Here is a 123,394-nt window from a genome sequence, read left to right on the forward strand (position 1 = left end):
GTCATGTTGTATCCTCATCACCTCCCACTCCCGAGGCCCCCACAGGAAACCTGCAAGTCTCAGCTCCAGGCAAACCTATCTTCACTCATGCCTGCTTCTGATCTCACCGCCCTGTCCCCTGCCTCTCACTTAGCAAGGCTGAGAGGAGACAGGGCCAGTTTGAGATGCAGCATCCTCTCAGTGGGAGGCGGCTGGGGACTATTTGTATTGAGTGAATTATTCACTCTGGAAGCCAAGTACTCCCACCCGGGACCTCATACTGCAATTTATTATCCCTGGAGTGCTCTCCTAGGTGGGGTCACAGCAGGGAGATGCCATCCGGGCTTTGCCCTCAGAGCTGCCTGGGAACTTAGACACTGAGAGAGGCAGCTTTTGTAAGGTGCCAGCTGCCATGGTGCAGCCCTGGCTGTGCCAGGAAACCTGAGGTTGCCCTGGTGATCGGCATGCAGCTTTCCCATGTGGCAGATGACACTCACCACAGGCATGGCAGAAGCATTGGTTCTACATGTCAAATCCTGCCAAATGGGGCAATGATTTAAAAAGTGATTTCTGGGTAGCCAGCGGTGGGGAGCTGGCAGTTTTCAGCACTCAGTGACAGTGTCTGAGATATGTTGTGAAACAGCCTCTCTTCTCAACCCCAGTGAATTCGGCGGGCTTGCACTATAGAAATATCAGGCAGGGATGTGGGCTGGCCACAGCTTCCCGGACAGAAAGGGAGGTGGAAGCCAGGGCTGCCGCCTGAGTACTTGCTTTATGCCAGACATTGGGCCAAGTGGTTTACATAAATCACCTTAATTCACCCACTAACTCAGAAAGGTGGTCTCCTTATCCCCATTTTGCAGATAAGAATAGTAAAACTCAGGGAGTCAAGTCCACATCGTTGTTACGTGGACAACCAGGGTTGAAATCCAGACTTAGAAAGCAAATTTGCATTCTTGCTGTAACACACTATAGGGGCTTGTTCATTTTATTAATTGTCACTTTATTATTAACTTCCAGAGAATAAAGACTAGGTCTGTTCTCTCCCTGGGCTAAGTTTACTCACATTGCATCATCTGGTCTTCTCAGTGCTAACGTTATCCTGATTTTACAGATGTAAAAGTAAAGCTCAGAGGAGTTAAGGAACTTGCCTAAGATCACACAGCTAATAAGTGGTAAAGCCAGGACTTGAACAGAAGCCTGATTCCAGAGTCTAAATCTCTGATCAGGTGCCCATTCTTTAGGTAGTGGATGTGTATGCATGATGGCCCAATCACACCAGCTGAGAAGTTGTCACCAAGCAGAAAAAGAGCTCTCTAAAGAAACTAGATTTCTCAGAGTACATCCTTTTTGAGACATATGCCCTTGCTTACATCTGTATTCATGGCAAGCTTGAAACTTCAAAAATACTTTGGTAATGAACTCTACCCCCTCATACAACTGCCCTGACCCCGCCTTTGGAGCTCACCTTTGGAAACACCAGGAATGAAAACAATGATCTGAATGAGTGTCTATAAAAGTAAGTTACTTCTTGGATGAGAAACAATATTAAAAATGTATTCCAAAGGGTCAAAATTCCCCAGCCTGAAAACATCCAAAAATGGAGATAAGAGAGATAAACGAGAAGAAACAGAAAGAACCATGTCTATGATAGTTTTCCCCTCATTAATCCTAATTCTTCATGAGTTTGGAGAGACACAGGAGGAGTTTCCATGTGGACACATCAGGGGCTCCCTACCTGAGCTCATATCCTAATAAACCATTTTTTATTTCAAAATACCTACTTTTTCTGTTTGGTTTTGCCTGCTTAGCACCCATTCTTTCTTCTGGGAGCAGCATCCTCATGTTCCTGGAGGGGAACTACCATCTCCCACTTGTGTTCTGGGGTTTGGGAGGGGACTCTACTCCCCAGCCTCAAAGACACCTGAATGTACATAACTCTGGTCTCACCAGTGGGCATGCTCTGTTGCCTTGGCCACAGGGATTGGTTCAGGACCTGCTCACAGCTCAGCCTGGGCCACTCAAGAGGAATCTGAAGCTTCTGGGGGAGTTACCGGGAAGGTCAGCCCTCTGCTCCTGCATGTGTCTGCAGCTGCAGGAGGGGATGGTGGCAGTGGAGACTGCGATGGACACCCTGCCTCACAGAAAAGTTGTGAGATGGGCGGGGACACTGACTCCTGACTATTTGACCTTCTTTTGCCAAAGGAACAGATGTAACCTCAGCTTTCCCTGTGTGGCCAGATTGGTGCATTAAGAAACCACATTTTGGTTCTTCAAACATGGCTACCAAGACAACCTAACTGATATAATATTAATGAGTAGAATCCAGGAAAGAAGCACAAATGGCCACTCCCTATATCCTAGGGCACTGGACAGGAAATCTAATATTAGCCATGTACCTCCTAAGTCCCGTACACTGGGCGAACATTTTTCTTATTTTGAGGGGAACCATACCTGCTTCTACCCAAGTGGTCCTTCTTCCTGGAATAATCTCTCTCCTCATTTCCTCCAAGCACACTCCTACCCATCCTGCAAAACTCTCCATCACCCCCTCCTCTAGAGTTAACAGTCACCTCCTCTGGGTTCCCACGATGCCAGCCCACATCTCTGCAGTCACTTCTACCAAATCCTTGTTTTGTATCTGCCTGTATGGTGATTTTTTTATTACCAAATTAGGGGATGTTCAATGTCAAAAAGAAAAAAATTCTAACAATAGGAAATGAGATACAAAGGGAGATAAATTCTCCCTCAATCCAGTGTCTCTCCCTGGAAGTAAACATCATGAACACTCATGAATCCATTCAGATACTGTTGATTGCATTGAGATAAAATGTCTGTCACAAAACACGTGAACTCTCCAAAAACAGGGATTCGGCTTCATTCATTCTGCAGTGGTACTGTGGGTCCACTCTACCTGGATTCCAAGCCTGGCTCAAATATTTACTAGTCTGCGACTTGGGACAAGTTAATTAAACTCTTTGCACCTCCCTGTCCTCATCTATAAAATGGGACTCACACTGGTTACCTATCTTACCAGGTTCTTGTGAACATTAAATGACTTAATATAAAGTGCTCAGAACAGGGGCTAGCACATGGTATGTGCGGTGTAAATGTGTATCATGACTATGTTAGTCTCCATCTCCAGTGTCTGGCCCTAAACAAAAAGTTCTGAGTAAAGAGTCATTTCTCCGCAGTCTGCACACAGTTAAATGGACTCCACTAATTCTGCTGTCTCTCAGGCAGACTTCTGGCACTTTCTCACTGGCATTTCTTCCCCTTAACAGGATCCACTTTCATCACCACAACTATTTATTGAGTCTTTACCATGGGCCAGGCCATATTTTACCCTTTCAATATTCCTGTTAGAAGTAAGTATTCATGGGGCGTCTGGGTGGCTCAGTGGGTTAAGCGTCTGACTTCGGCTCAGGTCATGGTCTCACAGTTTGTGAGTTCGAACACCGCATCGGGCTCTGTGCTGACAGCTCGGAGCCTGGAGCCTGCTTCAGATTCTGTGTCTCCCTCTCTCTCTGCCCCTCCCCCGCTTGTGCTCTGACTCTCTGTCTCTCAAAAATGAACAAATGTAAAAAAAAAAAAAATTAAAAGAAAAAAGTACTCACTAGTGTTCATAACAGCATTATTCACTATGGCCAAAATATGGAAACAAAAAACATGGAAAAACTTGGTCAAAGTTCCCACAACTAGTAAAAGACATTAAACTCGGGGCGCCTGGGTGGCGCAGTCGGTTGAGCGTCCGACTTCAGCCAGGTCACGATCTCGCGGTCCGTGAGTTCGAGCCCCGCGTCAGGCTCTGGGCTGATGGCTCGGAGCCTGGAGCCTGTTTCCGATTCTGTGTCTCCCTCTCTCTCTGCCCCTCCCCCGTTCATGCTCTGTCTCTCTCTGTCCCAAAAATAAATAAAAAACGTGGGAAAAAAAATTAAAAAAAAAAAAGACACTAAACTCAAGCCTGTCTGACACCTAAGTACACTATCTGCCCAGTATGCCCAGTGTGTTGTAGGTGTTTAATAAATATTTGTTGGATGGACCAGATAATAGAAAGCTCTCATGACACTTTTCCCTTTTGCTATGTTTAATCAATGGCTTCCTGGAAACAGAGATGGCAAATGATAATCAAGTAAAAGTAAAAAATATGTCAGTACTAACCTTGTTCACTCCAGGGCTCCCAATCCCCAAAGGAAGCAAAATCCTTGGAGCTGCCAGTGAGACACAGTTCTCCAAGAGCAAGCATACAACAACTGCACAGGGTGGTAAGAGCTGGTGGGGGGACATTCCCTTTTCCAGTACATCAGCCACACTGGTTCTTAAAGTCAGTGAGAATCAAAAAATATGGAGATAGGTCCACAGAGCTTTGCTCAAAGAAAAGCTGTCACTTTACAGATGAAGAAAGTGAAGCCCAGAGACAGAGAGATTAATTCAATGCCCTCCATCCTACTGGTGGTATAGCAGGGGCTAGAACCAGACCTCACATTCCACTGGTCCACAAACTTGGCAGTAAGAAGACTGTGTAGCCCTGGTACCTTCAATATACACCAGGTCAAACTGGTCCTCCGTGAATAGCTGTGTGATCTTGAGCAAGTCACTGACTCTCTAGGACACTCAGTTTCTCCACTGATAAAATAAGATGTTAATTCTTCTATTTGGATTAGTAACAAGAACATAAGAAAAAAACAGAAATTATTAAGTAAAATACAGCCAATGCAATAGAAAAGTAGGCCTAGAAACAAACAATTCACAAAAGAGGGAACATAGTGCCAAAGAAAGATATGTGAACTGATGTTCAATATAATTAGTGATCAAGGAAATGCAAATCAAAGCCACAATGGGAGACAAAGTTTTTTTTAAATGTATTAGCTTGGAAAAAAATTTTAAATCTGACAATTCCAAACATTGGATTGGATATAATACAAAGGCTTTCTTATACATTGCCATTTAGAGCAAAAATTGGTGCAACCATTTGGAAGAAGTGAGACACATAAGAAAGTTCAAAGGCCACACTGTTAACAAGAGCAAAAGTCTGGCAACCACCCAAAACCTCATGAGTAGAAGAGTGAATGAATAAACTGGGATATTCCCACAGTGTAATCTTCTAGAACCATCACCATGGATGAGGTACACAGAAGTGCACAATATGGATGGATCTCAGCAAGATATTTATTACACTGAAATTGTGTCAAGTATGGCAGCCTTTTGTATAAAGTTAAAAACAACTAAAATGAAATATACACATACATCTTTATGGATGCATATAGATGCAATACAATTATAAAGAGGAAAGCCAGAGTGTAGTGGAAATGGGGTTCAGGACAAAGATTGCCTCTGTTGGGGTGATAGGGACGAGATGGGAGAGGGAGCCCTATGGGTAGATAAGAGTCCATGTCAATGCCTGAGCTTTAGTTCTAAGTCCAGGGTCGTGAGTTTTCATGGCATTATTAAAACATGGGATTCTGAGCATGTGTCATGAACCCAGAGTCACTATCCATTTAGTTCTTTGAAGCTGAGGACCAAGGGTGACAACAGGGATTCCTTCTTGGCAGGGTTGCTGGGAGGATTTAGAACGTATGGCCCAGCGCCTGGGTACCTGCACCAGAACATCCAGATCCTGGCTGGTGGTAATGGTTGAGTGTACAAGTGGCTTGAGAACAGCTTGAAGTGAGCTAAAGAAAACCAAATTTCACTCCAGCTCCCTCTGCCTCATGGCTCCACTGATTTTGTGAATCAATGCAATCTCTCCATCCTCTTGGGCATCTTGCTTTTAAAGATCACATAGCTCTGGGTCATAACAAGGCCCAGTTACTTTCAAAAGCTTCAGCCAATGTTCTCTGGAGAGTAACCTCTTCAGAGTGGTGTGACAGGCTTGTATTACCTTCCCTTCAGAAGGACCTCTCATAGTTCGGTCCCTGGCCCTGTCTTCTTGAAGGATTTCACATGGCCAGGACTTTGCTTTAAAAGAAAAACTGGCTTTCAACAGAGGTGGGGGTGGGGGTATGTTGTTGACATTGCTCTCTCACCCCACTGAAGGTAAGAGTTTTCTTTTTCCTCCCACACAACACAAGGAACAGAGAAGTCATTTAAGCCTTATAAATACTGGCAGGCTCAAAAAGCAAGTCGCCAGTCTTAAAAACATGTCTCTGTTTCCTTTGGCTATTCTGCAAATCCAGTCATATTTTCAGATAAGAAGGTAAACAGAGGGTGGAGGAGATTAAGAAGGCCTGTCTTAGGCCAGTATCTTTATAGAGAGACTTCGAGAAGAAATGTTACTGGAGTCTTTCCCTTTCAGGGAATAGGATAGTAGCTAAACCCATAATAGCCCCCAAACCTAGGAGGGTGGTAGAAGTAGGCACTTCTCTCTGCACCTCCAAGAAAAAACCAGAACACCAGTGAATAGGGTGCCAGACATATTTGTGCCAGATCCCAGTCTCGGGACTTAGAGGCAGGGAACAGGGTGGAAAAGGAAATTGGTAGAGTCTGTAGGGCTGCCTCTATCCACTACTTGGATGGAATTGGCTGCCTGGAGAGGTAATAAGTCCATCATCTCTTTGAAAAAGAAACAAACCCACACCTTGTGGTAAGCTTCTCTTAGCAAGGATGCTGAGGAATGTTCTGAAGGTGGTAGAACCAGATCGGAAGGTTGAGGCTGGGGAGATAGGAAGGATACAACAGAAACCCTCTGAAACTAAAGGCAGAAGTTGGCCTAACTCAAGGGTGGGTTCACGGCTTCTACAGTATTCTCAAAGAAACATGTCACCCTAAGAAAGATAATGAACCAACAGACTAGGTGATCTTCAAGGTTTCTGACTCTGTCAAATCCCAGGATCTGTGATCCTTTAGGTCTCTGAATTCAGGGTAAGGCATGTAGATATTTCATGAGACTTAAAGATGTACCCTAAGTGGCATGGGAGCTCCATAAAGGCAAGGATTTCTGTGTGCTTCCTTTACTGTGCTGCACCACTCGCATTGACAACGGTGGTTGGCACATACTTGGGAAATATCTGTTGATTTATGTGCATGAATGAACCCTAGTCAAAGCCTCTACTTCTTTTCCTTTGTGACCCCTGGACAAATGCAGTCTCTCATCTGGCTGGCAGTGGTGATGGCTGGGCCTTGGCAAATGCTCATCTTTGGACCTTATCTGCACAGATTCAAAGAGTCTCCCCCATGATTCTAGTGATAATCTCATCTGGAATCTAATGTCAGCTCCTGATTACTCAGTCTGATGGAGAAACCCTGAAATGTCCCCCTACTTCTAGCCTGGAAAGAAAGGTGTTAACTGTGGCCCTGGACACCAGCTTTATAAAAGGCTTCTGATGCCCCTGACTTCAATCCTTCCCATGTCGCTGATATTGAAACCTAACTGTGTTGATATTGGTCTCTAAGGTAAACAAAGCTTTACAGAGGAAATGTTTGGAACTAGAGATTCCTGTTTGCTCCAAGTTTGGACTAATGGCTGGAATAATGAACATTTCCATTCATTTCCTTTTAAAGTACCACTGATAATGTAGCTAAGTGGAGAGTCCTAAACCATTCCTATTGGTCACTTACCAAAAACAGTTTCTGAAATACAATCGATACTTCCCACCCCTGTGGAATTTCATAGAGAGAAGGCCAAGAACTATTCCTGTGTGAAGGCCTCAAGACCCTGAGAGGAAGAGCAAGGAGAGAAGGGGGAAAGAAGAGAAGGTTAAAAAACGAGAGAGTGACAAATAGCAGTGGCTAATCTGAATTGCTAATCTCCACTCTGATTATGGGCCTGTCACAAAATTAAGCCTTTTAAATATATTAACTCATTAAGCCCTTTCAACAGTCCTGTGGGAAAGGTTCTATTTATCCCATTATAGATGGGAAAACTGAGGCCCAGAGACTTGCTCAAGGTCACACAGCAGAGGTGTGACCAAACTGGGATTTGTACGAAAGCCTGTGCTCTTAACCACCGGCTTGCACTGTCTCTCTTCATGCCCTAATTCTGCTCCTCTTTCTCTTTACCGTGTGTTTCCTTCGCCACCTATGAGGATGGTTTGACTTAAACAGTGACTCAGAGCCTGGAGAGAAGAGAAAGCAAGCCTATGAAACAGGGCACTCAGGGTGGTTCTATATGGGTGGGTTGTAGATTGCAAAAGCTAGAGATAGAAGTGGAGCTTTGTGGGTAGGCCAGGGAGCTTGACCAGGGCCAGGGCAGGATTTGATGTGGAGGAAAAGCATGGCCAGGACTGTGTGTTGGAAACACACGCTGATTGTGGCGTGCCAACCCTCAATGGGCCCGAGCAAGACAGACACCGCTGCATTGAGGAAGCCGTCTGGCCCACGGCATTCCCGGAAGGGGCGAGCCTGGCAAACCTCAGCCTCGTAACCCAGTCTGGGAAGCCGGCCCCTGTTGGGTTTGGCAAGGAGGCATTTGTGAGCTCAGCAGGAGAGAATGCGGAGTGTCACTGGTTTAGAGAGGAAAAGAATCTGCTGCACCAAGATGACAGCTGGGCCATCACACAGAAAGGCTTGGCAGTGCGTCTGGGCTACCTTTGTTTCTAACACGTGTGGTATCACATCCGAACCAGAGTCAGGCTCCTCCATGGTACATGGGGGCATAAAGCTCTGAAAATGATCTCTGTGAATCTCGTTATCCCGAGTGTGGTCCAGAGACCAGCCGTGTGGGCATACCCGGGAGCTCATCAGGGATGCAGATTCTCAGGCTCCACCCAGGCCTGCTGAATCAGAACCTTTAAAGTCAGAGAGGTGCTGTCCTAGACATGCCCTGACCTAGGATCAGAATCTCTGGAGCTACATTTCTCAAATCTGCCTGACATATAAGCTCCCCAGGTGAATCAGATACAGGCTGAAGTTTGGGAACCAACACAGGAAACCTGTGAAATGTCATAAGGCATTGAAGCCTCATCTCTCAAATGCCTCGCTGACCCAGAAAATTCCCTTTGAGCTAGCATGGAAAATATCATTAGTTGATTTGCAGTCCATCTACTTGTAAAAAAGGATTTATGACAGTTCGTGAACAGAGAAGATGGTTAGTGAAGCAGCATCACAGACTGGATTGCAGGGAAACTCCACCAGCCCACAACCCACTAAACACCTTTCTCCATACGTGCGGCATGACGGAGCCTAAAATCCCGCCGCTGGGTTTATCCCTGTGCTTCTTTTTAAAATTATAAGTTTTCCTTGGAGGAAAAGGCATTTTTACGTTCAGAGTAAATTGCTGTTGACTTTTCAAAGCCTGCTTTCCTGATGGCAATCTGTGAGCAAGTTCTGTCATTCTACCTCCAAAGAAAATCTCTAGGGTTCCACTTCTCTCCACCTCCACAGTGGCACTGGATCTCACCTGCAAAGACCTGACAAGACCTTCCCACATGGTCTATTTCTGCTTCTGTCCCCTCTGATCTCTGTTCCACACAACTCTCAAGGCAGTCACTGAAGGAGGGAAATCACATCATGTCACATCCCAGCCTAAAGCCAAAACCTGCCTGTATCAGTTTCCTTCAGCTTCTGTAACAAATTACCACAAACATGGTGGCTTAAAACAATAAAATTTATTATCTCACAGTTCTGGAGACCAGAAGTCCAAAATCTGTATCACTGGGTTGAAATCAGCATGTTGGCAGGGCCATGCCTGGAGACTCTAGAGGACAATCTGTTCTTTGCCTCTTGCAGCTTGTGGAGGCTGTCTGCCTTCCTTGGCTTGTGGCCACATCACTCCAATCTCTGCCTCCATGGTCAAAATGCATTGTCCTCTTCTGTCTGTCCACTTTCTCACTGCCTCCATCTTTATAGAAATACATGTGATGGGGGCGCCTGGGTGGCTCAGTCAGTTGAGCATCCAATTTCGGCTCAGGTCATGATCTCCCTGTCTGTGAGTTCAAGCCCCGTGTCGGGCTCTGTGCTGACAGCTCAGAGCCTGGAGCCTGCTTCAGATTCTGCGTCTCCCCCTCTCTCTGCCCCTACCCTGCTCATGCTCTGTCTCTCTCTCTCTGTCAAAAATAAATATTAAAAAAAAAAAAAAAAAAGAAAGAAGTACATATGATGGCACCCAGGACCACGTGGATAGTCCAGGATAATCTCCCCATCTCAAGATCCTGAATTTAACCACATCTATAAAGTCTGTTTTTGTCATATCAGATAATGGGGACAGTTCCAGGACTAGGGTGTGCCTATCTCTGGGGATCAATCGGACTACCACACTGTCTTTCCATTGCACTTGATGAAATCCAAAGTCTGTACTGTGGCCCCTAAGGTCTCATGTGACCTGGCCCCAATCCAACTCTGAGACCTTCTCCTGCTCCACTTTCCTCGTTTTCCAGCTGATTCCTCTGGTCTGCTTTTAGATCTTAAAGTAAGTACGTCCCTGCCACAGAGCCTTTGGTCTTGCTGTTTCTTTTGCCTGCAGTGTTACCACTCTGGGCCTCATTTGCTGGATGAATGAATGCATAAATCAATGAGTGAATGTCTTATTCCTAAAAACTCAGGTAACAACATGATGGGGAAAGTAGAAATAGCAGCATGGGCAGAAATGAACTTCATCTACCTCTCAATTTTTCCTAGAAATTATTTGGCTAAAGATGCTTCACCTACTCTTTTTTCAGTTGCCAAACACTTCAAAATACCCACACCTCTTAGGCACCGGAGGCTCCCTAGAAAGGAGGTGCCTTAGATGGTTGTAGCCAAGGTGGAACTGGGCACCAATAGGAATAATATCACACGGAACCATCCCCACTCTCCTCATTCTTGAAGAAATAAGACAGTCCAGGGTACACAAAGCTATTTTGACTTCCAGCAACAATTTCGATGATGTTTCTTCTAGTGGTCAATGAATGTTCACTGTTGATTTTAGTGGCAATTTTACAAAGGCCACTGCTAATGGCTGCATCCTGCCCTGGAGACAGCATGCCTGCCAGTGGTTAAATGACCTTTAATTATCTCCTGATTCTGAGAGAAGGTCTATCATTAAGTGGAATTTCTTGCATGCTATTATGATGAAAATGTAAACAGAAGTTCTTCCTGCCCCAGAAAGAAGTAGTCTGAGTCCCATATAGTTATATAAATTAATAGTGGTCACTACATTATAGGTAGTAGGTAGTCTAGATTGACCAACTCATTTTCTTTTTAAAAAAATTTTTTTAACGTTTATTTATTATTGAGAGACAGAAACAGAGCATGAGCATGGGAGGGGCAGAGAGAGGAGGAGACACAGAATCCAAAGCAGGCTCCAGGCTCTGAGCTGTCAGCACAGAGCCCGATGCAGGGCTTGAACTCACAAACTCCAAGATCATGACCTGAACCGAAGTTGTACGCTCAACCGACTGAGCCACCCAGGTGCCCCTGATCAACTCATTTCCTTCCAGTTTTCCCAGGTCTTTCTCCACTAGCACTTTAAATCCTGAATCCCAGGAAACCCCTTAGTCTCAGATACACTGGGACGACTGATTGCCCTAGTGGTAGCTAACAGGCCTACCTACCCCTAACACTTGTGGGACATAAGGAAAAACGGTATAAGTAGAGGCCCATGGGGTGTATGTCTAAATATACACAAGTTATAAATCAAGCTAACATACTGCTAAATAAAAATATATTCTATCCTCCTACCCGACAATTCTTCAAAACAACCTAGAAGGCTGAGTTTGAGTTCCCAGCTCTTGGACTTCCCTCTGGTTTCTGGACTGTCACCACTTTCTCTTTCTGCTCCTAGCTCTGCCCCACACCCCAAGGGGTCTTGCTTAAATAAGTGAAGATACTCAAACTCCATCCACATCCCATAAGCAACCACCTCTTGGTTTCCTCCTGGGCCTAGGGGTAAAGTGTGACAAGATTCATCCTTGGAGGAGAATGGCCCTAGGGCAGAGGCCCACCCTGTTCTACAAATGAGACTGGGGCCATTTACGAAGATAATTCTGGGGTCCATGGAACCTAAGCCTGGCCTGAAAGGAATGGACCTGAAAGGGAGGACCAGGACCAGACAGGGTTTCAGGATAGGAGCCACTTTTGCCTGCTGGCAGTCATCACTCACTAGAGTCCCCTTGACATTCATTAGAAACGATGGGATAATTTCCAATTTCCATATACACCACCAGGGCCTCCTGGGCACAGGTTAGAGTTGTTCAACCAGGAGAAATAAAGTTTGAGCAAAACGTTACAGATGCCCTGAGACTGTTCCTAGAAAGAACTGAGGCCATCACTAGAGAAAACAAAATTATAGGACAGTAGGGAAAAGAAGTCCTGTATCAAAGAGGAATAACTACTTAAAAAAACGGCTCTCTTGCCTGGAGATTGATAAGTGTCTGCCAGAGAGGGGAGACTGGGAGTTTGAATGTCATCCTTCTGAGTCCATACTAATGCAGGATTTCTGTTTTCCTTCAGGGGATTTACTTTAATAGATGATGCAGACCGATCCAAATATCAGTGCATGCTGAAAATTACCTGTCTGTTCCTACAGTCTTGATCATGTGAGTATAGCAAGTATCAGGCAGCCAGTATTACAAAATTAACCACACAGAAGTGATAGGATATGATATGAGATGGTGGAAAAGATCACCAAGTTAGAAAATACGGAGGTCTTAGTTAAAAGCATAGTGTCAGATAAGTTGGGTTTAGATAATTCCTCTGCCAATTAATAACGGTGAGACTGCAAGTGAGTTACTTTGCATATTTGAACCTTGTTTTTAACTCCTAAGCAAAATCAGGATCTCAATAGCACCTATTACATGCGACTGGTATGAGGATTAATTCAGATAAAGCGTATTAGGAACCCAACCATTGTCTCTAACATTCTAAGTATTCCAAAATATTGCTTACTAGGAGAAATGATGGTAGGGGTGCCACTGATGGTAAAGGCTGGATTGCACTAGTAGAATACTACTAGTTAGTGTCCAGAAGAAGTAATACTACTGTAGTAATACAGAAGAGAGGCAGATTACATGGATTCTGAGGCTCACGGTTCTTGGGTCTAGAAAGGAAATTCTTCAAAGATAATTAAGATACTTAAGAATAAGGGGATGATGTATGGACTACACCTGTGGCAACTGCGGAATACCAAACAGGACTGACAGGGAGACACAAGGAAACATGACTCACGCATACCTTCACTGAGAATACATGGCACAAACTTAGTGTCAATGAGCCCGGAATCATCTCAGACCACGTGGGGGACACCAAGAGAAGTTGCTGAGGGAGCTCGCTGTTGTATTCACAGTTGTACAGACTCAAGCTGAGTCATCACAGCAGTTCAGTAATATCTCAAGTGATAGAAGACAGATCACTCACTGGCAAGCCTGAATCAGCACCAGGGCAAGCAACTATCCCCATCCGTGGCCAAACTTAGGTACCACTCAATGTGCAGATGAATCATTTCTAAATTTAGCACAAAGATTTCCAAATTATCCCAATATGATCTAACATCTGGATGGGAGATATTTATTATTGAGTTCATGTTCGAGGAGGGGACATAAGGAGAGAGAAAAAATAGAGAGAAGGCTATGTTCTCTAAGAAAACTATTTTCTTTTGAAATAGGGGACTATTTTTGCAAAAATGACTGACTCACATTATTTTTTCATCACTGAAAAGGAAAGAGAGCATGTGTAATGGATTGCTTTACACTAAATAAAGACATCCTGTGGACATGAGGCTTTCTAATTCCATTTTATATTATTCTAGCTACATTTAAAATGCACATACGAGCATAAGATTGATTCATTTCTGCGTTGGATTGCCTAAGGTCTTTCTACTGTTACAAATAACTTCCCGCAAAGCTTTCTCATGCCTTCTGGGATGCAGGAACAGAGTTCACCCCAAGATGCTCTCTGACCTGATCACCCCAAGTTCTTGCTCTTTTTCCCATGGGCTGTGAGGCTCAATGCAGAGCTCTTGGTTCTTTGGGAGTAGAGTAGGAAGGTCCAAAGGCTCTCTTTGCCCTGGCTTCTCAACACCTTTTGTTACAGAGTTTCCACTTCCTGGGCACAAAGGGGGAAAACATTCATGGTTATTTCCATGAGCTCTAGAATCAGACAGAACGGTGTTCAAGTCCTGGCTCTGCCAATTCACTCTATGTGACCAACAAACAAGCTGTTTATCCTCTTGTGAGCCTCAACTGCCTCATCTGTGAAGTGGGAATATGTAGAGACACTAACTCAGGAAAGATTAGGTGTTGTCTCAGTGGCTGTCTACATCGCAAGGGCTCCACAAAGCTAGCTCTTATTCTTTCTAATGGAAGAGTGTTTGGAGTTATGTATTTAGACACCCAGGAAGTTAAGCCACCGGGATCTGATGTTTTAGGTAATGGAAAACTGTAATCTCCAGCCAAACTGAACTTCTTTTGCCTCAGGGTTCATGCTTTTCCTATCATAATGCTCCCCGTTCATCACCTTTTGTTGCAATTGCTTGTTTAGCATCTCTTTTTCCCAGGAGACTTGATTCTGTGAATCTGTTTTCACTGTGCATGTCTGATACCCAGGAGAGCTCTTGGTACAGAAAGAGATGTGCAAAAGTCATTCAGTGAATGAAAGACTGAACAACCAATGAACCAATGAAATGACTGAGTAACTGATAGAACCACAGACCAAATGACTGAATGATCAACTGAGTGATCAAATGAACAAATGAATGAACTAATGAATGAATGACTGACATTGGTCATGTAAATTCAACAGGATGTGAAAATACTTTCCTGGGGCACCTGGGTGGCTCAGTCGGTTAAGTGTCTGACTCTTGGTTTGGGCTCAGGTCATGATCTCACAGTTTGTGAGTTCGAGCCCCACATCCGGCTCTGTGCTGACAGCGTGGAGGCTGCCTGGGATTCTTTCTCTCTCTCTCTCTCCCTCTCTCTCTCTCTGCTCCTCCCCTGCTTGCTCACTCTTTCTCTCTCACTCTCAAAATAAATAAATAAATTAAAAAAAAATAAATTTAAGATCTCGTGGTTTCGTGAGTTCAAGCCTCGCATCAGGCTCTGCTCTGGCAGTCTGTAGGGGAGAAGACCTGTGAACATATGACAGACCCTGCTTGGGATTCTGTGTCTTTCTCTCTCTCTGCCCATCCCCCGCTCACACTGTCTCTGTCTCTCTCAAAACAAATAAATAAACTTAAAAAATTAAAAACAAAAAGAAAATACTTTCCTAGTGTGACAAAAGATGAGACTACTAAATAAAGAATTTAAACTTGGAAAAGTAAGGTCTTTAGGGGGATACAGAACACCTGTTTTTTAATATCTCAGAGTTCAATTCACCCACCCCCACCAACGATAGGATGGGTGGTAATACCCTACTGAAAAACATTACTCATTCCACACTCACACAGCCCTTAAATTGTACATCCTTCCCACCCTCCATCATAATCCAGAATCTGTTTGACAGTTTCTGGTCTCAGCGTGTCTATCTGTGTCAGATGACATCATGGCCAAACCATGTGTCTTGGGCTGTGAGAACAACTTGGGAAATCAACAGGAAGCCCCAGATCTTCCAATGCCTAATTTCTGATAACTAAGAATCTTTCCTGAAATCTCCCATCTACCGTTTTCTTCTCAGTGAGCTCATCTAGTCTTTCCAGAAAGGCTGATCAGTGGCAAGGCATTGCTGGACTTCGTCAGGGGGATTTGGTGTCTTCATACCTTGTTCATCAGCCACAGGACACACTCATCTTTCAAGAGTTCTGGAATTCTGCCCATGGATGTCTGAACACTCCACTGCAATCCCAAAGGACCTCTTAGAATGTACATGTTTAGCCACAGAGGATCCAAACTTTTTAAATTAAAACCTGCCTCCCATGAACATACTTAAAATGACCGTTGAACAGTATTTTGACAGTCCTATCATCCTCTAAGAATCTGTGATTGTAACAAAATACATGGAACACTAAGGTGTAAGGGAGTGGGGGGCGGGAAAACTCCCAAATCCAGGCTGATGACAATGTTAAAGGTCACTAGGAATATTTTCTAAGAGAACCAAGCATGGTAACCACTTGCCTAGAAATTAGTTAAAAAGTAATTATACAGTTACCACACCTTTTCCATGCTGGGCAAGAGATTGAATACTTGGTACATACATTAGCACATTTAATCTGCCTAGGAGTCCTAGGATATTGGTATCACTGTTTCCATTTATAGATAGGTAAATTGAGGTTCCCAGTGGGTGTCCATGCAGGGATTTGAACCAAATGCCCCTGACTTCAAAGCTGATGCTCTTACCCCTCCACAGGTTGCAACACAGTTACCAAGATAGGGGAAAGGATGGCTATTGACAAAGTGGAATGGAATGGTGGAATGTAACTGGGGCCAGATAAAATAGTCCCTAAAGTCTGGGGGAGAGAAGACCTATGAACACATGACAACAGTTTTCTAACAGATCAACTGTCACTATTCAAGAAAGAGAGAGCCCTTCAAAGACATTGCAAAGGCTAGAAAAAACACGTAGGTAACAGCTCTAGGAAGGCAGATGTCAGCCAAGGTAACACAGAACCTTCTAACAATGAGAGATGTCCCAAACTGCCAGATTGGCCCAGTAAGAGCCTGTGTTCTCAGACATGGAAAGCATCCAAGCAGAGGGTAGGTGCCGCATGGGTGGGAATGGGAACTTGGAGGTTCTGGCCCTCTTGTTTTTTTGGGGGGTAGATGCCCACTCATCAGCTGACAAGTTTACCCTTGCCTGCACCTGATCACCATGTGCAAGTAAAACAATGCAGAAACAGTCTAATGCAAGTTTCATCTCTGAGGCTAAGGAAAGGAATAGCAGGGAACTGTTACTCTGAATCTATTTGTGGATTTGAAGACATTCCAAGGGACAGAAAACTTGGGAAAGGAAGGAAACCATGGGTATTAATTACTTCATATCAAGCAATGGGTTGGGTGCTTTGCACATGCCCCCTCATAAAGCAGGGTGCTACCCTCTGGAAGTAGGGCTGATCATTTCCGTCTTACAGCTAAAGCAGTCTAAGAGAACAGTTAATTTGCCCACAGCCACATAGCTAGTAAGTAGTATAATCAGGGCTCAAACTCAGGATATTGGTATCACTGTTTCCATTTTACAGATAGGTAAGTTAAGGTTCCAAACCCTCACTCTTTTCTCAACAGTTTTCTGCCAAACCCAGCAGCAAGAGAAGCATTTTGCTGCATCTTGGCTGCAAAGTTGATGCAGGTCAGCAAATTACAGCGATTCAAGAGGGTCTACCTCAGTAAAGGGCTCCAAGTCCCCCAGCGTCTCACATTCAAGCCTTGTCCCCAAAGACACAAGACTGGCTTTATGTCAGCTGGAACCCTGGCATGGGAACAGAACATTTGGAAGGGCCGTCAGGCGTAGACCAAACTTTTGCATATGACCCACATTCATTCCTCACAATGAGCCCCACTGTGACACAGGAGAGTGCCGAGGCACAAGGGAGTTATGCACCTAAAGCCACTGTCAATGGCCATGGGCAGCCTCCTCTTCATGACTCTAGAGCAGCTGTGGCAGTCTTGCCCTGGGGAAGGCCCCCAAATTTGTCTTGTTTCTCCCAACACCTCCAACTGGTCTTCCTATTCTAAGCGTTTGCAAAGCTCCAAATCATTTTAACTAATTCACATGCCAAGAGCAGAAAAGACCACATGAGAAACCCAGAGGGTGTTCTGTATCTCAACAACCCAGCAAAGGCTACAATGAGATCATCTCTAAAATCCACTCTGTTTCAGTACAGGTTAGGGCCCTGGCTAGACACACTTGAAGGGGTGACTGAAGGAAATTTAATAAAGGCACTCTCAGTGAAGGAGAAAACAAAGTTCAAAGGACTCACTTGAGAAGAGGAAGCACCCTGAGGCCAGTGACAGCAGGAAGCAGGGACCACGCCCAGGCCTGAAGCAGCCACGGGAGAGAGCTGTCCCCAGGCTGACAGGAGCTGTGGCTGTAGGTAGAAGAGCAAGACCATCTCTAAAATCCAGGCCAACAAGGCGGAAGAGGGGAGATTAAATACTCACACCCCTGATCTCCTACTAGTCTCCTGCTTCCAGGAAGACAGCAAAGGGGCCCGAGAGTGGAGACCCATATGAGTCTCCAGGTACAGAGCAAAGAGTGGATATGGAAGAAAACACAAAAAATACCCATTACAACCCTGAAAGGTGAGGAGCCCATTCTCCCTGTCTTAGTCCAAGCTAAGCCCTTACTGTAAAGCCAGACATCTTGTGAGTGATCCCAGTCGGGTTTGGATCCTAACTAGCTATGAGGCTTTAAGCAGCTTAAATAACCCAGCGGGGCTCCATTCTCTTACCAGCAAATAGGCAAATACATTGTCCGTATGCCTGCACCCATCCCTGTGACAGAGCTAAAACACATGCAGAGATTTTCTGGGTCTAAATCCTGGCTCTTCACACTCTCTCACTGACCTGGCAAATAAAGGGAAGGGCTCCATTGCACCATCAAGTGGGATATGTATCTGATATTCAGAGCAAATTTATCGCTGCCTCCTAGTAAATAACACATTTGAGTCACAAGTGGCCTTAGCGATGATGGCCAGCCATATCATTTTAGGAGAGCTAGGATCAAAATGTAGGGCTCTGGACTCCTGATCCAGTGCTCCTTCACAATGGATAGATTCTCCTTGGGTCCTTCAGAGTCCCAGTCAAAGTTAGGCTACAAAGCAGGAGAATGCTTGGGTCCAAAAACCATGTTTTGTTTTTATCCAGATGTTTTGACCTTATAGACAAAGCCTTTCCTGATCTAGGAATCCATCCAAAAATCTGGAAAAAATTAGATAGTTATTCTAAAATTAAAGTCACTGTAAGAATGGCAGGAAATAAACCAAAATATTTAAGTTGTGAACAAGTCATATATACTTGGTATAAATGATGGTCCAAGTTGATACAAATTAAGACGTGTAAGTGGTTCATGGTATATTTGTATCAATTAATATTAATATATTAAAATATATCAGATGGTTCAGGGATTATTTGTATCAATCAATTACTGCACATCAAAATATATCAGGTGACTCATGGATTATTTATATATACCTATTCTTGGGTGCTGGGTGTTTTAATGAACACAATAGGTCTAAAAACTCATAACCAAATAGAAGCCATCACTCATGTTTGCATACTAAAACAACTGAGCCACACCTGCTACAATGTAACAATAAAAACATCATCATTGTGAGGCATTAATTATTGGCAAGTTCCTAAAGTGTCTGGCATGAAGCCAAAAGATCTGTATTCAAGGTTTGCTTGGCTTCTTTCTACCTTTGTGACTTTGGCTAAATCACTTGCCCTTCCCAGTGTAAGTAGAGTAGAGTTGAAACAGAGTAGACCAGACATGTAGTTATTGGTTTTCAGACCCTTGGTCTTTCCACCTGATAACAAGCTAGGTCTCTGTTAGTACCTTTTGGGCATCCTTGCTGTAAATTAAATAGTAAATCAGATACTGTCATTCCCTGCCCTTGCTTAAAACTCTGTAACTGCTCTGTTCAATATGGTAGCCACTGCCCACAAGTGACTACTAAGCATTTGTAGTGTGGTTAATCTCAACACAGGTGTACTGCAAGTATAAAACACACACCAGATTTCAAAGACACAGTACCAAAAAAAGAATGTAAAATATCTCAGTAATACCGTATATCAATCACAGGTAGAAATGACAACCTTCTGGATATACTGGGTTAACTAAAACATGTTATAAATAGTTCACCCATTTCCTTTTACCTTTTTTTCATGTGGCTACTAGAAATGTTTAAATGACTTAGTTGACACACATTATGTCTCACATGGAAAGCACTGACCTATAATTTCCCACTCTTCCCAGAAAAGAATTTAGCCTCCGTAGCAAGGTCCAATGTGATCCAGTTACCAAATACCTCTCAGGTCCCCTGATGTATTCTCCCTGTCCCTCACTGCCCTCCAACCACAGCAACCTTATGATCTCTCAGACACAGAAAACCTGTACCCCCCTTAGAGTCTTTTCACTTATGACTCCATCCTTCTGAAATGTTCTTTCCATGGAGACTCTACTCACAGCTGACTCATTCTCCTTCTTCAGGTCTTAGCTCACATGATCCCTTCAGTCAGGCCTTCCTGGACCATCTGACGTGAAAGGACCACATATCCAGTGAATGTCTTTTCCATGTACTTTCTCCAAGGCAATCACTGCCATCCTCAATTACCTTATCTAATTATCTGTTCACCTGATTAATGCCTGTCTCCCTCCACTAGAATAGAAGCTGTGTGAGGGCAGGAACCTTTTCTGTCTTATTCATGGTGTGCCATATCTCAGCTCAGGGCCTCCTAACCCATTGTAGTTCTCAGTTCAATGTTTGTTGAATGAATGAATGAGTGAACAATGAAAAAGGCAGGAGACAGAGTGAAAAATCCCAGTTAGGACAAACCCATTGGTAATGACAATAACAACAACACCATTTTCAAGTGCTTAACTTTTTCCCCATAATCAATCCTTAAGATTCATTTGAGAGGTAGAGCAGTACAGTTGAAAGGACACAGTTTGGAGTTAGAAATCCTGAGTTCAAATTTTAGCTCTGCCACTTACTGGCTATGTGACCCTGGATAGAGCTTGACTGTCCAATATCTCCATTTTTCTCCCAGAAAAATAATTAGAATTATTATGGAATAATTAGAAGTATTCTGTGATTGTCTTGAAGTTCAAGTAAGAGAAGAACTTTGTCAGCTGGAGAGGTCCAATGATGTTTATGACACCAAAACATTCTTGAAAGGGAAGGATTAGGTTATGCACCTGGGGTGTCCCCAGTACCCAGCACAGAGCTTGGCTAAGGCAGGTGCCCCCAAATTGCTTGAAGGATGAATGAAGCTTCTGATAAGCCCTAGCACCACAAAGCAATGAGCATTGGGAAAATCAGATCTCTCACTGTTCCTACCTAGAAATGACAGTCCACTTTCTTCCAAACAGAAGCAAAAGGATCTCAGAGCTAGAGTGAAGCTGAGGTGTAATGGTCACATTTCCTCCTTTTTCCAGAACAGTCCAAAAATATAAGTCTGTCCAGCTATCCAGCCAAGACTCTGAACTATAGGTCCCCTGGAACATTTGGCTCAAGAGAAGGGTTTGAAGAGTCAAAGTCAGCATCTTTAGCTGGGGACAGAATAAGTACTAAGCAGGGACTGGGGGGGGGGTGCCTTTCTGCCCACAACAGGTTATTTTCCAGAAAAAAGAGACTGAGCCACCACAAGCAGTAGCTCCTGATTCTCACAAGAGCCACAATATCTGCCTCCTTAAATGACACTGGGGCCAAGGGTAAAAATATGGAGAGGAAGAGGGTCATGTGTTTGGAGCTATACAGTGTTAAAGTTAATACAATTAGAATTATTCCATGAAACAATAATTTCTCAAGATGGGGCAAAAGGGTGGCTGAGAAAGGAGTGAGAAATGACTTCACTGAGAAGGCTTCTGCCCAGTTTGCGAGGGATAAAGCCTGTCTTTGTTATTCTCCTGGCTTCTGTTCCTGTAACTCTGAAATACAAAGGCTTCTGGCATGACATCCCAGTTCAGCACTTTTGTTCCTAGGATTTGCTACTGAATGGGCTATTCACATGGAAACTCTTTCAGGCCAGTCTTCTGTTGGCCACCGTTTATTTATACACGGGTTTACTGTGCAGCCCACCTTGGAAGTTTGGACAAACTAAACCAGGTGTAGCACTGCACCGTTTCTTCCTAGCCCTGCCTGCCTGCTCAAAGCTGATTAAAAGACAGAACCCAACCTGCATTCATTCAACACATGTGTTCCAAGTGTCTGTCACATGCTAGGTGTTGGGACTACAGCTGGGAGCAAGCAAGACAAACATCAATTCCAGCAGATCCACGAAGGAGGAAAATGGGGAATCACGAACAGAAAGCCAGCCTTTTCCAGGAATGTAAAAAAGGAATCATAATTTGGGATCATTGGTTAAGATTTGGGATTGCTGGGGATGATGATGATATGTTAACAACCAAACTGGAGGAGGTTTTAAGAAGGAAAGTATCTCCAATAAGAGAGGAAGCCCTAGAATGTGACCTGCAGCTCCCCCATCCTCCCAAATAAGTCACATAAAGTACTTTAAGACCACTCCCCCCCACCCTTTCAGTCTCCCTGCAACCTGGTTTATGTTTAGCCCACCTGAGTCCTGGTAGAAGAGGGTACTCATTTCTGGCAGTGAGTTACAGGACCGAAAACCTCACGAAACAGCAGTATTCTCCCCAGGGTAAAAAGGGGTTGGGGTTTAGTCCTCTGTCCGGGCAGGGAAAATGCCCCCAGGACCCCAGGTTTGTAGAACCCGCTTAATAAAGATGTGGAGTTATAGGCACACAGCACGGCACTGCGAGGGAAGACCTGGCTGATAATGTCTTACAGGACCTGTTATGCTAGACATGGCCAGACACTTTGCCCCAGGGATGTGAGAAATCCACAGAGGGAAGCTTGCTGGTCCAGATCTCCATAACCCAATTTTCTGAGTTTAACTAGAATTTCCTGGTTTATGGCTTGCTATAATCCCATGCCCCTTCTTCCCAGGTAAGCGCTCACTCTCACTAACTCAGAGTTTAAAGCCTTGCTGAAGAGTTCAACTTTGGACCAGTTATCCTCTCTGATCCTGTGTCCTCATGTACCAAATGCGAGTGAAAATCACCGTCATTATCATCACGGCAACAAGAACACCTTAAGTACTCACGAAACTAGAAAGAAAATGTGCATCTCAGCGCTTATTTAAAATCAGAATTGTATTCTCCTCGTCGCTGAATTGGGAGGGTGTACTCTAACACAACTTATGGAAGGCAGATTCATATAATTTAGAAACCTCCATTTAAAAACAAAAAAACAACAACAACAACAAAAACTTAACTCCGCTGGACTCTCACCTCTTGTCTGCTCACTGGAGGGAGGACTTGCCCGGGTTTGGGAAAGTTAGCAGGCCCAGTCGGTGAGACTGAATACCACCTGCCTCCCCCGCCTCGCCCCGCAACACCCCCCTCCCGCCCGCCCTCCAGAACAAGGCAGAAAGGGTGGGAAGGGGAACACGCTCAGCATTTATTTTTGGACCCAACTCACTAAAAATACCTCGGCCTACCAGTTTGATCACTCTCCCCTCTGACCTGAATGGATCGCGGGGCCCAGCAGCCCGCCCCACCCTCTGCCCGTTGTCCTTTAAAGGAGAAGGGCGTGGGGACGGATTCCTGCAGCTCACTCGAGGGACTGATGAGAGCCGCCCGGACGGGCAGGGGCCGCGGCCGCACTGACGTCAGGGCAGCGCTCGCGCCGCAGCAGCCGCCCAGCGCGGCCCTGGCCGCCCAGAGGGAGGGGGTTGAGCCGCGCGCTGCGATTGGCTGGCCGAGCGCGAGCGCTGGCGAGGATTGGCTGGCGCGGTTTTAGAGGGAGTCCCGCTCTCCAATTAAAGGACCTCGCGGCGCCGGGCTGAGCGCAGAGCTCCCCCTGGGCCCGCGAACCTGGCCATTCAGCCAGCGCTGCCCCCGCTGCGCGCCCTAGCGCCTCTGCGGAGAAGCCAGGCGCTGTTCCTGCACCACAGAAGATGGCAAAGGTGGCTAAGGACCTCAACCCAGGAGTTCAGAAGGTGAGCTGCTATCTGTCTGTACTTAACCCACATTCTACCTTTTCCTTGTGCCCCTCTCCCAGGTTTCGCGGAGACTTCCCCAGACGTAAGTAGAAGGAAATTCATTAAATTCCAAGACTTCCCAGAAAACAAGTTGGGAATACATATTTGAGCCAATAGGCACACACCCTAAAACTTACTCTTAAAAGCCATTGTGTAAAGTATTTGCAAAGAATCTTAGTTCTTCGGTGATGCTAATTAAAATTTAAATAAAACTTTTTTTTTTCTTTTTAAGAGTAATTCTGTTGTCTGAAACGAGGGGGGGAAAAAAACCCTACCTCCTCCCACCCCATCTTCCACCTCCCGGAATTGAGGTGAAGGCTTGGGGGAGAGTAACATTTACTCACAAGGAATCTCCCTTTTGGCTGTCTGTCCTCCTAGTATTTTGTGTTTTTCGCACACACACAAACACACACACACACACACACACACACACACACACACACAAACACACACACACGTTTCTTTAGTTGGTGATGTTGGCAATGGCAGCAGTGCCAGCACAGGGGAACTAATTTCTGTCCCCAGGGTCTGCACGTTTCCCTTTCAGGAAGGGCTGGCCCAGAGCCCAGAAGGTCACGGGTGAATTACTGCAGGAGAGGCCCTCAGCTGTGCCTGTAGCTCCAACACCCACCAGCTACTTACCTGGATGCAGTTGGGAGAGGGCACAGGTCAGAGACTTAGAGGGCAAGTGAACTGGAAAGGAACAGATCGACAGACAGTCTAAGCCAGTGGAGAAACAGAAGCCCGGGGTTGTAGAGCATTGGTTCCAGCAGGCAACACAGGGTAAGGAAAGCCTTAGGCTCTGAAACCCTGGCCCTGCCCCTTTTTAGCTATACTGTTTTGACCAAGTCACTTTTCTGTGCCTCATTTTCCTTGTCTCCAGTTTGGGGGATAATAGACCTCGCCTCCCTCCCAGCAGTTGTATCAGTAATGATACACTATGGGTTAATCTCACAAAGCGGTCATTTTTAAACTCTTGCGGGCAGAGTCCTCCTTAGACATCTGCCATTACCTGTGGAGTAGAATGAGAGGCAAAAAACCAAAACCAAACAAACAAAAAACCCCAAACCCATGTCCGACTCAAAATAAAAATGCAAGCCAGATACTTAGAGCCACAGAGTTCGTGCATCTGATTTATTGCTGCACCATTACATAGCTGTCCTGCCCCAGACTCCCACACAGAGTCCTGCAAACCTTTCTGAATGTGTTCACCAAGTCAGACTTAATCAGGGCATCTCTGGAACGTACCGTGTCCCATCACATTTGCCAGACTATTTGGAGAATCAGGTCGTCTCTCCTTCTATGGAATTCTCAGAACACTTTAGATCTTGGTAAGGTACCTGCTAATTTCTACCTAGTAGTGAGTCCTGCACAGACTGCTCTTAATTCTTTACACATCTTTCTACACTCCTTGAAGGCAAACCTTTCTGGTTCATCTCTTTTCCAGCACAGCATACCATACACAGCAGGACTCAATAAACTACCGGGGAACCACTGAATATCCGTCCAGCTAAGACCATAGTGTTCACGGACAGTACATTTTGTACATGAATGTTTTTTAACTTGTAGCAGCCGGACATTTGTGTGCCTGAACTGCCTCCCCAAATTCAGCTGAGGTAAAAGAGTTTAGGGCTAAAGGGGCAGAGCTCCCACTGTCCTCTACAAAGTCAGGTGATTTGGGGGTGGTTTTACTACATGTTGACTGAAAGATAATGTCTGAAGTAAGGCAGAGTACATGGAAACCCTCCTCCTTACTGAAAGCCAAAGCCACATCTTGGAGGAAGCCTTGTTTTTATTTTCCTTTGCATAGGAGAGTGTGATTATCCGGATTAGAGGTGGAACATGTTCTCCTTCTTGTCACCTTCTAGTGCCAACTTCCTTGGCCTGCAAAGGGTTTATTTTCCATTTAGATCCAATTACAGGCTTAGAGAAGGAATGTGGTGGGTAGAGATGAAAGAGTGGACTTTTTTTTTTTTAACCTCTTGGGACTGTGGCAATGAGGACGGTCACCACTATGTAGATTAATCAAAGTCTTCAACTCAAAAAGTCAAGGGAAAAGAAGGGAGTGGGAGAGAACTTCTCTTTGCTGAACTTTATAATAGTGATTAAACACTGTCATACCAACAGCATGCTGAAAAGCTTTTATTGCATATTTACTCTTTAAATCTGCAGCAGCGGGGCGGGGGGTATAACATTTGGCTTCAGGATGCCTAATCACACGTAGGCATTTTGAAACCATTTCATTAGACTCTTGGAGCTGCAAGAGACGCATTTACAAAATGAGAAATGGTTTAAAATGGCATACAAACTGTCTGTGCTGCCCTACCCCCAAAGGGAAGAGGGATACGAGGAATCCTTAGCAGCTGGAAAGTCATAAAAAGGTCTTCAGGAGAACATAAAATCCAGAACCCAGAGTAGCCTTAGAGACTGTCTAACCAATCTGACAGAGTGGCTCCTGAGGATCACATACCTAGTTAGTGGCAGACCTTAGAAACAGTTACCTGCCTCCTCTCATCTGTGCCAAGTTAAATGCTCCCAATGGCTACTCTTGAGCCATCATGTGTTTTTTTTTTTTCTACTGGGAAAGAGAAGGTGTCCTAGCACAGAAAGTTCCCTGAGCATAGTCAACATTCCTTGGTAATAAAGGGCCTTGAAGGCCAAATGCCATTTCTTTTAGTGGAATCAACCACTACTGCGGATTTATTCTGTTGTTGATTAAGCAAACTTAAGAATACTGGTACTGCTGTTCTTGTAACCAGATCCAGGTTCCTACCCCAACTCTACCACTTACTAGCTATGTGCTCTTGGGCAAGCGAATTAACTTCTGAGTCTGTGTCCTTATCTGAAAATTGGAGAGACGGTCACAGCACCTACCTCCCAAAGTATCCATGGTCATTAAATGAGATAACGTATATGACAGGCTCAGCATGGCAGCTTTCAGAGTTAGCTAGGAGTAGTAGGCGTAGTGGTAGGAGTAGTATTGGTTGGCAATGGTAGATTTCGATGGGTGTGTGAATGCTGAAAGGAGTCTTTTGGTGGATAAAGGACATGCTTTTCTTTATGACTATCTCATCTCAAGAGCAACTAATTTTTATTCAGCTGAACCAAAGCCAGTTGCTCAGTCTTGATAAGTTGAACATTGATCTTGTCTTCATTCTCCCCCCAGATACAAAATCTGCTTACAGGGAACAGAGATCACCAGTCATCTCACTCTGGAGTCATAGAATTTTAGGCCTGAAAAGGGACATGGAGCTCTTTTCACTTTTTAGACAAGGAAACGTAGCCCCAGAGGGGTCCAGCTCCTTATGTGAGATTGCTGAGAAAATGTGCCGAAACCCATTAGGCTTTGCAAGAATACAGGCCTATTGGCTGCCAAGGAGCCACTTGCAGGAATTTAGAAAGGACTAGAACAAAGAGATCTAAGAGCATGTTCACTGTTGACTGTACATGTTCCAGTGGATTGGCTCCAAAGGGAGCCAGTTTTTTCTGTTTTCACCCCTCAACACAATGTCAGAAGAGGATTACATGATGGTTCTAAGTGCATTGCCAGGTTCAGCTGGGCGTCTCCCCACATCCTCGTCTGCATCCCCTCCCTCCTGGCTTTCCTGTCCCCCAGCTTCATCCTCTCCTCTGCCCTCAGCGCTTCCTGCTTTCACCTCCAGTTCCTGCAGTGTGCAAAACTGCTGGCGTGTTGCCTGAGCGAGCCGATCCAATGTAAACACAGCTCCTCAAGAACTGTCGTTGGCTCCTTCAATCTTAAAAATATACTAGGCTGTCACTTAAAGATCTTTATAGCCAAGGCAGTGGAGACATGCCCATAGGTGTATAAGGAACTTGGCCCCAAAGAGAGCCTTTTTAAAAAAGAAAGACAGAAATTATCCAAGTCCTTCTTAAAGGATCTCTGAAAACAGATGCTGAAGCCATCACTTGGTAAATTGCAGATGCTTGTCATCTTGTGCAGACCTGTGTGAATATGTGGGGTTGGTGGCTGCTGATGGACTTTCACCAGTGCATCCACCACCTGGGGTGGTAGGGGGCAAGGAAAGGCTTAATCACAGACCATCTCCAGGCTTTACACTCAGCCATCTAGGCTCCAAGACCTCCTCTTAGCCAGGGCTTATCCACCATTCTATAAGCAGGACGGGGGGAAAGGACTTCGGTATTTCCCTCTCAAGTTCCTGTGGTTTGATCCTCTCTCCACATTAACTAGCCAAAGGTGACAGGAAGAAAAAGAATAGGCTGAGTCCAGCAAAAGCGGGGGACCAGGAAGGAGGGACAGTGACACAGGCTCACGTGTGCCTCTTTCTTTCCCACCCCCATGCCTGCCACTTCTGGTGAGAATAAGGTAAGGACAGAAAGGTGAGGGAATAATTCCTCCTATAGCCTGCTGGAGTCAGCAGGTCTCCTGAAGAGGTATTCAATTTGATTTTGGAAAGGAGATTCATTTTTGCTTTCCAACTTACACATTCAAAATAGCGTGTGAATAATAAAGTGGAAATCTGTCATGATGAGCATAGACCTTGGGAGTTCTTATCTCCCCAGGGTTCATCCAACACCACTGAAATATTTATTATGAGAAGTTTTCTGGCAGGGGTTGAGTCATGATAATAACTGCAGGCATTTCTTTACCAGGTGACTTTGGACAGGTCACCTTTCCTAGGAAGTAGCGGACCTTGAAGGAGAACCAGTCTTCCTTTTCCCTCCAGTCCACTGACCTTTCCAGTACACCAGACTGTCTCCCAAATAGCAAATGTTTATGGAAAACAGGCCTAAAACCTTGTCCCACTGAAAGTAGAATTGTGGAACAGCTCTTCAGGACCTCCAGAAGGAAGAGACAGCTGTTGTCCTTTAAGTGCCTTCCTTTGGAAGTACCACCCCCCTCCTTTTCATTTGCTGTTGGGAAGAGGATTTGGCTGGCAGCTGCCATGATCTTACCAGGTGCAGGGCCACCAACCACTTCTATAGGAGTCACTCAAGATGACGATATTTCTTTAACTCCACATGGAATGTCTAGGGTGTCCTAAACCTATTCTTGGAGCTTCATACATATCAATGGCATGGATCTGCAGAAGTTCTAGAAATGCTTTCTATAAAGCTTTTATAGAAAGCATTAAACAAGAAGTTGGGTCTCATTATGTGCACTGAGATTCGTTCAGTGGCCAACACTTATACTTGGTATTTAAGCCGAAATATCTGATGTGGAAATTTGATGGTGGTTTCACAAAAACAGAAACGGTAATACAATTACAAGGCTTTGTCAAACTTCCAGATCAACTCTTTGCTCATTGTCTGCTGTTTTATATGAGAAGCAAACCCTTTTACACTTTCTCTCAGAAGGGACATGTTTGATCTTTTATCATTTATTTGGACTCCTGTCCCCTAAGGACTCTCCAGGAAGACTCCTTCATTCTCTGCTAGCATAGGCAAATTCGAGGAAAGACAAAAGAGAGGAGGGAAAGACATCTCTTGAGTACATGTGGGTGCCTGACATTTTCTCACATCCCATTTAGCCTTAAAGACTACCATGCAAAAATTTGAATATCCTTTCTACACATGAGTAAATTAAGATTAAGTGATTATATGGTGGCAGGTTACAAACTCAAACCCAGTCTTCTCTGGTCCCAAACCTTAACCTCTTTCCACTCTAAGAAAAAAATAAGAAGGCTTTCCTCAGAAGTAGCAGTCTGGTGGAGGGGAGCTGTGATTATCAGCGAGAGCTCCACTCAGAGATCAAAGTCCCTCTACACCTTACTAGTCTGATTCAGGAATTACTCAGCATTTACCAAATGTTACCAGGCATTTGTCCCTCTCTGGTATCTCTTGGTCACTATACTGTCACCCACATCAAGTCAAAGCCATTTCCAGATATAGAACAAGGGCTTTCTAGATTTCTCCTGGTTCCTGGTTTTCTAGAAGTCTGGTATAACTCTCAAGGGAGGGGGCTAGTAGGGAGACAATCTAAGGAAGCATACAATAATATCCTGAAATTACTGAAGAAGCAGTGACCCTTGGCCAAAAAAATAAAAATAAAAATAAAAATAAATCCTAGAGATCCCAGTCCCAGAGCTTCCAGGAAATTCTAGCCTGGGGATAAGCTTGACCTCTGGAATGTGTATCTCTACATGCCTGGTCAGCCTGACTCATGGTCTACCCAATAACACGTGAATCAGGACCAAGCAAAACACAGCCAAGCCCCCACCAGGACATGCTTTAAAAGGAAATAAGATTGCTGAGGGGGGCGAAAAGCAAAGGCTCCATTTGGCACGTCACTCTCTGGAAGAACAAAAGAGTACTGGGGTCCAGCCCATGGCGGCTGTTTCAAATCCACATGATATGTTTATGGATTTTTTTTCTCCTTGTGTTTTAAAACATTAGGTTCTTTATCAAATTAATCTTTGGAGAAAAATGCAAACGAATCATTTAAAAGAGCTGAGCAGAATCTAGGGATCCTTTGTGTGGCAGTTGGGACACAGGGGAGAAATAACATGTCCAAGATTTACCTGAGACATAACCAAAAGATGCACTGATTCACAGCATCTTTTATGAATGCAGGAGAAAAGGGGATCTTCTCTATTCTGTCACTTCCATGCCCAGAGGACTCTAATTTCACATCAACTTCATACCCTCAAACTTCAGAAGGTCAAGTGAACGTTTTGGCTATGAATTTAGCTTTAGCCACATGATTTAGAGGCCAACTGAGAAGCGGTTAAACACACAGCCTTTGCAAGTATGGAGATCTAGATGTGACTCATGGTTCTGCCATTTGCTAGGTCTGTAATCTCTGCCAAGTTGCTTTTCCTCTCTGGACCTCTGGTTCCCCATTTGAGAAAGCGAGTTAACAATAGTTCTACATGTAAACAATAGTTAACGAGATAAAGCACGAAAAGTGCCTGGATGCCTAGTAAGTGCTCAAAAAATATTTCCTCTTGCCATTACTGGTATCCCCTCTCATCAGTACAGCACAGAAATCCCATAGGTAGTTAAACCAAGTTCAGCTTACCTACGTCATGTCACATGTGGCTTCCAAGATATCAGATTGCGGGACCTTCTCTTTGTAGCTAAACTTAGACTTAGCCATAAATATACTCAGGCAGCATCATATGCAAAATCGTGACAATGGCAACAATTTGCTTTGGGTATCTGTTGCTCCACTTCTAAAAAGGAGCCCTCCCCTTGCTTGAGACCAGTCATTGACACCAGCCGTGTGATCTTACACAGGGACTTCCTCTCACCAAGCCTCGGATGTCTTGCTTATAAATCAGGGTAATGGTCAGTCATTTCTTCATTTAGCAAATATTTATTTAGCTTCTGTCATGTGCCAAGCACCATGCTGAGCGCTGAATAAAAGACAATGAATAAAACAAGTTTTGGTCCCTGCCACATAAACTTGAGTCTGCTCAAATGCATTTCTCATAAAGGTAGGATAAAGGCCAAATAATGTCAATGTCCTAGGATTCTGTGTGTTCCATGACCATCTGTAGCGCTCAGGTGTATACACACACACCTACCTCTTCTCCTTTGCTACCCACCCTCATATTTCCCAGCACTGCACATTTGAGCCACAACCAACCCCAGTCATGTCTACAGTGCAACAGTACAACGAGTATGATAATTCTCCCAGTTACTGCATTTTAAACAGGCAGTTTAGTGATGAGAAGTCTGAGGCAAGGGGCATACTGGCAGCTCTCAGATGCTACTGGTAACGAGCAGCCCCTTCAGCTGCCTTGCAGACATGGAAGAAGACAGATCGTCGGTGCTCAGCCTATGTCCTCAGATACAGCCCAACACCCCAGGCTCTGTCCTTAGTGGTGTTGATGGCAGGGGCACCAAAGGACAGGAGCACAGAGAAAGGTCTCTTGGCTGACTAACACCCCATAACCTGCCCTTAAGAAGACGGCATCTATTTGGGCTTTATGACTAAGTGACATGTCCAGGTACTGATTCATGCGGCTGACTACCAAGGTGACTGGCCTGGCTAATCCATTGGCTAGAAGAAGTGGAGGGAGAGAGGAGCCCAGCCCTGCCCTCATCCTGGAAGAGAGCCACCCACCTGCTGAGACATTCCTGTGCTTCCTACCCAACCCTGGCACTGATGCCAGCCAGTGTCCTTCTTAAGGGGGATCTGGCCCCAATGTGGGCAGGTGTCAGCATTTGTGGGCTTATTGTAGAGGAAGTCAAGGGAATTTTTTAAATCTTGCTAGCGGATGGAGGAGAGGTTTTTAACCAGGGATCTGTGGATAGAATTGAGGGTATCAAGGAATGTAAATGAGGAAAAATCGCATCCCAATATACCCAGCCTCTATCTGATTCAGCTTTTTCTTCAGTTATGATGGAAGGCAAAAGCCCAGATAGCTTAGCAGCCCCTGACTTGTCTTTTTAACCAAATAAAGCTATTGAACAAGATATTTACATTAGAAAAAGATAGCTGGATGTAGGCCCTATGCCCTTGATACCAGTGGAAATGTGATACTTTCATATCCTATTACAGCTGAGATAGATGTCTAATGTACCACTTACGCTTATCCATGTTCTGGAATAACAATAAATCCACTGCTGAGTCTTGTTAATAACTTAATAAAGGCATGTGTGTTCCTAAATCATAGATCTGTTTTTATCTATTGATACTGTTTCAGTAATAATGGTTTCCTCTGTAATCCTACATATTTTATGCATTTAGAACATTATTCTAAGAGGGAATGCCTTTGTGTCAGACAACCAAAAGAGCCCAAATACATTAAGACCTCTGTCAAAATCAAGCTTTAACAGTATTCTATATACATATACACAAATATGTGCATATATAGGGGCGCCTGGGTGGCTCAGTCAATTAAGCATCTGACCATTGGTTTTGGCTCAGGTCACGGTTTCACAGTTGGTGAATTTGAGCCCCACGTGGGGCTTCGTGTTGACAGCATGGAGTCTGCTTGGGATGCTCTCCCTCCCTCCCTTCTTCCCTCCCTCTCTCTCTCTTTCCCCCATCTGCTCCTGTGTGCTCTCTCTCAAAATAAACTTAAAAAAAAAACGAATTTAGTTTGTGCAAACATATATGCAATTATGATATGCCAGGAACTAAGCTGATAAGTAGAAAAATAGAAGGAAAAGAGTCCCAGAAGCTGATGGTTTCAGAAGAGGAGCAGCCAGTCCGGCCATTAGAGAAGAAACATTCCCTGAAGACCTTGACCAGAGGTAGGAGTATGGAAGTGAGGGGGATCAGAAGAGGCAGTACTTAACCCCACCTGGGAGGTCAGGGAAGGCTTACCCAGGAGGCGACATCTGAGCTGAGTGTTGAGAGACAAGGATAAATGAGCTGTTAGGATCGGGTCATGGTCTAGTTTTATGCTTTCCAAGTACGTCACGTATACTGTCCATCCTACCTGACTTCTAACTCAGGGAATATCATCCATCTTGAATTGCAGAGAAATACATTTCCGTGTATCCATCCATCCCTACATCTGCAGCTTTTGTTTTCTTCTCTAAGAACTTGCTCCTCTTGCCTCTCAACCAAAATATTTCGGGTGATGAGGATAGCAAACCGTGTCAGACGGGCACACAGAAAGCTTTATGGCAGTGGCTTGAGACTCTCAGCAAAGGAGATCCGGCAAACTCACCCCCGTCGAGTTTGAAGTTTTGCAGGAAGATTTAGATTCAGAGACCTGAGATTATGCAATAGAAATGGGAAGAAAGGAACACAAACACACACACACACACACACACACACACACACACACACACTGTGAAATTCAGCACACAGCACATGTGAGCAGAACATGAAAACAATCCAGAGCACCACAGGCAGCAGCTTCGCTCCCCTAGTTTTATTCACCTTTAAACTCTGAAACCATAAATGATACTTAGAGGAAAAGAAATCCCAAGTAGGACACCTTAATGAACTAACAGAAAGAAAATCAGCCTTTTGAAATGCAGGAAGTTGGTTAATAAGATGGAGAATCTGCCATCACAACAATTCCTTTTGTCCATTTCTTCAGATTTCTCACTTGGTCTGACAATGTGGGTTCCTTGTTGCCATGTGGTAGAGCAGATGAGGCATCAAAATGAAAAACACATGGTTTGGATGTCAAAATGCCACTGGGATGATTGTTCTTGATTTTTGTCAGTTGTATATGGTATGTAAAAGAAAAATTCCAGATGATTCCCTGCCAGTTATCTGGCAAATGAAATTATGGAGATCATTGCTATGTGTGGACCTGAGAAGAACCTGAGAAGAGGCAAAGTTTGATGGAAAAGCTGTGTTTCCTCTCGAGTCTGTCCTCCTACACAGCCAAAGGCCTGAACAGCCCATGGGGGGGAGACACCCCATAATTAAGATTCATGCTACCTAGAATGGCTGTTGTCACTCACCTCTATTTTTCCTTGGACCCAGCCCAGGGCTGGGACCATCACAAGGGAAATCATCATACATTTATTTTAATAATGCTTGTAGTGAATACTTCAGCAACTACAATTAATTTTTAAGAGGTCGAAAAGGCTTCAGAGTTTCCCTAGGTCACCTTCCTTATTTAACAGACAAGGAAACAACAGATCTAGCAGGTTAGGTGACTTGTTCCAGGTCACAGAGCTAGTGAGTAGAAGAGGTGGGGTAAGATTTTGAGGTATCATAGCATTTCAGGTTCAGAAAAACTTTTAAAACTTTATTTTGTTCAACTGTCCCATCCTTAAACATCAGATGAACTGGACATGACAGGCAGATGCTCTGAGAATACCACTGACAAGCACTTGCAGCTCCCGAGGAGACCTATTGAACTCCTCTGCTTATGAGACAACTCCTCCTTATTGTGAGCTAAAATCTATCTCGGCAACCTCTTCCCATTGCTTCTGTTTCCCTAGCTCCTCAGTGCAAGGATGTGATGACCACGTTTTCCTAACGTTCCTGTTCTGGTAACTGACCAAGTCCTACATGTTGTTCAGGATTAAGGTCAAAGCATCTGTTTTCCTGGGTTAGTTCCTGGCTTCTGGGGGACCTGGTGTCAGCCTTTAGCCAAGTGAGATGGCCAGCAGACAGCCCCCATGTTTTGTTTTGGCACGAGTTTGGTGACCTCCACTTAAGCAGGTTATTTACCTCTCCTTAAAATCTCACCCAATTGGGAAGGTCACTTCTATGCCACCAAACTATCCTATTTCTTGGAGGATAGCTTTTAAAGTGGAAAAACATGGCAAAAGAGGAGGGGATAGGCAACTCTAAGCACTAAGAACTCCAAACCTGTGTCCTAAATACTCATGAAAAATCAGCACTGGTCTATACACAAAGTACCTGATTTATAAAGGGCGGAGGTGTGGGGATATGATAAGAAATCAGAAAAGGCTAAGGAGGAAAAGAAGAAAACCTTGATAAACAGAGGTAATATCTTTTTTAAAAGCTTTTAAAATTATTTGCAAAGTTGTCATAGCTTACTATATGGAAAGCTAGAACAGTAACAAAGTAGTCTAAATTTTATATCCTGGTGACTTTACCATCTAGAAGGAATGCTCAAAATATAAATATGAAGGGGGCACACGCCTAGGTAGCTCAGTTGGTTAAGTGTCCAACTAATGATCTCAGCCCAGGTCTTGATCTCAGGGTTATGAGTTCAAGTCCCACATCGAGGTCCATGCTGGGCATGAAGCCTCCTTTAAAAAAAAAAAAAATGAAGGCTGGTCACCAATAATAACTTGTTTTCATTAAAAGATGCCACTAAGAAAGTGAAAGACAATCCACAAAGAAAATATTCACAGTGCATATATCTGACAAGAGATTGTATCCAAAATATATAAATAACTGCTTTAAATCAAATTTTTTTACCTTTTTTTAACATTCATTTTTGAGAGAGACAGAGCATGAGTGGGGCAGGGGCAGAGAGAGAGGGAGACACAGAATCAGAAGCAGGCTCCAGGCTCTGAGCTGTCAGCCCAGAGCCTGAGGCAGGGCTCGAACTCACCAACCCTGAGATCATGACCTGAGCTGAAGCTGGGCTTTCAACCAACTAAGCCACCCAGGCACACCCCATTTAAATCAATTTTTTAAAAGCAGTCCAATTTTTAAAAAAAGATAGGTGAAGATTTGAACAAGCATGTCACAGAAAAAAATGTCTAAATGGCTAATAAGTGTAGGGAAAGGTATTCAACCTTATTACTCCTGAGAAAAACACAAAAGCACAATGATATGGCATTACATACCCAGAAGAGTAGTAAAATTAAATATTGACAATAGCAAGTGTTGACGAGGATGTGGAGCAGCTAGAATTCATACATTGCCAGAGACAATATAAAATGATACAACCTTTTTGGGAAACTGGTAGAAGAATCTTGAGGAGATAGAAAGAAGGAAAGAGAGCATGAGGGCAGAGGACACAAGACAGACATGGAAAAGAGTAGGTGAGACCAGCGTCCCTCAGCGGGATCCTCAACCATGGGGCTTATTCTAAAACCTTCTTACTCCTGGGCCAAGATCAGAACTGACAAGGTAGGAGTAGAGCCAGAGACATGGGAGGGAGACTCTGGTAGATTTAGGAAGAATCTGGAGATGAAAAGGAAATGAAAGTGAGAGGGTTGGGGAAGGCACCATTCCAAACCAAACTGAATTTTTAATGTCTGGTCCCAAGTTTTATTATCTTCCTGCAGGCTCGCCTATGAAAGGATTGGTTTTAGGATGGTGGATGAGCCAAGCCTTGATTTGTTTCCCTTCTTCAAACAACTGACTTGAACTTTCATCTGATCCTTGAGGCCCCCTCTTTCTGGCTGGAGGTCTCTTGAGAAAAAACTCCAGTGATTTCCATGGTCTGGGGAGGCAGTTGGCTCAGTGCTCTGGACAACAGCAGCCACATCTCAGCAGAGTTGGCCCTCCTGAGAGACAAGAGCCAGAGGGACAACTGAAAATTGGCTGAAATTTAGTCCAAACCACTCAGAGCTCAGACCAATATCGATGTTAAGTTTCTAGTCCTTGATGAATATTTATACCAAAATAGGGCCAGTGGAAAAGTTCCATCTGTGTGGATTTTAAGAATTTTGCCTTCCCTCAGCCACGTTGACCAAACTCAGGAAAGCAGCAGAATCATTGCCAAGTACGTACTCTTTGAAGTACAAGAAATTCTGAGAAGGCCCTGGACCCATCATATTTCTTCTTATCCCAAAAACTTAGATTTGGCACTCCTTTCTTTAAAAAATTCTTACTATCTCCACCTCTTGGTGCTTTATAATTTTAGCCTAGCCTTTGACACCATGAACACTCTTTTTTTTAATTTTTTTTTAAATTTTTTTTTTGAGAGAGACACACACACACACACACACACACACACACACACACACACACAGAGTGTGAGTGGGGGAGGGGCAGCAAGAGCCGGAGACAGAATCCGAAGCAGGCTCTAGGCTCTGAGCTGTCAGCACAGAGCCCGATTTGGGGTTCAAACTCACAAACCACAAGATCATGACCTGAGCAGAAGTCGGGACACTTAACTGACTGAGCCACCCAGGCACCCCCACTATGAACACTCTTTTGAAAGAGTGGATAAGTCTATTCAAAGTCTTGTTGGGTGAAATTGCTTTCCTGGTTGATATTTTCCCCATCTTTCTAAAATCTGGGTGGTCCAGTTAATCACTTTAACTCACCTCCTTACTTTGCTAGTAGAGAAATGGCCCCAAATTTTCTCCTCAGTTGTATTACTCACTCCATACTCCTCAGAACCAAAAACAAAAGATTTCAGTAAGTTCTGCCCTTGATAGGAGGGATTAAATTAGAAGCTTTGCTCTTGCACCAGGCATATTAACTGCATTTATCAAACATGGGCCATGTGCCAGGCACTGTGCTACATAGTTTTTTCCTAATGTTTATAGAAATCTCATTTTACGGATGAGTAAACTAAGATTCAGAGAGATTAAATAAATTGCATTGGTGACATAGCTAGATGATGAACATGAATTAAATGTAGGAGAGTCAATCCACAGCTCTCCCTCTGCCCTCTATGCCATTTCTTATCTACATGTAACACATTTGCAGGGTTCCAGAAAGATGAGTAATGATAGAGAGTAGTGCTCAGGCTCAGACCTTTTAAAAGTCAATAGCACTAGTTAGAATTTAATAATGTTGTTTTATATTTGTCATATTTTTTACACTTACCTTCTGTTTTTTAAATTCTTTTTAACGTTTGTTTATTTTTGAGAGAGAGAGAGCATGCACACGTGCGTGCAAGTGGGGGAAGGGCAGAGAGAGAGGGAGACATAGAATCTGAAGCAGGCTCCAAGCCCTGAGCTGTCAGCACAGAGCCCAACGTGAGGCTCAAACCCACAAACCGTGAGATCATGACCTGAGCCGAAGTCAGATGCTCAACCGACTGAGCCACCTAGGCGCCCCAGTTTACCTTCTATTTTAATATATTTTAGGGTTAAAATGTTTTTTTTAAGAAATAAGTTTTTTTTAAGTAATTTGTTTAAAGAAAAATTATAATAATCACCCAGGAGGTATACTGAGGACAGAATTCATAAAGGAGGAACATAGGCTTTCATAAACATCTAATATTGGATTACCCTTGATCTCTACAGCACTTTACAAATTTCTCAACATCCTATATGCATGATCATGTTTGATTCTCACAATAGCCCCATGAGGATGGTAGGAATTATGATCCATTTTAAAGGTGAAAAAAATCGAGGTTCAGAGAGCAGAAACTGCTCACCAGGGTTACATGTGTAGTGATAAAGTAGTCAGGGCTTGGGTTCAGCTCCAACACAAATGGTGTCCCCTGCTGCTCCACCAGCAAATTCAAGGGCAGGAATGGAGAAAGCGATGTTCCAAAGCAATAATCCAAGACCAGAAATGCCATTGAAAGTCTGTAGAACTGAATGACTCTCACAGGCTGGCCTGAGTTTTCAGTTTCCCACTGCTTGTGTGTATTCTGTTTCATGGAGAAGCCCGAGATTGCTAAGTCTGAGTTGCTCTAGAGAAGTCGGATTTTCTCTCTCTGGTGAGTCACCTTTCAGAAGGTCAGAAAGTGGCTCTCCCATCATGAGAGCATCTCCTATCTTCTGGGGTACACCATGGAAGCAATGGCACACACTAGAAATGGGCCCCTCAAAGAGGAAAAGCTGGATTCTGCCCAAGAAGAAGAGCATTTCTTTCCATGTCTACTTGCCTTGAACAACTGACTGAGATGCAGACCACAGGTCTGGGTGACTGGATGGGTAGGAATACCATAAAGATAGGAGAACCAGTGGGTTTGGGTAGCAAAGAAGGTGAGGTGGGAGTGCCAACAGCCTATCCAAGAAGAGATTCCAGGAGCTGCACTCATGGAGGGAACACTGAGAGCTGGAGAGAATACTGAAGCCATTTGAATAGACAAATGCATAAGAGAGAAAAGCATGTTGAAAATCAAGAGGCTATAATGGGGCACCTGGGCGGCTCAGTTGGTTAAGCATCCAACTTCAGCTCAGGTCATGATCTCATGGTTTGTGAGTTCCAGCCCTGTGCTGACAGCTCAGAGCCTCGAGCCTGCTTCTGATTGTGTGCCTCCCTCTCTCTCTGACCCCTCCCCAACTCACTCTCTCTCTCCCAAAACTAAGTAAACATTAAGAACAAGTGCTGGAACCTTAGAGTAGAGGGGAGGAGGAAGCAGTTGGGGAGGGCTGTTAAGAAGGGTTGGGCAACCAGGGGAGGCTAGAATCTTGGAAACTACAGGAAATCAGGTTGATTCTTGTTTTCCCAACTCTTCCTACAGGCATCAGCCTCAGAGGAAGGGTATCTATTACGCATTAGCTTTTAACGCAACACTGAAGAAGCATTAATCGAAGGCAAAAATGAAAGTGTTATAAAAGAAGCTAGTCAGACACATGTTTATTAAGGAGCTACTATGTGCAAAGCAGAATTTGAGGCACTGGTGACAGAGCAATAAACTAGACACACAGGGACCCTGCCTCCATATTGCTTTCTGTCTAGCAGGAAAGAATGTCATTGAAGAGTTATATTCAGGATTAAGTAATAATCATGATGAGTGCTACAAAGAAGTATAAGATACAGGGTTTTCTAAGACCCTATGATAGGGGTACCTGAATGACAAATACGAGTTAGGTGAGGGGAGAGAGAAATGTTCCACACAGAAGGAACTGCATATGGGCAGACTCAGAGGTATACAGGAATGTATCATCTTTCCTGGGGCATATGGTTAAATGAATAATCCTAAATTTATTCAAGAGATAACTTTCTGGAAAGTGACCTGGTTTCCATAGTTCTGACTACATTTTGATTGTGTTAAATGAGCTGCAAAGGTGAGACCTTGAAAATGAATTATTTGCAAGATGAGTGACCAAGTGCTGATTTCTGTTTCATAAAACTAGCTTGCAAAAACTTGATCTAAATGCCCTTAAAGTGTTTTTATTTCTAAGACTATGATTTCCTTGTGTCAGATTTTCTTAAACATAGAATTCCACTATATAAAGTATATACAACTGATGCATTATGGAGAGGGAAAGTCAAGGAGAGGATTAAGTATTTGAAGATATATTTAATATTAGTTTGAAAAACATATGCTAGCGAAGAAAAAGAAGAGGGAAGTCATTTATAAGAAAGGGTACTTGTTTTAAACCAAGAAACCTTCTTGGTAAAGGCACTCCAGTAAAATGGAAGTGGTTTCTTAACATCAAGGCACCAATGTTGGCTGAAGGAAATGTGCGTGTCTCCATGCTTCCAATGTCATAAGTTAACCTGAGACTTTATGTGTGTGATTCCCAGCAGGAGTCATTTGCATAAGCAAAGCCTTCAGACTTTTAATAACAGTGCTGTACTTTTACATGGCACACTCCCTATTACAATGTTAAGATTCGGATAAGCAAGGGGCGCCTGGGTGGCGCAGTCGGTTAAGCGTCCGACTTCAGCCAGGTCACGATCTCGCGGTCCGTGAGTTCGAGCCCCGCGTCGGGCTCTGGGCTGATGGCTCAGAGCCTGGAGCCTGTTTCCGATTCTGTGTCTCCCTCTCTCTCTGCCCCTCCCCCGTTCATGCTCTGTCTCTCTCTGTCCCAAAAATAAATAAATGTTGAAAAAAAAAAAATAAAAAAAAAAAAATAAAAAAAAAGATTCGGATAAGCAAGATTAAAAATTCTCCAACTTGGTTTGCTAAGTCTCTCCATTTCCAAAATTAACTCCAATAAAAGTGTGTTATCCTTAGATCAGTAATGCTGCAAGAATTCAGACACATACACACACACACACACACACACACACACACACACATACACCCAATTAACATCCTTTTAGGAAAAAATTCTTAGGACATCAGGCCGCTAAAATCAGGAGTCTTATAAAAACTGGGGAGGTATAATAACTAAGTATTGCTGGCCTCAAGCTTAGAGTTTTATACTTGAAGAGGAGTCTACTAAGGGCTGAAACCTTAGAAGTAGGAAGCCACTTAGATTTTAATTTCCAAGTATGGCCTGAAGGTATTAGGCCTGGGGACACCAACAGCTTGTTCTCATTTAGGAAATGGGGGAGAGGAGAGTAAAGAAACCCTACAAGGACTTTATTTTATCTTAATTTCCCTCAAGCCACTTGGTAAATCTCTGATAAAATTCCCAAGGGGGTTGGAGAGCTTCTGGCTCCTAGCAAAACTAGTGGCATTACTTACATCTTCCCAAGAACTGGCAGGGCCTATCAGTGAAAGGAAAAAAAGACAAGTTTAAAAAAGATATGTTGGAGCCTCTGCAAACAATTTGGCAAGAAATGCCAGGTCAGCTCTTGCCCTGTGGGAATCCCTTTCACAGTCAATGAAAACAACGCCCATACTTTGGGAACCTAGTGGTCTCAAAAGATCCATAAAAAGTCTGGATGTTGGGAGTGGGGGGGGAGGGCAGGAGGACCCTCCCCCCACTGACTATTTTAACTAAGCAGTGTGCCCTCAAATAATGGGCTGACCTGTCTAAAACCAGGCAGTTCTCAAAAACAGGAGAGAGTGGTTTTGGCAGTCTGCGTTTGTGCAATTCACTATTCATGTTAGACTGGGCAGTCCAAAGGAAGCTGGTGTCAAAGGAAAATATTAGTTCAGCCTGAAAATCCTATCACTTCAGTCCAGCAGGGTCCCTTACACGTAAAATTTGTGGACCTGCTTTGGATTCAACCACATGTACCCGTGAGCTGTCAGCAAGAAGCTGGCAGCACACAGGCTGCTTACCTCTCTCCTTCAGTCACCATCATTTCTGCACTACCAAAGGAATGTTCGACAAAGGAGGCAGAGTCCTGAGCAGGGCCTGACAACTTCCAGCGTTTTCCATGCGCTGCCTTCAGATGCAATCATCCAGCCATGGAGCACTCGTTTTAGGATTTGGAGCTTTCTGCCTTGTTCTGTACTCCTCTTTTTCAAAGTGACCCCAGCCCCATCACCTTTGAAAGAAGAGTTATTCTGCAAATATTTCGAGACTGCCCACTTTGAAGGGCTCCGGCCATCGCCAAGTGGGAAAGGAGCCCAGCCATGTGAATCGTCTCATGCAATTGCTACAGCTCCTTTGTCCAAAGGTCCCTCATGTCAGGCCTTTCCAAGAGCCGCAAACCCTTGGAAAATGTACTGATTTGAGTCTTATCGCTTTTTTGCCTATTTTTGATGAAAGTGCTAAAAATACAAAAGAGTAAAATTACCCAAAAGGCAGATGGAAGTAAAAGAAAAAGGGGGTAGATAATCCCCTATCTTGGCTAGCGGAGCACTCACAGTGCCTGCTCCATTATGCCAAGTGATGATGTGGTAAGAGGTAGACATTACTAACAGACGCAGCCAACCAGGCCTGATAACGGGAAAGAATGGTTGCAATAACTTGTTCTAATCAAGAGGAGACATTCAGGATGCAGACAGTTAAGGATGGGGTCAGCTGTTGGATGGGCTGCAGTGTTAGAACCAGCTACCCCAAAGGCAGGCTTCCGTGTGCCCACTCTGTTCATGGCCCTGGGTCTGGGCATTCCTGTTTTTCTGAAACCAGCCTCAAATCAGTGACGGTTGGCTCAAAGAGGAGGTGGGGGGCGGGGGGTGGATAGGAAGGGAGGCAAGAGCAGGGTCTTAAACAGAGAAAGCTTTCATTTCACATTTCCCTTCCCCCATATGGATTTGCTTTTCTATTCAGTTTTCATAGCTAGATTAACCCTTTTTGTTCACACATGTGAATCTTGGGAATCTCCAATAATTTCCTTCCCTGGAGGGGAAGACAGAACCAAACAAGTGATTACAAGTATAGAAAATGTTCCATACAGGGCTGTGTGTGCGTGCGCACTCATGGATATGCATGCCGTGTGTGGATGTGTGGATGTGTGCACGTGTGTGTGCATGCGTGTGGATGGGTGTCTAACAGGTCATACGTGGTGGTTAGGAGCTTAGAAAGGACAGGAGAGGGGAGAGCTTCCTGAAGAGGTAATGGGCGGAACTGGTGGCAGTTTCCAGAACTACTCCAGGGGCATGGTCATCAAGGAGACTCAACAGATGGATTGGGACCCATTTCAGGGGAAGCTGGCAGGGTAGACAGAGGAGCGAAAAGCTTCTTTCACCACCCCAATGGGCTGGGATCGCCGGGCATCCTGATGACTTTTCACACCCTCTAGAGCATGTGCTGGGATTCTGTGAATTTTCTTCTCCTTGCTGGCTGCCCTGCTTTCAACTTAATTTTACCTGTTAAATATCATGTGTTGAGAGAGGAAGAATAGTAAAGAGAACATGATGTATTTTGTCCCAAACACAAATTCTCGTAGAGTCAAGCCTGGACAAACCATCTTGACAAAAACAAAAACAAAAACAAAAAACAAAAACAAAAAAACTTTTCTTATAGAGAGTAAAAAGTGCTCTTTTGTTGGGCATTTGTTCAAAACTTTATTTGGGATACCAGACACTCCTAACATGAGCTAAATTCATCAGACTAACTCTCAACCACAGCTGGTCTGAGGAATCAACTTAATACACACAAACCATTTAACAGGAAAGATAATCAGATCTATACCCCAAAATACTGACAACTCAAGCATTTCTGCCATCAGCTCATCAGCCACTAAATGTTTTCCTTTTCTGCTGCTTTAAATAGGATTGGGCTTTAAAAACAAAAAGGAAAAAGAACAAGTTTTCCATCCATTGAATTCTGAGTACAAGATCAGCTGGGCTAATCTCAATTTGTTTAGTCTATGCATTTTTATCCTTATTACACAATTCAGGAAAAGGGTATCTAAGTTGAAGTGATTTCGTTACATCTGTGCTTGTCCAGACAGAAGACTAGGAACGCCCAAGGAACAACCATGGAGAAGAAACAGTGTATGTGGATACATACCCACACAGATATCCACATACATCTGCACACACACATCCATGTACACATATGCACACACACACAATCCCCTGAGGAATATTTGTGTCCCCAGATATGACCTCTGATGTAGACAAGGTCTTTGTTGCTGCCTTTGTGAGACTTGCTGTGGTTTTAGGAGGCACTTTATCCTAAGTTGTTTCCATGGCTAATTTGCATGGCATTATAGAGAGCATAGGTCAGTCAGTGCAGAATGGAAATTTGAATAAGTAAGTTTCTGCTCACTCCTCTCTACCATATTTGAAGCCAGCCACCTTAAGGCCAGGCTACACACCCCACTTTTTCATCTCCTCTTTGGGGAAACAGGGTTTTCTTGGCCACAAACTGAAGCCCTGGCTTGAGGCTTCTGCAGCCAGAGTACAAGTATCAGTAGGGAGGAGAGAGAGGCAGGAGATCAACACAGGGCAACAGTTGTGCCTAAGATTGGAGGGGACAAGATGGGGAATGCCCATTTTATATATAATATTCCATATATATGTGTGTATATATGTATATACATGTATGTATGTATATACATACATGTATATACATATATATGTATATATATGTATATATATGTATATACATGTATGTATATGTATATGTATACATATGTACATATACATATATATATGTATATGGAATATGGAATAACGCCCAAAGTCACCCTAATGTAAGAGTTTGTGTTGTTCATCCAGCATCCCTGGATTTCTGGGCCCCAGTCTTTACCTCTGGTGGCACACAGGACATGTCACCAGGAGGGTTTATGTTCAGGAAGGGTGACGAATGTAACTCTGACATTAAGAATGGACAGTTATTGTACTAGTAAGTGTATTGATTTCATTACTCTGTTAAGATTTTGTAAGGCTATTTGGCAACTCATTCTTTCAATCACTGGAGAGCTTCAAAAGAAAAAAAGAAAAAACACAGAAGTTCAGACCCTGTCGAGGCCATGGGGTTCTTGAGTGGGACAATGAAATATAAGGCCCCCATTACACTTCCCAGCCAGGTCAGTCTCTGAAAGGATCACACTTCTCAAGTGGGGGGTGGGGAAAACAACTTTCCACGATGCAGCTTGTAACCATCTGGGCCTTGAGTGTCCCAGCTTGGGCCCCTCTGTCTAGCAGGACCTCTCAGTCCCCACTTGGGCCCCAGGTTTAGGGAGGACCACCCTGACCTCAAGCCTGGCAAAGGATCTCAACATCAGTGGGAGTCACCCAATAAGTCATCCAGCCAGGGAAATTTAGAAGCAGAGGAAGGGCTGTGGTCTCCCTTCTGTCTGGCTATTCAGAGAGTTACTGCATTTGGCATGAATGCCTGTGAGGTGGGCTTATGCCAGGGAAGAAGGAACCAAAATGAAATAACAAAAGTCAGACATGCTGTAAATCTCACCTTGTAGGGAATGGTGGTCTGGGAAGAGATGTCTCTCTCCAATGAGCTGAGAGCCACAGAGTCCAAGTTGTAGTGGCTGAGGGTACAATGGGGAAGCCCAGTTGTTCCCAAACTTGTCTGCACATTGGGCTCCTCCAGAGAACTTCCCAATGACTGAGGTCTGTTGCCCGTCCCCAGCAATTATGGCTAAATTTCAGTGGCATGCAGCTGGGATTTTAGAAGTGTTAAAAGATCTCCAGGTGATTCTATTGTGTAGACAAGTTGGGAACCGCTGATGTAGCCCTTTGCTCTTTAAAGCGTGGTCCCCGGACTGGCAGCATCAGCTTTCCCTGGAAGGTCGGTAGAACTACGGAATATAAGGCTCATCCCAGACCTGCTACACCACAGTCTTCTTGTTAGCTAGATCCCAGCTGATGTTCATGCTAATCAGAGTGTCTGATTAATTTCAAACACATGCAGACCAGGCCAAATCCCCATACTAAAGTACAATGTCATGGCACACTCTTTCTAATTCCTGGCACCAAATGCATTTGCAGTTCTACAGTTATATGGGTTCTTTGAGAAGTAAGTGTAAGGGCCCCAAAATACCTGGAAAATTTCATTTCTTGGCATTGCCTGTAGTGCATTGGTTAAATTAAAATGGAGATTGGGGATTCTGAGAGACCTGGGTTTATTTCTAAGCACCAGGACTTTAATTTGACCTTTGTGAATAGTGTTAATTAGGGAGACCAACTCTTTGTGGTTTGTCCAGAGCATTCCTGGGTTCAGCACTAAAAGTCCTGCATTCAAGCCCTGATTCAGTCTGGGGCAAACCAAGACCATCCGTTTCCTTCAGTTCCTTTATGCACAGCCTGATCAGTGGTTGTCAGACTTGAGCTGTGCATGCAGATCCCCTGAGGGGCTTGAACAGCAATGGCTAGGCCCTACACCAAGTAACTGAGTTAGTGGGTCTGGGGTGAGAACTGAGGATTTGCACTGCTACCAAGTTCCAAGGTGTGTGGGGGTCCACACCTCGAGAACCACCACGAGGCGGTGTAAGATTTGCCTGAGCTTGGGCTTAGCACAGTGGTTGGAAGGCTGCAAGGCCTAGTAGTCGTTCCAGCTGCAACTGATTATTTTTTTTATGGAAAAGATGCGACGTGAGCTGGTCTCAAAAGAGTAGGTGGGGCTGAAGCTCCCTGAGGTTTGATAAGCCTGAGCAAAAAAACAAAAAAACAAACCCCAGTGTATATTTCAGAGAACTTCCAGAGGCTCAAGTGATTGGAAAGAGAATCTGGGTAGAAATAGTAGATGATATGGAAGTAAAAATAGATAAATTTGGACTGGTGAAGTGGGCCACATTCTAGGAGAATGGAGACATCTAACACTCAACAACATTTATCCCTCTTAAAGTGGCTTAATTCAACTTCAAAATGAGATGGGTGTGAGTATCCTTGATCTAAACAAATTATTAGGAGTTGGGAATACGTGTGCCTGGGTGGCTTAATTGCTTAAGCATCCAGTTTCGGCTCAGGTCATAATTTCAAGGTTTGTGAGCTCAAGCCCTACATTTGCCTCTGTGCTGTCGGTGCAAAACCCACTCCGGATCCTTTGTCTCCCTGTCTCTCTGCCTTTCTCCCTTTCACACAAGTTCTCTCTCTCTCTCTCTCTCAAAAATAAGTAAACATAAAAAAAATTTTTTTAAAAGGAAATACTTGAGAATAAACCCCAAAATGACTTGCCTCTTGCCTTAGTTATTATGATTTTGTTCTTTTTTTAAAGTGGTAACAGTTTCTAGAAGACAGTTTTCAACATGTTGTCCCCCAAGCCACTGTCTGTCCAGTCATCTCCAGACCTTGGGTTGGAGGGTGAGCCTCAGCTCCCCAGTCTGGTACTAAACATAAGTGACCTCTCGCCCCTCACTTGGGCTTCCAGGGAGGGAGCAGATAAATCAACTGAAGCCAATACCCTGGTGCTTTTCTCCTACAGGCACTGCCTGTGGTTCTGATTCACTTTCTCCTCCAACCACTGCCTCTCTAGCTGCCTTCAAAGCCTGTCCATTGCCTTGAACATGTATACTTTAGTTTATTTAGCAGAACAGAGTTGGATGGTAAAAATACTGAGACCAATGTGATCATGGCCTTGTACTACTGCCCCCAACGCTAACCTGGAACCACCCGCCCAACTCCTACAGACACACTGTCCCGCCTGTTTGGATCCAACTGGCCTAATGCCCAGAGTCAAGGCTAGACCTGTAGGAGGCCGTCTGAGGTCTGGAGACTCCTAGTGTGGTAGGAAATCATAGGGTCTGGATTCCAAAAACATGAGTATGAATTATGTCCTGAGCAGCAAATCCCATTAGATCTATGAGCTCAGTTTTTTTTTTTCATGAGACAAATGCAAAGTGTCCACATCCTAAGGTTGTTGTGAAAACCCAGTGAGATAAGGAATGTAAATATACTTTGTAAACTGTCAAGTGCTATATCCTTGACGGAAAGTACCAGAGCAGATCAGATGAGAGCACAACTCTGAAGTAAGACCCGCCTGGTTTCACTTCTTGGCTTCACCACTTGCTAGCCATTAGATCCTGAAGAAGAGGCTGAACCTCTCTGGGCCGGCTTCCTCATCTGAAAAGGAAGTCACTAACAGTACCTCTCTCACAGGCTTGTCAAGCATAAATATTATGAATATGCCTGGCATATGCCTGGCACATGAGGTCTACTCAATAAATGTTAGCTACAGTCAGAGTCATTAGGAAAACTATAACATTTTGGCTTGAAGTACAGATGAAGGTAGAGTGAGGGGACCCACCCCCTTCCCCATAGGGGCTCCAGCACAGACCATTCTGAATGGACAAGTTGCTTCTCCTTTCTCAGTCTGTCATGCATCCTCCGTTGTTTAGGAATAATGATTATCCTTCATAGTGTCATCATAATTGTTCAGGAAAATGCTTAAGTAAGTAAGATCAATCCATGGATTGTCAAGCTGTTAATAGTTGGGAATTGTTGATAGCAATAGAGTCAATGCTGGAATCATTTTTTCCTGTTGATGGCAGTTCTTTTCTGGGCCTTCTCATAATTTCACCCCACCCCACTCTTCACTACCCTGACTCTACCTTCTCTCCTTGGTGGGGAGGAAAAGGTTTGTTTTTAAGAAACAGCATGTTGGCTAATAATTTTTAATAACACATATGCTTATAGGGGCTCCTGGATGGCTCAGTCGGTTAAGCGTCCAACTCTTGATTTTGGCTCAGGTCGTGATCTGACACTTCATGAGATCAAGCCCCATGTCAGTGCTGACAGCTGACAATGTGGAGCCTGCTTGGGATTCTCTCTCTACCTTTGTCTGCCCCTCACCTGCTCTCTCTCTCTCACTCTCTCTCTCTCAAAATAGAATAAATAAAACTTAAAAAACAAAGAACACATATGCTCAGAGACTTTACCTGTAAAAATAAAGTCAGGGTAATTGACTTGAAACAGAATTTAGTGTCAATATTCAGAACACCCCAAATCAGAAAGCAAACCCATGGAGAGTCAGGAGTGCATGTGATGGTGTTAAGATAAAATTTTCAAAAACATAAAATCACAACTCTTGTGCAAATATACAATAAAACTTAGTAAAGAGTTTACTCAACTCATTAGTTAATAAAGTAATCAGTAAGATATTTAGGCCAGTTCATAAAGCATCTGAAGGGCTGTATATTTCAATGTTAGGACAAGATTGATGGGTTAGGTACATAACTAGCTAATGTCCAGCAGGACAATAAACCATAACCTTTAAGGTTATCTGTTTCAAAAAGACAAAAACTGCTTGTATTTGTATCTTTACTGGACAAAAAATCTGTAAGTTAACACGTGACTGCACCAAGTCTTGGGGTAAAGCAAAGTAAATTTGTCTAGATAATCCTCATGGGGGTGGGGAGTGAGGGCCAAGGTCATTGTCACCATATGATACTGAGAAGATGTGCCACCCACTTTTCTGCCTCATGCTCAACGTTTGGATAATTTGTTTTTAACAATGGTAAATATTTTACTTTGCAAACAACCTTTTAATCTGATTTGTGGCTTACTACAGCCTGGTGGAGGCAGAAAGGGCAGGGAAAACCCATTTCTCAGAGGAGAACACCGAGTTACACAATGGGAGGAGAACTCGCATTTTCTAATCCCAAATCCTCACTCCTACACTTCGTATTGTATGTCCTCTTTTCCCTTCTTCATCCCCGTCCTGCCTTGTTCTTGGCTACATCTCCTCCCTGTAATACTTCCCCTGGCGGTTCACCTGAAGGAAATGCTCAAAGTGAGGAGAAGGCCCTGTGGCCCCCTGCCCTTTGCGCCCCGTGGCCCTTGTGCCCCCATGGCTCCTGGCCTAGCTAAGTCCTTTCAAGTCCCTGACAAGATTCAGTTCCACAACATCCTACTCCTCCAGAGCCAAAGAAAATTGTCAAAACATTTTATCTCCCCTCAAGAAAAGGGTTAGAGTACATGCTACATTCCAGGGACCCATTTTTTAAAGTGATGGCTGCTTTTAAGCTCTTCTGTGTTCAGCTACTGTGAACCACTGTGAGCAGCCACTGGGCCATCTTCCATCTGAGACCGAGTCCACATCGGAGAAACCTACTGTTTATAAACCAGAATGTCTTGTTTGAAACGCTGTTTCTGCTTGGTGTTTTCCTACCCTCAATAAACAGGATCATCATTTTCTGTGTCCCAGATAGTTAGGTCTGTCTGGCTCCTGGATAAATGACACGCAGTGGACAAAATGGCTATTTATTGTGCTAAGCAGTCAGCCAGGAAACTGGCTGCAAGTGTGTCCTGATGGCCCAAATCTGCTGCTTCCTTGCAAGGCCATCTATTTTTCTCTCCCACGGACTTCTGTCACCATGGAAACTGTCCCACTAGCAGGATGAAGGCTAAGGCCAACTGTCTGCCTCCTCCCCTTAGTCAGAGAGACAACATTTGCACGCATGAAGCAAAGTAGACAGTAAGAAAGTCTATGAGGTATGCGCTTAGAAAGTAGTTCCTCTGAAGCTCTCTAGAATTCTGAAGCTGGGAAAAGAATTGTTTTTAGAATGTCTGATTCAGGGTCTCTCAGACGGTTTACACAAGGTACAGTGACAACAAGAACAAACACTCGGTGCATAATATGTGCATGCCAAGCCCTTTCCATGCAGCAACCCACATAACCCTCACAGTAACTCTGCAAGACCAGTTACTTGCCAAGGTCCAGCAGAAGAGCCATCCACCATTTGGAAACACATCATACAAGAGGATTCTGGGTAACAGAATTCCAACAACCTCGATCCAGGCCAGTTTTCTCATTTTACAGGGGAGCAACTTAGATGGGGCGAGGAAATGAGTCGCCTCTAGCCGCACAGCTAATAAATGTCAGAGCTGGCACCATAGAGCCAGCCCCCCGCCGCAGGCCCGTGCTCTTCTGTGCTGCCTTACATCACTAGTTCTAGCCAGACCCTGAGCCAGCAGCTCAGCCCTGCCGGCCAAGCATCAGGTCTAATCCCCTTATAGGATGACTGTTGAATCTGCCGCTCATTAGAAGAATGGCAATGCTCACACGCAGGGTGTTTTGCCACTTATGAAATGCTTCCACCTAGCTCTTCTGTTTCCAGGTTTTGCTGCCTCTGGGTCTAAAACAATCCAACAATGAAGCCTTATTCATACGTTGTATACCTTCCAAAATAACCATTGAATCACTCAAACATTAAGTGCGGAAGGATGGCTGCATTTCAACTAGTAGAATCCAAGGTAACAGGAGGCAGAAAGGAGAGATGAAAGTTTGCAAGGTTTTAGATGCCAGGGTCTTAGAGAGTAAAGTTCCACGTGTGAGTGAAAGCTCTGCAGCTTAGGACGATGACTTGATGGTGAGCATGCTCTTGTTTTCAATTTTCAACACGAATCTAGCACTGAACAGGCACAAGTCGGAACGTGATGCCCTTTAGATATGTGCAGTGTGGCTCTTACTCTCCAAAGTTGTGAATGTGTATAAGAACAGCATAGTATGGGGGCACCTCGGTGACTCAGTCAGTGGAGCGTTCAACTTCAGCTCAGGTCACGATCTCACAGTTTGTGAGTTCGAGTCCCGCCTTGTGCTCACTGCTGTCAGCACAGAGCCTGCTTCAGATCCTCTGTCCATCTCTTTCTCTGCCCCTCCCACACCCCTCCCCTCAAAAATAAACATTAAAAAGAAACTTTACAGAACAGCATAGTATGAGAAGATATGGTGCAAACCGCAGTTGTCAAAGTGGGGGGTGTGAAACCTAGGTGTCATTGTGGGAAGATTTGAGCAACGGAAGAGAAATCTGGTAAAGAATAACTGTGACCTTTCGTGTACTTCTCTGGATTCTAACAGTAGCAGTGAGGGTGGACTCACAAGTTTCACTCCTTTTTTTTCCTGCTTAAAAGCAGGAAGAGGAAACAGGGGTGCTCAGAATACAAGACACCCCCCTACACACCATCATGCCCTTTCATATCTTTTTGCCCTCACACATTTCTCTTCCAAGAATCCCCTTCTCCCTTTCTGCTTGCTCATTTTGCATAGCCCCCATCCAGAGTCACCTCTTCTAAGAAGCCTGACTGGACTTCCCCTACAGGTTTATTGACACCTTCCTCTGGGCACCTAAACTCTGTGTGCAAAACAACAGCAGTTACCATCTTGAGTACCTCATGTGAATGGGCACTTTGCATACATTATCTTTGTACCCATTTGACAAGTAAGGAGACTGAGGCTCAGTTGGTCCAAGGCCAGTATGGCTGGTAAGTCCTGAAGCTGGGTTGGGAATCTTGGTCTCCCAGGCTCCAAAGTCCAGCCTCTGCCACACAACAGGCAGCTTCCTTTGCCTCAAACTTACCCCTTCCAGGAGCAGGTGATAAGTATGTGTTTCTCTCTTCATCCCCCCCTAGTCTGCGAGTACTCCTAGGGCACACCCAAATCTTATGTTGTATCCCTGTGCCTGACATACAGTAGATACTAAATTAGTGGTTAAATGAATCAAATGTCTGTTGAATGAGGAGCTTATCCGTTTATCTTACTAGTTGATGAGGACTTGTTCTTGATAAAATCATAGTACGTGTGCATACCTGCCACCAAGTCTTCCCCACCCCCAGTTGAGAGTTAGGGAAGTTTCTCAGCCAGCAGATCCATACACTAACCCCAGGCTTCTCCCATCTTAATGTCATACAAATCTCCCGGGAAGTTTGTTGGTGTGCAGATTCTGATTCCAAGGGCTGGAGCGGGGCCCGAGGGTCTGTGCTTCTGGCAAGCTTCCCATGATGCTGCTGATTTGAAGACCCCGTTTGAGAGTCATTCAGGTCTCAACACATCGGCAGCGGCTGGTGACAAAGAGTAAAACCTGTGCCGGGTGTTCTCCTTCCAAAGGACAACCAGATTTCAAATGCTCCTGATTTTCCGTGGTTTAGTGAAATATTTAAGTTATGCTTTGAGCGATAGACACGTGGCAGCATGCGCATTTGTTTGTGCCTGTAGCTTTGGTTTAATCACACCCTATCAATAAATCACAAATAAATGAGGGAGAGGAGGCACTCACTGGAAGATTCCATTCCAGTGACAAGTGGACCAGGGGAGCTGATGAATATAAAGGGAGGAGCGGAGGGTTTTCAACACAGCCCTGGTGGCTCGTGACAGCACTGAAAGGCCAGCAATAAGCCCCCGCCTCATTCCATTTTTACTGGCAAGGACCCCACCCTTCCCCACTTGCCTGCCCTATGGCCACTTCCCCGGCTGGTCTTCTCCATTCTTGGTAAACAGTAACTGATGGCTTATTCATCTTGAGCCCTTTGAACCCCACACAATCCCTTTGCTGGCATGCCAAGTCTTTTAGAGGTCAAGCATCCCCGATCCAAGACTTGTGGAAGTGAAACACCCTCTTTTCTGTCTCCTTTTCCAGATGTCCCTGGGCCAGCAGCAGTCAGCAAGAGGTGTGCCTTGTTTGAGATGCAAGGGGACGTGTTCGGGCTTCGAGCCACATCCATGGAGGTAACAGACTTTGTCAGGAGAAGCTCTGCCTGCCTGCACTTCTTGGCTGTCCTTTCTGGGAACCCCAGCCATTCTTCTCTGCTGGGACTGCTTACTTAGGATGCATGCATTTCAGGGAGGACTGGCTCCAGAGTGAACGCACTCCTGCTTGGCCTCATTCAGAAATGACAGAAAAGCCCTTAGGAGCCAAGATGAGGAAGGAGCTTAGTGCTTCATGCACCGTTTTGAGGTGGAGACCACCAAGCTGGCCCCACGAAGGACTGCACTGGGCAGATGTGGGCAGATGTTAGTTGGTGCCTCGTCCTCTCTGGACTGCTCTATCCTTGGGCTTGGTGCATGTGGTGGATCTCCCCATACAGTGCCGTCACCCCATTTGGATCTCAGAGTACCCCTGGGCCAGAAATAAAAGTCACTGTGTCCACAGTATTTAAAAACCAGGCGCTACATTCATATCCGTGAGGGAGGGCCATGAGATCCAGCTGGACTTGGAACTGTAGAGTGTTTCTTTCTCTCTTTTTATTGAGGAATCTGAAAAGCAGAGGTGGAGACCTCACACTGCACAGCCCCCAGGCGCTATTCCCATCAGCATCTGTGTGGAGTTGTGCAGGGCACACAGCCTGTGTGACTGTCCTGGCAGCCCTGGAAGAGAGAGGCTAACCTCTGTAGGGCACGATAGAGAGGTAGAGCTTTTGATCCCCCTGCCAGAGGGGTTCCTGGGGCACTCAGAGCAGGAGTGAAATTTGGGAGGTATTTGTCTCAGAGTTGTTGATTTCCATGGTGGGATGGCAGTTAGAAAAACATTCATTGCTAAATCTTGTACGTTGGAATATTGAAGCAATCCTGAGCAGTTGGTGTTAGTATCTCAGTGTCTCCATTTTTCATATCAGGAAACTGAGGCTGGCTAACAGGGGTGGGGAGGGGATGGCTACTAAATGCCAGGATTCAAAGTTGGGTCTTTTTGAAACCCCACTCCATGCTCTTAGACATTCTACAGTAGTACTGTGGGTCGTGAGATTTTGAAGCATGGGACTGTTCCTTGACTCCATTCCTTGACAGTCCTTGACCTCACAGGAGCTCATGTGGTCTTCTGGATGCAAGCGACTTTCAAAGTCATCCAAACCCCACTGTATCCCCCGCACAGATTCCTCCTACAGCTAGCACACTTCCTGTTGGGGGAATGCCCCACGCATCTAGTTTGGCCACTAGAGCTCTTTCTGGCCTTGAGGAGTCAGCTTCCCTATCATTCCGCCCCCTTGGTGCTGAACCTGCCATCAGGGTGTCACGGAACAATGCTGACTCCTCATCAGCTCTCCAAGGACAGCTGGGATGCCTCCTTTCAGAATCCTTAGGGCAGCGGGGAGGGATAATGTTCCCTGAATGCACCCCCTGACTCAGTCAATAATGTTTCCCCCTCTCAATGTTCAGCCCCTTGCTGCCTCTTGTCTGACATCTGAACAGGGTCATTTAACATATTCTGTCTGGTTTTCTAGCTGTTTATGGCAGGAGGACACTTCTGGGCCCTGTTCTTCAGGACTGTAAGCAAGGAGTCTCAGCATTGTTGTAATCCCTACATTCCCCCACCATTCTACAAAGGACGTGAACATCCAGTGAATTTATCCTTGAGAAATGCAGGCTGCAGCCTCGGATCCCCCATAGCAAGCATTGTATTTGGTTTGAATCACTTTAATGGGGACTTAAATTCAAGCCACACTGGAGCAGTGAGGTCCCAGAACCTTAGCAGGGAAGCTACATAAAGCCATTTTTATGCTCCAATTTTCACACTGTCAGTAGTTAGAAATTTATTTAAATGACCCAAGTGGCAGCCAGCCTGGTTTAGTGAGCAATTCCCTCAAACAATAATTCATGTGCTCACTCACCTTGAACAAACACTTCCCTTCTGTAAGCCTCACCTTTTCCATCTGATAAATAGGAGCATTGGAGTCAGTGTGCTCTTGGTTCCCCTTCTGGCTTTACAATCCATAGTTTCAGGCAAGTTGTCTGTAATCAAACTTGTGATTGACATGGTTAATGGAATTAGAATGGTATTAGACGCACAGATGGTAGAGTTATTTGAAGAGGACAGTATGGAGTGAAGGCAAGAGCAGACTTTCAGAACCAGTATATCATGAAAATGGAAGGGGAGGCTCCCCCAGCAGCCTGCAGCCTCCCACTTCCCAGATGGACATGCTGGGCTTGCTGGCATTCCGAGACAACCTCAGGATGCCGAACTGCCCTTCAGGGCAGTGGGAAACATGCCTCCAGGACTTCAGGCTTTTCAGAGAGAGCCCAACAGAAAGTCTCTTCCTTGCATGCAGAGATATTTTTACATTATCTTTATTGTAATAGCTTTATTTTTTTTAATGTCTACTGACTCCAGTGAGTAGAGAAAACCCGCAATTTGAGGGAAGCAGGGACACAGTATGAAAAATGGGAGACAGACCACACAGGCGCTTCAAATTACAAAGTTGTACATGCTTCAGGGGTCACTCTCCAATGGATTCTCCTGGTCTCCTCATTGTGACGTGCCTTCTGATGAGGTCTTGTCTCCATACCAGCTGCAGGAATTACATTGTTCCCTCTGCCTCTTCTGCCCAGGGCAGTGGATCTTCACAGATAACTGTGCCCTGAGATTTGGGCTTCCTTTGCTTTTTGACAGACAATCTAGAGAAAGTCAACCAGAGCCGCTTAAATTCCCGAAAGGGACCGACTAGTGACTCTGGCACTTTGATGTGCATCCGAATTACCTCTGAACAGGATTACAAGTACCCATGACCAGATCCTGCTCCTGACCAGTGCATCTGACTAGCTGGGGCCAGGGAGGGCATCTCCAAGTTTACCAAGCTGCCCAGGTGATTTGGATGCATAGCAAAGTGTGAAAACTCATCAAATAGACCAGGGGTCAGCTAACTTGCTGTAAATAGCCCATTAGTAAACATTTTAGGTTTGTCAAGCCATAGGGTCTCTGGCATAACCAATCAACTTGGTCCTTGTAGCATGAAAGCATCCATTAAGCGTGTAAATGAATGAATGTGATTATGTTCTGTAGATCTCTATTTCAGGACACTGACATTCAAATTTTCTATCATTTCCTTGTATCACAAGATAGTAATCTTCTTTTGAATTTTTTCAGCCATCTAACGATGTAAAAACCCTTCTTCACAGGCTGTGCAAAAATAGGTGATGGGTCAGATTCGGCCAATGGAATGTAGTTTGCCAACCCCTAATGTAGACCAACTCTCTCATTGTCAGATAGGAAATTTGGTGTTGGAAACAGGCTGGTGTGGGGCTAGTGTTGAGGCTGGCATTACATTCCAAGGCTTTGCCTCTTCCACCATTCCAGGTAGCCCAGGAGAGATTGCAGAAATGGCCATTTTAACACCTTTGGGGATCTTCCTGGGTGTGTCCGTGCCCTCTTCAGTCTGGGTGCCTGGAAAGAGTAGAGTGGGGCCAGAGGGGTGTCTTCTTCATTTACGGTGTCCCAGCAACAATACCTGGCAACATGACAGCATGAATAAAAGGAGAAATAATACTGACATAATGTCAAAGAATATCTCATATCCGTCAACATTTTCCATTTCAAGGTGTTTTGCATTCCACACATCTCTAATAGCATCCTGAGAGTCTACATTAACCAAATAAGCAAATTCAGCCTCCCCACCCAGCTCCACACATGGAAGGCATTGGGGGTCCAAGGGTCCACTTGGACACTAGGCTTTCCCTCACTTCTTTCCACTTCCTCCTTCCATTTCCTCCTCTGCTGCTGTCACTCCCTACGTGTAAACTAGTGGTTTATTCCCTACCTTAGGGAAGCAGTCTCCTCCATGTCTAGCTCATGAAAGGGAGAGGCAAGAGAATATTTATCATGAGTAAGATGCCCCAATTCTGAAAACACGAGCAACAGAGAAAAAAAGAAAAGACTTCTTGGTTTTGCCCCACGTCATCTTTAGGGTCATATTCTCTTTTGTAGTGCTGGAATTATCCTTGAGATCAACAATTTTACCATTTCTCAAATTATAGCCCACGGAACGTGGACTGGGGCTGCAAGCTTCTCCTTGAATAACACTGGAAACGCTGCATTTTCCCTGACTTAAAGTCACGCTGTACATTAGTGCGTTAAAAACAAGAATCAGCCTTGCACTGAAGAAACTCGTTTCACCTTCTGTAACCCACTGTTTCCCCACACTGAGCCTTTTTCCATGTGCCACATACTTACATGCTGGGGGAACTGGTCCAGACCAGCGGAACCACCCCAGAGGATATGTGACTCTCATATGGCCCAACCTTACTCTATGTTACATTTTCCATCTGATTTGCTTTCCCTCTCCCACTCCAACTATAGGCTCCTGGAAGGGTGCGCTGGGTCCTCCTCACTTTATATTAGACAAGGTTTCTCAACCTCAGCACCACTGATGTTTGGGGCAGGATAATTCTTTGCGGTGGAGGGGGCCATCCTATATTTTATGGGATGTTTAGCAGCATCCCTGGCCTCTACCCTCTAGAAGCCAGTAGCACTCCATTGCCATAATCAAAGGTGTCTTCAGACATTGCCAAATGCCTCCTGGGCATCAGAATTGACCTTAGTTTGGAACCACTGAGGTAGACTATCAAGGTGTGCTCCTGCAGGCCTCCCAGGCAATATTTGTGATAGATGGGTGAACATATCAATCTCCTGAGTTTAGAAGAGAAAAAAAGGAGGGTTCCTTCAGGCATGCCTAGCTGTGAGGCGCCCACGCTACTGCAGTGACACCTCTTTTGCTTGGGCCTGCCCCATCCATCCCTGCTGCAGTTTCCGACGTTGCTTGCTTTACTTAACAAGCTCTTAAGTCTCATGCATGGGAGCAAGTGAGATACAGCACGCCTCAGGAGTCACAGCACACCTCAGGTGACAAGCCAGAAAGGGAGGGAAGAGGTTTTCCTCTACACCGCGAACACTCTGGATTTCACAACCTTAACAGCATGGCACAAGGCAGCCAGATGCTTTTGTTTTTCATTGTCAGAGAGAAGTGTCAGGCTTTCAAGTGAATGTGAAGCTTCCCTAGGATGCTTTTCCTTCTCGCAGCCTCACAACATAGCCTTGCCAGTGAATATCAATCTCTCCAGCCCAAGGGGTTTTCTTAGCTCATTCTCTTTCCCCTGGGTCCCAGCCACAAGTTGCTTAAAGAAATTTTCCAGCTGTATTCTAACTTCAGTATGAGTGCTAAAGAGTTCACAGTTGCTGAAGCTCCAACGCTCATGAATCTTGGGAGACAATTTCAATAATTCCTTAGAGCAGGGGTCAGCAAACATTTTTATAAAGGACCAGAGAGTGGATAATTTAGGCTCCGTGGGCCAAATGGTCTCTGCTGCAATTACTCAAGTCTGCCGCTGTAGCCCAAATGCATCCACAGACAATATATAAATGAATGAGCATGGCTGTGTTCCAATAAAACTTTATTTATAAAATCAGGTTGTGGGCCAGGTTCAACCTACAGGTCATAAAGACTGCTTTTGAGCATCTTTAATGAATGAACCAGCCCTTGCTGCCACCATGAGTAAAAATGTGCTGTTCTTCTGACCAGCTGAAGTCATATCCCACATTCCCCACAGACAGACAGACGGATTGATAGGTAGTCTCCCAAAAGCAGTTCCCAATCCCAAAGTCCTTTTGGTCTCACATTACCATTCATCTGCTGCCAGCCGTTCCAAGTTACTAAAGTTGAGCCTTGAACTTGCTTTCAAAAAGGCAGATGCTACCAGCAGGAGACGGCTCCTCTTCTCTGGAGGTTGATCTCACTTTTCCCGATTACCGCCCCCCACCCCAGGAAAATATGCAAGTCATGCAAATGCAGCCATGAGGACCACTGCCTGAGCTCTGAGCTGGAAGACGATCGGAAAATTGGCCGCTTGCTGATGGACTCCAAGTATTCCACCCTCACAGCCCGAGTGAAAGGCGGGGACGGCATCCGGATTTACAAGAGGAATCGGATGATCATGACCAATCCCATTGCCACTGGGAAAGATCCCACCTTTGACACCATCACCTATGAGTGGGCCCCCCCTGGAGTCACCCAGAAACTGGTAAGACAGCTTCCTCCAACCAAATGGTTGTTGTCCTGTCCTTGTAAATGTTAGTCATGCCTGAATTTCAAAGACAGGGTAAGAAGAGGGCAATATTATAGAAATGATAGGAATAACTAAGGTTCCAAACCTGCTCCTGCATCACTTATGTGATCTTGAAGTGAAAACTGTCTGGGCCTCGGTTTTCCTCTTCCATGAAATGGATAGAAGTGTTTCTATGAATTCTGAGGGCCCTTCCAATTCCAGTACAGGGTCGTTCATGATTCCCTTTGGGCTCCCCACTTCTGAACAAAGGCTGACTTATCATTCAGGACTCCCACAGTGCTTGTCTTCATGTGTGAGTTGTTCCTTTTCCCTCAGAGTGGCCTGGGATGTATCCTTTGCAGGCCTGTGGGGGAGCACAAAAACAGTCCTCTCTTCTTGCCAACAGCTGAAGGCTCTTAGCCTTGGAAGGGAGAACCAGACTAGCTTTACACAACCCTGGGGGTGAGGCACCCAGAGAAGGACAACATCCAGAGAGAGCAAGTAACTTGCACAAGGTCACACCCTGGCTGCCCACTACAAAGACCCGTATCAAGTTCCCATGCACAGGCCTCACCCCAGATCAGAAGCTCCAGATTACAGGATCAGAATCACCAGACATGGGCATTTAACTCTTCAGATAATGATACCTGCAGCCATCGTCAAGACCCCACAGACCTGACCAGTGCCCCTCCAATTTCAACAAGCACATACATCATCTAGACAACTTGCAGAAATATATCTAGGAAGCTTGGGGCTGGTCCTGAGACTCTGCACTCCTGACACGCTCCCAGGGGATGCTGGCCCCCAGACCACGCTTGGAATAGTGAGGGCCTAGATGATTTCCACAAGTTCATGAGATTGAAAAAGTTCCTACAATTTTAGATATGGAAGCCTGGCATGTAATTAAATCTCTTCTGGGAGAAAAGGAGAGCCTTCAAAGTCCTGCATGGTCATACCCCCACAGGCTGCACCCGCACTCTGGCTATGACCCCTCACCCATTACTTTGTAGTGCTCTGACCTTCTTCTTTCCTGCTCTGGAACACTCCAGGCTTTTGCCCTCCTCGTGGACTTTACACTTGCTGTTCCCTCCCCTTGAAATGCCTTTCCCTGCTCTTTGCATGGCTGGGTCTTTCTGATAGTCAGGTCTCAGACGGGCCTTCCCTAACTCCCCAGTCCACCTATCCTCCAGCTATATTTTTTTCTCTCTCCCTCAGTTTGCCATTGATTCTTTAGAAGATTTATTGCGAGCTGCAATTGTCTTATGCATGTCTTTGTTTGGTTATCTCTCTCCTTGGAGTGAAGCGAGGTCCACGAGGGCAGACACCACACCTGTCCTGTGCAGCATCCTATCTGGCACATCCTATTTGTACTACATTACCCTCCGGGCCAGTGGCATTCCACACGTGGTCTGTGGACTAACAGTGTACCACAAAATCCTGTGACTGGTCCACAACGAGAAGTACAGAAATTGAAAATAAATGTTGGGGAAATATAGTAGCAATTGACATCCAAGCATGTGATCAGACAACTCCTCTCACTGAACAGAATTCCACGTGGTCAGACTCACGTGGAAATCTCATGTGGCATGAGCTACATTCTCATCGCATGCAGTGAGCCCAAGAATCCTTCTGCAATCGGTGAAAAAAAAAATCAAACAAAAAAACCTGATCCTTCACCATAGAGCACCTGAGCAGCACCCTTCTAAGCTGTAGCTTAAGTGGAGGAAAGGAGGGGGAAATCCCTTTTCAGTCAAGTGGAGAGAGGCAAAGATGCTTTTTTTTAAAAAGCTATAGTTCTTGAAAACATATTTTAAAAGAATACATCAGCATTTGTGAGCTCAGCCACCCTGTGAGGTAGGAATTATTTTACATGTAAGGAAACCTAGAATGGTTAATCGGCCTTGACCAGTTGGAGGGGCTGGGCAGGGGCAGATCCGGGCCACAGAGAGTGGCATCCAACTATAGCAGTGCTGGGTGGCTCCAAATGTGGGTCTGCCTCCAGCACCCAGGTCTGGCTAAGCCATCAAGCAGGTCTCCAAGATGTCAGTGGAAACTAAAGCAAGCAGCTCGTAAAAGAGCTGGCTGTGGGCGTCAGGAACTGGCTGGTGAAAACCCCAAATGCTTCGGCTCCAGACTAATCAGAGGAAGGCATCGTGAGGCTGTGATTAATGCTCGCTCATAAAACCACATAGTATAAAGGCCCCTCTGTCTGCTCTGCATCTGGCCTGCCTGAGCAAGTCGCCTGAGATTGGACAGCTCTCCCTTCCCATTCACCCTCCCCACTTTTTTTTTTTTTTTAATTACCAAGTGATCAGGACTGATTATATTTTGGAAATGGAACTGAATCTCGCTGTCATCCTTCCCAACCAGAATGAAAAATGGAGAAATTCTTAAGCCTTTAAAGATTAGTAACAATAAACCTAATAGCTAATATTTACTGAGTACTTACGTGTGCTAAGCTTAGCATATGCTAAGAGCTATAAATACGTGGTCTCGTCTAATTTTCCAACACTGTTAGGGATATACTGTTACTACCCTTATTCACAGAGGAGGAAACGGAGGCTCAGAGAAGTGACACCACTAGCCTGGTGTCCCATAGCTGGCTTAAATGACAGAGCCAGGTCTTGGATTCAGGCCTCCCTGACTCCAAAGCTTAGGCTCCCACCTATCAAGCCAGGCCAGGAGAACCAGACAGGTAGGAGGAGAGGCAGAAAACAGCATGTATTTTGGGTTAGCACTTTTAAGGGAAGGCTTCTAAGAATAGGGAGGGACTTGGGAAAATCTTTGAAAGCTAGCCAGGATTTGGGAGAGGCAAGGATGAAAAGATGAAGGGAACCAGCATCCACTGAGCATTCTGCATGTGTGTGCGCACGTGTATGTGTGTGTGTGTGTGTGTGTGTGTGTGTGTGTATGTGTTTATTTATGATGATGGGGAGAGAGGGTTGGGTCAGAACTATCTGTTCCACTCAGAGCTTGTTAGAGACTCTCTCAGGAATCCCTGTGATATATTTATGATTATGATAAAAAAATACTATGATATATTTATATATATGATATATGTCATCAACATCTCACCACTCCCTACGTGCTTAATAACCTCATTTTACAGGAGAGCAAACAGAGGCTCTTGAGGAACCCGTGCAGGTGTGGCACTCCTACCTTATCCTCTACTCCCACACCCATGGCAAACATTGCTGGTCAGTTAGAGCACGATCTTCCATTGAGTCTCTTTGGGCCTCAGAATCCTTCTCAACACAGCAGTCAAGTAGCCACTGTTGATGGAGATTAGCATGTAACACAAAGCCCATGTACTGTCCTTGCCTGACCGCCAGAGAGGCCGAAAGAGCAGGCAGGATGGGGACTTCCGATTCCAGAGTCCATGTGTGTTCAACTATGCCCAACTCTGGGAATAAGGCACCTTTCTTTTCCACTTTTCTCTCTGCCTTTTGATTCTTCTCCTGATAAAGCCTGATTCTGGGAACCTCTTCACCCAAGATGTCCCAGCCAGACAGCAATGCACCAAATGACTCAGAAAGGTCCTCGTGAAAAACTTGAAACCTAAACCAACCTTTCCAACTGCTCTGAGAAAAGGCCTCTTGCTAAAGGTTTTGGGAACATGACCTTAATCAGCTTCCTGGAGGGATTTCTGAGAGATTCTCTTACAAGCTCTGAGTGGCACAGGCAGCTGACTCTGAGCCAGCCCTCTCTCTCCATCATCCCCTTCCCAAGCCCATGCCAGTCAACAGCAATTGTCTGAAGGGCTGTGTTGAGATAGACTCTGATGCCCTCACCGGGGTTGATGAGTAATGTCTACCACAGGTGTGTGAATAGGGTTCTCAGGCCAGCCAGGCAAGGCCAGCCATCACAAAACAACAACAACAACAACAACAACAACAAAACATTGGCGGCCACATGGTGTGGCCTTGACCCTGCAAAGGTAGAAAGCAGGTACTCACCTGGGGCTTTGACCTGCAACAGGTTCCTGGGAGGGAACACTCCCTGTCTCCAGAGTTCTGGCCAGGAATCCGTTAGCCCTGCAGGTCACAAACACCTGTAGCCAGGACAGAGCCATGAAAGGACACTGAATACAGGGATCAACAGACAGGTGGCCAGCAAGGCCGCTGCCCCGGGACTCCTACCACAGTGTTTATTTGTAAAGCTATGCAGGGAGGGATGCATGCTCTTGAAGGCCGGAATCAGGGGCATATCCAGGGGCTGGGGGAATCATCTCACTAGGCAGTGCCCACACAGCCTCCTCACCCTGAAATGAAGACAGAAGGAAACTCCCCTAGAGATTGGGGGAATTTGTTTTTTTCCTCTTTGCAAATCATTCGCCTTCTAGAGAGGCAGTGTAGAAGGGGTTGAGACTCAAGCTGCTGAGTACAAAGCTGTGTCCACCACAGACGAGTTGTGTGACCCTCTGGAGGTTATTTCTCTGTGCCTCGGTTTTTCGAGGGGTGATATGAGAAGAAGTTCTGTGAGAAGCAAACGGGCTAACATGGGTCAGGCATTTAGAAGGGTGCTGGAACATAGTAAGTACCATGTAAGTGTGAGCTCTTCCTGCCATTCCTTCAACCACTCAACCTGGGAGGTCAGCAGCCCTCACAGGAGAAGAGGCTGTGCTCCCATGAGCTCGATCAGCCATGCACTTGGAACTGCTTCCACAGTGGGAGCGAATGAGATGCTAGGCAGGTCTGGGTGCCCTTTCTGGCATGGTGAGCCATAGTCTTGTCACCACCTCCCCATCCCTTCCACAGATCCCGAGGACGGGGCAGGCCTCAGACACGAAATAAGAAGGCCTGGGATAGATATTTGCCCCCCCACCCACCTGTCTCTAACCCATCTCCCCAGGGCCCTGTGCCCTGCCCCAGCCTGTGTGCTGCTGGTCTGCTGCTTGCCCTGTCCTCAGATGGTCACACCCTTTCCCCCTACCCACTGTCCCTGAGTCCTCCGATGTCCTGCTTCAGATGACCCAGGAGGACCTGCAAAAGTGCTCACTTCTGGGCTCCTCCAGACTCCCAAATCAAAGTCTAGGGTGATCCCAGGAAGCTTTTTCACAAGGTGGTCAGGCGATTCTCATGCACCCCAAAGTCTGTGACTAGGTTCTTCAGACCTACCTGCCTGGCATTTTTGTGCTGGAAGCCACCTGTGGTTTCATACTGACCCAGGGAAAAACAGCATCACCCCACACCACCCGCAGACAGAGTCAGGACCGAGCCTTTCCCAGACGTGTGGTCAGCCGTGTGGCTCCCTGGCACTTCTTCTTCCGTGTGTTGGGGTTCAGAGTCTTGGCCTCTTTGGCGAACCAGAAACCACGGGTTTCCTTGAGCCGCTTTCCTGCACTGTAGACCCGGGTCAGTGCTACTGCCTCTCTCTCTGCTAATTGTGGTGAGGACCGAGTGAGGTCACCACAGACTTCTCACAGTGCTCAGGACCCTGAAGATCACGCAGTCTACCCCAAACTTTGCAATGATGAAACCGAAGCCTGGGTGGCTGGGTACTTTCTCAGTGTTACACAGAGAACAGCATCAGGGAGGGAGCTAGAAACCAAATTCCCTGACACCCTAAGATTCTATCTACCACCCAGTCCATCTTCTGTGCCTGAAAAAGCACCTGGAAAAGTCCTTAGGGACTGTGCAGGTGAAGGGGGATTCACAGTATTCTGTGAGCCCACAGGTGTTCCAAGCTCTAGGGCAGAGCCACATAGGGCCATCTACAGCCACCTCTCACTTCATGAGTCCCACAGAAACCCGGGTCAACTGCCTCTCCCTTCTCTAAAACTGCTCTGACCCAGAATTCATTTATTATGGAAGTTAGCAAACCAGGCTCTGGACTAGTATGCCCCTCCATCAGGCTCCTTGCCCCTCCTCCCTAACATGAGGCAAAAGCCGGGATTGTTCATTATGAATTACAGTATGACTTTCCATGTTGATTACCACAATCCAGTTCCAACCACGGGATGTGACAGGACACAGGCAGGTTCCAAGAGGGTAAATATGGCAACAGCCACCTGGGCAGTGGGAATCCGGCAAACTGGTGGGGGTGTCAGAGTCACAGTCAGGGTCAGGCACAGAAATGGAGACCAGTTGTAAAGGATAAACAGTTTGCTTTTCACACTTCCTCATGCTGTGTGGCCTTGACCTTTTTCTCCTCTGAATCTCCCCATCCCTGCAACCCACCCAAGTATAAGATTACTGTTCATTACAAAAAAAAAAAAAAAAGCCAAATTGGAAAGTTATCTATGGACATATTAACATTCAGATGGTTTTCAGTCATACTGATGTGGAAATGTTATTACCACGAGACCTTATCAATTTGTTCTATTAGAAGGTGCCTTTGCCTGTTTTTAAATGAACAAACCATGAAATACCTACGCCTATAATGATTTAATTATACTTTTCCAAGCAAAGCAATTTTAAACTAGATTGACTCTTTTTCTTTTTAAGGAGCATTGCCACGAGGTAAAGCGAAGTAAAAATATTTAGTTTTGAAGGAAACCAAATCTGCGTTGCAAAGCCAACGCATCCAGTACAACACTCCCATTCAGAATGTGAATCTGCAACCACTTGGGTGGAGAGTGACAGCTTATTTAGGCCTCTCCGGGTGTCGCCAAATTCACAACATTTCTGCCTTGACAAGCCTCGGGGCTCTGCAAAAACAGATGGAGAAGCTGGAGGCTGCTCACCAATTCCAGATCTGGCTTGGGTGCCTGAGAATCACAGTCGGTTTATCTCTTCCCCACTAGGGCCTACAGTACATGGAGCTCATCCCCAAAGAGAAGCAGCCGGTGACAGGCACCGAGGGCGCTTATTACCGCCGACGCCAGCTCATGCAGCAGCTCCCCATCTACGACCAGGACCCCTCTCGCTGCCGCGGACTTCTGGAGAATGAGTTGAAAGTAATGGAAGAGTTCGTCAAGCAATACAAGAGCGAGGCCCTCGGCGTGGGAGAGGTGGCCCTCCCTGGGCAGGGTGGCTTGCCCAAGGAGGAAGGGAAGCAGCAGGAAAAGCCAGAGGGCACAGAGACCACCGCTCCGACCACCAACGGCAGCATCGGTGACCCGTCCAAAGAATACGTAAGTGTCTGCCGTGCCTCCAGGTCTGGCTGAAAAAACCAGGCCCAGGGCTTGCACAGGCAGGGCCCCAGCTCCAGGCTCTTGCCCCTCATTCCAACATTCATTTCACGCATTCATGTCGCCAGCGGCTGTTTGGTGCTCAGTTACTCTGTGCCAGGCATTATCCTGTGGAAAATAACACAAGGTCACTGTGCTTGAGAGGCTACTCGTCCAGTGGAGGTCATAGGCTACCAAACTGTCACGGCTTAGAGAAAGGGCATCTAACCTTGCTTGAGGTGAGGGTGGGCTTGGAGGAGGAGCTGAGGCCTAGCCTGGCCGGGAGAAATGACTAGGATGAATTCAGGCTTGGCGGGGAAGACCCAGGCCGTCTTAAAGAGGCAAGCTTGGGCAAAACAACCCTAAGTTCCAGAGAGCACGGTGGAGCCAGAGGATTGAACAAAGTCCCATGTGCCTGAGAGCGTGGTGTGCTGGGGGGCGTGGGGACACGACGCTGGCAGGGTCAGCAGGGGCACAGTTCCTGAAGAGGCAAGCCTTCCATCCATTCATCACCCAAGTATCAACCAGCCTGTGCTGTCTGCCAAGCCCCAGGAAATCAAACAAGTGGAGGACACCGTCCCCACACTGGAGAATACCATGGATGTAGGACTTCACTCTGAGGGCCACCGGCAGCTATGGCAGGTTTCAGCGGGAGCTATCACAGGATCTGAGCTGTGCTTGGGAAGGCGCCCTCTAGCAGCATGTGGAAGATGTTCTGTAAGGGAGTGACGGACTGGAGGCTATTTGAGAGAAAATGAAGAAGGTAGAGTGTCCGGGAGGTGAAAACCTCATGGATGGCTTTGTCTTCATCTGCCCCACAGGAGGTATAAAGGACTAGCTGGAGACGGGTACCACAGAGGGCTGATGTTTGCTGTTTCACGGCCTCTGGCTCCCATCTACCTTTTGCCCTCTGCCCTAGTCAGCCAAGTGACTTCAGCTGCCTCTAATTGTTATTTGGAGATAAATGTCCCAATACGTGGAGCCCTCAAGCAAATAACCTGCCTTGCTGGTAACAGGCTGGCAGTCGCCCGTGTGAGCCGGACCGCCCAGGGAAATGCCAGCCCTGGTGATGTTGTCACTACATTCAGAAAGGGCCAGGCTCTTTCCTGCCTGCAGTGACTCAAACTTGCCATCCAAAACCTGTGTCCTGAATGTCCAACCCCCATTTGTTGGCACGTTCATTTGGGATTACCGTCCAGTGAACTATGGCCGCACACAGTCAATCTGAGAACTCTAAGTCAAAAGAACAAAACTTATTTTCCTTACCACAGGTTTGGCGATGGTGTTGAAAAGACCCATTTCCGAGGAAGAATCCATATCCCAGCGACTTAAAAAAAAAAAATTAGATCCAGTTAGTGTTTCATAAACTAGTGTCCTCCCCATCCAGCCCTATATCCAAATAGTTATCTGTCCTTAAAGCATAAATACTGCATAATTCCAAGTTGGAAGGCGATCTCTTTAAGTCCTTGCGACATTTCCCAATTGCCATTCCCAGGAGAGATACGCTATTTTATCCTTGACTCAGCCCCACATATTTGTACAGCATGGAAGTGGGGCAAAGGTGGTCTGAGATCCTGAGCCCCTGCCTATCGTCAACTTTAGGAAGTAGTTCTGACAGTTTGGAAGCATTTAAACAATAAGACCAGACCAAAAACAGAATTTGAAGGAAGCCCGTGGTGGTTGGGCTGGGCTGGCTAGGGAAAACGGCCTTCTCCTTCCTTATCCTACCCCCAATCTTGATTGGATAACTAGTTATGTAACTAGTGGATCCCTGCCTGTACATCATGTGTTCATGTCACCTCTAGGTGCTGCGGGTTTCTTTTTCATCTCTGTATCTTCAGCAGGTGCCATTGATATAGATAGTAGGTGCTCAATAAATATGTGAACCATGAATGAATGAACAAATGGATGAATCAGTGAATATTCAGACTAAATAGAGCCTCTAACGATGGGGACAATTTAGATGACCATTTTGCCCCGGAGGATGATGAGATCCAAGTTCACATTTATTAAGCACCTGCTGTGTGCCAGATGTCATGCCTACTCTTTCAGAGTCTTTGTTTAACTCACCCAGCTGCCTAGTAGGGTGAATTTCACCAACCCCATTTGACAGGTATGGATTCAGAGATTCTAGAGGATAGGTAACTTTTCCAAGGTTCCACAGTTTCTAAGGAGTAGAACCTGGATCCGATACTTTTCCAACTACATGATGCTGAGTTATAAAACCCTGCTTATTACCTGTTCCAGGAAGAAAGAAGGCTGGGTGCTTTTATTGACTCCCTGTTTATCTCCTAGAAGCCAGGGAGCAAATCCTATAAAGGTAGCTAGATAGCCTGCCAGTCCATAGACAGTGTGTCCCCAGCAACCCCAAATTTGTTCTGCCTTACCCTAGTCAGTGGCCAAGTCAAGTGGACGTGGGTGCTGGCCATCCTGTGTGCTGTGTCCCTTCTGTTTCTCATAAAAGGGAAGTGTAGGACAGTTACCAGAGCCAAGCATCAGGCAGGAAGCCTGATTTTTGCTCCCCTGATGAGGACAGTGGACTTTGCCAGAAATGGTCAGGGCATTCAATTTGAGAACCCAGATATGGGGAGGAAATTATAGAACTCAGACTGATGCCCCAAATCCAAGCGGTGATTTATGAGAAAAAAAAATGGGCAAAAGAAAGAACACGTGAAACACATTTTCCTAGAATGATCTTGGTGACATAATATTGTTTGTCATCCTAAGAGTGATCATTATTACTATAGTTAGCAGCTATGATTTGGCTTTCTCTGAACCAAGGGCAGCGCTAAGAACTAGAGGGTCTGATTTAAAGCCCCCAACCACCCAATGACTTGAAGAAAAGCTGTGGGATTTGAACCAACCCCCCATCAGTCCCCAAGTCCATCTTTCCTGTTGCCCAAAGCTTGTTCCTCCGATAGCTAATGGATATTAGATCCTAAAGGGGTTACATGGCCATGTAAGTTTGGGAGACATTAGAGTAACCAAAACTAAGTGGGTTTCTTTGAGGTAGGACTTATGAGAGCCTCCAGCAGGTTGTGGCTGTGGTTCTCAAACTAAAATCACCTGAAAGGCTGGCTAAAATCCAGAGGACTGGGCCCCACCCTAGAGCTCCCTGCTTAGTAGGAACAGGTGGGGCCAGAGAATCAGCTATTCTAATGAACACCCGGGTTGATGCTGACATTGGCCTGGGGACCACACTTTGAGAACCACTGCTAAAAAAAGCATAAAAATAATTTTACATGTAAGCCGAGGAAAAATAATATCATTAAATTGGCATATGGTGAGGATCAGAGAAGACAGCAGGGCATTCTATAGATGTTTTAGGCCTCCTGGCTTAGGGAGTCCAGCTCTGAGGACGCTACATAGGAATCTTCCTTTAAAGACCCACAGGGAGTTTGGGAAACACAGGCAGGGCATCACACACTGCATTACACCACACCCAACCACACTACTCAGCAGCCTGAGGCCACCAGCTCCCTTTTCACGGAGCCACAATCAGCCTATGCTGCAGGGCACTTCTGTGAGCTGGCACGGCTCCGTCTACACTGCAGGGCGTTTCTCCTCGGAGCTGGCACGGCTCCATCAATCTGCTGTCAGCCCGTTACAGTGCTGTCCTTCCTCAGAGACCTTGGGACCCGAGCTACGACAGGATCAGGCTGTTGAGTCTTCACCAAGCCCCTCCACCAAAATGTGCTCAGAGGAAAGGGTTCTCCAGACCAGAGGAGCATTACTGCCAAAAGCCTTTTCCACCTTGTCCATGTGGAAATGGGCCCCTTGAGCTGAGTTAGGGGTGAGGCCACATGTATAACAGAGGTCTAGCCAGAGTGTGGGAACAGCACCCTCTGAGCTCAACTCACCCGTATGGCTGGGGCTGTGCAGTCCTTAGATCCGGGTACAGTTCGCAGATGTGTACCCCAGCTTTCCAACTCCAGGCCTGCACACCCACCCCTTGACAGGATAGGGCAACCTAACATCAGCTGAGGCTCACCTGAGAAGAGAACCCAGGAGCTGTGGCTGCCCTTGCCCACCTCAGAGCAGCCCTAAAGAGTCATTATTACACTGAGCTTAGGAGAGGCAGGACACCATGGGAAATGCCGTCAGAGGCACCTGTCTTTGTGAGGAAACACCGCAGTGAAAAATCCCAGATGCTAACTCAGCCACTGTCACCCCACAAGTGTGCCCTTTAAATCAGTGAGGCCAATTAAAAACCCCAAATATTTAATGTCTCCCCCTCCCTCCTTTACTTGCCCCACTGTGTGTGTGTTGGCAAGGAAGGGGGGCAGGTAGGAAGGGGACTGTTCACAGCAGGCTCACTCATGTCTTTGAGTCCTCCTAACAACTACTGGCAGAGGCTGGAGTTGTTCATACCCATTTCACAGCTGTGAAACCTGCAGCAGAGAACTTAAAAGGCTTGCGGATAAGAGGTGGAGCTGGGATTCCATCCCAGATCCTTGTTGGTCACCAGTCCTGAGGAGTCTGAGCAGTCCTGGGGTGGGGCCCTGGAGGGGTGAGGACAACTCCACAAAGGCGTGTGTATTTATGTTTGCTGGTTGAGCCACAGAGTTTGGAGTCACCCACAGCCCAGTTCAGTGAAGAATCTGGGGGCCTCTTGTAGGCATGCCAAGAACAATGGAAGGCCTCACCCATTACACCCCAATCCCACCCACCATGGGTTCTCATGGGTTTGGGGGGCTTCAGAGAGCTCCATGGCCAGGGATCTGCCAACTCCAGCAATCTGGAACATTCCCTGGAGAATGGCAGAGCCCCATATCCACTTTCCAGGCCCTCCGCGCCCCACCTTTCCCACCTGGATGGAACCTATGAGCGCCTGGGCTGCGAGGTCAATGACCTCAATGCTCTGATTGTTAACAGCCCCACCAAACCATTTCCCTGCATTTAGAATGCTTACTTGGTATTTTCTCAGAAATGAAATGTGCGGATTTCCTGGGCATGGAATTTCCTCCCTTCCCTACACCCCAAACTTGTAACTGAAGAAAGGGGAAAGGAAGCCAGAACATAGCATTCAATGTAATCTCCACCCGTTAGTAATTTACCATCACTGCTGGGTGCCCCTCACCCAGCCCCTTCCCCACAGCACCCCTCCCCCTGAGGCCTGCCTCTCAGATGGAAACTTACAGCATCTGGCTGCTCAGCCCAACTCCTGCCCCAACAAGGGACATATTTGTGGGCAAGGGACTTCCAAATCTTTGTGCAGCAGATGTTTGGCTTGTGGGCTCGGCAGGCTGGCTTTCCTGCTGGCCCCTCTCTGGGAATTTGAAACCACTGCCCCACCCCCAGTCCTGAGCCCTGTCTGAGCTGGAGGACAGAGGGTAAAAGGCCCAGGGAAGCAGCAGGAAAAATCACCATGGTTACCAGGCTTCTCAACATCTGCCTCCCTCCTTTTTTACAGTGGAGATATTTTAATGACATTAAAGGAATTTCTTTCCACTGAAAATTCCCTTCATCCCACTTTTTTATGCTATAAATATATTTCCATGTTGCCACAGAGACTTCACAAGTTGGTTTTTTTTTTGTTTTTTTTTTTTTTCTGGAGTGGGCTGCATAATATTCCATTGACTAAAACAGGAGCTGGCAACTTTTTTTTCTGTAAAAGGCAGATACTAAATATTTTAGGCTTTGCAAGCCACACGGTCTCTGTCACAACTACTCCCTCTGTTGTTGTAGCACTAATGCAGCCATAGACAATATCTAACAGATGACCATGGCTGTGTGTGAATAAAACTTTATTTGCAAAAACAAGCAGTGGGCTAGGTTTGGCCCACAGATGTAGTTTGCTCACCCCAGAACTAGCACAACTGTAAAACATGGTTTCTATTAGATTTTTATGAATTACTTTGGTTTTATTCAATTTCATTTTGCTAATGCAGGTTAATGAATAATGATGATGATGATAATGATGTCATCTGCCATTCCTTGACTACCTAGATTGTGCCCAGCACTTGTGCCAAAGGCTTTACCTAGTTTTGTTTTTTTTCAACTGAATCCTAAGAATTCTCCTACAAAATATAATTTCCCCTTTTTCTAGTCATCTAGCTTGTGAGCGGTTAAGGCAGAACTGGAACTTACCCCAAACCCCACAAACACCACAGATGATGGAACCTCCTTTTTCCATAGCACCCCATGCAGCTGCAGGCACGTGCATGACCACTGCGACAAGATGACCACATATAAGGCTTCTTCCTACTCTGCAATGTCCTTGGTGGGAGGCCAGCTCTTGCCCACACACTTGTCAAAGCTGGAATTGAGAACACCCCAGGCTGACGGTCTCTCTTCTGAGAGTAGCATTTATGAAGCCTTCCTGGCTCTGTGTTCCCCCTTCATCAGGTAACCAGTGAGAGAGATTCAGTTAGAGATGCCTAACATGTGACTTTGCTTGGCAGAGAGGCCCATGTTCAATCGTCTGCCCCAAGAAGAAGCATGAGGTGAAATGGTTGGCCAACAACAGGGACCGCCATGTGTAAAGCATCTCCCATAAGCCAGGGCCTGTCATATGTTACAAGTGAGGAAACTGAGGCCCAGGGAGGTGGGTGATTTGTCTCAGGGCTTATCAGTGATGGAGCAATCGTACAGATCTTATCCCAAAGCCCCTCACCCTAACCACTGCACCCAGCCTGCCCAGTCTGTACTGTGAGGAGTCTCAGGAAGATGACAGTGTGGAGGAACCGAACACAAGAGTCTAAAGATACCAGAAATGACACTGGGCTGAAAAAGGAAAGAAAATGAGAAAAAAAAAAAAAACCTCTGGGATACATGAGGCTGCAAAGCAAAGATGGCGAATAATCACCATAAGAGGAAACGGGGAGAGGCTGTTTATAAATAAATTGTTGAGTATTTGTGTTGGAAAGAACCCAGTGCCTGAATTCAAGGCCCTTGTGTTAATATTTACTGTATTGTAATAGTGAGATTTTCACAAGGCACTCTGGGTTTAGACTGAGTAGGCCTTTGGATAAGAGCCTTCCAGAAAAGAACAGAATTATTGGGACAGAGCTTCTGGCAACCCCAGCAGAGAGATTATTGCTGGAGAGGGTTCTCCACATCTGCTGATCCTGCTCTGAAGGCCAACACAGCTCGGTCCTTAGAGACAGGTCTTTGGCCATGTAACCTTTGGCCACTGTCCCTAATATACTGTTGCCTAAAACACTTTGTGTCTAGGTTACTCCCATTCCAGAAGTCTTAATTCTGTGTGCTCACATTGGATGTTCTCGTCACCTAATGTTGCATATCCAACCACCCAAAGGTGGAGAGGCTTAAAGAAAGAACCTCTGTCTTGCTCAGAAATCAGCAATGTGGGCAAGGTTCAGTGGGGATATCTTGTCTCTGCCCACGTGGCATCATTTGGAGCAGCCTATAGGCTGGGGGCTGTCTCGGTGGTATGGCTTCAGTGCTGGGAAGACACAAACAGCTGGGTTGGACCAGCCAGGGAGGGGGTCTTTGGGCCTGTTGCTCTCTGTGTGGTTTCTCCACAAAGTCGCCCTGGCATAGAGGTCTCGCAATTTCTTTCCTGTCCTCCCAGGGCTCCCAAGGTGTGTGTATAGAGAGAGATCCCAGTGAAAGGTGTGCTGTCTTTTATGCCCTACCACAGGCATCTGTAACATCCCTCCCACTACACTCTGTTCAATAGAAGCAAGTCATTAAGGAGGGACCACAATCAAAGGAAGGGACTTAGATACCCCATTGGATGGAGGAGTGTCCAAGAATTTGCCAACATTTCCACACACCATGACCAAAACAACCCCAACCCTGCAGGGTCTTAGCTTCTGAAGTAGCCAAATCTGAAATGTTCCTCAGCTTTCTCAAACCAGGCATTTTTTGTTTGTTTTTTGTTTTTGTTTTTTTACAGATTACAAAGGCCCAAAGTATAGAATTTTCAAATCCTTTCATTTAGACCTTTTTCATTAAGAATCTCTCGCCATTTGAGCAGGGACAGGGCAAAACTTCAGGGTCATAAGGAGAAACTTCATACCTGTTCCACCTGTGAAAGATTTGGGCCACTCTCCCCTCCTCCCAGGGGGAAATGGTCTGCAAACTAAGTTATGTGGCAAATGTTAGAAAGATTCTCATGAGCAAGCTCTGATTTTAGATGGTTGAGAGTATGAATAAGAACCAACTGATACGCTAATGATAAGTGTTCTTCTGTATGCTTTTTAACATAGTCCCAAGGGACTTGTACTTGGCCACACTATCTCCTTCACAGGGGAAGTAGCCTGGGAATGACCACACTGGGCTTTCTTAAAAATTGTGTAGAATTTAAGCATCCCAGGAATTCAAACTGGCGTTTGCTATAACTGAACAGAGTTGATGATATCATTTTTGCTGAGCTTATTTTTAAGGTCATTTTTAAACTCTGTGTGGCAGTGGTTCTCAAAGTGGGTCCCCTGACTACACCAGCATTCCCCAGAGCTTGCAGATTCCTGCACCCCATCCCAGACCTATCCGAATCAGACACTGTGGGTGTGGGGCACAGCAGTCTGTTTTAAGAAGCCCTCTGGGGGGTATTGGTGCAGACTTCAGTCTGAGAACCAGGGTCTTACAGGGGGCGGTTTGGGGGAGAGGACTGACTATAGCCAAGTCTGGGGTAGTGATGGACGATACAACTCCCAGAACCCTATTCTCTGGCCATGCACAGATGGAGACAATGGAGATGGGAAAGTACAAAGCTCATCGGTGGGAAAAGTCACTTCCTGCCAACCTACGTGATCATGGTGTTATGGAAAGGAACCTCAGGCCTCCAAACCTAAAGCTCATCCTGCCTCCAATATGTCTTTGTCATCTTGGGACAGGGATTTAACCCCTCCGGACCACAGGTCTCTCATCTATAAAGAGAGCTGGGGTACGGATAACCAGAGATTTTAGCTAATTATTACTGAGCCCTTATAAAGTCCATTAACTCTATTATCGCATTTAATCCATGCAACAGCTCTATGACATTGTTAATATTATTGGTATCCTCACTTGATGGGTGAAAAAACTAAGGCACAGAGAGGTTGGGTAACTTGTCCAAGGTCACACAGCCAGCCCCACTCTCAGCTACCTACTGCAATTTCGAAATTGTCCACTTCAGTACCAAGGATTGTTGGAGAATAAGTTCGTGCAGAGAAAGGCAAGGCAAGGATCCTAGGAGCCAAGCAGGCGAGGGGGCGTTCTGACTCTTGGTTGCCAGCCTGCCCCTGGTGGCTGAGGGGCCACCAGGCTGACAGAGCCAGCACACTGTCAGATCTACTATCCAGGACACTGTCAGACAGGGAAAGGAACACAGAAAATAGCTCAGAGGCCAAGGGAGGAAATTTGTTCCTGACACATGCTGACAGGGCTCATTACTCGGACATCTTGTTTTCATAAAATGGCAGTGACACTGTTTGCTTTAAAAAGGGCTGGCTACTGGTAATAACGAGGCCAGGAGCCAGGGATGCTGAGGGAACAATGAGGGAAGGGCCACTCCTCACTGAGGGAGGTGCTTAAGACAGCACTTTCAGATGTGGTGGGGGAAGGTCGGGACCAAGCTCTGCGAGCATGACTCTCCCTCCCTTCTCCATGCTGCCTCTGCCACTACAACTATCTCCTTCCAGTGCAAACCAAACACAGCCCTTCCAGCCTCAAGAACCAGTAATGGCCCCCCATTACCTCCAGAGATCTCAGCCATAACCTAGGCTCACAGCCACCCAGACTGCCCCTCTGACCTCCCAGCCCTCCATTTCCTTCTGTGGGTTGTGGGTGCTTTCAGATGCTCCCCAGACTCTGCCACGTGCATTTCTCTTTCCCTTCCTCTGCTTCCGTGTTAAGCAACATCTGGAAATCTGGAGTTGGGAGCCCCACTGGTGTACCACAGTGATACCCAGCCAAGGTGGTGGATTGACCCCAAGTCCCTTCTTTGCTGGACGAAAAGGGCTGGAAATTTCGTCCCATGAAATTTAGAAAGCCAGGCGGACAGAAAACTCACTTGGTACTCACATGACACTTGCCAAATAGTTTACACGTCCTGGCTGTGCTGAAGGGATGGTGAAAATAAGTAAATGATGATTCATCACTTGTTTTTGGTTTAAGACCTCTGATGAGCTCCATGGGAGCTGGGACTCAGTCACGTGCAGAGGAACAGGGTTTTCATTGCGGTGAAGGACTCACACCGTTCATTCTTGTGGGCATAACTGAAACAACAAGTCCAGCACATTCTAAGGAACATTGTCAAGCTGTCCGGATCCATTAGCCAAGCATATTTTTTATGTAGACATTCATTCAACAACTACTGTGCTCAGGGACCCCTGTCAGTACGTGGGCATTCTTTGTGGTCTGGTTTTCTTTCCTTATTTTTTGTCATCGTAGCTTTTATTTTTTCTTCATACTCAAGAATATATATTAAGAATATAATTAAACTATATAACTTAAGAATGCCAAGTGTCTAGGCTCTTATGCCTACTCATGTCTGCATGGCAGAATGAAATTTCTAGTTTGGCTGACACATAATTGGTGTTTGGTAAGCTTACAGTCCTCATCTAAAGCCAGGGTCTGCAAACATTTTCTCATGGAGGCCAAATGGTAAATATTTCAGGTGTTGTAGGCCCAGAGCCAAAACTGATGATATCATGTAGGTACTTTATGTAACAAGAGGGAAAACAAATTTCCACAGTTTTCCATTTCTGAAATTCACAATCTAATAATATAAATACAGGTTTTTGTAATACAGGTTACATTGGTCAGCTCAGACCACCATAACATAACACTACAGACTGGGTGGCTTAAATAGCAGAAATTTATTATCATAATTCTGGAGGCTGGAAGTCCAAGATCAAAGTGCTGGTGTGGTGGGTTTCTGATGAAGCCCCTCTTCCTGGCTTGTACATAGCTGCCTTCTCCCTGTGTCTTCACAGGACCTTTCCTCTGTGTGCACACAGGGTGGGAGAGAAGTTGATTGGTGCCTAGTCTTCTGGTAAGGACACCAGTCCTGTCGGATTAGGGCCCCATCCTTATGACTTCATTTACCCTTAATTACCTGGTCTTGTAGCCACATACAGTCACATTGAGAGTTAGGACGTTAACATATGAATTGGCGGCAGGCACACAATTCAGTCCTTAATACAGGTCTACTAATGAGGAAAATGAAGTTCTTTTTTGGGAGAAAACATTTCAGTGAATTGGAGCTCAAACGTAGAATCTGTTCTTAGCCAGAGGGTCTTACGAGTACAGGGAGCATCAGGGTTTGGTGTGGCTGCAGTTTATGGACACCTACACACAGTATAGTAGAAAGAACCTTGGCTTTGGGGTCAGGCTTGGCCCATGTTCAAATCCCAGCTTTGCCTCCTATCATCTGTATATTAATGAACAACCACTGAAACTCTCTGAAACTCAGTTTTGCCAAGTCTGAAGGGAAATAATGATTTCCTTAAAAGGGAGCTAAATCTAGAAGGGGGAATATCTCTCCAGGGCTTCTGTAAGGAGTGCAAAATCCTGAGCATAACGCTGGATGTAGACCTGTCTTTAAGAAATGATAGCCACTGCCATCATCATCATCATCATCATCATCGGAATTTTGAGGAGCTGGAAATAACTCCAAAATGACTCAAAAGATTTGATGGATTACATATGTACTCTGGAAAGTATGTCAGGAGAATAGTAATTAACCTCTGTGGTTTTTCTCCCAATGTAATCATGACAATAACATCAGATAAATCCCAGTTGAGGTCCACCTGACCAGTTCTCCTCCAAACTGTCAAAGTCGTCAAAAACAAAAGAAGTCTGAGAAGTCACAGGCAAAAGAAGCCTAAGGGACATGAGGACTAAATGTGATGTAGGATCCTAGAATAGAAAAAGGACATTAGGAAAATCTAAGAACATCTGAATAAAGTTGGGACTTTACTTAATAATAGCATATCAATATTGGTTAATTGATTGTGACAGGTATATCACTTTAAGATGTTAAGAACAGAGGAAATTAGGTGTGGGGCAAATAACTCTCTGTACTATCTTCACAATTTTTCTGTAAATCTAGAACTGTTTTAAAATGTAAGGTTCATTAAAAAAAATAATTATACAGGACACCTGGGTGGCTCAGTTGGTTAACCACCCAGCTTCGGCTCAGGTCATGATCTCACGGTTCCTGAGTTTGAGCCTAGAGTTGGCCTCTGCGCTGACAGCTTGGAGCCTGCTTGGGATTCTCCTTCTCTCTCTGCCCCTCCCCTACTCAGTCTCTCAAAAAAAAAAAATAATAATAATAATTACACGTGGGTAAAAGATCCATTCAAAGTGCAAGGTGGTCCAGTGGGTTTTAATGTAAGCAGGATGAAAGGTTAATTGATATGGTTCAGATTCCCCATTGACTTTTGAGAAACTACCACTTGTCCCATTTTGATTTAGTATCAAGGAAGAATATCCACAGTTATCTGGAAAGGCTATTAAAATACTCCTCCATTCCTTTTCTAACTCCATAGCAGGGTGAGGTCAGATTTTTTTCATATATTTCAAAGAAAGCAACATAACGCAAAAGACAAAAAACTACAACGGTTACAAGAATCCAGCAGTCCTTCATTGAGCTCGTCATTAAAGAGATTTGCAAAGATATAAAGCAATGCCACTCTTCTCACTAAATTTTTCTGTCTGGGGAAAATGGAGCTTTTTTTTTTTTTTTTTTTAGCGTTTATTTATTTGGAGAGAGAAAGAGCATGTGCACATGCGGGAGAGGGCAGAGAGAGAGGGAGAGAGAGGGTCCCAAGCAGGCTCCAAGCTGTCAGCACAGAGCCCGACATGGGGCTTGATCCCGTGAACCATGAAATCATGACCTGAGCCAAAATGTACAGTTGGATACTTAACCAACTGAGACATCCAAGTGCCCCTACAGTTATTTTCAATTACAAATATTTATATTAACATGTCGGTTTATTATTTTAAATGAATCAACAAATAGTTATTCAAGTTTTTATTCAGTTTTAATTTTTCTTTTGGTAAATCCCAACAGCTGTTACCCATATGAACAAAAATTCTTTGGGGTTCTTAATAATTTGTAAGAATATAAAGGGTCCTGAGGATAAAAAGTTTGAGACTCACTGAGCTAAACAACTAACTAATTCGTCCCCACAGCAACCTATGAGGTAGGTTTGAAGATGAGAAAACTGAGGAACAGAGAGGTTTAGTAACTTGCTGGAGGGCCCCCAGGAAGGAAAGAGATGAGCTGAAGCTCAAACCCATGTCACTATGCTCTCCTGACCACCTTATATCCCTGGTGTCCTCCTCCCCTTCTAGGTCTGTGAGCTCTGCAAGGGAGTGGCCCCTGCGGACAGCCCTGTGGTCTACTCAGACAGGGCAGGCTACAGCAAGCAGTGGCACCCCACCTGCTTTGTGTGTGCCAAGTGCTCGGAGCCACTGGTGGACCTCATCTACTTCTGGAAGGACGGTGCCCCCTGGTGTGGCCGCCATTACTGCGAGAGCATACGGCCCCGGTGCTCTGGCTGCGATGAGGTGAGAAGAGCTGTTCTGCTCTTTCTGAATTCTTTCTGAGCCTCAGGGATTCCTCAGCATACATATACATATTCCAAAGTGTGTGGGGCGCCTGGGTGGCTCAGTCAGTTAAGCGCCCGACTCTCGGTTTCAGCTCAGGTCACGATCTCACGGTTTGTGGGTTTGAGCCCCACGCCAGGCTCTGCACTGCACTGTCCATGCAGAGCATGCTTGGGATTCTTTTTCTCCCTCTCTCTCCCCCTCCCCCGCTTGCATGCTTGCACGCTCTGTCTCTCTCAAAATAAAATGAACTTAAAAAAAAGAAGTGTTATTTATTCAAAGCCCCAGTGACCCTGTGTGACCTTGCTGGTGAAGACTGGCCATTGGCCACTTAGCTATTGTTGGTCTGTCTTCACCGGGATATGTAATCCCATCTCAGAACAAAGCTGGGCTTTGGATTCGGGCCAAAGAGTATCATGGCTGCTAGCTAAGTAAAACTTGCCTACGGCAGAGAATTTTGTTTTCCATCTAACAAGCTAAGAGACAATTATGACCTGTGCAGATAACGGTACTTACTGCCTGAGGTTTGTGTCCCATTCCTCCACTGACGCATTTGAAGGTCGAGACCAGAATGGGGGAGGAGGAACCACCATTCTGCAACTTGTCCTCGATGCCCTGTCTCCACAAGGGACAGAACCTGACTGGCGCACTGTCTCTGCTCCCCTCCCCAGATCATATTCTCGGAGGACTACCAGCGTGTGGAAGACCTGGCCTGGCACCGAAAGCACTTCGTGTGTGAAGGCTGTGAGCAGCAGCTGAGCGGCCGGGCGTACATCATCACCAAGGGCCAGCTGCTGTGCCCAACCTGTAGCAAGTCCAAACGCTCCTGAAGGGCTGCCCGGCCACAGCCGGAATCCACAGGATCCCACCAAGGAGGGGAGCCAGGGGTGCTGAGGTCATTCTAAGGGTCCGATGTGACGGCCAGCAGGCAACAAAACCAGTGATTTTTTTCAGTGGGAATATATATATGCACACGTACACACACGTATTCTAGGCTGGTAGATCCTTGAGAGTCAATAGTTTTAAAGCCAGCGATGTTCTGAGAGGTCTGAGAATGGGGTTACGTTGTTGTTTCCCAGCCACCGACTACAGACACAACTGGCATCCTGCAAGGGATCTCTAGGAGTTTCCCAAAATGCAGTTCTGAGTGATCAAATCACGTAGCTGTCGGATGTGCGTGCTTTCTCACGAACGTGGGGGCTCCTCCAGGAGCTGGCTGGGATCCCAACAGTCATTTGTGGCCTCCTTTTTCAAATGGAATTTGAATTTGAAATAAAAAAAGATGTTTTTGGCATGATGAACGTATTCAATAAAAGTCTGATGAAGTCCATCTATGCCCTGATCTAGTCATTTACACCGTGGCTGTGATTGCATGGCACCCGTTTAGCCCCTCGGTCCTGAGTGCTGGTGGTGGCAGAAGGCACAGAAGTGCTGCGCCTCCTTGCCAACCGCATCTCGTCAGATTTCTTCGTGAGCACAGGTGCTCAAGGCAGAACCCCTGGATCCCCATTCCAGGAACCTCCAGATCAGTGATGGGACGTGTCATGGTTTACGGTACATCAAAAAGCAGCCTCCGGGAGCTGATCGGCTGCCCTCACAGGGAATGAGCGAACCCCTCTGAGAGTGAGACCAGGTGGAGTGTTGGGGAGCAGCCACACAGGGCTACCTGAGCTCGGCCAATGGGTGCCCCGGGGGACATGGTGACCAGTGAGGGCAGTCTTGAAGAAATATAGGATGTTTATGCGAAATCTCTCTTCTTCTAAACATTGCCAACTCAGCACAGAATGAGCCAAATAGAACAGGTCTTTGGGCCAGATTTTCTCTCTTTTTATGACCTCTGAGCATTTGCAGCTCCCAGATTAGTTTCCTTTGCACAACATCTAACAAAAGGAATCTCTTTCTCTACTGGGGAAACAGAGACAAAAAAAGACATGAGGCTTAGGAGCTCACAGCCCGGTCACCCATGGCTTTCCTTCTTTCTCAAATTTCCCATGTGTTGCCAAGTTTCTTTCATTTCCCCACCCGAATTTCACTCTGCTCATCTCTTACCTACAATACCCTGACCTTGCAAGTTTGACCAAAGCTTTTGCAATTGCCTCCTGAGGTGGTTTTCTGTTCCCAGCTCCTTGCTTCAGTCACCTGCTACCCTGTCGTGTCCGTCCGCCCCCCAGAGAGAAGCTTGGGCTGTGTCATCGTCCTCACCCACCCTGCCTGGCTCCCTGGTGTCTCCAAGTTAAGAACCAAGTCCTCACCCTGACATTTGAATCCTTCCAAGATTTGGCTTAATTGTCTTTTTGGCCTTGGAACCCTTCATTTCTCTTGATTTCCATTTCTCTGTTTCTCCTAGACATTCACCCACTGCCTCTGGCCAAGCCCTCTTCTGAGCTTTTCCCAGTTCTGTGCTGGTTACTTGAAGGCCAACACCATCTGTTGAAATTCTATCTGTCCTGTAAGGTGCTACTCAAGCACCTTTACTTGCTTCTCAATCCCTTCCCAGAGGCACCAATGGAATATTCACTCTTTCATTCACTAACTCACTCACTCACTCACTCACTCACTCATTCATTCTGCAAATATCCACTGGGCATTACAGAGTTCCATTAAGCAACCTGAGTACAGGAGACAGTGTTCATAGAAAGCACAATACCCCTGCCTCCTGGACTTTACAGTCTGTGGGGGAAATGGCCTTAGGCAAATATTCCTACAAGTCAATGTAAAATTATAAAAAGGGGAGGAACATGTCTCTATAAAGAATATAAAAGAGATTGGACCTAGTCAGGAGAGGTGCTCCTGGAAAAGTGATACTTGAACTGAGATCTAAAGGGTGAGTAAATTCTGAGCAGCCAAAGAGGGAAAGGAAGATGGTTAAGGATAAATACATGGGTGGCATGAGCAAAGGTCCTGTGGCTGAAGTAGCATCAGTTTATTCAGTACCTATATATTAGTGTTGAAGATACAGTGGTGACCATGGCCCATGAGTGGGGCTTACAGAAGACTAGTGTGGTACATACAGAGATGTGAGGCATAAGAGTTGCACCAATTTTGTGGGCAGTGGAAAAGACCAGTCTCTCCTAAGAGCAATGGGGAACCTTCAAAGAGTTTTAAGCAGGGGTAGTGATGACTGGATAGAGAGATTATTGGATACATGCTCTCTCCTCTGCTGAAACCCCAGCATGATACTTGACTGATTTTGTCCTGGTATCTTTGTCCACATCATTGTGGGCAGGAGTGATGTCCCCCAGTACACCCTACCAGATATCACCCAGAGCATCCTCCTGCCTTCCCTATGTCTACTAACAACACCTCACGCTTGCTATTGGAATACCTGAATCCTCTCTGACACTCTTTTCCTCTCAGGTCACTGTCATGGCTTTCCCTCTATCACTGAGGCCTTATTTCTCCTTGAATGATTTTAGCCGAGACTGACAATAGTGTCGTAGTGAGTCTCCCTACCCGAACTCACCTTCTCCACACACTGCCCAGATGAACTGCTCAGAAACACAGGCCTCCTGTAAAACAGGGGCTCCCTGTTGCATACCTAGAAGAAAATCAAAACTTCTTAGGCTTGCAATCAAGCTTCTTAATTTCTCCGGCCCCAAACCACCTTGGCTTCCTGCTCCCCATTCAGAGGCCTGGTGAAAAGTTTGCAGGTCCCTGCTTCATGCTTTCTCCCCCTCTGCACCATCACTCAAGCTATTCCCTCTTCTGGGAGTTCCCCACGCTGTGTTCAACTGCTGCCTTTTCCAAGGGACCACCAGAGCTGAGTGGCAGTTCTGTAGTAGAACTGGAAGGAGGTAGGCTTTAAAAGGCTACAACGTTAACTGCCCCCGCTCCCCCCCCCCCATTCAGCAAAAAAGTCAGCCACTGTTCCCATCACTGTCTTTCTCTAGGAAGACTTCCCTGGCCTCACCCTCCCCTCGGGGGTGTTTTAGGTTCCTCTGTGTGCTCAAAAGCATCCAGGCTTTCTGCAATCATTGACTGATGCTATTGTGCTATAATTACTGGTTTCTGAAAGCCTTCCTCTATGACCTTCTTGCACTATCTTTGGTTCTCCAATCCTTACTATGGCACCTAGCAACTAAATGCAAGGACAAACAGCCTAGGGCTCTTGGAGGATGCATTGTTGCCAATGGCCCTGGGCTTCAGAAAGAAAGAGCATGTGACTCAATCCTGGCCAACAGGGCTTCTCCACTGGGGAGCTGCTTAGAAAAGTTTTCTTCCTTAATGGAAAGAGACGTTCTGGAAAAAAAAAGCCCTGTATTTATATATATATATATATATATATATATATATATATATATATATACACACACACACACATATATATATATAATTTCAAACTTACAAAATAAGTTTCAAGAAGACATTGTTTTTCCCTTGAACCATGTGAGGATGTGGCTGACACAATGCCCCATCACCCCTGAGTATTTTAGCGTCTAATTCCCATGAACAGAAACAATCTCCTACATAACCACTAAACAACCATCAAAATCAGAAACTAACACTCTACCATCTACTCCTCAGATGCAAGTTTCACCGATTGTACCAATAATATCTTTCACTACAAAAAGATTCAGTCCAGGATTATGCATTCCAGTTTAGTTACCTTGTCTCTTCAGTGCTCTGTAATTTTGAAGTGTTTCTTGTTCTTTCCTTGACATTTATGACCTTGACATCTAAGAAGTCTGCTTATTGAATAGAAGGTCCATCAAATTGGGTGTCTAATATTCTCTCATAATTAGATTCAGGCTATGCATTTTTGGTGGGAATGCCATGAAAGTGAAGCTGGTTTCCTTTCATTGTGCCCTATCGGATGATACGAGATTTTTATTTGTTCTATTAGGTGTTGCTATTAATTTTCAACACTTGATTAAGCTAGGTTTTTCCTTTGTAAAATTACTCTTTTCCCCTTTGTATTAAATGAGTATTTTGTGGGAAGGTGCAGGCCTATCTTGGAGATGCTATGGGTTCAGTTCCAGACCACTCAATTAAGGGAATATCACAAATAAAGTGAGGCAAATGAATTTTTTGGTTTCCCAGTGCACATAAAAATTATGTTTATACTATACTGTAGTAAGCATGTAATAACAATATGTCTAAAAACAACGTACGTACCTTAATTAAAAACACTTTATTGCTAAAAAGTGGTAACTATCATCTGAGCTTTCAGCAAGTGAAAATCATTGATCACAGATCACCACAACAAATATAATAATAATGCAAAATTTTGACATATTAAGGAAATTACCAAAAGGTGACCCAGAGGCATGAAGTGAGCCAATACAATTGGAAAAATGGTATCGGTGGATTTGCTCAATAAAGGATTGCCACAAACCTTCGATCTGTAAAAGAATCATAGTATCTGTGAAATGCAATAAAGCAGAGTGAAGTGAAATGAGATACGCCTCTCTTTGACACTGTGTTCATATCCCGTTCCTCATCAAAATGCCACCCACTCGCTCTTAGTATCCATTGATGTTTCTTGACTGAATTAATTATTATTACATGACATGAGTGATTGACTCACTGGGTTATCACAGTTTGGCTCCACAGGTTTGCATTCAAATACAAAAAGTTACACAAGAGGGGCGCCTGGGTGGCTCATTCGGTTAAGCGGCCGACTTCGGCTCAGGTCATGATCTCACAGTCCGTGAGTTCGAGCCCTGCGTCGGGCTCTGTGCTGACAGCTCAGAGCCTGGAGCCTGTTTCAGATTCTGTGTCTCCCTCTCTCTGACCCTCCCCTGTTCATACCCTGTCTCTCCCTGTCTCAAAAATAAATAAAAACTGTTAAAAAATTTTTTAAAAAAAGTTACACAAGAAAGTTAGACAAAAGTGTGCAATGGCCAACATTGGAGGTGATGCTGTTGAAGCAAGAAGTGTGTTGGCTCCTTTTTCTCAACTGCTACTTACATGCAGTCAGATTCTACTAATTTGAAGCAAAATGATCTCTTGGTCTGGTTCCCTCTGTTCTTTGGTAATAGAAACTACAGGCATCAGCATAAAGCATTTCTTTGGTCTGAGTTTGGGACATTGGTTCTTGAACAACAGAAAGGATTTGGACTTGGAGACAGGAGAAACAGCATCTAAAATGCTGTTGTTGCAAGTGAGGAAACTCCGATCCAAACCAGTTTAAACAAACAAACACAAAAATTGGAGGGAATTCACATTCCCTATTTTCTAGTCAGAAAGTTCAAGAGGAGCACCAGCTTCAGGAACAAGTGTATCTAGTAGTTCTGATAATGCAGTTAAGAATCTTCTTCCTTTCCCTCTCTCACCTCTGTTTCTCTTCATATTGGCTTCATTCTCAGGTAGTCTCGCCTGGATTAGGCAGCAGCCATGGCCACCAGCAGCAGCCAGGGTCACTTTTACCCCTGGAGCTAGTGAGCCCAATGAAAAGGGAAGGTCTCTTTCTAGGGCTTCCTGGGAACTATTCTGACTGGCCCAATGTGGGTCACGTGCCTATCCCTCAACCAGTGGCTGTGCCAGAGGACTGGGTTATTGTGATTGGCATGCCTCAGTCACATGCCAACCAGCCAACTGCAAGGGATTCACAAAGACAGCCACAAGCAAATCACCTGAAACAGGCCCCTTGTTAAAAAAGAGAGAGAAAGAGAGATGGTGGGGGTGCTGTTAGAGCAGGAGCCAGTTGGGGGTGGGGGGGAGGTGGAGGGGGGAGCCAGTGGGGCCAAGTAGAGCTGGCTCCTTCTCTACAGAGAGGAAGGGTAGATAAAACAACAGGAGCAAAGCACAGAAAAGGAACAATCTGAGAAGCTGGAAAAGAACCAACCCGAGGAACCTAAGGGACTAAGATTGTGCGAGGAATGGGTAATATGCAGGTTCCTGAGAGGCTCCAAAGAGCAAGGATAGAAGCCAAGTCACAAAGCTCATCTTGAACTAATTATCAGGCCACTAAAAATCTCATTTGTCTTGATATTTTTTTTAATTACTGGCAAGAAAAGACAAATGTTTTTAAAGGCCTAAATAAAATGGTATTCCCTAAAGGAGGTGTCTGAAGGGTTTTACTGTGGCTTTTTTTTTTCCTCTCAATTCTGTGAAAGATGATGGACTCTCACTAAACTGTTTTTATGGGAAAACTTTAATAAATGTGGAGGATGTACTTCCAGGAGTTCAAATATGGAAAGTTTTAAAATAGAAGAGTGACACAAGCAGCTAATGATCCCAATATGTTAGATTATTCAGGCTGCTGGCAGTGGTTCCAGTTTTTAATCAAATATATAAATTATGAAATATTGTTGCAAAGGATCGCAAGCCTTTGCCCTACAAGGGAATGGTTTGTGCTTCAGTTGACAGGAGAGCTCTACAGAGTTCATCTTCAGCTGATAAGGAAAGAGGGAGAAGGAGCAGGCAGGCGGGTACCCTTGGCTGACGCAAGGGGACCATCTGGTGCCAAAGCTGGACGGAAGATCATGCTCCAGCCAAAGCCCCAAGCCAGGCGGGAAGGTGTCTGTTCAATACGTTGCCTGTGTGGTCCCCCCTGCAGGAGAGGTGTTTGTGACATCTTGGACCAGGGCTGTGGACACTGCGCTTTTAATACTTGTTCCCACCTGAAAGATGGGAACACCATCTTCCGCCACCTCTGCTTCCACGCTCAGCATAAGCACTCCCTCTTCCAGGAAGCCCTCGGTGATTCCTTCAGATGTTCAGAGTCTCAACCAGCTGCATTAGTGATTCAGCCCTTGACCAGACTGCACTGACGTCAGACTCTGTGATTTGTCTTCCAAGCAATTGGCAACTCTCTCTCTCTCTCCCTCACTCACTCATTCCGTCTTCTTTCGTTTATTCAGCAGGCATTTACTCAGCATTTCGTATGCCCCGAGCACTGTGCTAAGGCATCAGAAATACAATAGTGGACAAAGGAGATATGGCTTCTGCTGTAAAGGAGTCACACTCTATCAGAGGAGAGTAACAAATAACAGATAATCATCTACTCAGACATAAGGGCATCCAGGTAGAATCCAGCCTGTGTCCCTTCCCAAGATACTCCGGGGATTCCTGTACATAGGCCACTGGCAGGCCTGGTCTTTCCCAGTCACCTACCAAACAGATGCACTGTGGCTGGCAGCACAGCATCGTCACTGACAGTGGGGAGCTAGATGCTTCCATTCTAATCCTGACTCTGCTGTGTCGCCTTAGATAAATTGGTTCACTTGTTCCCAAGTCTCTTCAGTGTAAAATGAAGATAGGAACAGTATTTACCTTATAGGGTTGCTCTGAGGAAAATGGGTTCATGCATGTTGAAAGATTTAGAAGAGCTCCTGGCACATAGTAAGTGCTCAGTAAATATTGGCTCTTACCATTATTGTTGTTGTTTGTATTATTGGCCAGTGGACCTGGAAGATGAGTCAAATGCAATCTACTCTTGGAAACAGATATGTTTAAAAATTCTGTGTGTGGGGCACCCAGGTGGCTCAGTCAGGTAAGCATCTAACTTTGACTCAGGTCATGACAAGGTTTGTGAGTTCGAGCCCCGCATTGGGCTTTGTGCTGACAGTGTGGAGCCTGCTTGGGATTCTCTCTCTCTTTCTCTCTGTACTTCCCCAACTTGTGTTCTCTCTCTCTCTCTGTCAAGATGATTAAATAAACTTAAAAAAACTCAAAATAAAAATTCCGTGCATGTTTCTTAAAGTCCATTAGCAAACATCATCATTAGTTTTCTCATTTCTCATCTCTGAGACCTTCTGGCAAATGCCCCTATATGACCTCCCCACTGAGAGAGACATTTCAGCATTTCGCTACGTATGCACGTGCGCATACACACACACACACACACACACACACACAGACACACTCTTGTGAATATAGATACTCTTTCTTTACTGGTAAAGCCAAACTGCTATTTCAAAGTCAGGTGGTGCTGACCTCCATTTGTACCATGTATGTTTTAAGAATGGTGAGTGGTTCCATTGACCATCAGACTCACAGTGGGCCCCCTAAAGTCATAAGCAAGTGCGTAGAGAAATGTTACATTAATAAAATTATGCATTTTGCGTCTCACCCTAGGACTAAAAACAACTCAGAAATTGAAATCCTCAGCCACCTCTATTTTACTTTGCTGCTAACATCATATCAGGAAGGTGGTATTCTAGAGAAGTGCTTCCCATGCCTAGTGTTCATGAGAATCACCTGGAAGCTTGCTAAAATGTGGGTTCTGATTCAGCAGGTCTGGGCTGAGGCCTGAGACTGTGCATTTCTAGAAAGTGCTAGGTGATGTCACTGCTGCTGGCCTGAGGACCACAGTTGGAACAGCAAGACTGGAACATGTGAGAGGTGAAAGGGCTAGTTAGAAGCCAGGTGAGATGTGGGGAAACTGAGGCCAGAGAGTTGAAGTAGCTTTATTAAGGTCACACAGTAAGCTCAAAGTGGAGCAAGACTGCAAGCCAGGTCTCCAGATTCAAAGTCAGGCCCCTTCCTGAGTCCACTAACCAGGGATGGGGATCTAGTGCCTACAGTGCCAGGCAGTGAGGGTAATGCACGAAGCAGGCCCAGTGTCAACACCTGGGGCCATGTTGCATGTACACCTGCTTCTGGCTTCACTTTTTAAAAACACCAGCAAAACATACCTGTAAGCTACAATGGTCTGTGGGTGGAAAGTCTGCAGAACCTTAGACCAGAGGCCAGCTAACTTTTTCTGTTAAGAACCAGATAATAAATAATTTAGGCTTTGCAAGCCTTATGGCCTCTGCTGCTACTCAATTCTGCTGCTGTAGTGGGAAAGCAGCCACAAACAGTATGTAAACAAATTTGTGTGGCTGGGTTCCAATAAAACTTTATTTACAAAATCACGAGGTAGGCCTGATTTGGCCAGTGGGCCCCTGCCTAAGCTGATTAGACAATGGAGGGGAGGGGGTGTCTCTATTTATACAAAGTATGACTTATAACACAGTTTAAGATGCAACTTGTATCCTTCAAACTCAGTAAACTGCTGCCCTCTGTGAGCTTGTAGAAATGGAGGACAGAAGTTGAGTGTCTTGTAGCCTCACTTCCAAAGTACACATTAAATGAAAACAATACATTCTTACAACAGGGATTCATCTTAAGTTACAGTATACATTGAATTTGATAGAGTTTCTCCCCACAGCCCCCTACAAAGTGGTTACCTAAGGGGATGGTATGCACAGTGAGGTAAAATCCACAAGTAAGGAAACAACTCATACAAAGAAATCCACCTCAGAGAAGGAGCTAGTCTAAGACAGTGTTCTTGGCTTCTCAGTTTGCAATGGGATGGAGTATGCAAGTTGAATTTCGAAATCAGGGCAACCCACGCTTTTCCACTTCGGAAAACCGTATGGCTTACGTCCATGAAAGGCATGGATTCTGTTGGAAGCAGATGTTAAAAGTTGGCATTTCCAGGGCACCTGGGTGGCTCAGTTGGTTAAGCGTCCAACTTCCACTCAGGTCATGATCTCATGGTACATGAGTTCGAGCCCTGTGTCGGGCTCTGTGCTACCAGCTCAGAGCCTGGAGCCTGCTTCCGATTCTATGTCTCTCCCTCTCTCTCTGCCCCTCCTCCACTCGTGTGTGTGTGTGTGTGTGTGTGTGTGTGTGTGTGTGTGTGTGGTGTCTCTCTCTCTCTCTCCCCCCTCCTCCCCTTCTCTCTGTCTCTCTCTGTCTCTCTCTCTCTCTCTCAAAAAGTAAAAGTTGTCATTTCCTTTCAGAAGTTATATTCTCACTCCAGCCCCACCCTACTCCCCCACAGGGGGTTTTCACAACATACATGACCAGTGTAACTTCACTAAAGGAAATCAATTCAGTAAATTATCACAAATACTGAATTACCACGTAGTCTGAAAGAGAATGAGCCATGACTCATGAGCACCTATATACTACACTCACATTTTTTAAAAAAGCATTTTTTTTAAGTGAAAGCATTTTTCAAAATAGGGGCCTGGAAGAAAATGCCAAATAATCTAGATGAAATGCTCACAACTTCAAATGAAAACACCTTATTTTGGAAAAACAAAACAGCAGTTTATAAGGCTCCTGAGACACTTTCTATGAACTAATGAGAAGCCCGGTCATTGAGTTAGGATATATCTGGCAGCCCACCACTGGCCTCTTTTGATTTTTTCTTCTGTGTTCAGAGTCCAAAGTGCCTCCTGCCTGGGACACATATCTGCTTCGGTCCGGGTGTTGTTAGCCTGTCAACCTGCCAATTAAAGTGAGATCCTCCAGATTTCGCCCAAACTGTGACTGCTTTCTATTGTCTTGCAAAGGAGTCCCCTGCCTGGGAACACACACAGGGCTCCATTCATTGGCCATCCATCAGTATCAGATCAGGAGTGGCCTGGGGACCAATTTCACTCTGGAGTCAGACATTATTGACTCTATGAAACTTCTTTCCACCCCAAAGTTTAAAGGCAATCCCAGTTCTGGGCAGAGGTTTTATATCAAAGGTGGCATCCTCCACACTATGAAACTCTCCAAAAGGAAAGGAGTAAGAAACAGAGCTAATCTGGATCTTGTTGGTTTCATTTATAATGCATAATGAGAGCTGTTTTCTCTAATTCTTTAGAATTAGATGGCTTTTTTTTTCCAAAACGCTAAATCATCTGCAGGCAACTGGGCAGGAGCAGTCCAGAAAGTTATTCTAATAAATACATTAGAGGCGCCTGCCTCATCAGGCTTCCTTTCTACGGCGGATGAAGAGCGTTGAGCATGTCTGCCTTAACTCAAGGCCGGATGCCTGGGTTCTCCCCTTCTGTGAACGCTAGCTGCAGTGTTGCAGGAAAAGTTTAGGAAAGAGGAAAAAGAGCAGACACTGTAACTCACCATCAAAGGGGTCAGCCCTAGTTGTTACTTAGAGGATCTTTCTGAGGATCCTACACACTAGGACACCATTCTGACACTGTGCTCGTGGTACCCATGCCTCTGCTACCCTGGTATCTGGGCCCCACTGGCAGACTAGTGTAAGGAAGGAAAAAATTCTTTGTCCCTGCATGCATCTTAGGTTCATTGGCTGGGGCCAAGGAATCAAACTGAAAAAAGATGGATTACAAAGAGGAAAGAAAAAAAAAAAAAACAGTTACAATTACATACCTATGCACAGCTGTTTGCAAAGAAAAATGTGGCTCAAGGAGGTGGCCAGATGAGTGAGGCTAATAGATGGGCTTGGCCTAAACGAAGGAAAAGGGGTTTGGGGCTCCTGGAAAGGACGGGCAAGTTATGGAAAGGGGACCAGAAAAGTAAAGAAGGATTGTTTAACGAGGTTGGTCATGCAGAATTAAGTCCACGCTTTCTCCACTGATAAGAGTTAGTGAGTCCTTCTCTTTCTATTACAGGAGACAAAGACAGCTTTACAAATACAAATTCACTTTACAAACATGGATTTCCTTGTGTGCCCTGCTTTAACAGCTTTTTGGGCACCTGTCTGTCCTCACTGGCCTTTAGCTCATTTTGGGTGGCACATATTCTTGTATACTTCATTAGCGAAGGGCTTTGTTGAGCCAGGGTTCCGTTTCAGAAGCTGGGGCTCCCAGCTCTCCTTGGGGGTTCTAGATATGAAACAGAGGGAACAATGGCCTACGAAGCAGAGGCTGCACTTGGCTCTGAGCTTTCCTACTTCCTGGCAAGTCATGAGATCCCTCTAAACCTCAAGAGACACCTGTAAAATGGAGGCGATCGCCCCCCCCCCCCCCCACCTCCCATGATTGCGGCAGTCACATGGGATAGCAGATAGGAAAGACTTGTGAAAACGAGAAAGAGCCCTATTCATGGAGGGCCTGCTTATTTGATGTTCCCAGAAAAAATACCAGCTTTCTCCTCATGCAGTTTGAGATGAACACTCTTTCATTGGAACCCAATGGGCTAGCTCAGGCATGTTCACACATTTTTGAGCCATTAATATTGATGAAATTTTATACAGTTTCCTTCTATATGAAATACATGGAAGTATATGAAATAGAATATAAGATTAGCAGGGGGAGGGGAGCTGGAGACACCCCCCCCCCTCCATTCAGCTTATGCCTCAAACTGATGGCTACATCTGATGTCTCCCCACAGACCCCAGGGTTCCCAGGAAGCAGGGGGAAAGCTCCAGGCCAGACCTCACCATCAGGCTCAATCCCAGCTAATGACCATTTCACAAACAGGCAGGAGCTGAAGCCCTCTGTGTCCAATTAGGCTGCCAGGCTGGCTGCTTCTGGAAGCTCCTTGAGGAAGGACATAGACAGGGGTGGGAAGAAGCCACAGCAGACAATCTGACCAAACAATCCATGGGGTGATGAAAAGCAGAAAGAAAGGAAATTTCCCTGCTTTTGTTTTTCCTAAACAAGCAACCAGTTGGGGCAGTAAATTGGCCCTGGAGCTGCCGGCTGCCAGGCCAGTTTCAGTGTCTTCCAAGTAGCGGATCAGGGCTGCTATCCCACAGTGTCAGGAAGGAAACCAGCAATGAAAGCGGCCCGGAGCTAACCTGCGGGTGACCAACCTTCACGCCGAAACAGTAGACAACAAGATTCTACACATGACGCACAGGACGCAGGTCCTGGCCTCATGTAACTGGTGGGGACTTGCTCAGGCCCGTCTGTCCCCAAAACTGACAGGCTCCCTCCCCCACCCTCCACACCTAGAAAGACAAGCTCAACACAACTGTGTTCACTTTTCCTTGTCTGTGTCATTGTAGATCATCAGATACTAAGTGTGGAGCAAAGGAAAATTTTAACAGGGAAAATGGCAGGGCGGTTCAATAGGAAGACGTGATTGTCAGCAACGCAGCCTAGAAAGAGCATGTCCAGGGACCCTCCCACAGGCCTCGGGTTTTGCCTACACTGGAGTAGGTGTTATTAACTCCTCGGCGCAAATGTGTCTCTGCAGTTCAGAGATGATGTGCCGTAGGGATCTTATACATGAGGAGACTGAGGCCCTGAGGGAAATGTGACTTGCTCAAAACCCCATGGCTAGGAGGTAGCAGAAATGGGACCGGAACCCATTTTCCTGGATCCTGGTCGCGAGACCTTCCTCTTTAAGAATGGTGATAGTGACCCCTGCAACAAGTAGCGATTACTAAGGATGATGTCGTCACTATTTGTCTTGCTGTTTCTCTCATCTCTGACCAAAGTTCAGAGAATTTAATTGAAGTGGATTGGCAAAGGGAGAATTAATCCTAAAAAAAAAAAAAATACCACTTGTTTTTCTTGTTTTATTGTAATTCTTCACTAGACTCTCCCTGTGATGCTGTGTGGTATTCCACTCTCAGCTTAAAAACAAACAAAATTCATGCCACCCCAATCAGTTTAATCCACATCGAGCTCGGTCCCTGCTGGCAGATCGAGTCCCCGTGTTAGCCAGAATTTGAGTGCTGTTCAAAGGATCACAACGCGCAAACATGACCTCCGTTCTCACAGAATCCACACTAAAATACTGACTGGCCTAGGGAAGTACTTGTAAGTCATATACCTCCAACAGAACATGTAACAAAGACAGGAAAAACAGTCAGTGACCCTGGCAGACCTGGCCGCATGCAAGGCACCTGCCGAGGGTCCTGCAGCCCTGTTCATAGTTCACCCAGACCACAGTGGAGAGGCAAGTTAGGTGCCAGACCATTCTGTTATGTGCTCTTCTAGGGAGCAGCTACTTAAGAGGTTTTGCTTGTGTCTCCCAGCAGGAAAGTAATTTGGGAGAGAAAGTTGGACACTATGCAAACTGTCCGGCCCCGTTAGGAAGACGAGGCTCAAGAAACCTGGCATGAGGGTGACAGGTGATGAGATGCTAGCCTCTGTCCTGGGTATGTAAGGGTCTCTTCCTTGCTGGTCTGCTCTTTACTCTGTGAGCCCCTGAGGACTGTGGCCCTTCAATGCCCAGCATGGTGACTGGCGCTCGATCACCACTCACCTGGTCTACTTCGGTTCCATCCCAGCTGGTCTCCATTCCTGCCCCCACCATGACACATTCCCTGCAAGCTGATGTTCCATATGCATTAGCTCAAGTCACTGCCTACTTATGGCCTGATGATATCTCCCTATGAGGATGATATTCTCCCTAGGAGAATATGATATCTCCTTCAGGGACTTGCCTCCCCATCCCCACTGAACCTTTGCCCAGGGTATCTACTGTCACCTGGACTGACACAGCCACCTTCAGATGGACTGAACTCTGCCCCCGTTCTCACCCTTTCCCTTTCTCCCTTCACCCCATCTCCCAAGGAATTCAATTCTGGTGCCCTTGCCACAGGAGTCTTGTTAGAAAATATCCATTTTATCAGGTTACGCCCTTGCTCTAAACTCCTGACCCTCTGTACAACTTGATGTCTAAACTCCCTACTGGAACCTGCTAGGGCCCCAGCCTGGCCTTTTACTACCCTTCCAACCTCAGTTCTTTCTACCTACTTCAAAGCCACCTTAAATGATAATCGTATCCTAGTGGGGAACACAGACCAATTAACAAATGAAGAAACAAGGCTATAGAAGAATTATGAAGGAGCTGCTCAGGGTAGTGTCATAAATGATCATGGGTGGGTCAGCTTAAGGTAGAGCATCTGGGAAGGCCTCTCAGAGGAGGTGGCTTTTGAGCTGAAACCTGGGCAGATAAGCAGGGTTGTCTGATGAGTGGTCCCAGAGGCTCACTCAGGTTGCTTGGGTGGTATATTCCAAAACAAATCCAGTCCTTCATGTCTTCATGTCTTCACAGCCCTTGCAATATGACTTTGCTGCCCATTCTATCATGAGGTAGAGTTTAGGGACATCTCGGTATTTCCTCATCAAATTGCTTCGGCACCTTTGTTGAAATCAATTGATCATATACATGTAGGTCTATTTTGGATTCTCTCTCTTCTACTGATCTATATATCTATCCTTATCAATACTTCCCTCTCTTGATTGCTATGATTTTATAGTAAGTCTTGAAGCCAGATTGTGTACATCTTCCAACTTTATTCTTCTCTGAAATTGTTTTGGTTGACTCTATATTATTTGCTTTTGCACATAAGCTTTAGAATCAGCTCATCAGTTTCTACCAAAGTGTCTGCTGGGATTTTGGTTGGGAATGTGTTGAATCTGTACATCAATTTGGAGAAAATTGTCATCTCAACAATATTGAGTCATCCAATCCATGAATATGGTATATCATTTTTATTTCCCTTACTGCAAATGTCTTCCATGGCAAAAGTCTTGGATCTTTGGTTAAATGTATTCCTAAATTGTTGGTGATATTGTAATGTCTAAAAATTTCATTTTCCAATTTTTTACTGCTAATATATACAATCACATATGATTTTGTTTAACTTTAGCTGGAAGCTACTTACATCTGCCCTGCACATGTGTTTTCTATGTTCAACCAGAGGCATCTTGGAGAATAAGAATTGGGGTGGGAGGGTTCCCCTTCTCTAGTTCACTCCTGTCCAGGACTCCATTTTGGCTGTCCAGTGGTCATAGTAGCCCCACAGAAATTACCCCTGGTTCCAGGTAGGATCCTCATTGGAGTTTTAGCTACTGTTGATTTCACCATGAATGTACCTCACCTTCAAGCTAAAGCCACAAAAACTGAACACTACTCAATGCTAGTCCCTTCTTTCAAGTTTTGACCCTCTTCAAAATCTGTTCATGTTAGTGCACTTTTCAGAGGCTTCACATACTGGTTTTTGTATTTTATCCAGAGTTTACAATTGTTCTCTGAGGGAGGACAGGCTATCAGGAGCCTACTCTGCCATCCTGGAAGTGTAACTCCTTGTTGTTGATTTTAATGGCTCTGGCTAAACCAATATTAAAAAACGAACATATCCCCCAAAAAAGTAAAATAACAAGTGCTGGCAATGCTGTGGAGAAATTAGAACCCCTGTGCTTTACTGGTAGGAATAAAAATGGTATAGCCATTTTGGGAAACAGTTTGGCAATTCCTCAAAACGTTAAGCAGTATTACCATAGGATCCAGCAAGTCTCCTTCTGGGCATATGCCCAAGAGAACTGAAAGTAAATACTCAAGCAAATACTTGTACACCACTATTCAAAGCAGCGTTATTCCCAATAGTCAATAGATGGAAATAACCCGTGTCCACTGACAGGTGCATGCATTAGAAAAAAATGTCGTCTAGGGGCGCCTGGGTGGCTCAGTCGGTTAAGCGTCCAACTTCAGCTCAGGTCACGATCTCGCGGTCCGTGAGTTCGAGCCCCGCGTCGGGCTCTGGGCTGATGGCTCAGAGCCTGGAGCCTGTTTCCGATTCTGTGTCTCCCTCTCTCTCTGCCCCTCCCCCGTTCATGCTCTGTCTCTCTCTGTCTCAAAAATAAATAAACGTTTAGAAAAAAAAAAAAGAAAAAAATGTCATCTATACATTCAGTGGAATGTTTTTCAGCCATAAAAAGGAAGAAATTTCTGGTACATACTGTTTTCTAGGGCTATCATAACAAAGTACCACAGACTGGGAGGCTTAAACAACAGAAATTTATTTTCTTCAGTTCTGGAGGCTAAAAGTCCAAGATCAAGGTATTGGTAGGGTTGGTTCTCTCTGAGGACGGTGAAGGAAGGATCTGTTGTTGCAGGCCTCGCTCCTTGGCTTCCATATGGTCACATTCTCCCTGTGTCTTTATAGGATCTTCCCTCTGTAGGTGTCTGTGTCCAAATGTTCTCTTCGTGTGAGGACATGAGTCATATTGGATTAGGGTGCACATCAACAGACTCACCTAAACTTAACCACCTCTGTAAAGATGCTATCTCCAAATATGGTTATATTCTGAGGTGCTGGGGGTCGGATTTCGACATATGATTTCTATCTGGGCAGGGGACACAATTCAGCTCATAATATGCTATAACATGGATGAACCTGGAAAACATTAAGCTAAGCAAATAAGCCAGATGCAAAAAGACAAATGAGATGAGGTGCTCAAAGTAGTCAAATTCATAGAGACAGAAAGTAGAATAGAGGTTTACAGGCTGGGAGGAGAAGGAAATGGGAAGATAGTGGTGACTGATTATAGTATTTCTATTTGGGATGAGGAAAAAGTACTGGAAATTGATGGTGGTGATGGTCGCAACATTGGGAATGTACTTAGTGTCACTGAGTTATTCCCTTAAAAATGATCAAAAGAGTACACTGAGTTATATGTGTGTGTGTGTGTGTGTGTGTGTGTGTATTTTTAACCACATTTTATATATTTTATATATATTGCATATATATAACCACATATTAACCACATTTTATATATTTTACATATATAAATGGTTACCATATTAACCTTGGTTACATATGGTTACATTAACATATGATTACATATTAACCACATTTTATATATTTTAACCACAATAAGAACGTCTACTTTTATAAAAAAAAATCTACAAAAAGAAATTGTTACCTTACCTTTCTTCACCACATCTGAAAACAGATGGAATAGTAGAGGGTATTCCTAGTTTTTTGCTTACTGATAAAAGAAATTTCAATTTTCTGTTGTCTTTTCCCCCTTTGAATAATGCACCTCAATACAGTGACACCAACCATTATTTTAAGACAAGAGGCAGGTTATTAAAGGCAAAATGAGAACAAGGAAACAGCTTCTGGACAAGTCTGTTAAAAATGAGATTAAAGTCAGGTCTTCAGTTGGAATAGTGGGTCATCAATAACCCAGGCACTTAATTTAAATAGTTTACTTGCAGTTTCCAAGGTGGTCAGCTGGGTGTCCTTTTGTCCCAGTAAAATACCATCTTCTGGGCTGGAGACTTAGAAAGATGTTTTATCTCTGTGTCAAATGACATCATTACACACGGCACAAAATGTCGTGGACCTATGAGTTTCACATAAGAGGACAAGCCATTCTTGTTGCGGGCAGCCCTTCAGAGGCAAAGCATTTCAGACTCTTCATTTAATAGGTACAAGAGGCTTGGGGCGACTGGGTGACTCAGTGGGTTAAGTGTCCGACTTGGGCTCAGGTCATGATCTCACAGTTCGTGGGTTCAACAGAGCCCATTTATGATCCTCTGTCTTCCTTTCCCCCTACCCTGCTCATGCCTTCTCTCTCCCTCTCTCAAAAATAAACATTACCAAAAAAAATTTTTAAATATATTTACAAGAAGCTTGAGAGAATTACTACCATCCCCACCAGACAGGTGAGAACACTGAGGCCCCAGTCTTCTTCCAGGAGTCTACATATAGCTTAATATCTGGAAAGTCTATGTGAGAAAAGCTTTTCAGTCTCTCCTCTGCAGGTTCCAAATAACTGCCTTTTCTTTCCAGTGGTGAAAGAAAGGGCATGTAGCTGATGCAGTTATATGGAATATATGCCTATATTTTACCTTTGAGCACTTGCCTTCCCATCATTATCAGTACACTGTGTGACTTCAAGCAAATCACCTCACTTCTGCACGCTCAGGTTTTCTCAAGTGCAAGATGGAGATAATAATAGAACTTGTCTGAAACATAGTCAGCACTGAATAAAGATGAGCTCGTGTTACTACCATAATGGTGATTAGTCTCATGCTCTCAGTAGAATACCAAATGCTTTAAGCATATTATTATCTATTTGGTCTATTTCTACAGACAGACATCTGTCTATTAACATCCATCTACACCATCTAACTCAACCACCTCAACAACTCTGCCGAGTAGAGTTATCCCCACCATATAGGAGGGGAAACTGAGGCTCTGAAACATTAAGTAAGTTGCCCAAAGTTTGCAAAGCATATTGGTTTGGAAGTGCAGGGGGTAGAAAAAGCTGTGGCTTTGAAGACCTGGTTCCAACACTGGTTTGTGATTGTCACCAAGTTACTTTCCCTTCTCCAGTCTCAGTTTGCTCATCTGGAAAATGGGAATAACTGCCTCTTCTGCATACTTATTGTGGGTACCAGCTGACTCTGTCATGACCAGAGAGTATTCAAGCTTCCCGGGGGGTCCACATTTGTTGTCTTCCTGGCTGTGCCCCCAGTTCCTTGTGCTTTGGATGGGTCATGGTAAGGGGCTCAATCAAAAGTAACTGGATGGGGGCGCCTGGGTGGCTCAGTCGGTTAAGTGGCCGACTTCGGCTCAGGTCATGATCTCACAGTCCAAGAGTTCGAGCGCCGCCTCGGGCTCTGTGCTGACCGCTCAGAGCCTGGAGCCTGTTTCAGATTCTGTGTCTCCCTCTCTCTCTGACCCTCCCCCGTTCATGCTCTGTCTCTCTCTGTCTCAAAAATAAATAAACGTTAAAAAAAATTAAAAAACAAAAGTAACTGGATGAATGGGCAAATTAATTGGTTTTGAGAAACCAATTGCTTTGAGAAACCGTTTCTCAGAGCAGAAGTTTCCTGAGTAATTCCCCAAACGCTAGCAATCTTGTGGTCCTCAGAACCTGAGACAATAGTCCCAATATTTGTCCTAGTTTTATCTGTGATTCCAAAGAGAAAAAAAAACAGATCCCAGGTTTCAGGAGGGATTGGGATGCCTTAATGCCAGGCTGGCTGTGCCAGAGGGAGGAATAGTTAGTATTTTTGCAAAGGCTGCAGTGGCTGGGCCCACTCCACAGGGAGGGTAAAGTCCCGGGAGTGTCTCATACACTGAATTTCACATAGAAAATAAATGTCAGTTTCATTTATGTCCTTATTTTGGTGGTTCAGAGCTCAGCCTCCCTTTTGAAGGCCACACTAGGTTGGATAGAGCATTCTAAGTCACTCACCGACTGCCCTGTGGCTGTCCCTGCATTCAACTTGCGTTCCTCCAACTCTGCTCAGCAGAGATTAGATTCTCATTAGTTTTCTACTGTATCTTGGAGGAAGCATATATCTGGTGATGAATCATGCCTGGAAAAATGAAGAAAACCCTCCAGAGGCAGCCATTTATTTGTTTGCAGATAAAACTGCAAAGGAAACCAATTAAGGTTTTTATTTTTAATTTAGGTTCAGTTTTGAAATGCTCCATTACCAAGAGCCCAAAGGAATGTGCTTCTAGTATCCTGAGGACTCGAGCAGCCAACGCAGGAGAGAAAGGAGCTGGGAATCAGAGGAGCCACAGACACCCTCCAGGGACAGGTATAGCACGGTCCCGAGGATGGAGCGCAAGCTTCCTGCCTGCAACAGCCCGGCTCTCCTGGTCACTGAGACGCTCACTCGCTGTCCTACTATTATGCCCACTGACACGCAACCCCCAGTTCTGCCCCTTATTAGACATTTAAGAGGGACAAGCGCCTAGCCCCTTTGAGCCTCAGGTTTTTCATCTATAAACAGGGATAATGATGCTTGCCTATGTCAGAGTTGTTCTGAAAATTCCAATGCTATGTTGATTGACAAAGCAACTTTGCAAATGGGGGCGCGCTTCTAAGAGTGGGAGCTTTCTTTTATTGTGTTGTAGCTCATCCTTCCCACCACTACCACACCTTCTCCAAAGAAAAGGCGAGCTCTTCCAGGGCGAGGTCCACGTCTTGCACAACAGCAAAATGCAGCTCACAATGAGGGGCTTTGAAAAAAACAGCATCCTTTCAATTCTTCCCCCAACACTTTATGGCCGGGTCAACATGGGCAAGTTTCTTACCCTGAGACTCTGTTTTCTCTTCTGGAACACGGGGGTCCTAATATTTTCCTCATAGGGGTATGGTGAGGATAAAATGAAATAACAGATTTGCAGTGTGTGACAGTGGGTGCTGCGATGGTTCGTCATTCTCTTCTCCTTTTCCTTTCCCCCACGAAATTTGCTTTTATAATTCCACAGTTTTCAGAACAGGGCTTCTGCACATAGTGTGTGCCAAATTAATGTTTGCTCGAAAAATTATCGGCACTCAATAAATACTTGTTCTAGATCATCTGGCTAATTTATCCGACCTTGTAGTGCAGCAAAAGAGTCATTTCCCATAAAGCACACCCATTAATCTCTCTGTGGAATACCCAAAGGGAACTCACAGAAGTGATAACCATGAATCAGCTATTAAAAGCAATGAGCTAGACTTCAGTGGTCTGGTGTGGAAATCACCATCATCACCATCATCACCGTCATCAGCATCAGCATCATCACCTAGGCAACCCTGACTCCATGCCAGGCCCTGTCTAAGAGCTCTGTTAAAATGTTCGTTCATCTACTCCTCATAACAATGCTATGGATACAGGTTGTGGTACTATCCCATTTTACAATAAAGAAAACGAAGACATAGAACCCTTAAAAAATGGTCTCTAAGTACATAAAGGTGAAACAATTCAAGCGCCAGAACCATGAATAAAATTATCGATCATGTAATTTTAAATACACACACACACACACACACACACACACACACACACACACACACACATGTAAATTCACCCAGTGATGAGTTTAGGCCAACTTAAAGTTAGAGGGCACCGCCCCCAAGACGACCTTCACTTCCAACACCGATTGTGAATTCAGGGAGCTGCCCAAAACCCTCAGGATCAATAATTTGCTAGGAAAACTCACAGAACTCATGAAAACTCTTATAATCACAGTTCTGGTCTGTTACAGGGGAAAGACACAGATTAAAATCAGTCAAGAGAAGAGGCATATAGGGCAGAGTCCAGGAGAGGGGACAAACGTGGAGCTCCCATTGTCCTCTCCCTACTGAGTCATGGATATGTTACTCTCCTGGCATCAATGTGTGATGATATGCACAGAGTATCACCAACAATGGAAGCTCACCCAAGTCTTACTGTTCAGAGTGTTAATCGGGTCTTATGACATGGGCATAATTGATTCTTTGGTTGGTCTAATCGGCAAGTCAACAACTGATCATGACCCAGAGCCCCCACCCTAAATCACACTGTTACTATCTGGCTGGCCCAAGGCCCCTTGGCAAATGAAGATCACCTCCCAGGAGCTGAGGGCCAAGGCCAGACTTCCTTTTGTGCAAGGCTAAACTCTTTACTGCAGAGACACATATATATTTGCATTTGTATTTACACAGATATGTATATAAATGCATAGAAGAAAGACTGGAAGGAAACATACCAAGCTGTTAACAGTCAGAATTGAATGAAATGGAACCTAAAATATTTTACTCTTTCTAAGTGTTCTTCCTATATTTCTCTATTTTGAGTCTTTCCCAATGAGAATATATTTGCATATTATTTGTAGGAATCGTCATCTTTAAAACGTAGAGAATAAAGAAAAAAGAGAAAAGAAAACAGAGTGTATTGTGGCCGCCAGGCCAGCCTATGAGGCGCCAGGTCTGAACTGCTGCATCATCCTATAAATAGTATGAAATCTGCTGACTTAACTGAGTGAGGAATGGCATGGGCTGGCCGTGTCAGGGAATCTGGAGTTGGGAAATCCTAGTGACACTGTGCAGTGTTAGGGCTCGGGAGGAAGGGGAAAGGGAGACAAATCCAGGAGAGAAATGGTGGTCAGACAAGGTTCAGGCTGACCTGCAGCGAGCTAGAGGCCGGATGGGGTTGAGCCCCGTGAGTAGGTTACTGAGGACAGCCAGCAGGATGCAGAACATGGAATTCAGACCTTGCCCTTGAAAATGGAGGGGGAGAGGTGAAGGTCAGCAAAGCATCTTCCCCACCGTGATGCTCCTGAACCCCATGCCCTAGCCAGGAGCCCAGGGGAAGTGAGTGGCACCACCTCACGTCCCTTCTGTGTGACACTCCATGCCACTGCTCCGGCCTGTTGTCCTGGCCACGCAAAAGCACTGCTAGCTCAGCGCCCCCCGGGGCTCCCTGATGTACACCCCACCTCACCGCACAGATCAGGGCAGGCCCGGGCCCACCTGTCATGGTTTGTCAGGACCCTTTCCCTGTGGGGCCCAGTTGTCCCAAACAAAGGCAAGGCCTGCAACCTTCTTTCGAGACGCAGCTGCACTCTTTCCTCTCAAAAGACTTTCTAATGAAACTTAACAGTGAAGAAAGGCAAACTTACACAAAATTACATGCCTGAGAGACACACATTAGAAGTCAGCTTGAAAACATAATTCAAGCCCTCCGTGGAAATCCCTATTATTCATATTCTCCACCATTTTCCTTTCAGAAAATGTTTTTCCTTTTTTTTCCTTTTCAGAAGAGTCACAGATTTTTTTCGAGAGCCCACGGTGCTCTTAGAGGCATCACAGCAAAGGTATAAATGTGATGTCTGTCATATACCAGGTGTTGCACTAATTCAATGAATCCTCACAATTGACACTGCAAAGGACTATCCCCATTTTACAGATGTGGAAAACTGAGGCTCAGAGAGGTTAAGAGGCTCAACATCACACACATGGTGAGAGGAAGAGCCACCTTACAAACCCAAGACTGACGTGAGCATCTATACTCTTTCCAGAAGGTGCTAAGAGCTCCTGGTTCTCCCAGGCTCCCAGCCCACAGTTGCCCCTGGTTCCAATACATATTGGCCTATGGTTAGTTGCTTCCTCTCAGGCTTTGTACCCAAATTCAGAAGCATCCTGAATCCGAAAATGACTTGAGCTGACTTTAAGAGCTTGACCTATTACAGGGGTACATTTTTCAAACCAAAAATAAGCCCAGGGTCTAACAGAAATTTTACTCTCCTTCAAGTGGGAACGTTACTCTGGACATTGTCACCTGGACACCAGAGAGTGATGATTCCAGGGGGAGTTCAAGGGCTCGTGAAGACCAGCGAGTAGAACCTCAAGCCCTGGGATTGCACAGAAACCCTCATTCCGGTAGTACCCTGTGAGCACCTTGGGCACGCCTGCCACCCTGATGGATGCTGGTGATTGACATGTGTCTTGCTCAATGGTCTGCGACCTGACAGCCTTGGTGAACACAGACTGTGCTGAGGGTGGGGAGGCAGTACTGAAAGGAAGGAGGAAAAGGGAAAGAAGGCAGAGAAAGTGAGAAAGGAGGAAAGGGAGGGAAGGAGTAAGAAAAATAAACTAGAGAAATGTTGAGACCTACAGTCCCACTACTTATGAACCCACTGAGTCGAGCCCCTTGGAAAGGTTCTACAGGTGAGCAGGGCTGTAGGAGGTGGGAGGCTCCCCTTTCCCTGCATCTGTCACCCAGGACCCAGCCCTTCCTGTGGACCTCAGCCAGAAGCCTGGAGCCTGCACCCCAGCACCCCACACAGGTGACTGCCGCCTCCAAGCTCACCTCCCTCTTGCTTCCAGGGCAACACGGAGGGTTCCTCCAGGGTCCTCCAGATAGCAGAGGTCACTAGGAGTAGCCCGAGTTAACTGTGCACAAGACACCGCTGACCCACCTCAGTGCATTCACCAGTACAAGTCAGTAGGGGCTGTGCTTGGACACAGGGTATCTGGATTACAGCCCGGCCTCCCCAACCATCCCTGGGTGCGGGAAGAAACAGGAGCTCCATGACCACACAGCCTGTAACATGTCGAATGACCGCTCTGAGGGAGCGCCTAATAATGGCTTCACGGGAGCCTGAAAAGGGACACACCAGCCCATTCCCACAGGTCGTGTTTCCGTGACCCAGCGAGCAGAGGCAGCACAGAGCTGGGAGGGTGAATGGGAGGATTGGGACCCGAAAATACCCAGCCAGCCTGGAACAACAGCAGAAGTTCGACAAGGTGAAACTTTAATGGGGACAGATGGTTGGAAGCCCTGTGCCTGGGCTTTGAAACACAGCTGCCCCAATCCCAGAGTGTGGTGTGGCTTCCCAGTGGCACACGTGAGGAAGACGGAGGGGGTTCTGTTGCATGTAAAGAGTGTGGGTGTCTGCCAAGCCGGGCCGTGATGGTGGATGTATGAGAGTGGGAATGAAGTGAGCGTCCGACTCGTCTCTGCTAAAGGACAGTGAAAAGCTGGGACCCATCCAGCGGAAAATGATGAGGACAGTGGTGTGGACTGAAGCCATGTCATATGAGCAATGGCTGAAAGAGCTATGTTTAGCCTGGAGAAGAAACTCGGGGAGGACATGAGAGCTGCTTTCAAATATCTGAAGGGTTGCCACAAGAAAGAGGAATTTAAACCTGTTTTATCCGGCTCCACAAGGTGATACCAGGGCCATGGAAATGGCATCAAGGCATTCTGGGCCATGTAGAAGTCAGGTTGGCACTGTCCAGCTGATAGAGTTGTCCACTAATGAAACAGGTTATCCCCAGAGAGCCTGAGCTCCCCATCATTGGAAGTAATCAAGCCCAGACAGAACAACCACCTCTTAGGGGTGTCAGGAAGGGTGTCGGCGGGCCCAGATGACCTCTGTGGGCCCTTCCATCTCTAAGAACTGAGAGGCCTCAGGAGGGAAGACCTGCCTAGAGGTAGGCATCTCAAAGGGCCTTCTCCTTAAATTCTCTGGCTGAAGGCATGAGCCAAGCACTTTCAACAGCTGCCATCCCACTGATTCCTTTTCCTAAATTAGGCTCCCTGGGGCCTCTCACCGGCTGAAGCCTAGAAACGAGGGCCCTTCATAGCCCAGAAAGTAATTAAGTCCGTGATGTCATCACTCAACTGGTCCCAAAGAACACCGAAGCCCCAGGGGCACGGGGCCAACTTTCCTCAAATTACCATTCTTGTAGCAGATTGTGGCCTTTTGTCCCTAAGGGCCCAGGCCTCTGTAAGGTGACACATGCCAAATGGTGACTGAAATAGAGCAGAGCACTGGGACCCAGGCTGTCACCCAGGAGGGGGACATTCAGTCAAGGACACTGGGAAAGCGGCATCCAGTGTCGCTGACCCCTTCTCCTCCAGTACTGTCTGCAGTTACTTTCTTCTCAGTCAGCCAAGCAAAGTCAGGGGCGGGAGGTGGACAGGAGACATCTTGACATGGGCAGGACTGGCCAGTCTGGGTGTCATGGAAAAGCAGGGCTTCAGAGTGGAAGGGCTCCTGAGAGCACATCACCCACTGGCCCAGGAGATGAGTGAGGGCTCACGACACACTAGGTATTTTGCTACAGCGACGAACAAGGCAGGCTTGATTCTGATGGCGGGGAAAGAAAGGAACAATAACAGAACAAACGTTCTGTCCTGTGGTATATGAGGAAACTGAAGCCCAGCGAGGTTCAGGGACTTGGTCCGGGTCACAGGGCAGTGCATGGACTCTGTCAATCCTTACACAGATATGCCCGCCCCACGGGGCCCAGAAGAACCAAGGAGGCCCTTCTACCATCTAACTCATTGGCTCTTCTCATCTCTAGAACCTCTTTTTGGGGAGAATCAGAATTTGTTGAGAATCAAAACTCATAAAGTGGTAGAAAATATACCATCTCAGAGTACCTAAAGGAGGCAGGTGGGAGCCCTACAGAGTTGACAACCTCCAGAAGAGCTTGGGGGCTCCGAAGACAAATTTGCCTGCCTTCTAAATTCCGCCCTAGGGATGGCTATACACCTGGGGTGGGGAGGGGCAGAACAAGGACGGAGGCTTGTGGACGGAAGAGAAGCAACAACACGAAGAAGCTGCCAAAACATGTTGGACCACGTTTGAATCTTCGCTCTAAAAACCAACTTCAAATAAATGTTTGTCTATTACCAACTGCATAGGGTTCAACCTAACACATTCTTTTTTTTATTTTATTTTGTTTTAGAGAGAGGGAGAGAGAGAATCTTAAGCAGGCTCCACACTCAGCATGGAGCCTGACGCAAGGCTCAATCCCACCACCCTGGGATCATGACCTCAGCCGAAATCAAGAATCAGATGTTCAACTGAGCCACCCAGGCACCCCCAACCTAACATGTCCTTAAGTACTTGTGGATGAAATAACATAATTCTAGGACTTCCTTCCAAATACCCTAGTGGGGTAATGGAAAACAGGGAGGTGGGAATAGATGAAACAAGACTGGCTGTGAGTTAGTATCGCTGCAACTAGATGCTGGGTACGAGGCTCATTATATATACTACTCTCTCTACTCTTGTATATGTTTGAAATGTTCTATAATTAAAGATTTTAAAAGGGGATGGTGCCAATATTTTGAGCATCACTGCTAATGTTACAGCCTCAAAAGAGAATTTTAAAAGGATGCAAATAGTTGGCAAAGGTCAATTTTGGTGTTAGTGATTATGTCAGTGCTTATTAGGCTTTCTGGAAGTCATCTCAGTGAAATGTGATGGAGCAGGGCAGGGACTGAGAAAAGCACACTCATTAAAAACATGACAGTGGGGTGCCCGGGTGGCTCAGTCTGTTGGGTGTCTGACTACCAATTTCAGCTGAGGTCATGATCTCACGGTTCATGAGATCGAGCCCCATATTGGGCTCTTGGCTGACAGCATGGAGACTGCTTGGGATCCTCTCTCTCCCTCTCTCTCTGCTCCTTCCCGGCTCATACCCAAATAAATAAACAAACGAACATTTTTTTAAAAAACATGGTAGAAAAGTGGCTCATCCTTGTTTCTCTTTTCTGGGAGACCAGTTTGCTGACTTCAGCCCCCTTCATGGGAAGGGGGTACCTCTTGTCCTTTCAGTTCATTTGTGGTGATCTCCAAGCTGCACTGTTGTGCCCTGGCTCCAGCGATGTCACCAGCATCCCTTTCCCTTTCTGCAGAGCCTGGCCCATCCCAGACCCAGTTGCTCAGATGCCTTCTCTAAATAGAAGCGTTGTGTGAAGATGCCTGTCTTTTGCTGCTTGAGGAAGCCAGCCTCAAAGGCCAAGCTGATTAATCCTGAGCAAATTTGTACCTGTGACCACCTGTCAATGTCAATTTCTACGGGTCGTGGATAGTGTAACCACGTGACATGGAGATATGATAGCCCGTCTTTGGGGCAGAACTGTCCAGGATGTAGGGTGGATGGTCCACAGCCCGGCGCTTAATAATACTGACTCACACACTGAGAGCTTTGTCATGTTCTGCCATCAACTCTCTTCAAATCTTGCTGGTGACTACAAGGAGAAAGGCTCATTTTTGGTGCCAGTGTCTTTAACACCTTTCTAAGGTTAGCTGATCCCCCTTTTTAACAAACAGAAAGCAATCCCCGGGTTTGGAGCCCTTGCCAGCAACAGTCTCTAGCCAAGATTAACTAACTTAGATTTTCATCACACTGAATTCTTGTAGCCACTTTCTATTTATGGAACGGAGGCCACTTTGATGTACAACCATAAGACAATGTAAAGAAATGTTACGTAAATATAATTTGGGTGTTCTGCATATCGTGATGACACAGATTTAATGAAGCTTGCACAGGCTTCCTGAGGCTGCTCCAACACCACCCAGCACAAGAGAGGAGGAAGTCAGAGGACAGAGAAGGCAGTCAGAGCCAACTGCTGTTAAGATGTCCAATATCCAACTTTTCAAATTCTACAAAAGCATATAACCATATGAATATATTCTGAGTGGTATTTTTCTTTTCTTAAAAGGTGGTCTCTCAGTCACCTGGCTTAGAAATCCTGACTTTTTCTTCAAATTCCACTTGTCATCTCCATCCATTATGGTAGATGTCACCATAATTATTGTCACCATCATTATCTTCACTGTCATCATTATCGCCACCACCACCATCTCACCATCTTCATTTATCATCATCACCATCATCACTACCTCCATCATCACCATCCTCCTCATCACTACCATCCTCACCATGAAGGGTTAACAGCATTTACTGAATGCTTTCTATGAGCCAGGCAGTGTGCAGGCTTTCCTTGAGTTATTTCAGTGAATCCTCCCTCTCTCCACAAGCAGAAATACTCTTATCTAGTCTATCTGGACCATAAAACAGACTCGGAGAGGTTAAGTGACGAGCCCATGTTTACACTTACAAGTAAGTGGCATAGTTAGGATTCAAACCCAGATTGATCCTTAGAGACCAAGCTCTTAATCATTACACTTTCCTGCCTTTGGTGCAAGCACTGACCTAGCTTACGCCTTCAGTATTTCTTCTCTGGTCTTCATTACTACTTAACCAGTCTTCTTGCCTCCTATCTACCTCCTACCCCCACAAGAACCAAGCCATCCATTGTCCACTCACCAGCATGGGCTATATAACATTCAAACATGTCCCAGAGACTCCCCTGCCTAAGATCTTCCAAAGGAGCTCCACCACCTGGATGGTATAAACTCCTTGTACCTATTAGGGCTCACTGATGAAAAGCAACAGAAACAACTCTGAACAATTTAATAAAGAAAAAAAGGCAAGGGCAGAGAATTCATTGGAAGGACAGGAGGTAGCTCACTTAACCACAGAGCCTAAGGTATAACAAGTACTCACCATGAGTTTGTTGAACAAATAAATGAATGAGAGACTAGGGAAATGGATGGGGCAGGTTGCTTGGTTTCTAAGTGCAACTGTGAAGATCCATGGAATTGCTTCAAAATCCCAGGGTGGGGATGAGGCTCTGGGCCACACAGAACCCCCTCCCCACTACTTCTATCTGTTTATGAGTTGAGAAGACTCAAGTAAGACTCATCTGTAAGAGATTCTACTTTTGCAAAACCACAGGTTGAATAAGTAAAGCACCAGCCTGGAATCTGGAGATTTACATTCTAATCCTGGCTCTACCTCTCACTGCATGGGCATTCTTGCTAGACATGTTCCCTCTCTCAGCTTCAGTTTCTACATCTATAAGATGGTCACATCCAGCAACCCAGGGAGAAAGTGATCCGGGATGATAGCACACACAATGGATAAGACCAAACACAAGCTCTGGGGATCAACTTTCTTAACCAGATTTTTCTGAGTTAACCATAAAATGAACTCTACCCAGCCACAGCACATGATGGGGCCACAAGCGTAGTGACAGGAAGATGGCCTTGTCAGGGGCACGGCAGCTCTAGGTTTTAATAGCTATTACTGGCAATCTACGAAGTGAATTTCCAGCATTAGGGTTAGCTGGAGGAAACCAAACATTAAAGATGGATGATTTGTCATTTCACCATCCACCAAGTGGACTATGCAGTAAAATGTATATTTGGGGCATGTATGTGTGTGTGTGTGTGTGTGTGTGTGTGAGCTCATTGGGAAGGCCCTAGAAATCTTTCCAACACTAACCCACGTGGTGAAGCAACCGAGACCCAGAGAGGCTAAACACCTGCTTCTTGTTCTACCGTTGATTTTGTACCAATGGCCTCTCGAGGCCCATGTCTCCTGATTCCACACCTAGCACATGCCTACTCCTCCCATTCCCCATACATAAATCCTTTCTCAAACCCATCCTGCCTGCTTCCTGCCAGGGGGTCCCAGTGCTCAGGAAGTTTCCTGGAGGAGACTGCGGTGGCTCTGAGCCCGTGAGAGGAAGTTGCAGACGCTTCTCTCCATGTGAGCCCAACACACAGTGTATTTACTCTAAGTGGGTTGGCACCACCCCATCAGCAACCTGCCAAAAATTTCCTGTACTCTTTGGGTTCAAGCCCAAGGTCATTGTATCACCTTCCAGGGAGCTATGGAATTGGTCCCAGAGGGAAGAAACATCTAGAAAGTGGAAAATAGATACGTATTACCCTTGGAGCCAGAGAAACTCTCACCTACCTACTGCATATGCTCACTACCAGTGGGCTCACCTTTAAGACTAATGGTGGTGAAGGTGGGACCTGGGGGCGGGGTGGGGCCTTGAAATGAGGCCCTTCCCAACTCCAGACAGGCAGAGCCACATGAACACCTGACCTGAACAAGAAATATGACGAGCACAGCTTCTCTGGAATGCAATTTATCTGCACATAACAGGAGCTGTTAAAGTATATGTATAATGTCACGCACAAATTTTGTACTCACATTTTTATGTTCATGTCGATTATTTCCTTCATGCAGAATTTTAAAAGTGGGTTCATGGCCTGAAAGGACAGAAACATATATATATATATATTGAACAATATACATTAGATATGTGTATATATTGTTATATGTTTGTGTTTAACCATAATATCAAAAAAATTAGAAAACAGAAATTAAATGCCCACTATCACAGGAATAGTTACAAAAACAAGCTATGGCAATCTGCATGATATAAAAAACAGTTTTAAAAATCATGTTTATCCATAATGTTTACTCATAATGCTAAGAGAAGGGAGTAGAATACAAAGTTGTAGGAACAGAATGACCACTATACTGGAAAAAAAAAAAAAAAAGCCTGGAAGAAAAGATACTAAAATAGCAACTGAGTTCTAAGTGGTAAGATCCTGCATATTTCTATTTTATGCCGTGGTTTTCAAATGCCCTATAATGAACCTGAATTGCTTTTATAACCAGAAAAATGGAGGAGCATCTTTTCAATCTCCTAGCTGACTTGCCCGGACTGTTCTGTAAGTGCCTGAGCTCTGCACCCTCCAATCTGGCCAGCTGCCCTCTGTACTTACTTGTCTGACATCTCCTCTGGTTGACAGCGTAACTAATCTTAAACCAAGCCCTGTGTTCACGATCTTTCAGCTCTTTCAACGCTGCCATCTACCTGACATGTAACCTTGAGCCCCTAACAGTTTTCACATCAGTGAAGTGATCACTCCCAGCCATTCTCCAACTCCCCACTCTCTGAGTCTCCAGATCCTCATTGTCCCCAGCCTCAGTCGAAAGAGGACCACACCGGGATGGCACAAGGGCCCCAGCCTGGGTAAGTTCCTAGGGCCACCCTGATTATTTTGGGACTCACAGTTTTTACTTCCCAGAGACCATAGCTGCTAGGGGCAGCCAGGCTGCCAGGAGATCCCACGAGAGCACCTGTTGGCTACAACCGGAAGTCAGCGATTCCCTCGCCTGAGTGAACCGCTGCTCGGGCCTCCCACCCAGGATGCAGAACCCATGCCTCTCAGGCTTCCGGGAGAAATGCACTCATCCCAAGAGCGTTGGTCAGTGTCTTGGTGGGAAACAGCCAGCACACTCAAATTAGGACAATTTAGGGAGTGTTTTAATAGAAGAAAATTTTACAAATGTGTGGGCAGGGTGTGGTTGGTTCCCTGGGGCTGGCAACAGCCAACTCAAGGCAATGTGGAAACAGAGGAACAAGCAGCCCCCCCATCCCCGCCACACACACATCACTCTCCTCATTCCCTCTGATGCCCTGACCAGACATAAATTGGCTCCACATTGGCCAAACCAAAAGGAAGCCAGAGGGCAAGAGAACCTCTGCCAGATGGCCTCCCAGGCTATAGAAGCAAAGAGAAGAGATTCAGGCCACCAAACCTTGGGGATCTCTTAACAATTTCTACTCACACTGTGTATGTTCCCAGGGAAGGCCCACACCACCCAGCACCCTGAATTTCTCTTGAAATGTCCCCCACCTGACACTTCAACATTCCTCAGGCCCTTCTCTGCTATTCCTCCTGTCTGTCGTCCTTCCTCCACACAGTGGTCGGGTTTTTTCATTTTTGTTTTGTTGTTTTTGTTTTGTTTTGGAGAGAGAGAGAATGCGAGGGAGAGGGGCGGAAGGAGGGAGGGAGGGAGGGAGGGAGAGAGAGAGAGAGAGAGAGAGAATGAGAATGAGAATGAGAATCTTAAGCAGGCTCCACACTCAGCACAGAGCCTGATGGAGGGCTTGATCCCACCATCCCAGGATCATGACCCAAGTGGAAATCAAGAGTCAACCGACTAAGCCACCCAGGAGCCCCCAGGGGTCAGCTTTTAAAACCTCCCCAATGTCCAACTGCCCCCTCCTTAATTATGCAGAGCCACTTATAAGGCATCCTGCTCTCTGTTCCAAGGGGTCATCACAACATCTCTTCCGGGCCATACAGCCCCCTCCCCCAGAGGCAGTTTGGCAAATCATTTTCTCATCTCTCTTCACGTTTTTGTCATTCGTGTTGCACAGCTCCAAGTCATTATCAGCCGCAAAGCCTTGTTTGGGGAGTGTTGCAAAAATAAATAAATAATTCTCCCTAATTGATCTGGATAAACACATGTCTGTCAATACAAATCCCATCCCTTCACAGATCATTTGCCGCATCTCCAGCTCTATGCTCCAGGGCAAAGCTAAGAAGGCTTTTCTGCATCTGTACAGGGGCAGTCACTGAGTGGATCTTTCTTTGAGAAAGCTCTCTCAGAGCCAAGCTGGAGGGATGAGAGAAACCAGCAGAGGCCAGGAGGATTTTCATGTTTGCATAATGAAATCTGGTCTGTTCCCTTGCAAGAGTCGAGATTCCCTCATGCCTACCCACCACCACAGACCCCAAGCCACCTGCCCAGTCTGCCTGTCGGTGCCCAAGGCCAGACCGCACTGGCTCCTGCAGCCCAGCTTGCCCTCATTCACTCTGTCATTCTAAGAGGCTGCATTCTGCACTACCTGAAGACAGCACGTGTCCCTTAGAAGCAATTGGCTATTTGTCTTCCTGAACCAGCTCCCCACTTTGAGGCAGAGCAATCCTCAGTGGACAGTGTGCCACAGGGAGGAAGGAGAGTGGAGAGCCTGACTTTGCTGCCTAGCTTCAGAGAGTCTCAGCCCAGCCCCTGCATCCTCAAAGGAAACTGTGCACCCAGGTTTCTATCATGTATGACACTGAACAGGTCCAAGCTCACTGTCTCAGGATGAAAAGAGGTTGGTTGGGGAAGGTGCCAATCTAAAGTGTGCACAAATGCTGCCCTGGGCATTGTTTATTCGGTCCCATGGATTCTCCTCTCATTCTGGGAATGGCACCCAGATTATCCTAAGGGAACCAAGCTTCTCCCCTTTTGTATCCAGGAGGTTTCCATGGAGCTGGTTCCATCCTTGGATCAAGGCTTGGCTGATCAGCTCATTTCATCACCTGGGCCACAGGCATTGGCACAAAGCTGGCCCAAACCAGGCCATTTGGCCCAATGAGTCTCAGTACTGGAAACTTTTCTGGAGCAATCAGGAAAGCCATGTGCACTTAGCTGTAAGAGTTGCTGAGAGAGTCAGCATAAGCCTGGAATTAAGGTGGATGGACAGCATGTCACCCAACTGGACAAGAGTTGGAGAGAAACAGGTTCCCATGGCACTGTTTCAACCTCTGGGTGCACCCAGGCCCCAGGCCAGAAACCACCTGAGGCTTTCCAGTTCTGCATGTCAACAAACTGTTTCCATCAGGGTGAGCAAGGCTTCTGGGACCCACAACCAAGTGACCCAGCGGCCACGTGTCCATCTATGTTTTTCTTCCTCTGTAGCTAGGTCACTCTTTGCTGCTGGAGTCAGCAACATCTATCCTCTGCACACCTTCCTCTTCTGTCTTCGAGTGTCCTGCCTTGGTCTGGAGAGGGCGGTATGTGATGAGTGAGAGTCCTGGCCAAGCTGCACGGTGGATGTGTGGCAAGCTGGCAGGTCTGGGATAAGAGCATGGAAGCTGGACCTAGGGACGTCCGGGATTGATGCCGGGAGAGAAAGCTCCGGATGTCCAAAATGGTCTGCACTGTGAGAAGTGGGGCGGGTTTGCGCTCCAGGACACAGCTCAACAGGAGTCATCAGTTACAAGAGGGGACAAAACTAGAGTCAGAACAGGGGCCTCACAGACAGTGGGAGGCTGAGCAGGGAAGAGAGGACAGGGAAGGAAGAACCATGCTCTGTGTTAGTATGTGCCTCCTGGGACTCCTGAACCTCTTCTGGTCTTAAAGGAACTCTCTTCAATTCCATACTGGAGGTCAAGAAACCAGAAGGTCCTGGCTCTGGTCCAATCCATGTGACTTTGGACAGGACGCTCAAGCTCTTTGCACTTAATTTTTCTCATCTTTGAAATGGGTCTTAAAGTAAATAGGTCTCAAAGGATTAATGAGTACATCAGATTGGGACAGTAGGTGGAAAAGTGTTTTATAAATAAGCAGTTAGAAGCTGGTGTGGTTTAAAAGGCTGTCTCCAGGGCACCTAGGTGGCTCAGTGATTAAGTGTCTGACTCTTGATTTTGGCTCAGGTCATGATCTCACAGTTCATGAGTTTGAGCCCTATGTCAGGCTCTGCACTGACAGTGTGGAGCCTGCTTGGGGTTCTCTCTCGGCTTCTTTCTCTGCCCTTCCCTTCCCTCAAAATAAATAAATAAACTTTAAAAAATAAAAATAAAAGATGAAAGGCTGTTTCCTACATAACAGAAGGTCAATTTCAAAGAGACTTCAATGCCTAAGAAGGACGTAGGATTTGGAGCCTGAATGCTTTGAATTTCAGTCACGACTTTGACCCTTACTCTTTAGGAAACCTGGAACAAGACATTTTGCTTTTTTACGTTTCTGCCGGAACGTCTTTCAAATGAGAAACGCATTTCCAGCTTTCCCTCAGATCCAGAGTGAGAACCAAATGAGCATAAAAGAACTTAGTAAAATAAAACACCAAAATAGTAAACGGCTCTTTAATGAGCACTTACGGTGTGCCGTGCATTAAGTCATTAAGTCCTGCAGTGATCTCTGAGACAGACGCAACAAGAGTGATAATAGTCGCTGGCACTGGCTTAATGACAGTGACCACTACGGAGTGCTTAGTATGTGCTAGGCCCACTGTAGGGGCTTTCCAGGCATTATACATCCTTAGTGCTCAAACCACCCCTGAAGGAGGAACTACTATTAACATCCCATTTTGCAGATGGGCAGACCGAGTGCTCAGAGATTGATGAGCCAAGGTCTTCAGGCTAAAAAGAGCATAGCTGGGATTTATCCAAATGTAGGGGTGATTTTACAATTTATCCCACACACGTTGTGGGATATATCATGTATCATATACAGTAGAACATATGAGTAACTCTAGCCGCGTGAATTCCTGGCGGGGAGAAGGATCACACAGGGCTCTGTTAGCCCCCTTCCCCAGGACGGTATCACAACTAGGAAGCCACGGACAGGACTGTTACTTGCACTGCAAAATAAAGTTCCTGCTCTCGGGTGTGGCTAAAGAGGTGACCTGGGATCCAGCCACCTTGAGAAGAGGCCAAGTCAGCTGCGGCCACAGAGAAAGTTGGGCCCCAAGTTTCTGCCCAAGAAGAACAATGCACTTCCTTCCAGCAGCTGCCAGGCTGGGGCCTCCCAAAAGCCGCAGCTGTTCCAGCCGCCTACAGGCAGGCACACTGTCCGCCCACCGGCCTCGGGCAGGCCCTGCTGCTGCTTTCAGCTGCTCCACACACTTTTTCCCTGGAGTCCTGGGGGTCACCCCCTCTTGGGCACATAAGCACACTGTCTATACTGGCCCACTGCATTTGCACCCAGGACTGAAAGCCAGACAGCATGGCTCTGCACTTTCCTGCTCTGTGACTTTGCACAAGTGATTTAAACTCTTGGGGCACCTGGGTGGCTCAGTCGGTTGAGCATCCGACTTCGGCTCAGGTCATGATCTCACAGTTCATGAGTTCGAGCCCCACATCGGGCTCTGTGCTGACAGCTCAGAGCCTGGAGACTGCTTCGGATTCTGTGTCTCCCTCTCCTGCTCATGCTCTGTCTCTATCTCTCAAAAATGAATAAACGTTAAAAAAAAAATTTAAACTCTCTGGGCCTCAATGTGTTTATCTGTAAAATGGGGATAAAAACTGTCCTTCCTTCACAAGGTTGTTAAGAAGATTTAGGGCTAAACGCTTGTAAAATGGTAGAATAGTGCCTGGCACTTGGTAAAGGCTTAATAAATGTTCACCTTGATTATTACCTGTTTCAATCAGTGAAAAGGGGAACAGGGAATTGGAAGGAATTGGAGTGCCTTCCCAAGGCAGGTTAGATGAATCCCACAGAGCTGTGCAGCACACTAAGGTGGGAGGAGGTGAGGTTCTGTTAGCATAATGAAGTCCAGATGTCGGGTTGGGTCTCCTGGATGGAGTCAGGACCGCCTATTTGGCCCCATGCCTCTAATGCGAGATGCTTGGATTTCTACTGGGTGTTGGGGGCATCCAAAAGAAACAGGCAAGAAACACAGCATCTTTCCTTTTGACTTCTTCCAGGAATCCAGGACACCATCACGGAGGGCAAAGACCAGACTGAAAGACTGCCTGGGTGAGGGGGGCAGAGGTAAACAGCTAATGATGAGCCACCTTCATTCACAAGGTTACAGTGCTGTGCTGGGAGTCCCCCCAGAAGGCCCTGAGCTGACAGCCCATTCTCGCCTTGTCACACTGAGACTCACAGGTGCCTGGTGGGGGAGCATTACCGCCCCCATTTTGCAGATGGAAACTCAGGCCCCAAAAGGTGACCTGTGGCCTCACATGGCTAAAGAAAGCCAAGCAGAAGCAATCATTTGGTTCACGGTGCTGATAAATCCGTGGGAAAGAAAGTGCTTTGAGGTTGACAGCGCAGGGCTCAGCAGGCACTGGAATCCCGGGGGGATGAATCATGACTCTCTGAGACCTCTGAGAAGCATGTGGGTTCCAAAGGCAAGGAGGAAATCAGTAAGAGAGAACACCCCTTCGCAGAGAGGTAAGGGGTGTTCAAATTCACTGCTGAATTCGGATTCAGCAGTTCAAATGTCATCTCTTCCAAGGGGCCTTCACTGCTCCCCACTGGGTCAAATCAATGCCCCCTCCCTCCAAGTCTTTTTAGCCTCCAACTCCACTCCATTCAGCCCCAGAATGCTCGGGGCTGAGGCTCTAGCTATAAACTGGATCCAGCTCTTTACTCCTTAAGGGATACAAACTTCAGGGAGATAGGTGTCACAGGTAGGGCTCCCCCCAAAGCAGGTCCTGAACCAAGGATTGCAATGGGAGTCCTCGAAATCCTTTAGTTGGAAGGTGATTCCAGGAAACAATAGTAGGAATGAGAGGAAATGCTACCTAACAAGTAGGAAGGCAGGGAGCATGCATACTGGAGCTGATACCGCTGTGGCCACCTAGAGCTCAGTCCCACTGGGGAGCACCAGAGGGCGATAGAGAGCACACCTCAGCGTCATCCTGCCCTAGGAGCTGGGGTTATTGATTCTCTAATCCCCACCTCCACATCATCTCCCCAGCACTGCCCCCCTGCCCGGCTCAGTAAGGCGTCATCAGCGTGCCTGGGAACAAGGAGTGACTAAAGCATGAGTGTCTTACAGCTCTTATTGCCAAGTCATTATCATGCCTGTCTCCCCCACTAAACCAGGTAGATCATGGGCTCTGGAGTCACACTGCCCATGTCTAAATCCTTGTTTCTCCCCTCAAAGTGGGACCTTGATTTAACTTCTCTGGACCTTAATGCCCTCCTCTGTCAAGTGGAGGTAATAATAATACCTACCCGGTAGGGCTCACATCAGTTAGCACATATGAAGAACCTAGGACAGCAACTGATACATGAGTAATTCTCTAAAAATGTTCACCATTATCTTAAAGAACAGTCCTCAAGGCTAGGAGGTCAGTGGCTGACCTGATTCAACTTTGTTCTCCCTGTGACTGCCCTAGTCAGTGCCCAGCACAGAGAAGGTCTCGGTTTTGGGGTTTCTTTTTTAAGTTTTATTTATTTATTTTGAGGGGGGAAAGGAGGGAGGGGCAGAGACAGAGACAGAACCCCAAGCAGGGTCCTCACTGCCAGCATAGAGCCCCATATGGGGCTCAAACTCACAAACCCATGAGATCACGACCTGAGCTGAAATCAAGATTCGGAGGCTTAGAGAAGGAGTCAGTCGTATCTACTGAACGAATGAACGAATGAGTCAGTGAGTGAACGAATGAATTGGTTTCGAGAGCCAATGTGTTGACCTCAACCATTAACTTCTGGTTTGGCATCTGCAGCCTGGCTTCCTAAATGTCAGTCAGTATTGTTTCCCATGATGTCCTTCTGGATGGATAAAACATTTTAACTGGAGCCTCTGAATGATATTCAGTATAAATATACTGCATGCATTCCTGAAGAACTTTCTGGAGACACCTCAATCTCCCTGAGGCCCGGACCTTGCAAGGGTCTCCGTGGCCCATGAACTGCTGAGCACCACCTTCCTAAAGTTCTGATTTCATGAGACAAGGAACTCACTTGTGGGAGAAACTGCTCCAAGGTTTCATGCACGTGCACCTGCTGCCCCCTGGTGGGCAGGGTCAAAAGTAACAGGAAACCTTAGAAACCATCAACGTTATCTTTCCCACTGGTAATAAGAAAGAAAGAAAGAAAGATAGATATATATATATATATATATATATATATATATATATATATATATATATATGCGGTGTGCTGATTTACAAGCACTTTCACATTCCAAGACTTATGTGAGCCTTCAAACAACCCTGGGATGTAGGTAGGGCAGGGACTGTCCCCATTTCATAGAAGAAGCTGAGGTTTTGAGAAAGTAAGCCCACAGTGAGCTAAGAACTGAAATTTGAGGCGGACAATTTTGATTCCAAAGCCCAATCATTTTGACTCCAAATGCCAATTTCCTGTTCTATGCACAAGAATCATCTCGGGGCATTTATTAAGGTTACAGAATCTTAGACACCAATATCCTGAATATCTAGGGGTGAGACTGGGAATCTTGATCTTTGACGAACTTTCTAGGGAAGGCTGCTGCAGTCAGGTCCCAACACTCCGACTGGCTTTTGGAAACCACTGCCTTGTATCACATAGCGTTAGATTCTGTACTTAGACACCATCTGCCTTATTCTGTGCTGCTCTAACAAAGTACCATAGACTAGGTGGCTTAGAAGCAAAAGAAAGTTGTGCCTCACAGTTCTAGATGCTGGAAGTTCAAGACCAAGGGACCAGAAGACCATCAGTGTGTGGTGAGGGTCTGATTCTTAGTTCATAGACGTTGTCTTCTCACTATATACTCACACGGCAAAGGAGATCCCTGTCTATTCTATAAGGGCACTAATCTCATTCATGCGGGCTCTACCTTCATGACCTAATTACCTCCCAAAGGTCCCATCTCCAAATACCATCACATTCAGGGGTTAGGGTATCAACATATGAATTTTTCGGGGACACACATAGTCTACAGCACCCTCCTTCTGCTCTACCCCCAATGTTAAGGGTCTGATCTCTCCCTCCCAATAGTTGCCTCTTCCTGTATACTATTAACCTATACATACTACTAACCTCTCACACCATTGAGGACTCAAATGCCACACAAACCACACACACTATTCATTGCATCTCCCACAAGGTGCATGAGTCCACATGGTGAATTGTGGCTGAGCCAGAATGGGAAGCCCAGGCTGTGGCCACAAGGCCACATCATGTGGCTTTGTGCACACTGTGCTATCTCCCCTACAGAATGCCCCACCCTCTGCCCCAACCCCCTTAAAGTCATGCCTGGCTTTCTGACCATGGGACAGAAACTGTTACTAAAATGACAGTGACTAATTTTGCCCTAAAATATTAGCTCTTGAAAATATTAGCTCCCTATATCCAGGTCACCTCTTTCTTCTCCTTCAGGGGAAGACACAGCCTTTCCCAGTATGGAGCACCTACTGACTGAGCTCTGCACATCCCGTCCCTTTCCAACATGCCCTGCAAATCTAGTGCTCTCATCCCCATCTCACCGGTGGCGAAACACGCTCAGCAAGATGAGTGAATTGCTGTGTCACTCGGCTGACAACAGGCAGAGCCAGAGCTTCAACCAGAGCGTATATGACCCCCAAAGCCACGTCCTCTCCACAGTCCCCGACCACTAGACACAAGCATATGCAGCCTGGAATTCTGAGGGTAAGCCGGCGGAGTCCAGTCTGCTTGAGCCGGAAGGGTCTCTCTTCCTGCTGAGAAACATAACTCCACCTGGGTTGTTTGTCCTGACTGTGAATAAAAGTTGTCTCTTCGTTCTCCATAGCAAGGGCTGCATGTGAACTAGAAACTGAAGTTGGCTGTGGGCTCAACAAGCTAACCATACAATGAAGGTTGGGTATTGGGAGCTACACGGATTAACAGGGCCCTGGAGCTAAGGGAGGAAAACTAGGTCAGGGGAGGAAGTTCCTCCAGCCTTCTAAGCAGTATGCTCCCCATCTGGCAAACACACACACACACACACACACACGCACACACGCACTCCCTATATATGCACAGCCCATACACACACACACTATATACATGCACACACACAGACATATACACATACACATGCACACACATACAATGTACATGCACACCCCATGCGCACACACATACATAAACATGCACACACATACCATATACATGCACACATACACATGCACACACTCATACATACACAATGTACAGGCACTCTCCATACACACACGCACACACACACACACACACACCCTATACATGCAAACCCAATGCACACACACAAACATGCACACACACACTTATACACCTATACCTCATGCACACACACATGCACACAGGATACACACACCCTATACATGGACATCCCATGCACACAACCCTATACATACACACTCCATGCACACAAACACGCAAATATACACACATGTGCATACACCATGCATATGTACACACATATCATGAATGCACCCATGCACATGTACACACATATACACATATGTACACACACACACACAAGCACACATGTATCCTCTCTCATTCCAGGACCATATCCCTCCCCTAAGACCAAGGTCAGTCCAAATTCTTATTTTAACAGCCAAACTGCAGAGGATAGCAGCCCTACAACCCCAGCAAATACAGGGAAGGGAAGTTCAGGGTTTAGACAGGGAAAGGACCCAATCCCAATGTCACCTCTCTGGCTTAAGATGTCATTTGGGGCAGAGTACACAAAAAAACTCCGGAACATCATCCCTGGATAAACTCAGCACTTTCTGTGTGTGCCTCTAGTGGACAGGTGCCCAACTTCCAGGGGTCTGATAGTCCCCCCAGTTTAGGGGGAGAGGGTTCCACGTGACCTAGGCTGGCCAATTCAGTCACTACATTCACTGGTCAGTGATTGGTTCAAGAATAGGCATGTGACCCAAAACAAGCCACTGAGAACCTTCCCTGCGACCTCTGTGTGAGAGTCTCTGAAAAATTAGCTTGCAGCCCCCTCTTTCCTGAGGTCACTGAACTCATATGATGAAATTCCAGAGCTGCTGGTAGCTGTCTTACTGCCAAGGTATGGAAAGCTTGCCTGTGAACAAAAGCAAAAAAGAGAAAAGCAGATAGGAAAAAGAGGGAAGGAGGGCAGGAGAGACCACGTTGGAATGAAATCCTCCAAATCCCTGGATCCAGCTATACCTGAAGCTGGTAAACTTTATTAAGGGATAAGAGCTAATCAATGAGTCAATTTGAGTCACTGTCACCTGTAATCACTACTACTGACTTGGGTCTTAGGTATCCCCCTCTTATAAAGCTACCTGACTATCACATTCATTCTTTCATTGTCCCCTGCATATATTCTCTCCTACTATAGTCTTATAGTCTTATATACTATAGTATACAGTCTGATAGTCTCTCCTATAGTCTTAGGGCAGAGACTGCAGATCTCCATGAAACCCTCACAAAGCCCAGCATGGTTCTGGCCGCCTGGCAGACTGACCATCAGTGAATAGAGAAGAACAGGGCTAGGGCTCTCCTTTGGGAAAGCAACAAAGAATAAGCAAATCACTTGAGTTTGTGTCCTTTTAAAACAGAATGGAGACCAGAGCCACAGTCTGTGGTGGCCAGTGTTGGGGTCCAAGCTGTCCTAATATTCTAATCTCTACCCGCCCCCCAGTGACTTCAACTAGGTTTAGGGCTACACACGGACAGCCAACTCAGCCCGGGGATAATAGAAAGAGGCAGAAATAGAAAATGAAGTCATACCCTGGCTGCAGCGAAGGTCATAAAAATAGCTAACACTGCAGGGAGAAACAAGCGACTGTTATCAAACAGCCAGAAGACCCAGGATTTATTTGGGACTTTTGCCAGAACCACGGGAACTAAGGGCCCTGTGGCTAGTAACCCACCGGTACTCGACTGGAACAGTGTCTCTCCGGACCCACTTTATTCCAGCTAGATTTTCTCTTTGGGTTCACACACCAACAGTATGTACTGGTCACTGG

General features: G+C 45.7%; 1 protein-coding gene across 1 annotated transcript; it reads left to right on the forward strand.

Moving 5' to 3' along the window:
- Nucleotides 1-23,353: 23,353 nt before the first annotated feature.
- LMCD1 (LIM and cysteine rich domains 1) lies at nucleotides 23,354-81,233 on the forward strand. Its single transcript, XM_030307294.1, has 6 exons — nucleotides 23,354-23,498; nucleotides 53,113-53,201; nucleotides 59,003-59,258; nucleotides 66,028-66,357; nucleotides 79,645-79,860; nucleotides 80,571-81,233. Exons 1-6 carry the CDS (start codon nucleotides 23,457-23,459, stop codon nucleotides 80,727-80,729), a joined length of 1,092 nt encoding a protein of 363 aa, XP_030163154.1. The 5' UTR covers nucleotides 23,354-23,456; the 3' UTR covers nucleotides 80,730-81,233.
- Nucleotides 81,234-123,394: the final 42,161 nt, after the last annotated feature.

Source organism: Lynx canadensis, chromosome A2, assembly GCF_007474595.2.
Source record: "Lynx canadensis isolate LIC74 chromosome A2, mLynCan4.pri.v2, whole genome shotgun sequence".
Lineage (NCBI taxonomy): Eukaryota > Metazoa > Chordata > Mammalia > Carnivora > Felidae > Lynx > Lynx canadensis.

What these genes read in the sequence shown, in the direction of transcription:
- LMCD1 (XM_030307294.1), top strand. Translation starts at nt 23,457, where the DNA reads ATGGCAAAGGTGGCTAAGGACCTCAACCCAGGAGTTCAGAAG. An exon ending in TCAACCCAGGAGTTCAGAAG is followed by an intron (nt 23,499 to 53,112) that starts GTGAGCTGCTAT and finishes CTCCTTTTCCAG; the next exon opens with ATGTCCCTGGGCCAGCAGCA. An exon ending in GTGACCCGTCCAAAGAATAC is followed by an intron (nt 66,358 to 79,644) that starts GTAAGTGTCTGC and finishes CTCCCCTTCTAG; the next exon opens with GTCTGTGAGCTCTGCAAGGG.